This window comes from Hemiscyllium ocellatum, chromosome 6 (assembly GCF_020745735.1).
Source record: "Hemiscyllium ocellatum isolate sHemOce1 chromosome 6, sHemOce1.pat.X.cur, whole genome shotgun sequence".
Classification (NCBI taxonomy): Eukaryota; Metazoa; Chordata; class Chondrichthyes; order Orectolobiformes; family Hemiscylliidae; genus Hemiscyllium; species Hemiscyllium ocellatum.
Window position 1 is genome coordinate 122,522,404 of NC_083406.1, and position 126,673 is coordinate 122,649,076.

At 45.7% G+C, this 126,673-nt stretch overlaps 4 protein-coding genes and 1 pseudogene across 6 annotated transcripts; all 5 read right to left on the reverse strand.

Moving 5' to 3' along the window:
- Positions 1-485: 485 nt before the first annotated feature.
- Positions 486-35,609, reverse strand: folr (folate receptor). The gene is made up of 5 exons (XM_060826914.1): positions 35,583-35,609; positions 19,030-19,159; positions 16,454-16,642; positions 10,766-10,901; positions 486-2,864 (listed from the first exon to the last, which is right to left on the reverse strand). The coding sequence occupies exons 2-5, from the start codon at positions 19,153-19,155 to the stop codon at positions 2,572-2,574; spliced, it is 744 nt and encodes a 247-aa protein (XP_060682897.1). The 5' UTR covers positions 19,156-19,159; positions 35,583-35,609; the 3' UTR covers positions 486-2,571.
- On the reverse strand, positions 32,398-35,741 carry LOC132816977 (basic proline-rich protein-like; annotated as a pseudogene).
- Positions 35,742-49,394: 13,653 nt separating this feature from the next.
- Positions 49,395-58,831, reverse strand: anapc15 (anaphase promoting complex subunit 15). 3 transcript variants are annotated; one of them, XM_060826356.1, is made up of 5 exons: positions 58,724-58,831; positions 55,592-55,712; positions 54,515-54,574; positions 51,987-52,124; positions 49,395-50,343 (listed from the first exon to the last, which is right to left on the reverse strand). In XM_060826356.1, exons 2-5 carry the CDS (start codon positions 55,709-55,711, stop codon positions 50,296-50,298), a joined length of 366 nt encoding a protein of 121 aa, XP_060682339.1. In that variant the 5' UTR covers position 55,712; positions 58,724-58,831; the 3' UTR covers positions 49,395-50,295. The 3 variants fall into 3 exon arrangements, with proteins under 3 accessions (XP_060682339.1, XP_060682337.1, XP_060682338.1); XM_060826354.1 differs by having other exon boundaries at positions 51,987-52,127; positions 58,724-58,830; XM_060826355.1 differs by lacking the exon at positions 58,724-58,831 and adding an exon at positions 57,982-58,309 and having other exon boundaries at positions 51,987-52,127.
- A 4,951-nt stretch (positions 58,832-63,782) lies between these two features.
- On the reverse strand, positions 63,783-69,191 carry tomt (transmembrane O-methyltransferase). Its single transcript, XM_060826916.1, has 3 exons — positions 68,894-69,191; positions 64,952-65,148; positions 63,783-64,103 (listed from the first exon to the last, which is right to left on the reverse strand). The coding sequence occupies exons 1-3, from the start codon at positions 69,153-69,155 to the stop codon at positions 63,783-63,785; spliced, it is 780 nt and encodes a 259-aa protein (XP_060682899.1). The 5' UTR covers positions 69,156-69,191.
- Positions 69,192-89,357: 20,166 nt separating this feature from the next.
- LOC132816902 (secreted frizzled-related protein 2-like) lies at positions 89,358-93,981 on the reverse strand. Its single transcript, XM_060826917.1, has 3 exons — positions 93,597-93,981; positions 90,852-90,932; positions 89,358-89,779 (listed from the first exon to the last, which is right to left on the reverse strand). Exons 1-3 carry the CDS (start codon positions 93,955-93,957, stop codon positions 89,472-89,474), a joined length of 750 nt encoding a protein of 249 aa, XP_060682900.1. The 5' UTR covers positions 93,958-93,981; the 3' UTR covers positions 89,358-89,471.
- Positions 93,982-126,673: the final 32,692 nt, after the last annotated feature.

Below are 126,673 nucleotides of genomic sequence, written 5' to 3' on the forward strand. Positions count from 1 at the left end.
TCCCCAGTTATGGCATCTGACGCTGGAGTTTTGTGGGGTTCAAACCCACAGCCTTCAGACTGTCCACTCAGCCCAGGTTCAAACTTTGGAATCACAGTGGAGAAAACACAATATTTTCATCTTAAAGTTCTTTAATGCTACCACAGTCTGATCATACGTAAATTCTGATGCGGAGGTGCTGGAGTTGGACTGGGGTAGACAAAGTCAGAAGTCACGCGAGACCAGGTTTTAGTCCAAAAGGTTTATTTGAAATCACAAGCCTTTGGAGCGCAGCTCCTTCATCAGGTGAAGTGAAGTATATAAATAACTCACTGCGCAGATGCAGAGGGAAATTAACGATTGCAGTCTTTAATCAAATCATAGCTAAACTCATTAAAAAGCTGCAGACATTCAGCTAATAGCAAACACATTATAGAAAATCCCTGAATTTTAAACAAAATTTAGTATAGAAAATTAAGGGAAGCACTTGAATTACTAAATGGGGCAGTTATTACTCAAAGGATAAGGAATTACACTTAAAATTTATGTATTAAAAAGCCTGATAATTGGAAGATATCCATATTAAGTGCATCAGTTTATTGATGTGCATTTTTATAGTGCCTTTAACGTACTTAACCGTTTGTTGATACTCAACAGGAATATGAAACATTTGACCTCAACGCATTTCAGGAAATGTGAGGGCAAATGATTTGGCAAAGAGGCTGGCTTTACAGTGTGTCGTAAAGGAGATATGGTTAGGGGCTGAGTGGTTTAGGAAGGTCTCCTAGAACTTAGTGCAGCTGAAGACAGTCACTAATGGTGAACTGACCAAAATCAGGAATGTATAACAGGATAGAACCAGAGGAGTGCAGATAACTTGGACAATTGTAGAGCTGGAGGAGATTATAGATAAATGCATTTCTCTCCTATTTTATCAGTTTATGTGGACCACACAAAGCACTTTACATCGAATGAATCACTTTTTAAGAACAGTCACTACTACACTACACGAATACTTCAAACTCAAAGTACCAGCATTATTACTCATTCCTAACTACCCTCAAGGAAATCATGCTGAGTTGTATTCTTGGACTGCTGTAGTCCATGTGTTGTAGGCTTACCCACAATGCCCTGAGGGAATTCCAGGATTCTGACCAGGTGATACTGAAGGAATGGTGATATATTTCTAAGTCAGGATGGTGAGTGGCTTGGGGGGGAACTTGTATGTGATGGTGCTCCTATGTATCTGCTGCCCTTATGCTTCCAGATGGGTGTGGTCATGCATTTGGAAGGTGCTGCCTAAGGAGCTTTGGCGAGTTGTACAGTGGATCTTGTTGACAGTACAAATTGCTGTTCTTGGAATTGAAACAACTGACCTCCAACAAACAACTTCATTTGTGCCAAATGAGTCCAGCCATTGGCTCCCACCTTCCTCCATTTCTGCTCCCATGTCTGATGACCTTAATCACACTTATTGGAAAGCAGCTTAGGAGTCAAGGGCTGTCACTCTCACCTCACCTCGAATTCACTTCTTTTGTCTACGTTTGAACCAAGGCTGGTATGAGGGCAGGAGCTGAGTGAACCTGCCAGAACTTGAACTGGGCATCCCCGAGTACAGTAGTTTATTGCTGAGTAAATAATGTCTGATTGCACTGTTGATGACACATTCCCTCACTCTGTGAATGATTTATGAACATTTAACTGTTTATACATCAGAGTCTTTTTAAGGTCAGCACCAAGGCTCTAAATTTTCATCCCAACCATGAACAGAATGGAGGCTCAGCAATAGCCAGGAAACAACAGTATGTCTGTCATTCACACCAGGATGACATCTTTAGGGGTGAGATGTTAAACTGAGGACCCAAAGACTCTCAGGCCAATATTTATCCCTCAATTCACATCATAGGAATGAGATTATCTGGTCGCTGTCTCATTGCTGTTTGCAAGAGCTCTGTATAGCAGATGGTAATGTCACTAAACGAATAATCCCGAAGTCCAGGCTAGTGGTCTGGTTCAAATTTCACAATACCAAGAAATGGAATTTAACTAAAATTTAAGTGCTACTCACTGTGACCGAGAACTACCATCCAATTGTTAAGAATCTGCAGGAGCTTTGTGGGAGTATCCCTACCTTTGAGCCAGGGCCCCAGTCAGAAGTCCTGTTCCAGAGGTGTGTCATAACATCTCTGAACAGGATGATTGGAAAATGTCTGCAGGAACTTCATGTGTATAAATTGGCTTCCAGCTTTCCCTGTATTGCAACAGGGAACAACAGTTTACAAGCAATCCACTGGCTCTAAAGTGTTTTGGAATATCCTGAGGTTGCTATACAAAAGGTGCTATATAAATATGCTCTTTGCGTTTTTGCCACTTTCCCATAACAATGACAGTGATAACAAGTGCAACATCTCCTCTCCCCCGACAAATCTCACCCCCCCCCCCCGGACATAGCCAATGGATTGGCTCAGCAAGGAAAGCAAATGAATTTCTTTTTTAAAATCAAGATATGGCAGAGCCGGTGAATGCAGACGGGAAAATGCAAGAGATGTACTTCAACAGTCCACTCTCCTTTCTGCTTACAGCCAGGGAAAGCTAAGACAAGACGGAGAGCAGCAGAAGAGTCAGGAACAGTGGGACAGTCAGCTCAACAGACGAAGAGGATGCAATCAGACCCTTCTGAATGGCATAGTACCGTGCAACCTCCACATTTGGGTTCTGCCTGGAGCCAGAGATGTCGAACCACATAGCAATACACTTGCCACTCCCGCGATCATGTTCCGTGAATTCATATGAGTAACTCCACAGCTTCTCACAAAGGTCCCGAGGGGTTGGGAAAAATTCAATAAACTTCTTGCATGTGCTTCCTTCCGGGCACCGGTTTATCCCTAAAATAAGATTTGTCAAAAAAAAAATACAACACCTTACTGGAAATAAGTCTGAAGTGACACAGATCAAACACCTTTATTAACACCAAACAGAAAATAATGTGAGCACAGAATGCGAGCAGGCTTGACTGTGATAAGCTACAAGTACAATCTTGGGAATCTGATGCAAATGGGAACCCATAGAATCCCTACAGTCTGTCAACAGGCCCTTCGGCCCAACAAGTCCACACCGATCCTCTGAAGAATAACCCACGTACACCCATTCCCCTACCTTATATTTACCACTGACTATTGCACCTAATCTACACATCCCTGAACACTACGGGCAATTTAGCATGTCCAATTCACCCTAACCTGCACACCTTTGGACTTTGGGAAGAATCAGAAGCACCCGGAAGGAACTCACGCAGACACTGGAAGAATTTGCAAACTCCATACAGTCACCTGAGGGCGGGATCAAACCTGGCGCTGTGAGGCAGCAGTGTTAACTACTGAGCCACCATGCAGCCTAGAAATTCTGAAATGAAGAAAATCTGAAAAGGGATAGGCCATCAGGCCCTTCTGTCCTGCTCTGCCATTCAATATGATCATGGCTGATCATGTTTCCATTTTCTCCCCATTCTCTTTGATTCCTTTAACCAAAAGAACTATATTTATTGCATTTTTGACAACATTCTAGTTCAAACTTTGTGGCAGATAATTCCATTGGCATCCCCCACTCTGGATGAAAACATTTCTCCTCATCTCAGATGATCAATCTTAGATTCTTAGATTGTGACCCTGGTCCTGGATTCCCTAGTCATCTGGAAGCTTCCTGAGTTTTGTAGCAATCACCTCATTCTGCTAAACTCCAGCAAAAACAATCCAAACCAAACCAGTCCCTCTTCAATCCAGCCAAGCCAGGAAATGTCTGGTAAACATTTGTTGCACATCTTCAACAGCCAGAATATCCTTCCTTAGGTAAAGAGATCAAAACTGCACATAATAATCCAGGTACGATCTCACAAAGGCCCTGTATAATTGCAGCTAGACATCCCTGCTCCTACACTTGAATTCTCTACTAGGAAGGCCAACGTCCCAGTTATTTTCTTCACTGCCTGCTGCACCTGCAGTGTTACTGTCAACAATCGGTGTAGAAGAATTCCCAGGTCTCATTGCACCCCCCCCACCTTTCCTGATACATCAGTCAGATAATAATCAGCCTTCTTGATTTTGCTACCTCATATTTATCCACATTATACTGCAGCAAAAAAAATTTGCCCACTGATTCAGCATGTCCAAATCACATTGCAGCATCTCTGCATCCTCCTCACACTCACCCTCTCACCCAGATTTTGTCACTTGAAAACTTGGCGATATTACACTTAGACGTTCCCTCATCTAAATCACTAATACATTATGAATAGCAGATCCCAGCACTGAATCCTGCTGTAGCCCACTGGGCATTGGCGACTCCTTGATTCCTACTGTTTTCTAACTGCCAACCATGTTGTTGGAACTGCATCCATCCAGGCAAGCGGGGGGTATTCCATCACATTGTGCCTTGAGATGGTGGACAGGTTTTCAGGAGTCAAGTGGTGAGTTGCTTGCTGCAACATTCCTTCTTCTGATCCATTCTTGTAGTTACTATCTTTATGTGACGAGTCCGGTTAAGTTTGTGGTCAATGGTAACGTCAAGAATGTTGATAATAGGGGATTCAGTGATGGTAAGATCATTAAATGTCAAGAGACTGTGGTTAGATTGTGTCTTATTGGAGATGGTCATAGCATGGCATTGGTGAGACATGAATGTTACATGCCATTTGTTAGTCCTAGTCTGGATATTGTCCAGATTATGCAGCTTTTGAACATGGATTGCTGCAGTATCTGAGGAGTCACATTGTGCAATCATCAGCGAACATCCTCACTTCTGGTCTTATCATAGAACGAAGGTTATTGATGAAGCAGCTGAAGGTGGTTGGGCCTCAGACACTACTGAGGAACTCCTGCAGAGATTTTCTGGAACTGAGATGACTGATCTCCAATAACCACGACCATCTTCATGTGTGCCAGGTATGATTCCAACCACTGGATAGTTTTTCCCCTGGTGCTCACTGATTTCAGTTTGGCTAGAACTCCTTGATGCTACACTGTCCACCCTTTAATACAATCATGTCTGATCTCATCTTGGCATCAACTCCACCTTCCAACTCCCCACAATCCTTTAACCATAACTAATTAATAATCTCTCCCCTCTCTAAAATTACTTCATGTCTACTATACTCTTGGGAAGCGAATTCCACAGATGCACGGCCTTTTAAGAAATAATTCCTCCTCATCTGTTTTAAATCCGTTATCCCTCATTCTAACATTATGACCTCTTATTCTGGACTGCCCCGTAAGAGGAAAACATCATTTCGACATCTACTTTGTTAATTCCTTAAGTATCTTATATACCTCAATTGGATCTCCTCTCAATCTTCTTAACTCCAGCAAGCATAGCTCAAAAAATAAACCTTTCCTCTCTGTAAATTCATTTTAAGCTAGCAATCAGTTTCTAGTTCAGAGCTTTAAAATCATAAGATAGTTAAGGAACCTAGTCAACAGAAACTGCCTGGTAGTGATAGTTATATGTTAAATACCTGAAAGCATATTGGCATTAACAAGATAGCAAGTAGCTGACTTGGCAGTATCGACCAAGGTGTGAATCACCAGTTCCCTATAAAACTAGTCAGGTTCTACTATGATAGCACAATTTGCAATGAGGCTTCAACATTAGCTTGGGGGGAAATCACATGGCAGGAAGCAAATGTGATTTATCTTGGTACGGGCGACACAGTGGCTCAGTGGTTAGCACTGCTGTCTCACAGCACCAGTGTCTCAGGTTCAATTCCCGCCTCGGGTGACTGTCTGTGTGGAGTTTGCATATTCGCCCAGTGTCTGCGTGGGTTTCCTCCGGGTGCTCCGATTTCATCTCACAATCCAAAGATGTGCAGGTCAGGTGAATTGGCCATGCTAAATTGCCCATAGTGTTAGGTACATTAGTCAGAGGGAAATGGGTCTGGGCGGGTTACTCTTCGGAGGGTCGGTGTGGACTTGGTGGGCTGAAGGATCTGTTTCCACACTGTAGGGAATCTAATCTAGTCTAATCTATCCAGAAGCTGGTGAGTACTTTAAGGACTTGAATTAGGTAAGCAGGTTTGGAGAGACAGACAGTGGCCTAAAGCAGTACTGTGCAGCCCTAAGCAATTGCAATAATTGCATAACTTAGCAAAATTTCAATATAGATACAGGCAAATTAAACAATATTTATAAATGAGAGGGGAAAGATTTAAAAAGGGACCAAAGGGGCAACATTTTCACACAGAGGGCAGTGCATGCATGGAATGAGCTGCCAGAGGAAGTGGTGGAGGCTGGTACAATTGCAACATTTAAAAAGCATCCAGGTGGGTATATGAATAGGAAGGGTTTGGAGGGATATGGGTCAAATGCTGGCAAATAGGACTAAATCAATTTAGGATATCCGGTCAGCATGGATGAGTTGGAACAAAGGATTGGTTTCCGTACTTTATATCTCTGTGACCTGCTCAGACATTCTAACCCAGAGGTAAGAATTCTACCAGTGCACCACAAGAGCCCCAGCAGGAATATTTCAGTACTTATGACCTAAGAAGTTAAAGAAAACACAATGAAAACATCAAGGCAGCTGACGCATTTGAGAGCTATTGGACAGCCATGGCAATGACATCTCCATTAAATGTCTGTGGCTTACAAATTTCAACACAGTCAATGAGCTCCAGACACTGCAATGCAGTCAGTTCAGGAAATGGTCATCTATCAGTGGTGGTGTACTGATAATGTCACTGGACTAATATTCCAGATCCCCAGGCCAATGCTCCATGACAGGGACAGCACAGTGCCTCAGTGGTTAGCATTGTTGCCTCACAGCAATAGGGACCCAGGCTTGATGCCAGCCTCGGGCGATCATTTGTGTGGAGTTTGCACATTTTCCCAGTGTCTGTGCGGGTTTCCTCCGGGTGCTCTAGTTTCCTCCCACAGTCCAAAGATTTGCAGATTAGGTGAATTGGCCATGCTAAATTGCCCACAGAGTTCAGGGATGTGTAGTTTAGGTGCATTAGTCAGGGATAAATGTAGGGGAATGGGTCTGGGTGGATTATTTTTTGCAGAGTCTGTGGGGACTTGTTGGACCAAAGGGCCTGCTTCCACAATGTAGGGATTCTATGGACATAGGTTTGAATCGCATTTCAACGGTAAAATTTTAGTTCAGTACAACATCTGGAATATAAAAAAAAAACTGATCAAATGGTGACTGAGCAGCCACCATCGATTGTGGTGAAAGCCCAAATTGTTCACTAATCAGGGAGGGAAATCTGCTATCCTTACCCACCTGGTCAACATGTGATCCACACACACAGCAATATGGCTGACTCTAAACTGCAGTCTGAGTAATTCAGGAGGGGGGAATAAATGCTGAACCCAGTCATGGATACCCGCATCACATGGACTAATTTTTAAAAACTTCATCCATGTATAGAAGGATGAACCTGCGAGTAAGGCAGATGTGGAGATCGCCAAGTTAAAAACTGAATAGCCTCAATCTCGCACTACCTAACAGGCGAGGGGACCGTGTGGACCTGAGTGGGCCATGCAGCAGAGTGGATGAGCCAAGTGACCACTGTACCATGATGCAGGGAACCAGTCAAATGAGGAGAAAGATTGTAGTGTATTAGCCTGGAGACGGTGATGTAATGGTCAAGTCACTGTGCTAGCAATCCACCTGCCCTGGCTAATACTCTGTGGGCCCGGTCTGATCAACATCCATCTTCACATTTATGCCAACTAAATGCCAGGCAATGACCATCTACAAGACAGAACCTAACTATCGCTCCTTTGACATTAAGTGACAGTATCTTCACTGAATCTTCCATTTTGAGGATATCGATGATTACCTTGGTCAGAGATAGAATTAATTCACCATATAAACCCAACGACTGCAAGAACTGATCAGAGGCTCGGAATCCTGCAGCAAATAACTCACTTCCTGACTCTCCAAACCCCTGTCTACAATCTACAACGCAGAAGTCAGGAATGTGATAGAATACTGCCCACTAGCCTGGATGAGTGCGGTTCCAACACAAGAAACCTGACCCCACTCAGGACAAAGCAGCCCACTTGATTGGCACCACATCCACCACTAACTCAGTAACAGCAGTGTATACTCTCGATTAAAAATTCACCAAGGCTTCTGTTTTTTTTTAAAAAGAGGCCTGAACAGTCTCCATTCAACAGCACCCTCCTCTACCTTAGCTCATCCTCACTTTGAGCAACTTCTACTTTAACCCGTCTCATGTTGTCCAGGTCAGAGACCCAACCAGCCCAGCTAAGACTGTGGGTTTTGTGGGTTTTCCTTATTCACGCCCCAACCACAATTCTTATTCTTTGATATACTGATGATGTCATCAGTATTGCTTCCTGCTCTCACCCAGAATATATGAATAGAAAGCGTATTGATGGGTAAGGACCAAATGCTGGCAAATAGGAGATTAATTTACAATACTTGGTCAGCATGGATAAGTTAGATCAAAGGGTCTGTTTCCGTACCGTACATCTCTATGAATCTAGCTGGACATATATTGGTTTCACCAGTTATAAGACAGACCTTGAAGTATTTATGTATTGAAAAGCCACATCACCAATCTTCATTCAATCATCTTAGTATCCCATTTCATTAATTAATTGAGCCTAGCGTGTCTGCACTGGTTCTAATCTTTTGTGCCAATCTCCCCCCTTTCCCCCATATTCCCACACATCATTTCTATTTCTGCAGCCTGCTAAAATTTTCCAGCAATTTGCTTTTGTTACTGATTTCCAGCATCTGCAGTGCCCTAGTTATACTTTGTAATTTGAGTGTTACTTTGATGCATGAAATGGAGATGGAGCAGGAAATCGCTATCCCTTCTATTGACCTCATTAAAGAGAATCTAGTTTTAAATATCAGCATTGAGTTTTCTTAAGCTGCCAAGAGTCTGCGCTGGTCAAAAACAAGCAACTAACTATTCTAATTTCTGACCTACTTAAAGACATAATGCAAATTTAGGAGGTATGGTGGGTAAGTTTGTCAATGACACACATTGTTGTTGTGAACAGTGAAGAAGTTTATTTCAGAGTGCAATGGGACCATGAGCAGATGGGCCAATGGGTCAAGGTGTGGTAGATGGAATTTAATTGAGATAAAGATGAAGTGTCAAACTTTGAAAAGGCAAATCAGGGAAGGATGTGTACACTTAATATTAGGGCCCGGGGGTAAAGGTTCACAGTTCCTTGAAAGTAGAATTGCAGGTAGATAGGAGAGTGAAGAATGCATTTGGCACACTTGCCTCTTTTGATCAAAAGAATGAGTATAGAGTTGGGAAGTCATGTCATGGTTGTGCAGAACATTGGTGAGGCCATGTTTAGAATGCTGCATACAGTCTAGTTTCCCTGCTATGGGAGAATGCTGTTAAACCTGAAAGGGTACAGGAAAGATTTACAAAGATGTTGCCAAGGTTGGATAGTTTGAGCTATAGGGATAGGCTGAACAGGCTGTGGCCATTTTCTTTGAAGCATCAGAGGCTGAGGGGGTGACCATATCAAGATTTATAAATTCATGAGGGGCATGGATAGGGTAAACAGACAGTGTTTTCCCTGGGGTGGGAGAGTCAAAAACTACAGGGCATAGGCTTAAGGTGAGAAGCAGAAGATTTTAAAAAGGACCTAAGGGACAACTTTTTCAGGTAGCAGGTGGTACGTTTAAGGAACAAGCTGACAGAGGAAGTGATGGAGGCTGACACAATTACAACATTTAAAAGGCCTCTGGATGGAGTTTATAAATAGGAAGAGTTTAGAGGGATATGCGAAAAATGCTAACAAATGGAACTAGGTCAGATTGGGATACCTGGTCAGTACGGACGAATTGGACCGCAGGGTCTATTTTCACACTCTACGACTATGAACTTTTACACTCTTTTCGTCCAAATAACTACCTAATGTCCCTTTTGAAAGCCTCATTTGAATCTACCATCACATTTCCAGACAATGCATTCCCACACACCAACTACTCACTGAAGGAATTTTTTTTTCCTCACATCACCTTTGCTTCATTTATACATCACTTTAAATCTATGCCTCTCTTACTCTTTTCTCTCTTTTGAGCCGGAACAGCTTCTCATTATCTAGTCTATCCAGCCCATGCTGATTTTAAAAACCTCAATCAAATCTCTTTTCAGTCATCCTCTCTGCAAGGAGTAGAGTTCCAGCTGCTTCAAAGACTCCTCATTGGTTCCAGGAAAGACATTTCAACATTCTTGCAAACCACTTGTGTACGGTCTCCAATGCACCTTTCCGAAAATGTGGCACAACAATACACAATCCTCCAGCTGAGGTCTTGTACAGGCTCAGCATCACCTCCTTGCTCTTGTATTCTATGTCCCTATTAATGAAGCCCAGGCTCCTTTGTTAACCGTGATCCCAGTCCTGCCCCCTTAAACAACCTGCACATTTTTAGACCTGGGTGCCTCTGTCCTGCACCCCCTTTAGAATTATATTCCCTATTTTATATTGTCTTTCAACATTTTTCTCGAGTAAGGTCCAATGCTCACATTCCTTTATGGACCTTTTTCCTCTTTGCCACATGTATAAACTGGCACCAATCCTAATTGTTCAACACCTCCTAATGAGGACACCAGTTGTTCCAGTCCCGATGATTTGTCACAATCTTCTCGCATATTGGAACAGGTTGAAAGGGCCAAATGGTCTCTTCAAGCCCCAGCTCCTGACGTTATTTTGTCCCCCCAAGTGTTAAACACACAGCTGAGTGCACCTGGCACTTACTGCCTAGGAGGCAGAGAGCAAGAGACACTCACCTGTGCTCCAGTCCCATCCTTTGTGCCAGTTACTCTTGCACGTGTGATCATCCTGACAGTCTTTCCACCAGTCTTCACAGTCAGTCTTGCAGATTGGGACGTTCTTAATACGTTCTTTCCTCCAAGACTGATCAACCTGCAGAGACAAGCAGCCAAATGACAGTCATTTGATAAAAACAGTGTGCCACAAAGGATGGGGTAGGTGGCACCATCCTACAAAAGAAATCCATCAATGGGAAGAAATAGAATATCAGAGTTGGCCCCAGTTTCTGGATAATTCCTGGAATGGCGAGATAGATCTAAGAAGAATCAGTTAGGATTATATGCACTGGAGTTTGGAAGAATGAGGTGGGGGGGGTGGAAACTTATAGAGATGTGTAATTCTAACAGGACTAATCAGTGTAAATGCAGGAAGGGTGTTCCTGATGACTGTAGAGTACAAGACCAGGGGGACCATGGTATAAGGACAAGGGGTAGATCTTTTAGGACTGAGATGAGGAGAAATGTGTTCACCCAGAGTGGGGAACCTGTGGAATTTTCTGTACAGAAAACAACTCTGACCAGAACATTGAATATTTTCAAGGGGGAGTAAGACATAGCACTTGGAGCTAAAGGGATCAAAGCATATGGGGAGAAAGCAGGAAGAGGATAGCGAGTTGCATAATCAGCCATGATCATACTGAATGGTGGCGCAGACTTGAAGGGCTGAATGGTCTATCCCTGCTCCCATTTTCTATGTTTCCATTCTGCAGGAGTGCCAGAGTTAAAGAAGCTGCCTCAATTTACGAAGTGACAATAAACCTGAGAGCTCTGTTTTTGATAGGATTGCGACATTTCAAATTTTGTTCTGCTATGATATTATTAGGAAGAAGCTTTATGTTTACTGTTGGTAGAGGACTGTAGTTTTGAAGCACTGTGGAAGATGGAACTTATTTCAAATTTTGTAGTCATATCTGGAGTGGTGTCTTTAGGTTCACAAAGAACATTGGAGATTTACGTAAGGCGGCATCCTGGAAAGCACATAACTACTGATAGCTTGCTGTCAAGCCTGGAGGGGCTGTTAATTCAAAAGTGACTGACCTGGGGAGATTCTAATTTTATTAGAGGAGGAGAGCACTGATCACTTTTGTCCCATTGTTCTACAGACCCCACTACAAAACTAAAATACTTTACCAAGAATTCGCAAGGTCATCAGCTAAATTCTTCATTGATATCAGGTTTAAACAAAAGATCTCTCAGTCGGGTTTCTTATTAAGAAAAATCATTTATCAAAATTATTTAATAAAAATGCAATAATTGGTAAACATACACTGTCAGTATAGAGCTATAGGCTTACAGGAATATGGTGGGGGTAAAAGGTATTGTAGTGATTGATCAGCCACGATCGTATTGAATGGCATGGTAGGCTCAGCGGGATGATCTACTCCTGTTCATATTTTCAACAGGTTATTCTTGAAGGCAAAATGATTTATTGCTCTGGAGTCTCTTGCTGTGATTTTCTGGCACATACGGTCAATTCACTAATCACGCATGGCTGTTTTTGGAAGTCTTGGCAGATACAGTTAGCTCAGGAAATACAATCTTCAGATGCTCCTTCCAACATACTTTCAAATTAACAAATAGATGTCACCCTGAACTGATGGAGAGGTTTTTCTTTTCAGAAATAGCAGGGATCAGCTTGGCAGTTTCTGCAATGTAAGTCTTCCTTAACTCAGTTGGTGCTTAGACTTTTCTTTAACAGTGGTTCAGTTGAGGTGGAGAGGGTTCAGAAGAAATTTACCAGAATTTGTCAGGTAAGAAAGGTTTGAGTTATAAAGAAAGGCTGAGACTTTTCTCATTGGAGCGTAGGAGGTTGAGAGCTGACCTTATACAGGTTCATACAATCATGACATAGGGTTAATGGTAGGTGTCTTTTCTCTAGGATGGCGAATTTCAAGAAAAGGCAGCATACTTTTAAGGTGAGAGGAGAAAGATTTTTAAAAAAAGATACGAGGCACAAATATTTTTTGCACAGAGGGTGGTTCGCATGTGCAATGAACTTCCTGAGGGGAGTGGTGGAGGTGAGCACTTAGTGTTTAAACAACTTGTAGGTAAGTACATGAATAGGAAACGTTTGGAGGGATGTGGGCCAGATTAAGGCAGTTGGGACTAGTTTCATTTGGGATTATGTTTGGCACAGATTGACTGGACTGAAGGATCTATGTGATTCTCTGGACAGCCCCTTCATGCTTGACATCAAGCTATCAACAGTCATGTGCTTTTCAGGATGCATTCTTAGATAAATCCCCCATGTTCGTGGCAAACTTTTGACAACCTATTTTAAAGAAACCACTCAATCATAACTATATCCACCTAGTATGCCATAGATTGCAAAGATGGAAACCATTGAGTTTAAATTGCCCATGTTTCATAAGACCATAAGACATAGGAGTGGAAGGAAGGCCATTCGGCCCATCAAGTCCACTCCGCCATTCAATCATGGCCGATGGGCATTTCAACTCCACTTACCCGCATTCTCCCCGTAGCCCTTAATTCCTCAAGACATCAAGAATCTATCAATTTCTGCCTTGAAGACATTTAGCGTCCCGGCCTCCACTGCACTCTGCAGCAATGAATTCCACAGGCCCACCACTCTCTGGCTGAAGAAATGTCTCCACATTTCTGTTCTGAATTGACCCCCTCTACTTTTAAGGCTGTGTCCACGGGTCCCAAAGTGTTGAGAAAATAGACCTCACAGACCAACAGCTTGATGTTTGTGTTTCCTAAGTTCACCCTTGGTTGCAGCTGTTTTCCCGACATATGTATCAGATTCTGCACCAATGGACAAATTGACAGTCACTGTGAACCTGAGATAACACAGCTTGCTCATCACTCCAGTGGGATGTTACTCAATGTGATCAGGGGACATGACACCGCGTTCATTGGCTACAGTTTTCATGACTCACATCACAGGACAAGATACAAACAAAGTAAAGACAGTTTGTGTACTATAATCTTGCAAACATGTGTTAATGGCCACACAGTCCAAAGGACAATAGTTAAAAATCACATAACACCAGGTTATAGTTCAACAGGTTTAACTGGAAGCACACTAGCTTTCGGAGCGTCACTCCTTCATTAAGTGATAGTGGAGGGCTCAATCCTAACACAGAATTTATTAAGGATTTATTTAGGATTGAGCCCTCTACTATCACATGATGAAGGAACGACGCTTTGAAAGCTAGTGTGCTTCCAATTAAACCTGTTGGACTATAACCTGGTATTGTGTGTGTGATTTTTAACTTTGTACACCCAGTCCAACACCAGCATCTCCAAATCAAAGGACAATATGTTGTTATTCCAATAAACTGCCTTAGTCAACATTCTTAGATAACTTGCACATTCCTGAAATTTGCTCTTTGTAATCCAACCTTGACTGTGAGATGAAATCCTTTTATTTTGTACTGGCTAAAGCAGCAATTCTATTTTCGGAACAGAATTCCCAAGAGTTGTTTAAGTAGCAACATTCAATTCTATCCAACCAGAGGAGGGAGACTTATTAGGAGGGAGACTTATTAGGAGGGAGACTTATTAGGAGGGAGACTTATTAGGAGGGAGACTTATTAGGAGGGAGACTTATTAGGAGGGAGACTTATTAGGAGGGAGACTTATTAGGAGGGAGACTTATTAGGAGGGAGACTTATTAGGAGGGAGACTTATTAGGAGGGAGACTTATTAGGAGGGAGACTTATTAGGAGGGAGACTTATTAGGAGGGAGACTTATTAGGAGGGAGACTTATTAGGAGGGAGACTTATTAGGAGGGAGACTTATTAGGAGGGAGACTTATTAGGAGGGAGACTTATTAGGAGGGAGACTTATTAGGAGGGAGACTTATTAGGAGGGAGACTTATTAGGAGGGAGACTTATTAGGAGGGAGACTTCAGCGATTACTGAATAGAAACGCAAAAGTTACAAGTGGCGATTGGGACGAGGAAAAAAATAAGAGCTAGGGAGAGATATAGGTTCCATATTTTTGTTCTGTCCACTGCTGGGAAGGAACTAAATCAACACGTGTTGTGACTGTGATCTCCATGAGGAGTTGGATGACTGTTGTCAGAACTCAGGGACAGGCACTAGGAGTGAGTAGGCAGCTAAGTACTGAAGTGGGGGCGGGGAAGTTGGTCACCAAAATGGGAAGGTCACTGGTTTACACTGAGGAACTCAGAGGAAGTCTGTGAGCATTAACACTTAATTGCAGGTGAGACAGTGACTGTTCAATAGCTCACACCCATTATTTGCTTGATGCAACAGAGTCAGATTGATTGAAACTCTGAGCAAAGCCAGGGACAGACTGGTTAGGTGAGGTCAGCTTTCGGAGAACAGCTGGAGTCACACTTGCGAGTGAGCACTGCAGTGCGCTTTCAGAGATTTGGGGAGTGTAGATCCACACAAAGAGGGTGACTGACCAGAATTGAAGCAGCTAAAACATTAGAGAAGAAGCTTTAAGGCTAAAGCAGCAGACGAGAACAACTGGAATCCTTTATTGTGTTTAATGTGATTTGATAACCTGTGTTATTAATATTTGATAGTAACTAGTAACTACGGAGGAATCCATGCTGTTTGATGTTGCTATGGAGTGCTTGATCACAGTTGACTACCCATACCTACCACATCTACCCTGGGAAAAAGAAGTGAATAGTATATGTTGCAGATTGTATAATTGTTCCAAATCATGTAGTGAAATTTAGTGCTGCATCTTCAACAATCTCCCTAAGACCCTGGGACTCTTATTGTACCTACTTTAAAAGAAAGATCAGTGTCTAGCCAGATAGCTATATACATTTGTACACTCTGGTCAGGGTAGAATCATAGAATCCTTACGGTACAAAGACAGCAACCATTTGGCCCATCAAGTCTGTTCGGATTCTCCAAAGAGCATTCCACCATATGCCTGTAACCCTGCATTTATCAAGGCCAATCCACCTCGTCTGCACACCTTTGGACTAAGAGAGGAAACCGGAGCAGCCAGAGAAACCCCACGTAGACGCAGAGAATGTGCAAACTTCACGCAGTCACCTAAAAGTGGAATTGAATTCGGCTCCCTGACACCGTGAAGCTGCACTGCTAATCACTCAGCCACTGAACTACCCACTGCAATTGGATTGTAACTGCAACTTATAGCTAAATATCCAGGTGTTTTTTGGTGTACTGTCACACACCATTTTGTCCCTTTGAGTGTAGTGGGAAGTACTAAATGAAATGCCAGGCTGATTATCCAGGTCATGGACACAAGTTTCTTGGTCAAAAGGTCCTAGGTTGGGACTTCAATCCAGAGCTTCTGGCCCAGAGTTTGGGATGCTTCCCAGAGTCCCTGTATTGAATATCAGTAACAATAAGGTCAATAGGTAGAAGCCTCAAATCATCAATATCCATCTGGGAACAAATCAAAGCAGATAAGTTTCTAACACTGTTCAAATAATTACAGATCAACATAAAGCTAGACACAAGAGTAAAGCCTCCTCTACACAGTCCCAATCAAATATCCCCAGCAGAAGGAGAGCACAAGGTTAGATGCAGAGTAAAGCTCTCTCACTGTACCCATCAAACACTCACAGGACAACACAATTTGACAAAGCTATCTTCACAAAACCCATTTACTTGATTTCTGAACAAGTGTGAAGTGCATCTCAAAGGACAACGCTACTTACCGTCACAATCCAGGGACCCAGGTTCGGGGAGCATTCATATAAGCAGGTGTCCTGGATAAAGTGCCTCTTGCATTTTTCAGTCATCATGCCACAGTGATTCCAGTTGAAGTTGTAGAGATGGGACTGGTCATTGTGTGCCTCTAAGGTGGTGTTGGCTCTACAACAAGCATTATCCTTCCAAGGTTCACACTGCACATGTTGAAAAGAATCAAGCATTAGCAATAGGGGTATGCAAGGTACACGTCACAAATGTATAAGTGAACATGTAAAAGATCCCACAACCACTAATTTGAAGACCAGGACTTGTTTCTATTGCTCCTTAGAGACTTGGGTGTCACTGACAAGGCCATCCTTAATGACCCTTGAACTGGATGGTTTGCTGGGGCCATTTCAGGGGGTCATTAAGAGCCACCAACTTGTTTGGGTCTGGAGACACATGGAGGCCAGACCAGACCAGGCATGAACTACAGATTTCCTTCCCTAAAGCCATGTGTAACAGTCTTCAAAGGATTGTCAGGGCCAGTGCTGAGACACCAAATCACCCTGGCAGGAGGGCTTAGAATACAAGGACACAGTATCAGAGTAAAGGGTTCCCCTAACTGTATAGTGCTGAGGAGGAATTCTTTCCCTCAGAGAGTGAGGGAAATTCTCTAGCCCAGATGACTCAGACACTGAGTACATCAAAAGGCAATTAAAAGACAGGTCCAGGGTCATTATCACAACACCCATCTTTTATTAATTGTGGTATACCAGGAAAATGTGAGTAAACCAAATGAAACCTTGGCAATTTTATTTACCCAACAACCCCCACACCAGGTCAGCAGCTAGGAAACAGAGGGCCCACAATGTGCCAGAGAAATATCAGTTAAAACATGTTGCAAAAAAAAAGTTTTTTAAGTTACTTCCTGGATTATCCAAAGAGCTCATGAAAGTGGTACTTCTCTGTCTGGTGTATTATCAACCCGCTGTTCCCAGATACAAAGGATCAAGCAAATTCGAGGTCAGTCCAATCTGCACACAGAAGCTGGTCTTGATGCTTATTACCCACCAGTTTGCAAAAGCTAATGACAGTAAATCAGCTTCACTGCCCTATCAACTAAACATGCTGACATCAAGATCTCCCTTATCAGGTCGTTAAAGCATGTAAACAGAAAAACAAAGGGCCAAGTGCAGAATCAAAAGAGAGGAGAGATAGGGAAGAAGCTTTAGGAAAGATTAAAAAAAAGTTGAATAAACATGTTGCACCGATAATGGTGTGGGTGGTTGATGCATATGTAGTGGGCAGGGAGGGGGACATTCCTGGTGTGGGGAATGAGGAAAGGGAGGGGACTGGATTGGAGTGCGAAACTGACAGATGTATTCATTCCGTGTTCATATTCAGCCGGTGCTGGCCCAGGAACAGTGCCACTCCCTAAAGCTCAAATCCTCCAAACCTAGCAACATCCTTGTAAATCTTTTCTGAACCCTTTCACAACATCGTCCTGATAGGAAGGAGACCAGAACTGCACACAATATTCCAACAGTGGCCTAACCAATGTCCTGGACAGCTACAACACGACCTCCCAACTCCTGTACACAATACTCTGACCAATAAAGGAAAGCATACCAAACACCTTCTTCACTATCCTATCTACCTGTGACTCCACTTTCAAGGAGCTATGAACCTGCACTCCAAGATCTCCTCGTTCGACAACACTTCCGAGGATCTTACCATTAAGTGTATAAGTCCTGCTAAGATTTGCTTTCCCAAAATGCAGCACCTTGCATTTATCTAAATTAAACTCCATCTGCCACTTCTCAGCCCATTGTCCCATCTGGTCAAGATCCTGTTGTAATCTGAGGTAAGACTCTTCACTGTCCACTACATCTCTAATTTTGGTGTCATCTGCAAACTTACTAACTGTATCTTTTATGCTCGCATCCAAATCATTTATGTAAATGATGAAAAGTAGTGGACCAGCACTGATCCTTGTGGCACTCCACTGGTCACAGGCCTCCAGTCTGAAAAGCAACCCTCCACCACCACCCTGTGGCCTTTGAGCCAGTTCTGTATCCAAATGGCTAGTTCTCCCTGTATCCTAGATCTAACTGTGCTGTAAATTAACCCACAATCCTGTCGGGGAGGGAGTTCCAAGATTTTGATCTAGTGACACTGCAGGAACAGCAATATATTTCCAAGGCAGGATGGTGAGTGGCTTGGAGGAAAACTTGCAGGGGGCTGTGTTCCCACATATCTGCTGTCCTTGTCCTTCGAGACGGAAGTGGTCATGAGTTTGGAAGACGCTGTCAGGGGAACCTTGGTGAACCTCTGCAATGCATCTTGTAGATGGTAAACACTGTTGCTACTGAGCATTGGTGGAGGAAGGACTCTGTATAAGGACTGCCGTTTAAATACAAATTGCTGTTCAGGGAGAGGGAATTGAAGAACAGACAGCGAGACCTCACATGCCTATAATGTCACTCTTTGAAACCGGTGACTGTCTCCTATCAGCATCAATCTTGCCAGACCTCAGACATTTGGGGGCTGGGGAGGCCGTAAAAGCAGATACTAGCCAGTCCTCATGCCTTGCTGTTACCTGTTTGTAGAGACTTCCCTCAAATCCTGGCTTTTCCTTGTGGTGTTTTGCACTCATACAAATATTGAGAATGTCCTTGGCAGCTGTCACTGACAGAGTCAGTCCCAGAACAAACACAGCCAGCATCTTCCTGCAAAGATATGGAACGTAGGAGAAGCAAATGAAAAAGAACAAAGAACAACACAGGAACAGGCCCTTCTGCCCTCCAAGCCAGATGAATTAATGATAAATATTTTGGAAGCTGGAAATCTGAAAACCAGAAAACATGCCAGGGAAATCTCAGCTGGTCAGGCAGTAGTGCCAACTTGTATTTACACAGTACTTGTGACATAATGAGTGGAGGTAGTGGCATAGTGGTTGTCTCTAGACTATTCCTTTACAACTTTGTGTTCTCCCGACTTACCTCCCTACGTTTGTCATCAAGAATGGTGATTTTAAATAAGGACAATATTAGTACAAAAGTGAGAGAAGACCCAAGTGTTAAAGGTCAAGATGTACAACTGAGTCAATTAGAGAAAAGAGGAGGATTCTGGGTAAGCTGAAAATGTGTTGCTGGAAAAGCGCAGCAGGTCAGGCAGCATCCAAGGAGCAGGAGAATCGACGTTTTGGGCATGAGCCCTTCTTCAGGAATGAGGAAAGTCATTCCTGAAGAAGGGCTCATGCCTGAAACGTCGATTCTCCTGCCCCTTGGATGCTGCCTGACTTGCTGCGCTTTTCCAGCAACACATTTTCAGCTCTGATCTCCAGCATCTGCAGTCCTCACTTTCTTCTAAGATTCTGGGTAATCCAAGATAGAGGACGAGAAAAATTTCTGGCTGTAACAGCTGCTCCTTTTTTCAGGTATTTTAGATGGAGGGGATTTCCTTGAATTCCAGGAGCAGCAATGACTATTTTATATGGTGTTGCATTTTTTTTTCCCAAAGTTCCAAAACAGTCCAAACAACAGCAGTTGTAAATGGTGAGGTCATTGTGTGGAGAGCGTGAGAGCGAGAGCCTGCACAGTTACTACCTCTGCTATTTGAAGTAATGTATCGCTGCACATCAGAGTGCATCTGGGAAAATTAACAAACAGTCAAATTCACAACTGATCTTGGAGGAACTGTTGGGTGAAGTTCACAGCACAGAATCAGGTAAGTTAATCATTGTCTCAAGTATGGCCTACAGAGAATCTGCAGTCGTGAGTAGAATGGGTTCTTTCTTGATTATGTATTTTTGGAGATATGTCTCTTTATTAAATTTAAAATGTAAGCCATAACTAGAAATTTAACCTGGGGCAGTGTTTGTAGAGGAATAAGACGGTGTTATTTTCTGGGTCTGCAAACTGTGAAGGAGCAAATATGGTCTTTAGTAGAGTAATGTGTCCTAGAACATAGAAATGTACAGCACAGAACACGATGGCCCACGATGTTGTGCTGAGATTTAGATTAGATTAGATTACTTACAGTGTGGAAACAGGCCCTTCAGCCCAACAAGTCCACACCGACCCGCCAAAGTGCAATCCACCCATTCCCCTACATTTATCCCATTCACCTAACACTATGGGCAATTTAGCATGACCAATTCACCTGGCCTGCACATTTTTGGACTGAGAGGAAACTAGAGCACCCGGAGGAAACCCACGCAGACACAGGGAGAATGTGCAAACTCCACACAGACACCTGAGTCGGGAATTGAACCCAGGTCTCTGGCACTGTGAGGCAGCAGTGCTAACCACTGTGCCACCCCATTTAATCCTAATGTAAAATATAGTAACAACCTATGCACCCCTCAACTCACTGCTATCCATGTGCATGTCCAGCAGACACTTAAATGTCCCAAATGACTCTGCTTCCACCACCACCGCTGGTAACGCATTCCATGCATTCACAACTCTGTAAAAAACCTACCTCTGATGCCTCCTTTATACGTTCCTCCTAATATCTTCAAACTATGACTTCTTGTACCAGTCAATCCTGCCCTGGGGAAAAGTCTCTGGCTATTGATTCTATCTATTCCTCTAATTATTTTGTACACCTCAATCAGGTCACCTCTCTTCCTCCTTCTCTCCAGATAGAAAAATCCGAGCCTTTTCAACCTTTCTTCAAAAGACAATCCCTCCAGTCCAGGCAGCATCCTGGTAAACCTTCTTTGCCCCCTCTCCAAAGCCTCTGTATCTTTCCTATAGTAGGGCGACCAGAACTGGAACTGAAAATGTATTGCTGGAAAAGCGCAGATCAGGCAGCATCCAAAGAGCAGGAGAATCGACATTTCAGGCACAAGTCCTTCTTCACTTCTGACCAGAACTGGACACAATATTCCAAGTATGGCCTCACCAGGGACTTGGAGAGCTGCAGCAAAACCTCATGGCCCTTAAACTCTATTCCCCTGTTGATGAAAGCCAAAACACCATATGCTTTCTTAACAATCCCATCCACTTGGGTGGCAACTTAGGAATCTATCTTGCAGACCCAGATTCCTCTGTTCCTCCTCACTGCCAAGAATCCTGTCTTTAATCCTATATTCAGCATTTGAGTTCAATGTTCCAAAATGCATCACTTCGCATTTATCCAGGTTGAACTCCAGGGTGAACTTCTTGTCAGATGTGGGAGTTTAAGGATTACTGCGGATTATATCTGCCATAAATGCTGTTGGCTGCAAATCTTATCAAATTGAATGGATCAGTTGGAGAGACAGTTAGAAGCAATGAGGAATTTGCAACAGCAACAGTATGTGATGGATGGCAGTTATAGGAAGAGGGGAAAGTCTCAGATACAATCACATTGATGGGTTAACTCCAGGAAGGGTACGAGAGGTAGGCAGCTAGTGCAGGAGTCTTTTGTGGATATATCCATTTTAAACAGGTATGCTGTTTCGGAAAATGTAGGGGGTGATGGATTCTCAGGGGAATGTAGCACAAACAGCCAAGTGTCTGGTATTGAGACTGGCAATACCAGAGGGGTACGTCGGCTTCCAAGAGATCAATTGTGTGAGGGGATTCTCTAGTCCGAGGTACAGACAGATGTTTCTGTGGCCTGCAGAATGGTGTGTTGCTTCCTTGGTGCCAGGATCAAGGATGGCTCAGAGAGGGTGCAGAATGTTCTCACGGGGAGAGGGGTCAGCAAGAGGTCACTGTCCACATTGGAACCAATGACATTGGAAGGGAAAAGGTTGAGATTCTGAAGGGAGATTACAGAAAGTTAGGCAGAAATCTAAAAAGGGAGGTCTTCACGGGTAGTAATATCTGGATTACTCCCAGTGCAACGAGCTAGTGAGGTCAGGAATAGGAGGATAGAGCAGATGAATGCATGGCTGAGGAGCCTGTGCATGGGAGAAGGATTCACATTTTTGGATCACAGGAATCTCTTTTGGGGTAGAAGTGACCTCTACAAGGAGGACAGATTACACCCGAATTGGAAGGGGACTAATATACTGGCAGGGAAATTTGCTAGAGCTGCTCGGGAGGATTTAAACTAGTAAGGTGGGGGGGACCCATGGAGATAGTGAGGAAAGACATCAATCTGAGACTGGTACAGCTGAGAACAGAAGCGAGTCAAACAGTCAGGGCAGGCAGGGACAAGGTAGGACTAATAAATTATACTGCATTTATTTCAATGCAAAGGGTCTAACAGGGAAGGCAGATGAACTCAGGGCATGGTTAGGAACTTGGGACTGGGATATCATAGCAATTACAGAAACATGGGGCTCAGGAATGGCAGCTGAATGTTCCAGGATACAAATGCTACATGAAGGATAGAAAGGGAGGCAAGAGAGGAGTGGAGTGGCATTTTTTTTATAAGGGATAGCATTACAGTTGTGCTGAGGGAGGATATTCCCAGACATACATCCAGTGAAGTTATTTGGGTGGAACTGAGAAATAAGAAAGGGATGATTCACATCATTGGGATTGTATTTTTGACCTGAAAATGTTTTGCTGGAAAAGCGCAGCAGGTCAGGCAGCATCCAAGCAGCAGGAGATTCGACGTTTCGGGCATAAGCCCTTCTTCAGGCTTATGCCCGAAACGTCGAATCTCCTGCTCCTTGGATACTGCCTGACTTGCTGCGCTTTTCCAGCAACACATTTTCAGCTCTGATCTCCAGCATCTGCAGACCTCACTTTCTCCTCGAAGATTGTATTTTTGACCCCCTAATAGTCAGAGGGAAATTGAAAAACAAACTTGTAAGGAGATCTCAGCTATCTGTAAGAATAATAGAGTGGTTATGATAAGGGATTTTAACTTTCCAAACATAGACTGGGACTGCCATAGTGTTAAAGGTTTAGATGGAGAGGAATTTCTTAAGTGTGTACAAGACAATTTTCTGATTCAATATATGGATGTACCTAGAGAAGGTGCAAAACTTGACCTAGTCTTGGGAAATAAGGCAGGGCAGGTGACTGAGGTGTCAGTGGGGGAGCACTTTGGGGCCAGTGACCATAATTCTATTAGATTTAAAGTAGTGATGGAAAAGGAAAGACCAGATCTAAAAGTTGAAGTTCTAAATTGGAGAAAGGCCAATTTTGACAGTATTAGGCAAGAACTTTTGAAAGCTGATTGGGGGCAGATGTTCGCAGGTAAAGGGACGGCTGGAAAATGGGAAGCCTTCAGAAATGAGATAATGGGAATCCAGAGAAAGTATATTCCTGTCAGGGTGAAAGGGAAGGCTGGTAGGTATAGGGAATGCTGGATGACTAAAGATTTGAGGATTTGGTTAAGAAAAAGGAAGCATATGTCAGATATAGACAGGATAGATCGAGTGAATCCTTAGAAGAGTATAAAGGAAGTAAGAGTATACTTAAGAGGGAAATCAGGGGGTCTAAAAAAGGGGATATGAGATAGCTTTGGCAAATAGAATTAAGGAGAATCCAAAGACTTTTTACAAATACATTAAGGACAAAAGGGTAACTAGGGAGAGAATAGGGCCTCTCAAAGATCAGCAAGGCTGCCTTTGTGTGGAGCCGCAGAAAATGGGGGAGATACTAAACGAGTACTCTGCATCAGTATTTACTGTGGAAGAGGATATGAAAGATATAGACTGTAGGGAAATAGATGGTGACATCTTGCAAAATGTCCATATTACAGAGGAGAAAGTGCTGGATGTCTTGAAACGCAAAAAGGTGGATAAATCCCCAGGACCTGATCAGGTGTACCCGAGAACTCTGTGGGAAGCTAGAGAAGTGATTGCTGGGCCCCTTGCTGAGATATTTGTATCATCAATAGTCACAGGTGAGGTGCTGGAAGACAGGTGTTTGGCTAACATGGTGCCAAGGAAATAAATATATTTACAAAAAAAAAAGGGTGGTAAGGACAAGCCCGGAACTATAGACCAGTGAGCCTGGCAAGTTGTTGAAGGGAATCCTGAGGGACAGGATGTACATGTATTTGGAAGGACAAGGACTGATTCGGGTTAGTCAACATGGCTTTGTGCGTGGGAAATCATGTCTCACAAACTTGATTGAGTTTTTTGAAGAAGTAACCAAGAGGATTGATGAGGGCAGAGGGGTGGATGTGATCTATATGGACTTCAGTAAGGCGTTCGACAAGTTCCCCATGGGAGACTGATTAGCAAGGTTAGATCTCACAGAATATAGGGGGAACTAGCCATTTGGATACAGAACTGGCTCAAAGGTAGGAGACAGAGGGTGGTGGTGGAGGGCTGTTTTTCAGACTGGAGGCCTGTGACCAGTGGAGTGCCACAAGGATCAGTGCTGGGTCCTGTACTTTTTGTCATTTACATAAATGATTTGGATGCGAGCATAAAAGGTACAGTTAGTAAGTTTGCAGATGACACCAAAATTGGAGGTGTAGCGGACAGCAAAGAGGGTTACCTCAGATTACAACAGGATCTGGATCACATGGGCCAATGGGCTGAGAAGTGGCAGATGGAGTTTAATTCCGATAAATGTGAGGTGCTGCATTTTGGGAAAGCAAATCTTAGCGGGACTTATACACTTAATGATGAGGTCCTAGGGAGTGTTGCTGAACAAAGAGACCTTGGAGTGCAAGTTCATAGCTCCTTGAAAGTGGAGTCGCAGATAGATAGGATAGTGAAGGCAGCGTTTGATATGCTTTCCTTTATTGGTCAGAGTATTGAGTACAGGAGTTGGGTGGTCATGTTGCAGCTGTACAGGACATTGGTTAGGCCACGGTTGGAATATTGCATGCAATTCTGGTCGCCTTCCTATCAGAAAGATGTTGTGAAACTTGAAAGGGTTCATAAACGATTTACAAAGATGTTGCCAGGGTTGGAGGATTTGAGCTATAGGGAGAGGCCAAACAGGCTGGGGCTGTTTTCCCTGGAGCGTCAGAGGCTGAGGGGCGACTTTATAGAGGTTTACAAAATGATGAGGGGCATGGATAGGATAAATAGACAAAGTCTTTTCCCTGGGATGGGGGAGTCCAGAACTAGAGGGCATAGGTTTATAATGAGAGGGGAAAGATATAAAAGCGACCTAAGGGGCAACTTTTTCACACAGAGGGTGGTACGTGTATGGAATGAGCTGCCAGAGAAAGTGGTGGAGGCTGGTACAATTGCAACATTTAAGAGGCATTTGGATGGGTACATGAATAGGAAGGGTTTGGAGGGATATGGGCTGGGGGCTGGGAGGTGGGACTAGATTGGGTTGGGATATCTGGTCGGCAAGAATGGGTTGGACCGAAGGGTCTGTTTCCGTGCTGTACACCTCTATGACTATGACTAGCAAAGAAAAGTCAACTATGAGTAGTAGTAAGATCTAGCTTCATACACTTACCACACTCTAAAATTGAATCGACAGGAAGAAACATGTGAACTACAATTATCATGGTTTATTCTAATGTCCATATTGTCACAAAGCTGGTTTCTTTTCTTCTAAAAGCTGTTCCTTTTCTCAAGGATACTATGTCCTTGTTTTTTATCCAGAGGCGTCGCAAACCACTGCCAGTGCTAATTAAACTGGTTTGGTACAGAAATTAAAGGGTATTGAGGTGCTTTTTTCTTTTTATGTAAACAGATGAGACTTCAGGCCAAAGTGGTCATGTTTCAGAAGTGACGTGTACAATGAAAGGGCAGTAGCTAGCTCTCTAGTTGAGCAGTTCAGTTCAGTCCAGAATTAATTGAGAGTTCAATAGTAAGCTGGGTGGAAACTCACTCTCTGTCCTTCTAGTCTTCTAACTTCAACCTGTAAGCATGTGTTCCATTTTTTAAACTGTGTTTCTGGAGGGATTGCTTATTAGGTCTGTTGTGTATATTTGGAACAGCAAAATTAAGTCTAGTTTGGATAGATTGAGCTCTGTAGGAGTTCTTTATTCTGTTCTTTGTGTTTCATTGTGTAATCACGTGAATAAATTTTGTCTGTTTTCAAACTTGGTAGTCAACCTAGCTACCTCACTCCGGGCAATTTTCACTGTACACGTACCGAAACAAATTGCAAAGTTATGGTGTGGGCTGCCTGATATGTTCTGAGTGGCCTGGCTATGTCCATAACAATAAAGATTGGACCGAAGAGATAAGCAAAGATAGGTTGGAAAGAAAGATTCTAGGGGAAGGATGGCCACTGTGTGTCTAAGAAAGTTAATGATAATATCAACTTAAAGAAAATGTACACCACTTTGTAAAGATGAATAGATATTTTTGTGAAGACAGGTGGCAGGTTACAAGATTGGTTAGAATTTAAAAACAGCAAAGAATTCTGAAAGATTAATGAGGGAAAAATTAGATTGAGAAAAAGCTAGCTAAAAATATAAAAACAGACATAAAAGATTCTTCAGGCCAGAGTAAATGAGTCTTGGTTCTCAAAAGAATGTATCTGGGAAATTATTAATGAAAAATAAGGAGATGGCAGATTAATTTTTTTTCTTTCACCCATCCATTTTGGTTCACCCATCCTTAGGGTCTGATATGACGCACATGGACAGGACAATTCCTTTTGTGGAAGAGTCTAGAAATAGAAGTACAAAATTAAGATGCCCATGAGAAAAATATTCTCCTAATCTTTGTCTTAAACAGCAATCGAAATTATTTGTGTTCATGGGACATGGTATTGCTGGCTCGACCAATGTCTATCACCACCCGAAGATTCAACCACATTGCTGTGGGTCTGGAGTCGAATATCAGCAGGACAGGTAAAGACTTTCCCTAAAAGACATTCATGAACCAGATGGGTTTTTACAACAATTGACAGTGGTTGGATGGTCACTATAAGGATAGATTTTATATTTAAATTCCAGATTTTTATTGAATTCAAATTTCACCATCTGCTCTGATGGGATTTCAACCCATGTCCTGAGAACATTCATATCCCTTATGGTATTGGTCAGCAAACCTTCTCTGAACTGTAATGCATTTAGATTTCCTTAAATAGGTGATCAATACAGTACACATTATTCCAGATGTAGTCTCACCATTTTGTTAAATGTTTTGATAGAGGCAGAAAATGTGTATTCCAGTACTGATAACATCTTAAATATCAAAAACCAACCAATCTAAAAACTCAGCATTGAACAGTGGGATTACACCACACAGATATGATGGACTGAATGGCCTCAGGCCATATCATGAATATATACTGTAATCTATCTTGATACTACCAGATGCTGATAAATCATTCGTACAATTCTGCTGATTCATTGTTTGATTCACTCTTTTGTACATTATAATTTCACTGTTTTAGTTTGCTAAAGTTAATCATCTGATTGTTGCCTTTATGGTTTGTCTGCTCAGCAAATGACCTTGGGCAGAAGAAAGTCTGAGTTTCAGCCAACTCTACTTAAAGAAATATTGGAACAGAGTCAGAAGTCAACAAGGAACTCAGGGCTCGACGATTAAGAATTGAGGATTTTTGCTGTGAATCAAAGTGACATATTGTTAGAAGAAAGTTTTAACTTTAAGGAAACAGTATTATGCACAACATGGTGTTAGATAGGGAGCTCCATCCTCTCCGTCCCCATCTCCCTCTCCCAGCACAGGGATAGCATGGGGTTAGATCCAGAATAAAGCTTGCTCAACACTGTCCCCATCAAACACTCCCAGGGCAGTGACAGCATGGGGTTAGATACAGAGTAAAGATTCCTCTTCAAAACTTTTTGACATTTCATAGAACAAAGACAGGACAGTAGCTCTGTAGCAGAATAAAGTGAAGATTTGGTCAGAGACATGTATTTTGAGCAAAACTGAAAGACAAGTTGTCAGTGGTTTGACAAAAAATAAGCAAACAGGATTAAAAGTAGTACAGCTGAAAACATTCAAACAGACCTACCAATTCCTTCAATCCCTTCTAAGGTTTTGAATCAAGTTCCTGTCGCGAGCAGCCAGGAACAAGCGTTCTGTTGCTGAGCTCTACAACACTATGTCTCAGTTTGTTCTGATACTCTCCCTAGTATCAACATTTCTTGAAAGTTTATCTCAACCCAAGGTTTATTCCAATCAATCACAACTTTCATCCGAGTTACAAAGTACAAATGCCCAATGAACTTCCGTGTAATTAACATACAGATAAGTTCAAAATCTCAGCCTCCTCCAAAATCTGGAAAATACAGAGTACATTTACTGAGCACTGAAATTATTTTAAATCCATAACACACTCCCTCTTTAAAAAGTCATTTATAGAGGACCAATATTATAGTTGCTTCAAATATTATCAAACAAAAATGAACTCTAGAAAGACCAGTGAGTCAAGATGATCGCAGTATGTCAGAAAACAAACTGAATTGAAGGAAACTTTGAGTTACACTAGAGACATTAGGGTAGGTGACTGAAGGCTTAATCAAAACAGGAAGGTTAAAAGTCACTTAAAGGACAGAAGGATCTCAAAAGAGACTTCCCAAATTTAGGGCACCAGCCACCTAGGTGGCACAGTCAATTTGGGAGAATGAAATCGGGAAAGACAGGGTACTTGGTTTCTTGCACAGTTTTATTCACTTTGACAGGAAGAATTTAAAAAGGAGAGTATTATCACAAACAGAACTACAGAATTCCAATGTGCAGAGGGACCCTGGTGTTATAGCACCTAAGTTAATAAAGTTTAGTGCACAGCACAATTTCCATGATAGAAAGGCACAGACAGAAAAGCCCTCTAAGGTAATAACTGTCTTCCAATTCAGACTCATCTCATGCACCTTCAATTTCCATCACTTACCATGCACCCATACCTTCAACTGTTGAGTGTTTACAGCATGGGAGACAACCATTCTACCCTTTTCCTCATGCCAACTCATCTGCAAAGGTTATTTAGCTCACACTCATTTCTCCATCATCCTGAACATTGGATAGAACATAGAACATTACAGTACAGTACAGGCCCTTCGGCCCTCGACATTGCACCGACCTGTCATACCATCTGAAGCCCATCTAACCTACACTATTCCATGTACGTCCATATGCTTGCCCAATGACAACTTCAATGTACTTAAAGTTGGTGAATCTACTACTGTTGCAGGCAAAGCATTTCATACCCTTACTACTCTCTGAGTAAAGAAACTACCTCTGACATCTGTCCTATATCTATCACCCCTCAATTTAAACTATGACCCCCTTGTGGTTGCCGTCACCATACTTGGAAAAAGGCTCTCCCTGCCCACCCTATCTCACCCTCTGATTATCTTATGTTCTCTATTACGTCACCTCTCAACCTTCTTCTCTCTCACAAAAACAGCCTCAAGTCCCTCAGCCTCTCCTCATAAGACCTTCCGTCCATACCAGGCAACATCCCAGTAAATCTCCTCTGCACCCTTTCCAAAGCTTCCACATCCTTCTTACAGTGCAGTGACTAGAACTGTACACAATACTCCAAGTGTGGCCACACCAGAGTTTTGTACAGCTGTAGCATAACCTCCTGGTTCCGGAACTCGATCTCTTTATTAATAAAAGCTAAAACACCGTATGCCTTCTTAACAACCCTGTCAGTCTGGGTGGCAAGGATCAAGGATCTGTGTACGTGGACACCGAGATATCTCTGCTCATCTGCACTCCCAAGAACCTTACCATGAGCCCAGTACTTTGCATTCCGGTTACTTCGACCAAACTGAATCACCTCACACTTGTCTGCATTAAACTCCATTTGCCACCTCTCAGCCCAGCTCTGCAGCTTATCTATGTCTCTCTGTCACCTACAACATCCTTCGTCACTATCCACAACTCCACCGACCTTAGTGTCGTCTGCAAATTTACTACCCCATCCTTCTACACCCTCATGCAGGTCATTTATAAAAATGACGAACAGCAGTGGACCCAACACTGACCCTTGTGGTATACCACTATAACTGGATGTGGGATAGCCTTGGAGGAAGTAATGGTGGAGACCCACCCACACATGACCTTTAGCAGTGTGACCCCAGATTATGGACCCCTGTATTCCTTTCAAGGCTCCCCAATTCTTTTTTTATTCGTTCATGGGACATGGGTGTCACTGACCAGGTCAGCATTTTTTCTCTGGCTTTAACTGCCAAGACAGCAGTTAAGAATCAACCACATTGCCGTAGGTCTGGAGTCACATGTAGGGCAGACCAGGTCAAGGGGCTTGGAGAACAGCAGTAATGAGTTTGTGCTCCAGTTGCATTGGTGACAGCACACTTGATATATCATGCAGTTTCCTCCATATTGGTGTGGACGTACATTTTGGTCAGCATGGACCAGTTTGGGTCAAAGGGCCTGTCTCCATGCTGTAGAATTCTATGACTCTACTGAGGATGCTGAAGACCTGAAAGAAAAACCAAACGATGGAGAAACTCAATAGGTCTGGCAACATTTATGGAGAGACAAAGAGTTCATATTTTAAGTCAGAGTCCAAAATTTAAAAGATAAATACATTTGCGATGAGGTGATCTGATGAAGGCCTGCTGGTATTCTCTCTAAACTCTTAACCCCAATATCCAAGTAATGTTCTAGGGAGCCAGGTTGGAATTGTATTCAATTAAACAAATGTGGAATGGAAAGTCAAATGATGATCAGGAAACCATTGTCAATTGTCAGAAAAATCTGTCTGGCTCACTAATGTCCTTTAGCGAAGAAAACCTGCCACCTTTACCCTGTCTAATCTACATCTGACTCCAGGCCCACAGCAATGTGAATGAACTGCCGTCTTAGTGACCAATGAAGTTGTATGTAATTTATCCTCTTTTGGGTTTTGTTTATAATTGTCACCCAGCTAAAGCCCAGCAATTCAAATAGAGAATGAAAAACTCAAAAAGCAAGGTCAGCAGAACCCACTCATTCGAATAAGTCACATTCAAACAAAAATGTCAACAATACAAAAACCGCTCCAAACATATTTACAAGTTGCCTTCGGAATGGAATGGATTGGAGTGAGGTGGGCTACATGAGAAGGAAAGCAAGGGAGAGAAAGCAAGGAAGAACAATTAGATGAGAATGAAGTTAGCAAGGTTACATTGCCAATCTTTCTGCTGTTTATGAGCAAACAACAATGTATGCGATATTTGCTCTTTCATACACCCTTCCATTTGAAGTTCTGGTCGCCATAGGTGCAAATACAACAAACATTTTAAGAGTATGAATCCACCAATCTTTATTCATGTGGATTGCAAGACAATGTTAGTTAAAAATACAAATGTATTTCATGCACAAAGAAAATAAAGCTTCAAATTTAACTTTTTTGTTGTTATTCAGATATTTGTTTCTGCCATATGTACCAAACACACCTTATCTCCCCATCATGTGCAGATGGCACTCTGCCATCTCATACATAGCCTTGGTATCAGAAATTTACATGCATTTCTCTCACCACCCCACCAAGTATATGCAGTACCACACCCTAGGAGCGAGACATCCATTCTCCAGCATGTAGAGAATCCTAGCCTTCCTCTCCATTGTTACAACTAACTCATAAAATCAGCCAAAAAGTATTCCAAAATATCAAACTTCACTGTTAACAGGCTCCCTCAAAACATGTAAAAAAAATACAAACTACATGCCGTCTTCCAGAGAACGCTGCAAATCACTTTGGAAGTGCTTCTGGAGTCTCCTCGCTGGTTAGGAAACGCAACAGCCAATCTACACAAAGCAAGCCCCACAAACTAGTGTGGAAACAGTTGGATCATCTGTTTCCAATGATATTAACTAATTAATTGAGGGACAAGATTGGTTTACAGGATTTATTGGCCTTGATCTAGTGGGGAGTGGGGGGAGGGGAGAGTGGGGGGAGTGGGGGGAGGGGAGAGTGGGGGGAGGGGAGAGTGGGGGGAGGGGAGAGTGGGGGGAGGGGAGAGTGGGGGGAGTGGGGGGGAGGGGAGAGTGGGGAGAGTGGGGGGAGGGGAGAGTGGGGGGAGTGGGGGGAGGGGAGAGTGGGGGGAGTGGGGGGAGGGGAGGGGAGAGTGGGGGGAGTGGGGGGGGGGAGTGGGGGGGGAGAGTGGGGGGGGGAGGGGAGGGGGAGAGTGGGGGGAGGGGAGGGGAGAGTGGGGGGAGGGGAGGGGAGAGTGGGGGAGGGGAGGGGGAGAGAGTGGGGGGAGGGGAGGGGAGAGTGGGGGGAGGGGAGGGGAGAGTGGGGGGGAGGGAGGGGAGAGTGGGGGGAGGGGAGGGGAGAGTGGGGGGAGGGGGAGGGGAGAGTGGGGGGAGGGGAGGGAGGGGAGAGTGGGGAGTGGGGAGTGGGGGAGTGGGGAGTGGGGGGAGGGGAGTGGGGAGTGGGGGGTGGGGAGTGGGGGGAGGGGAGTGGGGAGTGGGGAGTGGGGGGGAGGGGAGTGGGGAGGGGGGGGAGGGGAGTGGGGAGTGGGGGAGGGGAGTGGGGGTGGGGGGAGGGAGTGGGGAGTGGGGGGAGGGGAGTGGGGAGTGGGGGGAGGGGAGTGGGGAGTGGGGGGAGGGGAGTGGGGAGTGGGGGGAGGGGAGTGGGGAGTGGGGAGTGGGGAGAGGGGGGAGGGGAGTGGGGGGAGGGGGGAGGGGGGGGGGGGAGGGGGAGGGGGAGGGGGGAGGGGGAGAGGGGGGGAGGGGAGAGGGGGGAGGGGGGTGGGGAGAGGGGGGAGGGGGGTGGGGAGAGGGGGGAGGGGGGTGGGGAGAGGGGGGAGGGGGGTGGGGAGAGGGGGGAGGGGGGTGGGGAGAGGGGGGAGGGGGAGAGGGGGGAGTGGGGGGGAGGGGGGTGGGGGAGTGGGGGGAGGGGGGGGGGGTGGGGGGGGGGGAGGGGGGGTGGGGGAGTGGGGAGTGGGGGGAGGGGGGTAGGGGAGTGGGGAGTGGGGGGGGGGGGGTGGGGGGGTGGGGGGGTGGGGGAGTGGGGGGAGGGGAGTGGGGGGAGGGGAGTGGGGGGAGGGGGGTGGGGGAGTGGGGAGTGGGGGTGAGGGGAGTGGGGGGTGAAGGGGGTGGGGGTGAAGGGGGTGGGGGTGAAGGGGGTGGGGGTGAAGGGGGGGGTGGGGGGGGTGGGGGTGAGGGGGGGTGGGGGGTGGGGGTGGGGGGTGGGGGGGGGGGTGGGGGGGTGGGGGTGGGGGGGGTGGGGGGTGGGGGGTGGGGGTGAAGGGGGGGGGGGGGGGGGGGGGGTGGGGGGGGGTGGGGGTGAAGGGGGGGTGGGGGGTGGGGGTGAAGGGGGGGTGGGGGGTGGGGGTGAAGGGGGGGTGGGGGAGTGGGGGGTGGGGGGAGGGGGGTGGGGGGAGGGGGGTGGGGGGGTGGGGGAGTGGGGGGAGGGGGGTGGGGGAGTGGGGGGAGGGGGGTGGGGGAGTGGGGAGTGAAGGGGGTGGGGGTGAAGGGGGTGGGGGTGAAGGGGGTGGGGGTGAAGGGGGGGTGGGGGTGAAGGGGGGGTGGGGGGGTGGGGGGGGGGGTGGGGGGGGTGGGGGGGGGTGAAGGGGGGGTGGGGGGTGGTGGGGGGTGGGGGTGAAGGGGGGGTGGGGGGTGGGGGTGAAGGGGGGGGTGGGGGGTGGGGGTGAAGGGGGGGGGGGGGTGGGGGTGAAGGGGGGGTGGGGGGGTGGGGGGTGAAGGGGGGGGTGGGGGGTGGGGGTGAAGGGGGGGTGGGGGGTGGGGGTGAAGGGGGGGTGGGGGGGTGGGGGGGGGGGGGGGGGGTGGGGGGGGGGGGTGAAGGGGGGGTGGGGGGGTGGGGTGGGGGGGGTGGGGGTGGGGGGGGTGGGGGGGTGGGGGGGGTGGGGGTGGGGGGGGTGGGGGTGGGGGGGGTGGGGGTGGGGGGGGTGGGGGTGGGGGGGGTGGGGGGGGGGGGGGTGGGGGGGTGGGGTGGGGGGGGTGGGGGTGGGGTGGGGGGGGGGGGGGGGTGGGGGGGGTGGGGGTGGGGGGGGTGGGGGGGGGGGGGGGGGGTGGGGGTGGTGGGGGTGGGGGGTGGGGGTGGTGGGGGGTGGGGGGGGGGGGGGTGGGGGTGGTGGGGGTGAAGGGGGTGGGGGTGAAGGGGGTGAAGGGAGTGGGGGTGAAGGGGGTGAAGGGAGTGGGGGTGAAGGGAGTGGGGGTGAAGGGAGTGGGGGTGAAGGGAGTGGGGAGTGGGGGTGAAGGGGGGTGGGGGGGTTGGGGTGGGGGTGTGGGGGGGGTGGGGGGGTTGGGGTGGGGGTGGGGGGGGTGGGGGGGTTGGGGGTGGGGGTGAAGGGGGGTGGGGGTGAAGGGGGGTGGGGGGGGTTGGGGTGGGGGTGAAGGGGGGGTGAAGGGGGGGTGGGGGGGTGAAGGGGGGGTGGGGGGGTTGGGGTGGGGGTGGGGGGTGTGGGGTGGGGGTGAAGGGGGTGTGGGGTGGGGGTGAGGGTGAAGGGGGGGTGGGGGTGAGGGTGAAGGGGGGGTGGGGGTGAGGGTGAGGGGGGGTGGGGGGGGGGTGAGGGTGAAGGGGGGGTGAGGGTGAAGGGGGGTGAGGGTGAAGGGGGTGGTGGTGAAGGGGGGTGAAGGGGGGGTGGTGGTGAAGGGGGGTGGGGGGTGAAGGGGGGTGAAGGGGGGGTGGGGGTGAAGGGGGGGTGGGGGTGAAGGGGGGTGGGGGTGAGGGTGAAGGGGGGGTGGGGTGGGGGTGAAGCGGGGGTGGGATGGGGGTGAAGTTACTAGACACTGCCTGGGGCTGAGACGGGGAGTGGGGTTACTAGACACTGCCCGGGGCTAGGGAATGGGGTTACTAGACACTGCCCGGGGCCGAGGGGGGGGGGGGGGAGGGAAGAGAGAATAGGGTTACTAGACACTGCCTGGGGCTGGGGGCTGGGGATGAGGGTGAGGGTGAGGTGGGGGAAATGGGGTTACTAGACACTGACCAGGGCTGGGGGGGGGGGCGGGTAAAATAGGGTTACTACACACTGCCCGGGGGATGGGGTGGGATGAATGGGGTTACTAGACACTGCCCGGGGCTGAGAGGGGGGGTGGGGTTACTAGACACTGCCCGGGGCTGAGGGGGGGGGGTTACTAGACACTGACCGGGGCTGAGGGGAGGGGGTGGGGTTACTAGACACTGCCCGGGGCTGAGGGGAGGGGGTGGGGTTACTAGACACTGCCCGGGGCTGAGGGGGGGGGGGTTACTAGACACTGACCGGGGCTGAGGGGAGGGGGTGGGGTTACTAGACACTGCCCGGGGCTGAGGGGGGGGGGGTTACTAGACACTGCCCGGGGCTGAGGGAGGGGGGGGGGGGGTTACTAGACACTGCCCGGGGCTGAAGGGTCAGACCTGTCACGCGCGCGCGCACTCCCCTCCATTTCCCGCTCACCTGTAACCGGTTGCACGCGGCGCACTCTCCAGCGGATTGCGCATGCGCCCTCCTTCCCTGTCCCCCTCGACCCACGTGGAGCCCCTGTCCGGCCCCTCCCCCTGTCCGCATGCGCGCGCTGTGTCTCGCGGCCAGTGCTCGGGCGCGTTTCGCCCCCATGTACCTTGGGCTGGTCTCGGGGTAAGGGCATTGATTGACTCTTTCTGTCACCGTTCTTTGCTTTCAGTTAGAATTTGTTTTAGCTTATTATTCCTGCAATCTACATCATTGGTATAAATTGAGAGAATATTGATGGGCAGCGGTGATCTCTTGTTGCACTGATTACATTTGGCCAACCTGAGAATGCCCCATAACCACCACCTCTGTGTTTCCTATTAGCCAGTCAATGTCAATACTCTACCCCCTACACCATGTGCTTTTACATTCCACAATAACGTATAATTTGTCACCTTATGCCTTATGCATATCCCAAGTAGAAGGCATCCACCAGTTCCCCATATTCCACATCATGTAAGATATTAGTAGCTCAAACAACCCAATAGATTGGTTAAACCTGGTTCCCCTTTCACAAAACCAGATTGACCCTGCCTGATTATCTTGAATTTTTCAAAACGCTGTTTTACATCAGCCCGAACCTTACTTTTTGGATATCCGAGTTGCATTATGTATCACGGAGGGCTTTTTGCCACAGGGTCTCGCGAGCTCTCTCACTGTATGTTAACAAACTTACTGCAACGAATACATATACCGGCCCATGGCATCTGATTCCAAATCCATCTTACCACATGCCATTCCCAGAATAATGTGCCACCCAGGAGACATCCACATTAATACCAATCCCTTGCAGCTGCACCATCTTAGAAAGGCTGCTGTGCATCTACATGGCCAATACACTCTCAGACAGATAACCCATTCTTTCACCCACATTGCAGTTTAAACACCACATCACTCAGTTTACCAGTCTGTAGCTACTTTCCCATCTGAACACTAAGTCAGCGCTACCCAGTTTAGGCCCACAGCTTGTTACCATCCAATCAGGGAACATCACAGGCAGACAAGCAATCAGACAAGTGCAAATATGAGCTTTTATTTACAGAAAGGAAAAAGAAAAACAAACAAAAATGGAGCTTCCATCTCTCGAACCTCCTCATTCGTAATCTGTCCTAGCTGTCACAATGGTTCCTGTTTGGTCACAGCCACTGGATTCTCCCCCTCCCACTACAAGTTCCTCTCCAGCCCTGAGCAGATGTTCCAAATTCCGGTACTGGGCAGCTGTGTGAACTCACACTCTTAGCTGTGTAGAATAATGTCAATCCTCCTCACTATATAGTCCCCTACACCCACAACATTCCTTGTTGCTCCCTCCACTTGAATAACCTCCTATACCACATGCCATGGTCATTTAGCATAACCACCCTGTTCCCGTCCAACAGAGCTGACAGAATTTCAAACCTATTGGACAATTGCAGAGGCAGACATGCCAAATCTCCTACACTCTGAGTCTCCCTACTTGCCTCATTCACAGTCACAACTTCCTTTCCCTCAACGCTGATCAAATCAGAAGATCCTATTTTAAAGGACACGATTGCCCCTATGTAAAGAATCCAGGTAACATTCCTCCTCTCTGAAGTATTGTAGTGACTATAATCAGCCTCTGAGCTTATAAACTTTTGAGCTGAATCTGCTCAAACGTCAAACCTAAAAATGTGTTTTCTTGCATCTAAGATCTCCTACATTCCACAATTGCACTGTACCATAAACATTTACATTCTGCAATATCAGCATCCAGCTTGCAGAGATTTTTCATTGCAAATAGTCAAATTAATTGAGTTTTTTGAAGAAGTCGCAAAGAGGATGGGTGAAGGCAGAGCAGTGAATGTTGTCTATATGGACTTCAGTAAAACATTCAACAAGGTCCCTCGTTATAGACTGGTTAACAAGATTGGAACACAGGGAGAACTAGTCATTTGGATAGAAAATTGGCTGCAAGCTCTGAGGCAGAGGATGGTAGTAGAGGGTTGCTTTTATGACTGGAGGACTGTGACCAGCAGTGCATTGCATGGCCTGATGCTGGGACCACTACTTTTTGTCATTTATATAAATGATTTAGGTGTAACTCTATGAGAGAATAGGGGGAAAATATGCTGGGGAGCAGGATGAGCTCATTTATTCTTGCAAAGAATCAGGACAAACCCAATAGGCTGAAGAGCCTCCTCCTGTGCTATATCTGTTCTTTGTTTCAACTATTCTAAAATTTATTTTAATCAGAGTGATAAACATTAACCACTTATTCAACAAGTACAGATCACTATCCTTTAGAGTGAATTGTTGTTGATTCCACAAGTAAGGATACTCAGAGGGAGCCGATGGTCTATTGGTATTATTGCTAGACTATTAACCAGAGACTCAGCTAATGTTCTCAGAATCCAGGTTTGAATCCTGAGAATTTGAATTCACTAAAAATCTGGAATTAAGAGTCTAATGACCATGAGACAATTGTTGGGGGAAGACCCATCTGGTTCATTAATGTCCTTTAGGGAAGGAAACTGCCATCCTTGCTTGGTCTGGCCTACATATATCTGCAGACCCACAACAATATGGTTGACTCTTATCTGCCCTCTGGGCAATTTGGGATGGACAGTAAATGTTAGCCTAGCCAGAGACATCCACATCCTCTGAAAGAATTAGGAAAATACTTGCCTGGAAACGGACTGTGTGCAAAACCCTTTTGAACTTTCCCAGTACAATCACCAGCATCAGAAAAAGAAACAAAATGCTCAGCAAATCTGACACTGTTTAAAACTCCAAATGTTAATCTTGGAACACTGAAATGGCAAGGCTGATGGGCCAGTGCAAGTTTTGCTGCTTTTTCCAGCTTCTCTGTTGCTGTTTCTACAGTTGTTTTGTCTTTTCTCTGTGAGGTTTGAAAAAGAGATTTCCTAACCTGTACGTTAATTTATCTCACTCTCATACAGTGTTGAGGCACTTTGGATTATGCAAATCCTGCGGGAGAACTGAAGTTCCTTTTGAGGATATTAAAACTTAAAATGGATAAACAAGATGTTTCCTTTTGGGAGAGAGTCAAGAACCTGGGAACATTGTTTACAACTTCAATTTAAGACAGAGATGAGGAGGCATGTTTTCTCTCAAAGGGTTGTGAGGCTTTGGAACTCTCTTCCCCCAAAAGGTGTTGGAAGCAGAGGCTGAGAGTATTTTTTAAGGCAGAGAACGAGAGTGATTCTTCAGAAGTAAGGGGATGCTGAAAAATTAGATTAGCTTTAGGTTTATTTAACATATTGTCACTTGTCTCCCGGCACAGTGGCTTACTCCTGTGGCTAAGGTATACATTTATACAGTATAATAGTTATCAGAATCTCACTGAGTCACCAGGTAATCTTTGGTGTTGTTGTTCGAGGGTGAATTTCTCTGCTCTTAAAATTGTAGAATAATTTCATACAGAAGGAAACCATTGAGCCTGTACTAGCTCTCTGAAGGAGCTTTCTAATTAGATCCTCTTCCCCCTTACCTCAATGTTTCTCCTTTGTCCTGTAGATTTTTCCCATGTAAAGTATTTATTCAGTTCCTGTCTGAGAACATTGTACCTTCTTCCACTGCTGTTTCAGGCAGCATGTTGCTACCTTAATATATACTCTCATCTTGTTCTCAGGTTGCAAACTGTATCCTTCTGGTGATTGACCCTCCCACTACTGGAAATAGTTTCCTCTCATTGACTCTACCGTAACCCTTCATGGTCGATCAACTCTCTCTTTTCTGCTCTAAAAACATAAGAACTAGCAGCAGGAGTAGGCCATTCAGCCCCTCAAGCCTGCTCCTCCATTTAATACAGTCGTGGCTGCTCTCATCTTGATCTCAACTCCACTTTCCTGCCCACTCTCCACCGCATATTAACCCATTGTTAATTAAAAACCTGTCTCTCCTGGCATCCACTGCACTCTGTGGGAGTGAATCCCACAGATTCACAACCCAATGACAGAAATAATTCCTCGTCATCTCTGTTTTAAATCTGCTGTCCCTTATCCTAAAATTATTACCTCTTGTTCTAGATTGCCCTACATGAGGAAATGTCCTGTCTTTGTCTCTTTTGCCAATCCCATTTGGCATCTTATCGATCTCAATTAGGTCTATTCTTGTTCTTCTAAACTTGTGCAAGTCTTGACCTGAACTGTTCAATGTCTCCACATAAGACAAGCCTTTCATCTCTGGAATTAATTGAGTGAACCTTCTCGGAACTGTGTCCAATGCAATTACACCCTTCTTCAGGTAAGAGGATCAAAACTGTGCATAGTACTCCAGATGTGGTCTCGCCAAAGCCTTTATGTTCGCAACAACACATCCCTACTTTTACTCTAAGGAGAAAAATCCAAGTTTATCCAATGTCTGCACATTAACTGGAGATTAATGTCCTGTGCAACCTCTCCAAGGCCTTGACGTCCTTCTGAAAATTCAGTGTCTAGAATTGGACTCAATACTTGATAACATTTTATTTCAAATAATGATTTTTTTATGTCAATCTGAGGCTGGCTTTGGTTTCATATCTCCCTTGAAAGACAACATCTTTAACAGCTTGACACTGGATCAGTGCTTCAGGCAAAAGCCTTTTCTTGCTCCTCAGATGCTGCCTGACTGGCTGTGCTTCTCCAGCACCACACTCTCAACCCTAATCTCCAACATCTGCAGTCCTCACTTTCGCCTGCTGAATCAGTGCTGCCCTGTCAACGTGGATTCTATGCTCAGATTTAGGGGAGGGGATGGCCTAGTGTTATTATCACTGGGCTGTTTTATCCAGGTAATGTCCTGGGACCCAGGTTTAAATCCCACTGTGGCAGATCATGAATTCAATAAAAATCTGGAACTATTCATCTAATGATGGCTGTGAATCCATTGCCGGTTGAAAACCCATCTGGTTCACTAATGTTCTTTTAGTGAAGGACACTATCATTCTTACCTGGTCTGACCTGCATGTGACCCCAGACCCACAGCAATGTGGTAGACTCTTAGTTGCCCTCTGGGATGGACAATAAATGTGGGCATAGCCAGCGACGCCTTCATCTCTCAAATGAATATTTTTAAAAATTAACTAAAGTGAACCCTCAACATTCTGACCCAGAGATATTGGTCACAGCTGACAATGGGAAATTATAGCTCTGAAATATCATTCTTATTTTTTTTTCTCTATTCATTCACAGGATGAGGGAGTCGCTGGCCAGGTCAGCATTTATTGCCCACCCCTCATTGCCTAGAGTATAGTTAACAGTCAACCTCATCACCATGGGTCTGGAATCACATGTAGGCCAGACCAGGTAAGGATGGCAGTTTCCTTCCCCTAAGCAACATTAGTAAACCAGATGAGTTTTTCCCAACAATTGACATTATTAGACACTTTATTCTGATTTTTATTGAATTCAAATTCCACCATTTGCAGTTGCAGGATTCAAACATTACCTGGGGTCTCAGGACTAACCGTACAATGATAATACCACTAGGCCATCACTTTCCCATCTTATCTTCTCTATGCATTGGGAATGGTCATGTAGTGGTTATGTTACGAGACTGGTAATAAAAGGGCCTGATTTTTGTGCATTCACAATGTACCCATAATGTTCGGATCAAAGTAGGCAGGGCACAATATTCTTCTTCCCACCTCATCAATTGATTTCAGACTATTTTCTGTCCCCACAGCACTGCTGTCTTCTTTTCAAATCTGCCCGTGAGTCTTGAGCTGTTCCCTCTTTCCTCAAGGTAAAAGCAATGACTGCAGATGCTGGAAACGACAGTCTAGCTTAGAGTGGTGCTGGAAAAGCACAGCAGTTCAGGCAGCATCTGATATTCTGAAAATCCATCTCTCTCCTAAAGGGAAACTGTACAAATCAAATATTGTTGCAATGGAAGGTTTTGCAACCCGAACTCCAGGGCAGAGAGAATGTTTGAGGCCAACGGATGGAAATGCTGGAGGAATTAGCTGAGAAATTGGACAGGGGGGAGAAATGCCATGGTTCCCTTGAAGACCTTCAAAGATTCAAGGACATCTTTAGCCTCTAGAAATCTATCAATAAGTCTTTCCTAAACATATTCAATAGCTTTGTCTCCATATGGAGTCATGCAGCACAGAAACAGACCCTTCAGTCCAACCAGTCCATGCTGAAGTGTTAGGTGAAGGGGTAAATGTAGGGGAAGGGTCTGGGTGGATTGCTCTTCGGGGGGTCAGTGTGGACTTGTTGGGCCGAAGGGCCTGTTTCCACACTGTAAGTAATCTAATCTTCCTCAGGAAGTTCATTCCACACACGAACCACCTTCTGTGTAAAAAGAAATTCCCCTCAGTCTTTTTAAATTTATCCTACAGCTTCACTACCCCCTGAGTGAACAAACTTCTCATCTCAGTCTGAAATGGTCTGCCCCATATCCTGAGATCATGACCCCTTCATCTGGAATCACTGGCCGGTGTAAGTGTCAGTCCTGCATCCAGTCTATCCAGCTCTAACAGAATTGTAAACATTTCAGTGAGATTCCCACTCATTTGTCTAATTCCCAGTAAATACAGGCTCAGTTGACCCAGTCTCTCTGCAAACAACAGATCTGTCAACACAAGAATCAATCTGGTGAACCTTCACTGCACTTCCTCAATGGAAGATGCATCCTTCCCTCGATAAAAAGACCTAACCTGCACACAATACAGTCATGGAATTTTTATAACCTTTAAAAAGACCCTTCAGCTCATTGTGTCCATGCTGGCCATCTAACCATCTATCCATTCTAATCTCATTTCCAGCACTTGACCCATAGGCTTGTGGTTGGGTGTGGTCTCACCAAGGCCAGTTCCACCAACACCACACAGCCCAGATGGCCTCCTTCTTCAAGGACCGCAGATTCCCCCCAAACGTGGTCAACGATGCCCTCCACCGCATCTCCTCCACTTCCCGCTCCTCCGCCCTTGAGCCCCGCCCCTCCAACCGCCACCAAGACAGAACCCCACTGGTTCTCACCTACCACCCCACCAACCTCCGTATACAGCGTATCATCCGCCGTCATTTCCGCCACCTCCAAACGGACCCCACCACCAGGGATATATTTCCCTCCCCTCCCCTATCAGCGTTCCGCAAAGACCACTCCCTTCGTGACTCCCTCGTCAGGTCCACACCCCCACCAACCCAACCTCCACTCCCGGCACCTTCCCCTGCAACCGCAGGAAATGTAAAACTTGCGCCCACACCTCCTCCCTCACATCCCTCCAAGGCCCCAAGGGATCCTTCCATATCCGCCACAAGTTCACCTGTACCTCCACACACATCATCTATTGCATCCGCTGCACCCGATGTAGCCTCCTCTACATTGGGGAGACGAGCCGCTTACTTGCGGAACGCTTCAGAGAACACCTCAGGGACGCCCGGACCAACCAACCCGACCACCCCGTGGCTCAACACTTTAACTCTCCCTCCCACTCCACCGAGGACATGCAGGTCCTTGGACTCCTCCACCGGCAAAACATAACAACACAACGGTTGGAGGAAGAACGCCTCATCTTCCGCCTGGGAACCCTCCAACCACAAGGGATGAACTCGGATTTCTCCAGTTTCCTCATTTCCCCTCCCCCCACCTTGTCTCAGTCGGTTCCCTCAACTCAGCACCGCCCTCCTAACCTGCAATCTTCTTCCTGACCTCTCCGCACCCACCCCACTCCGGCCTATCACCCTCACCTTGACCTCCTTCCACCTATCACATCTCCATTGCCCCTCCCCCAAGTCCCTCCTCCCTACCTTTTATCTTAACCTGCCTGCCACCCTCTCCTCATTCCTCATGAAGGGCTTATGCCCGAAACGTCGAATTTCCTATTCCTTGGATGCTGCCTGACCTGCTGTGCTTTAACCAGCAACGCATTTTCAATCATGTATAGCCACAACAAGATTTCCTTCTTCTGCAGTGAAGGCCAACAGAACATTTGCCTTCTGACATTTAACTATTAAACCTTCTTAAATTTTAAACCAAGCAGGTTGACTCGAATCAATCAAGACATTTCCTGAACCAAAAAATGGCCCACTTATTTTGTTGAATTGAAACAGGTGCAGTGTGTGTACAGTTGCTTTTTATCTGCAAAGAACAGCACTCTCTGAATTAATATGTGGAGATTTCTGTACAAGCTATATTTATGGAAGGGGAGGTCTACCACCTTTACCCAGTCTGGCCTTTAAGCCACTCTGTTGTGCCCAATGCCTTCTGAAAGACAATTAGTCGTCAGTGACAAATGTTGACACCTGTACGCTATGATTGAACCAAAAACAAAACAGTAGTGAGTAGTTTAATAATGCAGAGGTTGAGACTGGCTGGAAGGTTTTTATTTTATCGGAACTGTCTCAAGGTCTTTGTTGAACTCAATCCTTTGTGTTTTATCTAACTGTTTCTCTACTTCTCATCCTGTATCTTTTCAGCTGTGGCTGATTTGCTTACAAAACATGTTTTTCTCCTGCAATCCCAGACTGCAAAAAACCTCAGTTTTCATTTTCTGTCTGAGCTTTGGGCTAACTGTCCTAATAGCTCCTTGTGGCTCAGTGTTGGATTATGTTTGATAATCTCTCACGTAGGGTACCTTGAAATTTTTTAAACTGTTCCAGATGACATATAAATGCAAATTGTTGGCATTCATGGTATCTGTGTTAGCCTGACTGACATTGCTTGTTGTAGTTCACTTAAGGGATGTGTATGTCACTGGGTGGGCCAGCATTTATTGCCTTTCCCAAGATACCCTTGAGAAGGTGGTGGTGAGCTACTTTCTTGAACCGCTGCAGTCCTGTCCTACATCCATCATGCATCCATACATACATCCTACATACATCAATCTCTGCATCCTGTCAATTGTGGCAAGGGAGGTTCCCCCTCCTCCTGGTTAGAAGGATGTGGGTTGTTGGGAGAAGGTAGGAGAATGACACTAGTCCACACTTGGATGGCCTATGCAGCCACAATGGGTCGAATAGCCTCCTGCAGCATACCAGTTCTAGATTCTGAATGGTTTTGAGTCAATTCATTAGAAGAATGAGGAGGGATCTCCTAGAAATGTATAAAATTCTGACAGGACTAGATAGGGTAAATGCAAGAGTGATGATCCTGATGATTGGAGAGTTCAGAGCCAGGAGCACGGTTAGTAGGATTTGGGGTAGGCCATTTAGGACTGATGAGAGGAAATATTTCTTCAACCAGAGAGTGGGGAGTCTGTGGAATTCTTTGCCATAGAAGGCAGTCAATGCCAGAACTCTGAATGTTTTCAAAAAGGAGTTAGATATACTTCTTGGGGGCTAATGGGGAAGAAAGACTGAGTTGGATGATCAACCATGGTCATATTGAACGATGAAGCAGGCTCAAAAGGCCGAATGGCCCATTCCTATTTTCGATGAGTCCCATTGTGGTACTGAGGAAATTGTCACAAGTGCCTGTCTTTGTCTTTTGGGTGAGGACAATCAGTGATCCTGAAGTCACTATACCTGAATACTATCAGCAGATTCCCTGCTCGTTATCTCATTGCTGCTTGTGGGATCTTCCTGTGTTCAATTGACAATAATGTAGTCTATAGCTGTTCATAAAATAAGTCTCTATTGTCTGTGGCATGGCTAAAAAATGTCTGTCTGTGAGATGTTGATTAGGGATGTACTGAGCATGAGACAGGCTCTGGGGGAATGCAAGTTCTTTCTCTGTAGCGGTACAAAACATGGCTCAATGCTGCAGAAACAGGCAAAGAGATCTGGCCTGACAGATTGTGCAGCATTGAAAAGGCACTATTTGAACCTTGGCTGATGAAACTGGGGGACAATGTAAGAAGAGCCCCACGTGGAATTGGTATAAAACGAACAATAAATAAAGTGTGACTTTATGCAGGAGACCATTCTGTCCATTGTGCCTGAGCTGGCTCTTTGAAAGAACTATCCCAATGAGATCCAAACTCCAATGTTTTATCATAGCTCTGCAAATTTGTTCTGTTCAAGCAAATGTCCAATTTTGGGGATCCTGTGAAATCGGATTCCACTGCCCTTTCAGGCAGCTTATTCAAGATCTTAACAAGCCTCTCTCAGAAGAAATTTTCTGTCAAAACCATCTTATTCTTTTGCTGATTGTTTTAATTTTATCACCTTTAGCTACCAATGTCTGTGATGAGGGAAACCATTTTCCCTAGTCCGTCTATCAAAATCCAAATGGGCCTCCCATCAAATCTCTCCTTGACCTACAGTCTTCAAAAAAAAATTTGCCAGAACTAAATCCTCACATAGACAATGTTGGGGAAACTCAGTAGGTCTGGCAGCATCTCTGAAAAGTAAAACTGAGGTAACGTTTCAGGTTCATTGTGACTTTTCTTCAGAACTGGAAGTAAAATGGTGGGTCATACATTTTTGACAGAGGCAGAGAGGAGGAGCAGGGGGAACACCTGGTGTGGGAGTCCAGTACAGACAACAAAGAGATTATTAATTGTGATGAGTTTCTCCTGGTTGATCGGGAGTCCAAAACCTGGAGGCATAATTTAAAAATAAGGAGATGCCACTTAGATCGAGATAAGGAAGTTTTTTTTATTTGAAGGGTTATGAACCTTGAAAATTCTCTGCCACAGAGAGCTGTGAGAGCTTAGTCTTTGAAGATGTTTTTAAGGTAGCATTTGATAGTTTTATGATTGCCAGTGGCATATAGGATTATGGGGACAAAGAGAGTAAAAGACATTGAAATGTTTGATATACCACCATCATGCAGAATGACACAACAGGGTCGGTGGGCTGAATGGTCTACTCCTGTTCCTAAGGCAGCGCAACAACGTCTTTTCAAGGGTAATTAATCAATAGGTAAAGCTGGGCTTATCACCAACAATAAGAAGCAGTGAATTATTAAAAATAATTGACATACATCAGGTCAACAGTCACAGCCTCAACTCAATTCTCTCTCTCTCTCTCTACTAAAATAAAGGCATGAGATGAATCTGGGTGAAAGGTGAAACCAGTTCTAGGACTGCATCCAAGATGACAGTTATCTGGAACTAAACTGTTAATCTCACTGAAAAACAGAATACAACATAACAGAGCTAAGAAACAGTACAGGGAAAAACTGTATCTATCCCTGTGCTGTCCCTGTCCTGGGAGTGTTTGATGGAGACAGTGTAGAGGGAGCTTTACTCTGCATCTACCCCTGTATTGTGAGTGATTGATGTGGACAGTATAGAGGAAGGTTTACTCTGTATCTAATCCCATACTATCCTTGTTCTGGGAGTGTTTGATGGGACAGTGTAGAGAAGGCTTTACTCTGTATCTAACCCTGTACTGTGAATGTTTGATGGGGTCAATGTAGAGGGTGCTTTACTCTCTATCTAACCCTATGCTGTCCTGTGCTGGGAGTGTTTGATGGGAATTGTCTCAAGGGGACTTTACTTTCAGATTAAGAGTAGCACAGCGCGGAAACAGACCCTTCGGTCTAAATCGTCCATATCGACCAAGTCATCCAAACAAAACAAGCCACATTTGCTTGAATTGGCCAGTATCCCTCTAAGGAGAAAGTAAGAACTGCAGAAGCTAGAAAACAGAGTCAAAATGTATGGAGCTGGAAAAGCACAGCTGGTCAGGCAGCATCCAAGGAGCAGGAGGACGTTTCACCAACAATAGCATTTTATCAGGAAGCTGATGAAGACACCTGATCAGGACTCAGAGATTTATCCACCTTCATGCATTTTAAGACATTCAGCCACCTCCTCTTCTGTAATATGGATATTTTCGAGATATTGTTATTTATTTCCCCACGTTCTCTATCATCCATATCCTTCTCCACAGTAAACACTGATGTAAAATACTCACTTAATTTCTCTCCATCTCCTGTAGTCTCCATAGGCGGCCTTGCTGATCTTTAAGGATCTGTATTCGCTCCCTAGTTACTCTTTTGTCCTTAATGTATTGTTAGAATCCTTTTGATTCTTCTTAACCCTACTTGCCAAAGCCACCTCATGTCCCCTTTTTGCCCTCCTGATTTCCCTCTTAAGTATACTCCTCCTGCCTTTATGGATTCACTTGATCTCTGCTGTCTACACCTGACATATGCTTCCTTCTTTTTCTTGACAAAAACCTCAATTTCTCGTCATCTAGCATTTACACCTACCAGCATTTCCTTTCACCCTAACAGAAATATACTGTCTTTGGGCTCTTGTTATCTTAGTTTTGAAGGTTTCCCATTTTCCAGCCATCCCTGTACCTGCAAACTACCACCTCCATTCAACTTTTCAAAGTTCTTACCTAACACCATCAAAATTGGCCTTCCTTCAATTTAGTTCTTTAACTTTTGGATCCTTTCCATTATTATTTTAATACTAATAGAATTATGGTCACTCACCCCAATGTGCTCCCCCACCGCCACCTCAGTCACCTGGCCTGCCTTATTTCCCAAGTTGGGGCGGCACGGTGGCACAGTGGTTAGCGCTGCTGCCTCACAGCGCCAGGGACCTTGGTTCAATTCCTGCCTCAGGCGACTGACTGTGTGGAGTTTGCACATTCTCCCCGTGTCTGCGTGGGTTTCCTCCGGGTGCTCCGGTTTCCTCCCACAGTCCAAAGATGTGCGGGTCAGGTGAATTGGCCATGCTAAATTGCCCGTAGTGTTAGGTAAGGGGTATATGTAGGGATATCGGTGGGTTGCGCTTCGGCGGGTCGGTGTGGACTTGTTGGGCCGAAGGGCCTGTTTCCACACTGTAAGTAATCTAAAAAAAAGGTCAAGTTTTGCACCTTCTCTAGTAGGTACATCCACATACTGAATGAGAAAATTTTCTTGTACATACTGAACATATTCCTCTCCATCTGAGTCCTTAACACTATGTGTTAAATCTACGTTTGGAAAGTTAAAATCCTCTACCGTAACCACCCTATTATTCTTACAGATAGTAGAGATCTCTTTACAAATTTGTGTCTCAACTTCCTACTGACAACTGGGGGTCCAAGTTCAATCCTAACAAGGTATTCATCCCTTCTTTATTTCTCAGTTCCACCTAATATCTTCCCTGGATGTATTCCCAGGAATATCCTCCCTACCAGTCTTGTCCATCCCAGAGCATGGTGCTGCAAAAGCACAGGTCAGGCACCATACGAGGAGCAGGAGAATCGACCTTTCGGACATAAGCCCTCCTGATGAAGGGCTTATGCCCAAAACGTCAATTCTGCTGCTCCTGAGATGCTGCCTGACCTGCACCACACTCTCAACTCTGATCCCCAGCATTTGCAGTCCTCACTTTCTCTTTGTCCATCCCTGAGCTGTGTCTCTGTAATTGCTCTGATATCCCAGTCCCAAATTTGTAATCATGCCCGAAGTTTACCTACCTTCCCTGTTAGGCCTCTTGCATTGAAATAAATGCAGTTTAATTTATCAATCCTAACTCGTTCTCTGCTTTGTTCCTGCCTGCCCTGTTTGACTTGCTCCTTTTCATGAGAGCACCAGTCTCCGACTGATCTCTTTCTTCTCTCAGAATCTTGTCCTTTTCTCTTTCTATGTCATTAGTTCCAATGTGTAGAACGACCCTCTGCTGGTTCCTCTTCCTTTTGAGGATATTCTGCACTCTGTCAGGAATATCCTTGATTCTAGCACCAGGGAGGCAACCCACCATTCAGATTTCTCGCTATAAGCCGCAGAAACATCTGTCTATGCCTCTGACTAGAGAGTTCCCTATCACAGTCGATTGGTTGGAACCTGACATAGCCCTTGTTACATTAGAGCCTGTCTCAGTACCAGAACCTGTCCTGAGAGTGTTTCAAACTGAGGCTAAAGATAATTACAAAATAAACACACAGGGAGGACCATCAGTGAGATTTCAAAAGAAAACATTTTATTTTAAAAGTTCACCAGAAATATCCTCAAGGAATTGTTCAACAGAGGCAGTAAATAGAAAACTGCAATGAACAGAGCAAGGTTGCTTTCAGTCCTGTCTTTGGAGGAGAATCAGTTTCCTGGTGAGAATGTGGAACTTGCCACAGCAGGCAGTGGTTAAATGGTGAACAGCTGAGATGCATTGAAGAGAAATTAAAAGATCTGAAGGAGAAGTGGTGGGAGGGAAGGGTATGCTGAAAGTTGAAGTTCAAAAAGGTGTGATGAAGAGCAGCATGGAGCATTTGGGCTGAATGTATCACAAATTGTACCTGGTCTCACCTTAGCTCCTTGACCTTTGGGCTGAGGTTGGGATCTCAGAGAGACCCGCTCCAAAAACTCCTTTGATTCTACAAACCATAAGACAGGATGGCAACATCCCACAGGATAATTGATTCCACAAATTCCACAAACATCATTTCCCTGGCGTGGGAATAGGCTGTGTAAATCCAGAACTTTTTGTCTGAGGAAAGGAGGGAGATAGTCAACTGAAACCTCAAGATGGAAGTTGATTTCACCAGGGCAAAGAATCACATCTCCGAGGATTGTAGAACCTAAGCATGTGGAGGAGAGACAGAACAGCTATGACCAAACCCAAGAGGCTGAATGGCTTCCCATTTAGTCTGGAAGAGAGCGATCATTAGCCATTCAGAGAAGCCTAAGGGATTTGCGAGGAGTCAAGGTTAGGGCTGGGAGTGGGGAATGGAGGAGAAGGGTGCATGTATTTGTGACTGGACTGGTCTTTTTCCACTCGTGTCTCTTGGTCCCAGCGTCAAAGTTGGAAAATAAACTGAAGTCACTGCCTGGATTTGAAGAGCGCAGAGAGACAGTTGAAGGCCTTTTAGATCATCCACTGGTCCTGATCCTGCTCTGCACCTTCCATGTCGATCTGCAAGGAACAAGACTGATACACTTAAAGGTAAGGTCCTAGAGAGTGTTACTGAACAAAGAGACCATGTAGTGCAGGTTCATAGCTCCTTGAAAGTAGAGAAGCAGGTAGATAAGATAGTGAAGGTGGTGTTTGGTATGCTTTCCTTTAATGGTCAGAGCCTCAAGTGTAGGAGTTGTGAGGTCATGTTGCAGTTGTACAGGATGTTGGTTAGGCCACTTTTGGAATATTGCGTGCAATTCTGGTCTCCTTTATTGGAAAGATATTGTGAAACTTGAAAAAGTTCAGAAAAGATTTACAAGGATGTTGCCAGGGTTGGAAGATTTGAGCTATAGGGAGAGGCTGAACAGGCTGGGGCCTGTTTTCCCGAGAGCATTGGAGGCTGAGGGGTGACCGTACAAAGGTTTATAAAATCTTGAGGGGCATGGATAAAATAAATAGACAAAGTCTTTTCCCTGGGGTGGGGAAGTCCAGATCTAGAGAGCATTGGTTTAGGGTGAGTGGGGAAAAATATAAAAGGGACCTAAGGGCAACTTTTTCACACAGAGGGTGGTACGTGTATGAAATGAACTGCTAGAGGAAGTGGTGGAGGCTGATACAATTGCAACATTTAAAAGGCATCTGGATGGGTATATGAATAGGAAGGGTTTAAGAGGGATATGGGCCAAGCGCTGGCAAATGGGACTAGAATAGGTTGGGATATCTGGTCGGCATGGATGAGTTGGACTGAAGTGTCTGTTTCTGTGCTGTACATCTCTATGACTATGACAAAGAGGTTCAAGTGAGTTATTGCCAGATCTCAACATAACAATGAATAGAGATGCTCTGCCCTGCAGTAAACTCACCAAGTCTCCTTAGTTAACACCATCCACACTCACCACTATTTTCATCTAGAGGGACAAGAGCAGCAGATATATGGGAACACCACCCCCTCCAAGTTCCCTTCCAAGACACTCACCATCCTGACTTGGAAATATATACCCTGTTTTATTCAGTCAAAATCCTAGAACTCCCTCCTTAACAGCATTGAGAGTCTACCCCAACAACATACAGATTGCAGCAATCGAAGAAGGCAGCTCATCACTACCTTCTCAAGGGGCAACTAGGGATGGGCAAGAAATACTGGCTCAGCGAGTGATGCCCTCATTCCCTGAATAAAGAAAAACAAACCCATTGGAGTTGGGAGTGGGGCAGAAAGGTGTAGTTGAATGACTCGCAGAGCACTTACAGACTGTTGACAGTGGATGCGAGAAGTGGATGGATAGTGATGGTGAAAATTTGATAGACCATGAGAGCAGATCTCCTGACTGAAATAGCTAAGAACAAGAGCAGTCATTAACACAAGCAGAGAGCACCTTTTTACACTTTGGCTGGGAACTGGAGCCAGGGCTGAGTGTTGAGGTTATCTAGGCCTCACAAACAAAACGCAGTGTTCTGTTTCTTTAAGCTTGTGCAATTCTCATTACCACCCCCCCCTCCCCATTTCAACAGTTGACTCACTTGTGACAAACGTAACATAGTAGCCCTGTAAACATAGTAGCCCTATTTTCCCAACGGGGTACAAGTGATTCCATACTAGGAAAGATGGGGATCCCACCCTGCTGTGCTCCAGCACCCATTCCTCTGGCCGTTACCCCACTCACCTCATTTATCTCTCCATCATCTGGAGATTCGTTGTAATCATTCATCTCATCCATGTCCTGCATATCTTCATCTTCCTCAGAGTCCTCTTCACTGTCCTCGTCATCCTCATCATCCTCCTCTTCCTCATCATCATAGTTCTGCTGTGAGCAATCACAACATGGCATCAAACACAAAACAGACTGACGACACTTCCTCATTGCACACCACACATTTAAATATTTAATTGAAAAATCCCAGATATATATGGAAGATATTCTATATAGCTTAATTATATTTCACATTCGGCATGAATATTTAAATGAAGAAAAACTGCAAAAAGCTGGAACACTGAGGTATTTGGGACTCCTCCTCCATGAATCATGAAAAGCTAGCATCCAAGTACAGTGGGTAATAGGGAAGGCAAGTGGAATGTTGGCCTTTACTTCAAAGGGAATGGAAGATAAAAATACGGAGGTTTTGTACAAAGCACTAGTCAGACCACAGTTGGAATACTGTGAACAGTGTAAAGCCCCTTATCTCAGGAAAGATATGCTGCCATTGGAGGCAGTACAGAGAAGGTTCACTCAGTTGCTACTAGGTATAGAGGTTCAGTCTTATGAGGAGAGGTTGAGTAGGCTGGGTCTACTCATTGGAATATAGAAAAATGCGAGGCGGCCTTATTGAAACATCTTAGGTTTGACAGGATAGATTTGGAGAAGTTGCTTCCCCGTTGGGAAAGTCTAGCACCAGAAGGCATCATTCCAAACAAAGGAGCATATATTTAAGACGAGATGAGGAGGAATTTCTTCTCTCAGAAGGTGGTAAATCTATGGAATCCTTTATCGCAGAGGCTGGGTCATTAAGTATATTCAAGGCTGAAATAGAGAAATTGTTAACCAGGAAGCAAATCAAGGGCTATGGGGAAATGGAGTTGAGGATTATCAGATCAGTCATGAAAGAAGCAGACTCAAAAGGGCTGTATGGCCTACTTCTGTTCCTATGTTCTATGGTCTACAGGTCTTAGTAGAAGGCCATGCAAATCCTTGAACCTGTTTCACTTCACTCAAATCACAATTGATCTGTATTTTAACTCCTTCTCCCAGCTCGGTATTATAACTATCATGATCTTCATTCAAGAAACACCCAGCAATCTCAGTTTTGAAATCTTCAGTTCTATTTGTCAGAAGGATACTGGTTGCTCACCATCCTGACTTGCAAATATATTGCCATTTCTTCAGGATCTTAGAAACCATTCCACCAACTGCCCACCCTAACAGCGTTGTGGGTCTATCTACATCATGTGGACTGCAGCAGCTCAAGGCGGCAGCTCACCACCATCTTCTCAAAGGCAACTATGGATGGGCAATAAATGCTGACCCATCCAGTGATGTATAAATCACATGAGTGAATAATGAAAAAATTTCAATGCAGTCCTTTAAACATCTTAATTAGATTACCACTTAAACTTCAAATACAATTGTTTCCAAAAAAAACTTTGCAGTTTGCCAAACCTCTGTTGAACTCCCTCTCGTGGGATGAAGTCACCATCATCTTATCAGACCATATGGCTGCTCCCATTTTAGAGAGAAACAGCCGATGGCGTACAATCTGACAGTCATTATGCTTCAGGTGAAGGGAGAGTTTGACAAGGAGAATCCTTCATGGAACCTCAGCCAGTGCAGGAATTGAACCCACGCTGTTGGCATCACTCTGCATTGTAAGCCAGCTGTCCAACCAACTGAACTATCCAACGTCCTAAGAAACATAATGAATGTGAACAGGCATTGTTCCCTTGATTCCACAAACCTAGTCTGCCATTAAATACGATCCAGCCCAAGCTGTGACATCAACTCTGCTTTCCTGCCAAGTCTCTGTATCCCTTAATTTCTTTTTGAGATCAGAAATTTATTGATAGAAATAAAAAAAATGTACAGGAGTAGGCCATTCGGCCCTTCAAGACTATTTTACCATTCATTTTGATCATGGCTGATCATCCAATTCAATAACTTGTTCCTGCTTTTCTTCCATGTCCCTTGATCCCTTTCATCCCAAGTGCAATATCTAACTCCTTTAAAATCACACAATGTTTTGACCTTGACCACTTTCTGTGGCAGACAATTCCACAGACTACCCACTCTCTGGGTAGAGACATTTCTCCTCGTGTCAGTCCTAAACGGCCTACCCCTTAGACTGTGATCCCTGCTTCTGGACTCACTGGTCATCAGAAATATCTTCCTGCATTTACCCTGTCTAGTGCTGTTAGAATTTTATAGGTTTCTATGAGATTCCCCCTCGGTCTTCTAAACTCCAGTGAATACAATCCTAACTGATTTAGTTGAATATCACAGGTTTCTTGGGGTGGAGAACTCAGAAGAGTCACATACCTCCGTGCAATGTTTGTCAATTCATTCCAAAACAGCCAACGCCTTATGCTGAGTCTTTGCTCCATTCTTGACCAGCATTTCCCTAACCTCATAATGCAAAGAGATCTCAGCGAATCTAACAACAAGGTTTATTACAGAAAGCCAGGACCCAGTCAGACACTCACCTCAGAGGCAGGCTTTCCAATTGGGACCAAAGTATTGTTCTTCTCAGCAATACTCTGCAACTGTGTACAGGATGTGTGTGTGAGAGAGAGAAAGAGAGAGAGAATGAGAGAAATAAAATTTGGATCAGCATGCTACTGTAACCGCCACTCTAAAAATGCAGCTCACTCAGCCCCATTACTCACGACAACCTGAGTTTCCTCAACATCTGACCCTAATCCCTCACATTGTTAGGAACATATAGCACAACCAGAAATATTCTTCACTGTAATAGTTTTAACTTGTTACAACTTTAAACTTTAATTGTTTCCTCCTACTAACATCAATATGTGAAGAGTTGTTTAAAATCACAGAACTGTAATGTTGGAGGCGGCCTTTTGGCCCATTGTCCCTGTACTGGAAAGTGCGAGTGCTGTTTCAAACTGAGGGCATTCTCTGCTTCATTTTCATTCCCAGTGCTAGAAATTGCCATCTTCACATCTGGAATTATTCCCATTCTATTTAGGTCACATCACTTAACTGCACACACACAGCCTGGACAATACCCAGGCTTTATCTAATAAGTATTAAGTGCCAGACAATGACCATCTCCATCAAGGCAAAGTCTAACCATTGCCTCTTGGCATTAAATGGTGTTATGATCAAAGAATGTCTAACTATCAACATTCTAGACTAGCTATATAAATAGAGGGGAGGTAATGGCATGGTGGTATTATTGCAAGACTATTAATCCAGAGACCCAAATCATGTTCTGCGGATCCAGGTTCGAGTCCCACCATGGAAGAATTCAATAAAAATCTGGAATGATGACCATTAACCAGTGTCAACTATCAGGAAAACCCCAGCGGATTTACTAATGTCCTTCAGAGAAGGAAATCTGCTGTCCTTACCCAATCTAGCCTACATGGGATGCCAGACCCATAGAATGTAGTTGACTCTTAACTGCCCCCTGGACAATTGGAATAGGCAACAAATGCTGGTCTAACCAGCAATGCCCACATCCCATGAATCAAAAAAACTGTCAGAGACAGAAGTTGAAAAAAACATATGAATCCGCATATACAGACACAGACACTGACCCAAGCCTGATGTTGGTTCTCTTGTTGTTGGAGTTCATTTTCATCCACACATGGTCGATCAAGGTTAAACCACAAAGACTCTGTCACTCGGGGAAAGAGTGAGGGAAAAAGTGTTGACATCCTCAACAGACAGAAAATAAAAGGGCAGTTAGAAAGAGAGAAAGTGGAGGTGCCTCCTTTCCTTTGTGGATGTTTGTACACTTGGACAGGAAGTGGAAGTCTGTGACCTCTGCAGTTTCTCCTCCAAGAGTTCAAAAGCATTTTAGGTTTTCAATTAATTTGCTCCAAACCAGGCTTCATGCAGTCTCTTAGAATATCAGCATTCAAAGTGCTATAAGGGCAATGGGACCAGGTACAGTAGACAGAGAGAAATATTTTCCTCATTATTTAAGGAAGGTAGTGGTGGTGCACATGTAATGCCACTGACAAGTAAACATCAGAATCCCAGGCTAACGTTCTGGTGACATTGGTTTGAATCCCAATGTGCAGCAGGTCAGGCAGCATCCAAGAAACAGGAAATTCGATGTTTCGGGCACAAGCCCTTCATCAGGCTTGTGCCCGAAACGTCGAATTTCCTGTTCCTTGGATGCTGCCTGACCTGCTGCGCTTTAACCAGCAACACATTTTCACCTCTAATCTCCAGCATCTGCAGACCTCGCTTTTTACTTGAATCCCAATGTGACATGGATAAATTTGAATTTAGTTATAGAGTCATAGAGATGTACAGCATGGAAATAGACCCTTCAGTCTAACCTGTCCACGCTGACCAGATCTAGTCCTACCTGCCAGCACCTGGTCCATATCCCTCCAAACCCTTCCTATTCATATACCCATCCATTTGCCTTTAAAATGTTGCAATTGTGACAGTCTCCACCACTTCCTCTGGCAGCTCATTCCATACACATACCATCCTCTGCGTGAAAAAGTTGCCCCTTAGGTCTCTTTTATATCTTTCTCCTCTCACCCTAAACCTATGCCCTCTAGTTCTGGACTCCCCGACCCCAGGAAAAAGACTTAGTCTACTAAACCTATCCATGCCCCTCAATTTTGTAAACCTCTATAAGGTCACCCTTCAACTTCCGATGCTCCAGGGAAAACAGCCCCAGCCTGCTCAGCCTCTCCCGATAGCTCAAATCCTCCAACCCTGGCAACATCCTTGTCAATCTTTTCTGAACCCTTTCAAGTTTCACAACATCTTTCCAATAGGGAGACCAGAATCGCACGCAATATTCCAACAGTGGCCTAACCAATGTTCTGTACAGTGGCAACATGACCTCCCAACTCCTGTATTCAATACTCTGACCAATAAAGGAAAGCATACCAAACGCCTTCTTCACTATCCTATCTACCTGCGACTCCACTTTCAAGGAGTTATGAACCTGCACTCCAAGGACTCTGTTCAGCAACACTCCCCAGCACCTTACCATTAAATATGTAAGTCCTGCTAAGATTTGATTTCCCAAAATGCAGAACCTTTCATTTATCTGAATTAAACTCCATTTGACACTTCTCACCTCTTTGCCCCATCTGGTCAGGATCCTGTTGTAACCCTCTTCGCTATCCACTACACCTCCAATTTTGGTGTCATCAGCAAACTTACTAACTGTGCCTCTTATTCTTACATCCAAATCATTTGTATAAATGACAAAAAGTAGAGGACCCAGCATCGATCCTTGTGGCACTCCACTGGTCACGGACCTTCAGTCTGAAAAACAACCCTCCATCACCACCCTCTGTCTTCTACCTTTGAGCCAATTCTGTATCCAAATGGCTAGTTCTCCCCGTATTCTGAGATCTAACCTTGCTAATCAGTCTCCCATGGGGAACCTTGTCGAACACCTTATTGAAATCCATATAGATCACATCTACTGCTCTGCTATAGAGTCACAGAGATGTACAGCATGGAAACAGACCCTTTGGTCCAACCCATCCATGCCAACCAGATATCCCAACTCAATCTAGTCCCACCTCTTCAAAAATCTCAATCAAGTTTGTGAGACATGATTTCCCATGCACAAAGCCATGTTGACTATCCCTAATCAGTCGTTGCCTTTCCAAATACATGTACCTCCTGTCCCTCAGGATTCCCTCCAACAACTTGCCCACCACTGACATCAGGCTCACTAGTCTATAGTTGCCTGGCTAGTCCCTACAACCCCCTTCTTAAACAGTGGCACTACGTTAGCCAACCTCCAGTCCATGGCACCTCACCTGTGACTCTTGATAATACAAATATCTCAGCAAAAGGCCCAGCATTCACTTCTCTCGCTTCTCACAGAGTTCTAGGCTACACGTTAATGATTCTGGAATTTAAAAGTTTTTCAAATGATGACTAATGTTGTAAAAACTCGTCTAGTTCACTAATGTCCTATAGAATCTGCCATCTTTACCTGGTAGCCCAGACACGCAGCAATGTAGTTAACTCTTATTTTCCCTCTGAATTGGCTGAAACATTGACTTCTCTGCCTCCTGATGCTGCCTAGCTTACTGTGTTCTCCCAGAATCCTGCTCAGCTACCTCTGAATTGACGGAAGCAAGGTTCTCAGTTCAACACACACAGGGACAGCCAACAAATACATCTTGTCAGCAACAGATATGTTCCATGAATGAATGAATGAATAAACAAAAACAAAACGATAGGTGTTTAGCACTGGAGGATATGGTATAAAGTGGGATATTTTACGAGGGGAAGACTCCTTGCTCCAAGTAAGTGATTGAAGTGGAGTGTAAATCCATTCAACAAATCGAATTGTCATAGATCAAAATGTGGGACTGATGGATTTTAACTAAAACAAAAAAAAATCGAGGATAGGAGGCAAAGGGAGAGAGGAGGCCAGACACTGTGCTGTGGTCCTGAAGAATTCAGATGGGCTGAATGGCTTCTTTGAGATTCAACAGCAACAATGATGGTGAGGAACAGCAACCCTTCCTAAATCTCAGGCAGACACCGCACAGGAGGAGACCCTTCAGCCCATTTGGCTCGGGCTTGCAGGGAGAAGCTGCATCACGTGGGGCCGGCTTTGTGGGCGGAGCCTGACGCGGGCCGGTGGGGGGAGAGGAAGATGGGGGTGACCGATCACCTCCGCCCGGTCCCTGCTCATACCCCGACCCCGGCCCAGACCCACCGCCTACCTGAGCGGCCGCCGGAAGCGGTTCCGCCGCTGAATACCCGCACCCGGAGCGGGGACACCGCGAACCTGGATTGAGACCACTTCCGATTCCGGTGCCCGTGTGCAGCGCTTCCGGTGTCCGGGCGGGTTAAAACGGTATCCGGAACCAAGGGCTTGCAGCAGAGAAAACAAAATCCCCCACTCCCCTTCCCCAGCTCCGCCCCATCCCCTCCCTCTCCCCCTCCTCTCCTCCCCCCGTCCCCGTCTCTCCCCCCCTCTGTCTCCCCCCCATCCTGCCAGCTCCCCCACTCCTCCATCCCTCCCTCCCCCAATTTCTCTCTCCCAACCTCCACTTCTCTCTCCCTCCACTTCCCCCACCCTTCCTCCCTGCACATCTCCCTCCCTCATCCCTCCCTCTACTTCTCCCTCCATCCCACCGCCTCCCTCCACTTCCCCCTCCCTCCACTTCCCCCTCTCTCCCTCCCTCCACTTCCCCCTCTCTCCCTCCCTCCCTCCCCTTCCCCCTCCTTCCCTCCCTCCCTCCCTCCACTTCCCCCTCCCTCCCTCCCTCCCTCCCTCCCTCCACTTCCCCCTCCCTCCCTCCCTCCACTTCCCCCCTCCACTTCCCCCTCCCTCCCTCCCTCCACTTCCCCCCCTCCCTCCCTCCACTTCCCCCCCTCCCTCCCTCCACTTCCCCCCCCCTCCCTCCCTCCACTTCCCCCCCCTCCCTCCCTCCACTTCCCCCCCCCCCTCCCTCCCTCCACTTCCCCCTCCTCCCTCCCTCCACTTCCCCCTCCCTCCCTCCCTCCACTTCCCCCTCCCTCCCTCCCTCCACTTCCCCTCCACTCCCCCTCCACTTCCCCCTCCACTTCTCCCTCCCTCCACTTCCCCCTCCCTCCCTCCCTCCCTCCACTTCCCCCCTCCACTTCCCCCTCCCTCCCTCCCTCCACTTCCCCCCCTCCCTCCCTCCACTTCCCCCTCCCCCTCCCTCCACTTCCCCCTCCCCCTCCCTCCACTTCCCCCTCCTCCCTCCCTCCACTTCCCCCTCCTCCCTCCCTCCACTTCCCCCTCCCTCTCTCCCTCCACTTCCTTCCTCCACGTCTGCCCCCTCTCCCACCACTTCTCCCTCCCACCCTCCACTTCCTTCCTCCACGTCTCACCCCTCCCTCCATGTCTCCCCTCTCTCCCTCCACTTTTCCCTCCTCTCCCTCCACTTTTCCCTCCCACCCTTCACTTCCTCCCTCCACTTCCCCCTCCCTCCCTCCACTTCCCCCTCCCTCCCTCCACTTCCCCCTCCCTCCCTCCACTTCCCCCTCCCTCCCTCCACTTCCTCCTCCCTCCCTCCACTTCCTCCCTCCCTCCCTCCACTTCCTCCCTCCCTCCCTCCACTTCCTTCCTCCCTCCCTCCACTTCCTTCCTCCCTCCACTTCCCCTATCTCCACTTCCCCTATCTCCACTTCCCCTCCCTCCACTTCCCCTCCCTCCACTTCCCCTCCCTCCACTTCCCCCTCCCTCTTTCCCTCCACTTCCCCCTCCCTCCCTCCCTCCACTCCTCCCTCCCTCCACTCCTCCCTCCCTCCCTCCACTCCTCCCTCCCTCCACTCCTCCCTCCCTCCACTTCTCCCTCCCTCCACTTCTCCCTCTCTCCACTTCTCCTTCCCTCCCTCTTCTTCTCCCTCCCTCCCTCCTCTTCTCCCTCCACGTCTCCCCCTCCTCCCTCCTCTTCTCCCTCCATCCACTTCTCCCACCCACCTCCCTCCCTCCACTTCTCCCACCCACCTCCCTCCCTCCACTTCTACCACCCACCTCCCTCCCTCCACTTCTACCACCCTTCCTCACTCCCTCCCTCATTCCCTCAACTTCTCACTCCCTCTACTTCTCCATCACTCCCTCCCGCTATTCCTCACCCCCAACCACTCCCCATCTTACCCCGCTCTTCAATCACCCCTCATCCCTAACCCTTCCTCCTCTTGCCAACTCCCCATGTTCTGCTCTCACCACGAAACCAAGTTCATTAACCAATAAGCTGCTTACTCATGGAATTTAAAACAACAACACTTCATTTTATTTTATGATGTCCTTTACCTACTTCTTTTAGTCACCAGTGTGTTTAAAAACTTACATTAGAAACAAAAAAAGCCAAGACAAACAAACAACTGTATTACAAGTAACTCAGAAGCCACCAGCTTGCCAGAAATGTTCATGGCCTTAAAGAAACAACTTCTCATGTTTACTTTGAGTATTTTCATTTCCAATGCCAGTTTAGTTTTGTAAAGGAGCTGAATTAATTTTTTGTTTGCACTCAGTCTCACACTCCTCATGTACAGGCACACTATGCTGCGAGTGGGTTGGAGAGTGTAGATTGGAGGACCTCCTCATGGGCCCAGCCAGAAAGGAAATGGACAAGACCAGGCAGTAAGCACTTGACTGTCTGCCCCTCTTCCTGTAGTTACATCCATATTTCCTCCCAGTGCTCCAGTTTCCTCCCACAGTCCAAAAATGTGCAGAATTGGCCATGCTAAATTGCCCGTAGTGTTAGGTGAAGGGGTAAATGTAGGGGAATGGGTCTGGGTGGGTTGCTCTTTGGAGGGCCGGTGTGGACTTGTTGGGCCGAAGGGCCTGTTTCCAAAATAATCTAATACAATCTAATCACATTGCAGTGTCCCAAGTGATGGAGAATGTACGGAGTCCATTGACACAATAAAGGTCTTTACAGACTCCTGGGCACTGCAGGGGTTGGGATACATCATCTTTAGTATTGCAAAGTTCTGTTAACCTTTTGATTTTTTATCCTAGGTGCCTCACAGGGACTGTCTGGACCATGAATGCTTCTTGATTAAGCAGAAATCAGCAGCTAGTCCCTCAAGTCCTGTCCACTCTCCATCCAGGCTGACAATCCCAAAGTAATACTGAGGGAGTGCTGCACTGTCAGAGGGTCAGTACTGAGGGAGTGCTGTACTGTAGGAGGGTCAGTACTAAGGGAGTGCAGCACTGTTGGAGGGTCAGTGCTGAGGTAGTGCAGCACTGTTGGAGGGTCAGTGCTGATGGAGTGCTGTACTGTAGGAGGGTCAGTGCTGAGGGAGTGCTGCACTGTCGAAGGGTCAGTGCTGAGGGAGTGCTGCACTGTCGAAGGGTCAGTGCTGAGGGAGTGCTGCACTGTCGAAGGGTCAGTGTTGAGGGAGTGCAGCACTGTTGGAGAGTCACTACTGATGGAGTACCACACAGTAGGAGGGTCAGTACTGAGGGAGGGCTGCATTGTCGAAGGGTCAGTGCTGAGGGAGCGCCGCACTGTCGAAGGGTCAGTACTGATGGAGTGCTGCACTGTCAGAAGGTCAGTACTGAGGGAGTGCTGCACTGTCAGAGAATTGAGAGTCGAGAGTGCCACACTATCAGAATGTCAGTGCTGAGTGAGTGCTACACTATTGGACAGTCAGTACTGAGGGAGAGCTGTATTGTCAGGAGTTTGACCCAGTGTCACTGGAGGAATGGCAAGTCAGGACAATGAGTGGCCTTCAGGGGAACCAATTCACTCACACTCAGTTTGGGATCCCACACTGCCACTGAGCCTGCTTCAGTATGACACCCTACCAGGCCTGTGTTCTGCCATTGGGACAAGATGCTGGTGATGCTGTCTGGATATGGTGTGTGGGGTATGACTCCATGAATCTAACTGTGTAGCCTGTTCTTGACTCATCTATGAGACAGGTCTCACAACTTAATCACTAGTCCCTAGTTGTTGGCGCGGGGACCTCTGCAGGGTCGACACAGCTGAATTTCTGGTGTGTAGGCCAATGCCAGGTGGTCTGTCTGGTTTCAGTCATTTCTTGAGACTTTTTAGCAGTTAATGTAACCAAGGGATACTGGGCCATTTCAGGGGACAGTAAAGAGCCACTCACATCACAATGGATCTGAAGTCATGTGTTGACCAACCCAGATAAAGACGGCAGATTTCCTTCCCTAAAGAACATTTTACTTTGGAATGAATTTTTATGACAATTTACGGTTATCATTCGACTTTTGAATCCAGATTTTTAAAAAATTCTAATTCTACCATGTGCAGCTGTGGGAATTGAGCTCAGGTCCCCAGAACCTTCCTTGGGTTAGAAACCCAACAGTAATACTGTGACATCATTGCCCATCATTCACTTTCCCGGGGAGGGTTTGATGGGTCGGGGCAAAAACCACGAGCTGAGGTTTTTAATCAATGAGTGGCTTCTTCATCCACTTCAGAGGGCTGGTCAGAATCAACAGTGTGCAGTGGGACTGGATTGCCTCATGAGGGCAATTGAGGGACACGGGGAGAGGGAGGGGATTGAGGGACATGGTGGGAGGGTGGGGATTGAGGCACATGGGGAGGGTGGAGATTGAGGGACACGGGGAGAGAGTGGGAGTGGGATTGAGGGACACGGAGAGAGGGAGGGATTGAAGGACATGGTGGGAGGGTGGGGATTGAGGCACATGGGGAGGGTGGGGATTGAGGGACATGGTGGGAGGGTGGGGATTGAGGCACATGGGGAGGGTGGGGATTGAGGCACATGGGGAGGGTGGGGATTGAGGGACATGGTGGGAGGATGGGGATTGAGGGACACAGAGAGAGGGAGGGATTGAGGGACACGGGGAGAGGGTGGGATTGAGGGACACGGGGAGAGAGTGGGATTGAGGGACACGGGGAGAGGGTGGGATTGAGGGACACGGAGAGAGGGAGGGATTGAGGGACACGGGGAGAGGGTGGGATTGAGGGACACGGGGAGAGGGTGGGATTGAGGGACACGGGGAGAGGGAGGGATTGAGGGACACGGGGAGAGAGGGATTGAAGGAGAGGGGGTGAGGATCAAGGGATATGGGGAGAGGGTGAGGATTCAGGAAGACGGGGAGAGGGTGGGAATTGAGTTATACAGGGGGAGAGGGTGTCAAGTGAGGGACTTTGACTCTGACTTGGGGATAAAGGAGATTTGAAGAGAGATGGTTGGAGGTTAGGATTGAATCTACAAACACTTTCTACAATCTACAATCTCAAACATGCTGCGTTTCCTGCACAGGAGCTCATCTTTCTATTCCTGAAGCACTTTGTGCTGTGACCTTCACTTGAGCCCAGTATAGGTTAGCTCTGCCATTCCGTCTCTGATGTGTCGGAAGTACTCGAGGTGTGTACGGTGGATTTTCCAGCTGTATTTGCCACAGCTCTTGGCGTACTGCATGAAGTGGGGAGCTCCGGTGAAGATCACATTGTCTGCCACGACAATACTTCCCTCCTGCAGCAGGCCGTAGTCTTCCAGTAATTGCAGGTCTCGGAGGTAGCAGCGTTTCCAATGGTTCATGAAAACAAAGTCAAACTTGTCCACTCCAAACCTTTCTCTGAACTGAGGGATTACTTCCTCAGTTGGCCCAATAATCTGTTCCACCTATTGAAAAAAGAATCATTGTGAACTATTTCACACCAAAGCTTTAGTTGAGCATATTGAAATTTGTGTTTATCAGGTGAATGACTTCAGTATGGGACATTGTCCAACTTGTGATCGTGTCAGCTTCCTGCCTGCTGTAGACTGATCTCCATCGACATGTCTTCCTTAAACACTCCCAGGACTGGGACAGCACACGGTCAGATAAAGAGTAAAGCTTCCTCTACACTGTCTCCCATCAAACACTCCCGGGACAGGGAGAGCAAGGGGTTAGATACAGAGTAAAGCATCCTCTACACTGTCCCCATCAAACACTCCCAGGACAGAGATAGTCTGGTGTTATTTACAGAGTAAAACATCCTCTACACTGTTCCCTATCAAATACTCCCAGGACAGGGATAGTACGGGGTTATTTACAGAGTAAAGCTCTCTCTACACTGTTCCCCATCAAATACTCCCAGGACAAGAACAGCATGGGATTAAATACAGAGTGAAGCTGACTAGATTGACCCCATCAAACGTGCACTTTGTCTCCACCTACCCCCATGTTGGAATCATGAATTAGTCTCATCATTAACAAACACACAGATATGAATTTTATGAACTGGTGAACTGAAATAGAGATGAAAAAATGTAGAAAGCAAAAATAATGAAATAAATGTGAGTTTTGACTGGGTGAGTAATGTCTCTCTTGCTTTCTCTCTCTCTCTGTTTCTTCTCTCTCCATGTTTCTCTCTCTGTTTCTTTCTTTGTCTCTGTGTTTCTCTCTCTCCGTGTCTCTCTCTCTCTGTGTTTCTCTCTCTTTCTCTTGCTGTCCTTGCAGTTGGCAATGAATCAGCAGCTATACTCACCGCATCTTCGTCGAATCCTGCCAAACGGATTATCTTCTCAGCCACTGCTGCATTCCCCTTGTCCATCTCCACGGTGTAGAGCCTGGCACTGAGGGACAGGTTCCTGGCCATGCGGACAGCTGAGTAACCACAGTAAGTCCCCAGTTCCAGCAGAGTGAGGGGAACATTCTCAGAGATCAAGCGTTCCAGGATCTTCCCTCCAATTGGGTCGTGGTTGGGATTGGGATGCGTAAAGAGAAGGAAAGGAGAAGGCAGTTTGTGGGAACTTGCTGTTTACTGTGCTGCGCTATTGTTACATAATATTCTGAAATGTACTTCATTGTTTGTGAACTACTGTGAGCTCAAACCCTTCAGCAAGAAGCTGATGAGACTGAGGGATATGAGTATGTATTTCCTTGATCAGCGCAGTAAGGGTCATGGTCTTTGCCTTCTCCACCTCCATCCCCCTCAGGAACGTTCACCAGCTCTCATACCCTCCACCTTTTCATCCTGAGATCACATAAACTCTAGGCATTATATAGGAGTCACATTGGGTCAAGGGTTGGGGAATACTGCCTAATGGAGCCAAAGCAAACTGCTATGATACAGATCATCGAGGAGATGATAAAATATCAGAATAGGTTTGAAGGGCTGAATGGCCTCTTCTTGGATTGATATGATAATACATTGCAAGAGGAAACTTTTTAAAAAGAATATTTTGTTCATTCCTGGGATGTGGGCATCACTGGCTGGGCCAGCATGCATTCATTGCCTATCTCTGGTTTCCTCTGAGAAGGTGGTGATTTGATTTGATTTATTATTGCCACATGCACTGAGATATAATGAAACATATTGTTTTGCGTTCTAACCAGACAAATCATACTTTGCATCAAGGTAATAGAACAGAATATTTATTCATTTATAAATAGAAAGTGGATCACTAACACCATTGCTTCACTGGAGGCTCACTAATGACATTACCTAGTCAAAACATCTGAAAACAAACCTTCTAGCTCAGTAAGCAGACTTACATCCAGCACTGAATCTCAAAATAAACAGACCATCTTTGTTCCCTCTTAGTCTCATAAACAATATCTCTGATGCTAACATAAGATCATAAGACATAGAAGCAAAAATTAGGCCATTCATCCCATCAAATCTACTCCACCATTTGGTCATGGCTGATAAGTTTCTCAACCCCATTTTCCTGTTTTCTCCCCATATCCCTTGATCACCTTGACACTCAAGAGCCTATCTATCTCAGTCTTAAATGTATTCAATGACCTGGCCTCCACAGCCTTCTGTGGCAGTGAATTCCATAGATCCATCACTCTCTGGCTAAAGAAGTTTCTCCTTATCTCCTTTCTAAAAGGTCTTCCCTTTACTCTAATGCTGTGCCCCTCGGGTCCTAATCTCTCCTATCAAGGAAAACATCTTCCCAACATCCACTCTGTCCAGGCCGCTCAGTATTCTGAATATGACTTGTGCCAATTTGCTATCATGAAATAAACTGTACCATATTTAAGACAAAAGTCTCTTCTTCTCAGACTACCTTGTGATTTTTCTCTGCAACACCAGAAGGTCCCAAACTAGAGGGAGGATGATGGCAGCAAATGCCCTTTACAGTGACCAGGAGTCCAGCAAGCTCATGTTGCATTAGGCCGGCAGTAGTCATCTGAAGATTAATGTAATGTTCCAAAGATGATTTGTATTTAATATTTCTTGAAGGATTTCAGTTTTGAAGGATTAGGAGATTCATCTCAAGTTTTGAAAAGAGGTCTTCAGAAGATCACAATACAGATTGGAAATTCTCTTAGCAAAGCTTCGAAGGAATCACATTACTGCAGTACCTGTTATTGTCCCTTGCTGATGTAATTTGAGCAGTGCCGGGATGGAGGGAGCTTTGGGATCTGGAATTATTTGGGAATCAAGAAGCCTGTAAGGAAGGACTATCAGGCTGATCCCTTCTATTTCAGGTCTTAATCACATGTCAGAATGGCAAACTTCAAAACACTTCACGCTTAATCGTTTTCACCTTCAAGAATAACTCTAATGGCTAGGGTGGGAGTTTCACTTTAGTTTATAAGTGATGATCTGCAGAGAAAAATTGATTTCAGAAAGGCCACGAGCAGTATTTGCTTTCTGCAACTGAGCAGGATTAGAACTCTAGAAACGATCCAGAGGCAGCTCTAGCTTGGCAAAGTTAGCTGTCTGAAAAGTGAGAGTTGTGACTATGGGTAAGTGCTGTTTCCAGAATCCCCAGACTATAGTGTTACAGCTACAGAGACGATGCAGAGAAAGATCAGCTCTAATATATGAGAGGTCCATAAACTCAGGGAAGGAAAACCACCAGAATATGAGCATCCACTGCAGGAGTCCATGACAGAGTGGCTCAAGAGAATTTCATGGCCAACTTGTATGAAGTGAGTTTTTGGAATCCCTTGAGAAGTTTTAATGAGATTTGGCACCATGCAGTATCACTAATGTCTGCAGATTGATGGGAAATCTCTGGGATTAGCCTCAATCACATTTGCTGTTTAACGTGTTCTGTGGAGTGTTCAATCATCATTTGTCAGTTACCCATATTTGCCTTGTGTTATGTTTAGGATGTTAGAATATAAATTGTATCTATCTTTGCATAGTCAAAAACTTTATTTTCAATAATTTCTGCATATTTGCTTGATTGTGTTTTATGCATAATTAACTAGCTCCTCCATGTTGACTAAGTTAACAATTATACAACACCAGGTTATGGTTCAGCAAGTTTATTCAGAAGCACTAACTTTTAGAACACTGCTAGTGCTTCCGTATAAACCTGTTGGATTATAACCTGGTGTTGTGTGATTTTTTAACTTTGTCACCCCAATTCAACTCCAGCACCTCAAAATCATGTTGACTAAAGTAACCTGGTTGACTAGTTTCTATGACAAAACAAGTTACAGTCATATCATCGTTTGGTTAATTTGAAGTTTGTTAGGACCAGTGAAGGAGTGGGATGAGTAAGGAATCAGTACATCCTCCACCTCAGTTATTCCAGTGCTGAAGGTAATATTTAGCTCCACCCAGTCTATGATGTCAAATGCACTTGGATGTGAGAACAACTCTAGACTTCAAAGAGGAAAGGCCTACCAGGGAGATTTTCTCACTGTCTCAGAAGCATTTTCCAACACACCAATCTACTTGCCTGGATGGATGCAACTCCAACTCAAGAATCTTGACTTCATCCAGGACAAAGCAGCTTCCATTTGATTGACATCGCATCCACACCAATGCTCAGTAGCAGCAGTATGTACTATCTACAAGATGCGCTGCAGAAATTCACCAAAGGTCCTCAGACAGCACCTTCCAAACCTATTACCACTTCCATCTAGAAGGACAAGCGCAGCAGATATGTTGGAACACCATCCCCTGCAAGTTCCCCTCCAAGCCACTTACCATCCTGACTTGGAAATATGTCATTGTTCATTCCCTGTATTTGGGTCAAAGTTCTGGAATTGCCTCCCTAAAGGCACTGGGGACATTGCAGCACATGGACTGCAGCAGTTCAAGAAGGCAGCTCAACCCCAACTTCTCTAGGGACAACTAGGGACGGGCAATAAATGCTGACCCAGCCAGTGACATCCTTGTTCCACAAGAGAATAAACAAATTTGTAGCACATTGCTATCAGGAAATAAAGTATATCTGGTTTGAGACATGGTTGCCTTGTGGTTTTCCTCTACAGCTCTAGACCAAGCAGCTCCTATCGCTCCCAACCTCAAAGGAAGATGGTGGCAGATATGCACCTCAAGGTGACCATGTATCCAGTGAGCTCCCTCGACATGGTGCCAGCAATGAGTGTCTGAAGGTAAATTTCACTGCCCTTGCTGGCTCTTTAATGGAGTGATGCCCCACTGCTGTGGAGAGTAGGGCAATGTGCCATTGGTCCCACACCCCTGCTGGTCCTACAACCAAATTCCATTTACCTTTCTCTGGCCCAACATTGCTCAGGTATTCTGAATGATAGCACCATGTATCGAAGGTGTTAAGGATGTTCTCTGGATCTCCAGGAATGCTGTGCGTCATCACATACTGGAAGGCCCTCTCTTCCCTGGACAGGCCAGTTGTGTAGTCCTGAATCTTCCGGAGAATTACTGCCCGCCAGAACAACAGGAAGTAGTAGCGGTATCGAATGATGAGAGTCATCAGAAAGGGGATGAAGGCCAGGGCGATAGCAGGAGAGACCATCTGGAAGGAGAGAGGGGGTAGGGGTGTCAGTTGAGTATCTGTGTGTTAAAGCTCCAGAGTCAAACTTCAGAATCATCGTTCCTTTGCTCTCTGACATGTGGCAACGCCATCACTTCCAACTGTGACTCTGTCCAGTCCCAGTTCAAGGGACACGTTGGTGCACTGAAAATCTAATTTGGCTCATAACCCAGGCCAATGCTCAAGGAATCCAGGCTCAAGTCCATCACAAACTGCTGGAATTTAAATCCATTCCATCAAACCTGGAATATCTAATCTTAGTGTTTAGGAGCATGAAGCAACCATAAAAGCAAAAACTTAAAACTGCAATGCTGAAAATTTGAAACAAAACCAGAAATTCTTGGAAAAACTTAGCAGGTCCAGTAATAAATGTGGAGAGAAAGCAGGGTCAGTACTGATGGAGTGTTGCACTGTCAGAGGGTCAGTTTTGATGGAATGCCACACTGTTGGAGAGTCAGCACTTGAGGGTGTGCTGCACTGTCGGAGAGTCAGTGCTGAGGGAGCACTGTGCTGTAGGAGGGTCAGTGCTGAGGGAGTGCAGCACTGTCAAAGGCTCAGCGCTGAGGGATTGTTGCATTGTCGGAGAGTCAGTGCTGAGGGAGAGTGGCATTGTCACAGGGTCAGTGCTAAGGGCGCGCCACACTGTTGGAGGGTCAGCACTGAGGGAGTGTTGCACTGTCATAGGGTCAGTGCTGAGGGAGCACCGCACTGTCGGAGGGTCAGTGCTGAGGGAGTGCCGCACTGTCGGAGGGTCAGTGCTGATGGAGTGCGGCACTGTCACAGGGTCAGTGCTGAGGGAGCACCGCACTGTTAGAGAGTCAGTGCTGAGGGAGTGCTGCAATGTAGGAGGGTCAATGCTGAGGTAGTGCTGCACTGTCGGAGGGTCAGTGCTGAGGTAGTGCTGCACTGTAGGAGGGTCAGTGCTGAGGGAGTACAGCACTGTCAGAGGGTCAGTGCTGAGGGATTGTCACATTGTCAGAGGGTCATTGCTGATGGAGTGCGGCACTGTCACAGGGTCAGTGCTGAGGGAGTGCCGCACTGTCGGAGGGTCAGTGCTGATGGAGTGCGGCACTGTCAGAGGGTCAGTGCTGATGGAGTGCGGCACTGTCACAGGGTCAGTGCTGAGGGAGCACCGCACTGTTAGAGAGTCAGCGCTGAGGGAGTGCTGCAATGTAGGAGGGTCAATGCTGCGGTAGTGCTGCACTGTAGGAGGGTCAATGCTGAGGTAGTACTGCACTGTAGGAGGGTCAGTGCTGAGGGAGTACAGCACTGTCAGAGGGTCAGTGCTGAGGGATTGTCGCATTGTCAGAGGGTCATTGCTGATGGAGTGTTGCACTGTCACATGGTCAGTGTTGAGGGAGCACTACACTGTTGGTGGGTCAGTGCTATGGGAGTGCCACAGTGTCAGAGGGTCAGTGCTGAGGGATTGCCATACAGTTGGAGGGTCAGTGCTGAGGGAGTGTCGCACTGTTGACGGTCAGTGCTGAGGGAGTGTGGCATTTTTGGAGGGTAAGTACTGAGGGAGCGCCGCTCTGTTGGCGAGTCAGGATTGAGGGAGTGCTGCACAGTAGGAGGGTCAGTGCTGACGGAGTGTCGCACTGTCAGAGGATCAGTGCTAAGGCAATGTCACATTGTCGGGGGGTCAGTACTGAGGGACTGCTGACTGTCGGGGAGTCAGTGCTGAGGGAGTGGGCACTGTCGGAGGGTCAGTGCTGAGGGAGTGGGCACTGTCGGAGGATCAGTGCTGACGGAGTGGGCACTGTCGGAGGGTCAGTGCTGACGGAGTGGGCACTGTCAAGGTGATGTCTTTCAATTGAGATGTCAATGCACCTGGTTGCTAGTGAATGCGCTTGATGAATGAAGGTCAGGTTCCTGTGCCTACTTTGTCCTTCTACCAGCTTCACTGAAGTAACACCAACTTTGGGAGCTTGCTGTTTACAGAGCTGATTGCGACGTTTCCCATTCTTTGACAGAGGTCAGACTTCTGAAGTTGTGTTGAACCCTGTGTGAATGAGTGTGTTGATTTCTATTCTTACCTTTGTGACAGAATCTCACAGCCGCTGTGCTCTCTGGTGCTGCTGTGGTAGTTTACACACGGGCTGCTGAACACTCTTTGTAACCAATTCTTACTGAACACCTTTGTAGAAGGCCTTGAAGAAGTTTCTAGAAATCCTCTGGGATCAGGTTTTGTGAACCAGATGTTTGGGTGTCTAATTTCTCAGGTACAGCTGGCCTCCAATAGGATCCGGTCTTTAGTCAAAACAACAAGGTTCATTAAAATCTAATTGAGCTCAGTATGTGCCTTAATAGCAGGCAATCCATGTGGAATTTAATCCTCAGATACTGCAACATAATAGTCTCACTTCTTTTCTCTCTCTAACTCTGTGTCTCTCGTTCTGTCAGTTTAATTTTTCCTCTTTCTCTCACTCTTTCTGCTTCACTCTGTAATTTCCCCCATTACTATCTTTACCATCTCGCATTGTGACTCCTGATTTCTCCAGGCCTGTCCAGGTTTTACACAGAGTGACCCAATGCCCTGACAATTATCAGGAAAATGCTCAGGGGTCAGGGTTTTCACCTCTGCTCACGCTGTTCCGTCAGCACTGACCCTCCAACAGTGCGGCACTCCCTCAACACTGATCCTCCAATAGTGCAGCACTCCCTCAGTACTGGCCCTCCAACAGTGCGGCACTCCCACGGCACTAATCCTCTGACAGTGCGGTACTCCCTCAGTACTGATCCTCTGACAGTGCAGCACTCCATCAGCACTGGCCCTCCAACAATGTGCCGCTGACTCAGCACTGGTCCTCCAACAATGCGGAACTCCCTCAGCATCGACCATCCAACCATGCAGCACTCCCTCAGCACTGACCCTCCAACAGAGTGGCACTGCCTCAGCACTAACCCTGTGACAGGGTGGCACTCCCTGATTACGTACAAATTAGGAGCTGAAGTAGGCCACTTGGCCCCTCAAGCCTGTTTCACTGTGAATTATGATCATGATTGGTTTTTTTGTTCTATTTTCTACGCTCAACAAACTTTCATCACTTTTCTTGTGAAGAATCTCTAATGTAATGTCGGGTAGTTTAATAACCTTTCCGGATCTTGTGGTGCTATAACCTTCCAGAGAGCTGGAGATCACACTTGAATGTTCTTGACCCCTGCTGGTGTGTTGCCTCTTGCATGCTGTTAATGCATGGACTGCTGTCAGGATGGTCTTGTATACCTTCATTCTCCAAGAGTATCTTTGCGTGTGTGCATGTGTATGTGTGTGCATGTGTGTTCGATGAATAATAGAAGGACTGTACCGTTCCCTGAGTTGGCCTGTGTTTCTTCTCATTGTTTGCTCCATTCAAAGTTGTGACTTTGTGGGATCTGTGTTTCCTGTGCTAATTGGATATCTACGCATGTTTCATGTTCCCAGTGCAGAATGTATGATTCAGACCCTCAGTCCTCTACACAGATTAATCAGTTATAGAGTCAGAGTCATACAGCATGGAAACAGACTTTTAGGTCCAACCAGTTCATGCTGACCACGTTCCCAAACTAAACAAGTCCCCTCTGCCTGCGCTTGGCCCATGTCCCTTCAAACATTTCTTATTCATGAATGTATCCAATGTCTTTTAAACATTATAGCTGTACCTGAATTCCTCTGGCAGCTCATTCTACCCATTCTGTGTAAAAAAAGTCACCCCTCAGGTCTTTTTAAAATCTTTCTCTCACCTTAACAACATGCTCCCAGTCTTGAAATCCCCTACTCTTGAAAGACAATTACCATTCACCTTATCTATGCCCCTTATGAATTTGTAAACCTCTATAAGATCAGCTGTCAACCTTCTACGCTCCAGCGAAAAATTCCAAACAAATCCAATCTATTTTTATAACTCAAACCCTCCATTCCCAGCAACATCCTGGTAAATCTTTTCTGAAACTTCTCCAGTTTAATAATATCCTTCCTAGAGCAGGGTGACCAGAATACGTCATTATGGACCATTCTCCATTATTTTTCTGAAAGTGTATCTCTGAGAATATGAATGGGCGATGGTTTCTGGTGAGGTAGTCTTAACGTACTTCCAAATGGTGACAAGAAGCTCAGATTCAGAGGTGTCACTCTTACTTGTAGAATAGCAATGGAAAGGTTCGGATTTGCTGCTTTGCACTTCATGAAAAGTGCTTTGAAGATTTGAACATGCCCCTAGTGAGAATGGAGATGGGAAGGCAGATGAACTCAGGGCATGGATAGGAGCATGGGAATGGGATATCATTGCAATTACAGAAACATGGCTCAGGGATGGGCAGGACTGGCAGCTTAATGTTCCAGGATACAAATGCTACAGGAAGGATAGAAAGGGAGGCAAGAGAGGAGGGGGAGTGGCATTTTTGATAAGGGATAGCATGACAGCTGTGCTGAGGGAGGATATTCCCGGAAATACATTCAGGGAAGTTATTTGGGTGGAACTGAGAAATAGGAAAGGGATGATCACATTATTGGGATTGTATTATGGACCCCCCAATAGTCAGAGGTAAATTGAGAAACAAACTTGTAAGGAGATCTCAGCTATCTGTAAGGATAATAGAGTGGTTACGGTAGGGGATTTTAACTTTCCAAATATTGACTGGGACTGCCATAGTGTTAAAGGTTTAGATGGAGAGGAATTTGTTAAGTGTGTACAAGACAATTTTCTGATTCAGTATGTGGATGTACCTACTAAAGAAGTGCAAAACTTGACTTACTTTTGGGAAATAAGGCAGGGCAGGTGACTGAGGTGTCAGTGGGGAAGCACTTTGGGGCCAGCGACCATAATTCTATTCGTTTTAAAGTAGTGATGGAAAAGGATAGACCAGATCTAAAAGTTGAAGTCTTAAATTGGAGAAAGGCCAATTTTGATGGTATTAGGCAAGAACTTTTGAAAGCTGATTGGAGGCAGATGTTCGCAGGTAAAGGGACGGCTGGAAAATGGGAAGCCTTCAGAAATGAGATAACAAGAATCCAGAGGAAGTATATTCCTGTCAGGGTGAAAGGAAAGGCTGGTAGGTATAGGGAATGCTGGATGACGAAAGAAATTGAGGGTTTGGTTAAGAAAAAGAAGGAAGCATATGTCAGGTACAGACAGGATAGATCGAGTGAATCCTTAGAAGAGGTATAAAGAAAGTAGGAGTATACTTAAGAGGGAAATCAGGAGGGCAAAACGGGGACATGAGATAGCTTTGGCAAATAGAATTAAGGAGAATCCAAAGGGCTTTTACAAATATATTAAGGACAACAGGGTAACTAGGGAGAGAATAGGGTCCCTCAAAGATCAGCAAGGCGGCCTTTGTGTGGAGCCGCAGAAAATGGGGGAGATACTAAATGAATATTTTGCATCAGTATTTACTGTGGAAAAGGATATGGAAGATATAGACCATAGGGAAATAGATGGTGACATCTTGCAAAATGTCCAGATTACAGAGGAGGAAGTGCTGGATGTCTTGAAACGGTTAAATGTGGATAAATCCCAAGGACCTGATCAGGTGTACCCGAGAACTCTGTGGGAAGCTGGAGAAGTGATTGCTGGGCCTCTTGCTGAGATATTTGTATCATCGATAGTCACAGGTGAGGTGCCGGAAGACTGGAGGTTGGCAAACGTGGTGCCACTGTTTAAGAAGGGTGGTAAAGGGAACAATAGACCGGTGAGCCTGACCTCGGTGGTGGGCAAGTTGTTGGAGGGAATCCTGAGGGACAGAATGTACATGTATTTGGAAAGGCAAGGACTGATTTGGGTTAGTCAACATGGGAAATCATGTCTTACAAACTTGATTGGGTTTTTTGAAGAAGTAACAAAGAAGATTGATGAGGGCTGAGCAGTAGATGTGATCTATATGGACTTCAGTGAGGTGTTTGACAAGGTTCCCCATGGGAGACTGATTAGCAAGGTTAGATCTCATGGAATACAGGGAGAACTAGCCATTTGGATACAGAACTGGCTCAAAGGTAGAAGATAGAGGGTGTGGTGGAGGGTTGTTTTTCAGACTGGAGGCCTGTGACCAGTGGAGTGCCACAAGGATCGGTGTTGGGCCCTCTACTTTTTGTCAATTACATAAATGATTTGGATGGGAGCATAAGAGGTACCATTAGTAAGTTTGCAGCTGACACCAAAATTGGAGGTGTAGTGGACATCGAAGACGTTTCCCTCTGATTACAACAGGATCTTGACCAGATGGGCCAATGGGCTGAGAAGTGGCAGATGGAGTTTAATTCAGATAAATGTGAGGTGCTGCATTTTGGGAAAGCAAATCTTAGCAGGACTTATACACTTAATGGTAAGGTCCAAGGGAGTGTTGCTGAACAAAAAGACCTTAGAGTGCAGGTTCATAGCTCCTTGAAAGTGGAGTCACAGGTAGATAGGATAGTGAAGAAGGCGTTTGGTATGCTTTCCTTTATTGGTCAGCGTATTGAGTACAGGAGTTGGGAGGTCATGTTACAGCTGTACAGGACACTGGTTAGGCCATTGTTGGAATATTGCATGCAATTCTGGTCTCCTTCCTGTCGGAAAGATGTTGTGAAACTTGAAAGGATTTACAAGGAAAGATTTACAAGGATGTTGCCAGGGTTGGAGGTTGAGCTATAGGGAGAGGCTGAACAGGCTGGGGCTATTTTCCCTGGAGTGTCGGAGGCTGAGGGGTGACCTTATAGAGGTTTACAAAATTATGAGGGGCATGGATAGGATGAATAGACAAAGTATTTTCTCTGGGGTCGGGGAGTCCAGAACTAGAGGGCATAGGTTTACAGTGAGAGGGGCAACGTTTTCACACAGAGGGTGGTATGTGTATGGAATGAGCTGCCAGAGGAAGTGGTGGAGGTTGGTACAATTGCAACATTTAAGAGGCATCTGGATGGGTATATGAATAGGAAGGGTTTGGAGGGATATGGGCCGGGTGCTAGCAGGTGGGACTAGATTGGGTTGGGATATCTGGTCGGCATGGACGGGTTGGACCGAAGGGTCTGTTTCCATGCTGTACATCTCTATGACTGCTGATGCTAGAAGCCAGAGTCAGTAGATGTGAAGCTGGAAAAGCACAGCAGGTTAGATAGATCCTCAGATGCTGTCTGACCTGCTGTGCTTTTCCAGGTTCACATCTATTGACTCTCGATAAGAATGCTAACTTTGTGGTCAGACTGTCACAATGTGTTCTGCATGGAATGGTGGTATTGCTGGCTTATTGTCTATCCCCTGATTTGCTCCTAAGTTGTGTTACTTTCTTGGCCATTTCTGGGTGCAGTTAAGAGTGAGCCATATTGTTGTTGATCTGGAGTCATATCCAGGCCAGATTGGGTAAGGACAGAACAAACAAAATATGAACAGGGGGTAGGCCATCAGCCATTGTTGATTGGGATAGAAATCCATTTCAAGTCATACAGCCATACAGGACAGAAACAAACCCTTCGGTCCAACTTGTCTATGTCAACCAGATATCCTAACTTAATCTAGTCCCATTTACCAGCATTTGGCCCATTTCCCTCTAACCCTTATTATTTATGTACCCATTCAGATGCCTCTTCAATGTTGTAATTGTATCAGCCTCCACCACTTCCTCTCGTTCCATGCAGGAACCACCCTCTGTGTGAAAATGTTGCCCCATTGCTCCTTTTTAAATCTTTCACTCTCACCTTCAACCAATGCCATCTAGTTTTGGACTCCCCAACTCTGGTAAAACCTTAGCTATTCACCCTATCCATGCGCCTCATGATTTTATCAATCTCCGATGCTCCAGAGAAAATAGCCTATTTAGCCTCTCCCTGTAGCTCCAATCCTGCAACCCCAGCAACATTTTTTCAAATCTTTTCTGCACTCTTTCAAGTTTAAAAACATCTTTCCAATAGCAGAGAGACCAAAATTTAATGCAGTATTCCAAAAGTGGCCTAACCAATGTTTTGTCCAGCTGCAACATGACCTCCCAACTCTTATACTCAATGCACTGATCAATGGTCCACTGGTCAATGGATATTTTTCAAGCTGGGGAAATGTTTGTAGTGGAGTTCCCCAGGGGATAGTCTTGGGACCTTTGCTTTTCCTGATAGAGGTTAATGATCTTGCTGTGCAGGGGCATGTTTCCAAATTGGCAGATGACAAAATCTTTGTGAAGTTGCCAGCATGCAACCTCACGTTGGTGAAATGGACAGACACCTAGCAGATGAGCTCACACATTTGGGAAAAAGGAACAAGTGTAGGCCACTCAGCCCTTTGAGCCTGCTTCCCCATTCAATAAGATCATGGCTGATTGGATTTTAACCTCAATTCTCCTGTATATCCCCGAAACATCTGAACTATCTCCTCCCACCTTAAAAATATTTTAAAGGTTGTACATCTACTGCCTTTTGAGGAAGGGAATTCCAAAGTTCCAAAAGTTCCATGCAGAGAATTGGGAGGAAACACACTGTGGGACAAGGGCATGGAATCAGAGAATCTTTACAGTGTGGAAACAGGCCCATCGGCTCAACAAGTCCACACCGACCTGCCAAAGAGTAAATCACCTAGATCCATTCTCCTACCCTATTACTCTACACTTACCCTGACTATAGAATCATAGAATCAATGGAGAGACAGTTTAAATGGATGGTAGTGTTCTAATGGAGGGTATAGGAGCAGGTGAACTATTTGTCACTAAAGTGAGACAGAACTGTACAATAAAGCATTCAGTATTCCTACCATCATTAATAGTGGAATACAGAACAAGTGCAGCGAGGTTATGTTATAAATCGGAGTTTGACCCCCCCCCCCCCAAGAACTAAAACCGAAACACCCAAAGAGGAGCACCTCACCCCACAGGAGTGTGAAACGTGGTGTAACTTGCTTTTCAGCAACTTCTAGTGGTTAAATAAAATAAATCCCTGACACTCACTTTCAAGTCAACAAGTAACAATTTATTTATCTAACACTAACAGTGAACAAATTACTAAATGATTAACAAACCGAATAAATCCCTTTACACTACTAACTATTTCCGAATAAAGTAAGATTCTAATGCTATGCTGTTTCAATAGATACAAGTACCACTCATATGTAAAAGAAGTAGAATTTACAGCCAGCTTATGTGTCTTCCGGAATGTTCTGTGCGTTCTCCGTTAATTCTTCTGTCAGGGATATTCACAAGTGCAGTCGGTACCATTATTATTTAGATGGTGCTTTCTCTAAGACATAGAGAAGGCTATGAGAGCCAGTGAATCTCGAGAGCTGAGGGCTGTTCGCTCTGGCGGATGGCAGCTTGCTCTGGGGTCTTTGTCCAAATGCCCCCTTCTTTTTAATCCCTTGATGAATATCGATATTTCTTACAATAGTATCGGTCCTATGTTGTTAAAACTATCAGACTTAAATTTAATGGATTTTTGGTATCTAAGTACCTGGTTCAAATTGATTGGCTCAATTTAAATGCCTGTTGTCTTAGTAAAAACAAGATGCTGCTTGGTCTGTTAACTGTAGACTTTCAATATAAATTTTTCAGTTCAGGTTCTCTGTGTACTGGCAAATTCAAGTTGCTGCTCACAGACATACATTTTAAAAAAACACGTGCTCTTTCAAAGGGACCATGCAATGCTTTCCCCCCAGCACTTTACAAACACCAAATTGTAACTTCCTACCTCCCATTCTACAAGTACACTACCCAGACTTCATAACAGTATAGACCTCAGCTGAAGTCTTGTGTACAATTCTTTCAGAAAAGATGCAAATGGATTGGAGAGAAGTGCAGCAGAGGTTTCTGGGAATGGTTCCAGAAATGAGATACTTCAGTGATAGGGAAAGATTGGAGAAACTGGAATTGTTTTCCTTGTAGAGGAAAAGGCAAGCAGGATATTTTGTACAAGCTTTCAAAATTATGTTGGACTTGGTCAGAATATGTGGGGAGAAACCATTATTACTTGTAAAGAGATCATGAGACAGAAAAGAGTTTTGAAGTATTTTTCAAAAGAAGCAATCCAAAATGAGAAAAAAAAGTCCAGTTCACAGTGAGGGTTAGGGTCTGGAACATACAGCCTGGTAGTGTGGTGGAGGTAGGTTCAACTGAGGCATTCAAGAGGAATAATTATTTCAATAGTAACAATTTGCAGAATTCTGGGGGAGAAGCAGGAGACTGACAAAGTTAAAATGCTCAGAGAGCATTGAGACATGATGGGTTGAATGGACTTCTTCTGCACCATAACAATTCTGTAGTTCTGTCCTTACAAGTGTCCTTACAGTTGCATTTTTCCAAATATATGCCATCTACAGGATGAATGTCAGTAACTCACCAGGTTTCCCCAGACTGCTCCCTGCAAACCTACAACCACTTGCATTAGATTAGATTAGATTACTTACAGTGTGGAAACAGGCCCTTCGGCCCAACAAGTCCACACCGACCCGCCGAAGCGCAACCCACCCATACCCCTACATATACCCCTTACCTAACACTACGGGCAATTTAGCATGGCCAATTCACCTGACCCGCACATCTTTGGACTGTGGGAGGAAACCGGAGCACCCGGAGGAAACCCACGCAGACACGGGGAGAACGTGCAAACTCCACACAGTCAGTCGCCTGAGGCAGGAATTGAACCCAGGTCCCTGGCGCTGTGAGGCAAAAGTGCTAGCCACCGTGCCACCATCTAGAAGGACAAGGGAGCAGACACATGGGAACCCTGCAAGTTTCCCTCCAAGCCAGTCACCATCCTGATTGGGAAGTATATTGCCATTCCTTCAGTGTCACTGGGTCAAAATCATGGAATTCCCTCCTTTAGGGCATTGTGGGTCTGCATACAGCACGTGCTCTGCAGTGGTTCAAGAAGGCAGCTCACCTCCACCTCTTGTTGGGATCACTGTTGTTTGTGATATACATAAATGATCTGGAGGAAGGTATAGGTGGTCTGATTAGCAAGTTTGCAGATGACACTAAGATTGGTGGAGTAGCAGATAGTGAAGGGAACTGTCAGAGGATGCAGCAGAATTTAGATACGTTGGAGAGTTGGGCAGAGAAATGGCAGATGCATTCAATCTGAGCAAATGCGAGGTGATGCATTTTGGAAGATCCAATTCAAGAGTGAACTATAGGGTAACTGAAAAAGCCGAAACGTCGAATCTCCTGTTCCTTGGATGCTGCCTGACCTGCTGCACTTTCCCAGCAACACATTTTCAGCTCAGGTAAATGGAGAAGCCCTGGGGAAAATTGATGTACAGAGAGATCTGGGTGTTCAGGTCCATGTACCCTGAGGGTGGTAATGCCGGTCAGTAGAGTGTTCAAGAAGGCATACGGCATGCTTTCCTTCGTGGACGGGGTATTGAGTACAAGAGTTGACAGGTCATGTCACAGTTCTATAGGACTTTGGTTCGGCTACATTTGGAATTCTGCATACACTTCTGGTTGCCACATTACCAAAAGGATGTGGATGCTTTGGAGAGGGTGCAGAGGAGGTTCACCCGGGTGTTGCCTGGTATGGAGGGTGCTAGCTATGAGGAGAGGTTGAGTAGATTAGGATTATTTTCAGTGGAAAGATGGAGGTTGAAGGGGGACCTGTCCACAAAATCATGAGAGGTAGAGACAGGGTGGATAGCAAGAAGCTTTTTCCCCAGAGTGGGGACTCACTTACTAAGGGTCACAAGTTGAAAGTGAGAGGGGAAAAGTTGAAGAGAGATATGCATGGGAAGTTCTTTATGCAATGGGTACCTGGTACACGTTTCCAGTGGGAGTGGCAGAGGTGGGCTTAATAGAGTAATTCAAGATGTATCTAAACAGATACATGATTGGGCAGGGAGCAGAGAGATACAAATCTTTAGAAAATAGGCAACAGGTTTAGATCGAGGATCTGGATTGGTGTAGACTTGGAGAGTGGAAGGGCCTGTTCCTGTGCTGTAATGTTCCTCTCAAGGGGCAACTAGGGATGAGCAATAAATGTTGGCCCAGTCAGTGACACCCACATCCTGTGAAAGAATTAACAATGTGTTCCAATGAAGATGTTCCAATGAAAAAAATGGCCTCCTTCTTCAGGAGATTCCCCCCAGACGTGATCGACGATGCCCTCCACCGCATCTCCTCCACTTCCTGCTCCTCCGCCCTTGAGCCCCGCTCCTCCAACAGCCACCAAGACAGAACCCCACTGGTTCTCACCTACCACCCCACCAACCTCCGCATACAGTGTATCATCCGCCGTCATTTCCGACACCTCCAAACGGACCCCACCACCAGGGATATATTTCCCTCCCTTCCCCTATCAGCGTTCCGCAAAGACCACTCCCTTCGTGACTCCCTCGTCAGGGACCCCCCACCAACCCAACCTCCACTCCCGGCACCTTCCCCTGCAACCGCAGGAAATGTAAAACTTGCGCCCACACCTCCTCCCTCACTTCCCTCCAAGGCCCCAAGGGATCCTTCCATATCCGCCACAAGTTCACCTGCACCTCCACACACATCATCTATCGCATCCGCTGCACCCGATGTGGCCTCCTCTACATTGGAGAGACGGGCTGCCTACTTGCGGAACGCTTCAGAGAACACCTCTGGGACGCCCGGACCAACCAACCCAACCACCCCGTGGCTCAACACTTTAACTCTCCCTCCCACTCCACCAAGGACATGGAGGTCCTTGGACTCCTCCATCGGCAGAACATAACAACACGACGGCTAGAGGAGGAGCACCTCGTCTTCTGCCTGGGAACCCTCCAACCACAAGGAATGAACTCAGATTTCTCCAGTTTCCTCATCCCCCCCCCCCCCACCTTGTCTCAGTCGGTTCCCTCAACTCAGCACCGCCCTCCTAACCTGCAATCTTCTTCCTGACCTCTCCGCCCCCACCCCACTCCAACCTATCACCCTCACCTTGACCTCCTTCCACCTATCACATCTCCATCGCCCCTCCCCCAAGTCCCTCCTCCCTACCTTTTATCTTAGCCTGCCTGGCACATTCTCCTCATTCCTGATGAAGGGCTCTGGCCCGAAACGTCGAATTTCCTGTTCCTTGGATGCTACCTAACCTGCTGTGCTTTAACCAGCAACACATTTTCAGCTCTGATCTCCAGCATCTGCAGACCTCACTTTTTATTCCAATGAAGATAGCAAATTTCATCCCAAATGGATGTGAATGAACCGGGTGAGGGTTTAGGACAATTTATAATATTTTCATGGTTGCCTTTACTCAGTTTAATTTTCCTTTCTAGACGTTTTAGTAACAAATTACATTTAAATTCAACTGGTTGACAGACGTCTTGTTTCCTAACCCTGTAACAGTGTGCTGCCAATTTGATCAGACTGGGACTCAAAGTCGACACAGCCTGTCTGTGTCTCTCAGCTCTACATGTACCATTACACCATCTGGGATTTTAAACTATGCTTATATAGGTGCATTATCTTAAATTAGGAATTGGATGTGCTCCAGTCAAAGTATTTTGAAGTAATAAAAGCAAGAGTCTAAAATCCCTAAGGTACTGCTGGTTATTTAATAAAAGCTGTAGAGGCTGGGGAACAGAATGTTCAACGATAATTAACTCCAGAATTAATGTTAACCTGATTAAATTTAACAACTCAGTTTCTCACTCAGTGCTGAAGACTGGTTCCAGCTTGCCCCAAGGCCTTGTTCAAGCTGCTGAAACCACAAGGGAGTTGCACACACTAGCCGTTTGTTTAGAAGGTTCTTTTGGACCGGATGCCTGGAGAAAATTGGAGAGACAATTTCTGAGGCTACTGACCCTGAAATGTCTGAATTTGGTTTCGCTAATTGGGTCTCTGGAACTGGAGGGTGAGTATTTTGTTATTGTTTTATATTACAGCTCAGCCAAATTTAAGTACATTGGCTAAAGAACTAGAGAGAGAGAGATGAGGGATTTTTCTTAAACAGGGCGATGCTGTGATCTGGAGAGCAGTGCCCAGAAGGTAAGTGAAAGCACATTCACTCATAACTTTCAAAAGTGAGTTGGATCTTTCGAGTAAATTTGCAGGCAAGACAGCAGAGGGAAGGGACTTATAAAATCATACTTTCAGAGAACCAACAGCAGCGCAGCAGTCTCCAGATCTGAGCTGACTAGTGGCAAATAGAAGGTTAAGTAATTGGGCAGAAAGTTAGTAAATGAATATAATGTGGGAAAATGTGAAGTTTTTCATTTTGGAAGGGACACCCAAAGACCAAAGTATTATTTAAATGGAGAAAAGCTGCAGAAAGCTGCAACACAAAAGGACTTGTACATTCACAGGATGATGGGGTCACTGGCTAGACCAGCATTTATTGCCTATTCCTAATTGCCCAGAGGACTGTTAAGAGTCAACCACATTGCTGTGAGTCTGAAGTCACTTGTAGAATATCCTTATTTCATTGTAATTCCCCTTATTTAAGTTAAATAGTGTTGTTTCCGACCCAAGCTTCTCACTCTCAGACTGAATATTATTCTATCATGTTATGATCACTATTTCCTCAGGAATCTTTTGCTGTGAGGTAATTTATTAAACCTGCCTAATAACCAGTTATCAGACAGTTGACTCCATGACATTTTGCTCTCAGAAACTCAATGCAATCAATGAATTTGTTGTCATAGTTACCCTTTCCAATTTGATTAACTCAATAACATCAATTAAAATCACCCATATTTATTGCTCTATTCCTTTTACTTCCTCCCATTTTTATTTGATTTTTGCCTTTTCTTACCGTGTAGCTACTGTTTGGGTGTCTGTACATCACCCCAACTAGTGCCTCGCTGTTATTTACCTCCACCCGAATGGACTGTACATCATCTGGACTGAGATCATCTCACATAACTGTCCTCATTTCATCTCTTAATAAAGTGCTACCCCATTATCTTTTTCTTTCTTCCAATTTTTTTAGGAAAACACACTAGGCTTGTTTGGCATAACATCCACTCCCTCCACCACCGACGCTCAGTAGTAGTAGTGCATGCCATCTACAAGATACACTGCAGAAATTCATAAAAGATCCTCAGACAGCACCTTCCAAATCCACAATCATTTCCATCTAGAAGGACAAGGGCAACAGATACATGGGAACACTATGCCCTGCAAGTTCCCTCCAAGCCATTCCCCATCATGACTTGAAAATATATCGACAACGTTTCTTCAGTGTCGCTGGGTCAAAATCCTGGAATTCCCTCCCTAAGGGCATTGTGGGTTAACCTACAGCGCATGGACTGCAGCGGTTCAGGAAAGCAGCTCACCCCCACCTTCTCCAGGGGCAACTAGGGATGGGACAATAAATGATGGGCCCAACCAGCGATGCCCACATCCTGTGAGTGAATAAATAAAGTGTGTCAAGTGGTCTCCTATGATTCATGTTACTGAGAGATGTATAATACTTCATGCGTAATTTCATGACTGTTGCAAGCAACAAGCAGCATTAGCCGCTGCTTCAAGAAAGTTTATTTTAAATATGAATTAAGTAATCATTTAGTCATTAAAATGACAATTTTTGCTGAGGAACGTCTGGCTATTACAACAGGAAATATGAAGCGGTCTTTATTTCTCAGTCTGACAGTTGATCTTAGCTGAAAGCCAAGCTGTTGTGTGGAAATCCCTGAAACCCCCCGGGTCTCACTTTACAGCATCAAACACTCCATCAATCAGAATCCAAAACAAACTGCTCACTCTCAGAACAGGTCCAATCTGCTCCTTTAACCCTTGCCAGCTCAGACATGAGGCAAAAAAAATCAGGCTCTCACACCCTAGGGATATATATACATATAATGTGTGTGTGTGTGTGTGTGTGTGTGTTCACATTGGTGAGTGATTCTCAGTGCCTGCTGTTGTGCAAGTATCTGTGTTATTTATATAGGTATGTGTGGTATCTCTAAGTGTAAGAGTTTGTGTGTCGTGTATGACTGACAATGTATTTGTGTGAGCGTCCAAGTCTGTCTGAGAGTTCATGTTCCTGTGTCTGTATTAGTTTATATATGGGTGTATGTTAGCGTGTGTTAGCTTCTGTACATGGGAGGGTGTGTATTAGCATGCTCCTGTATCATTGTGTGTGTATGTTAGTGTGAATAGAGTGTGTGCATCTGTGAGTGTCCATGTGACTTTGTGTAACTGTGTGTATAAGTGTAAACTTTGATTATTTTCATGATTCTATGTGAGTGTAATGGTGTGAGTGAACATGTAGTCATGTATGTTATTGCTTGTAAGAATGATGTGTGTATGCATGCACAATGCACATGAGTGTATGTGGTGAATGTGTGCACATGCATTTGTAAGTGTGTGTTTAATCGAAGGTTGAAATGTGTGTAAGTGTGCAAGTGTGTGAGTGAGTGTTGTGTGTCTGTAAGCATGCAAAGGTATATATATGCACCATGCACATTTATGTGAGTGCATGTTTGGTATGTACGTGTACACAAGCATGTGTGTGCATGTTTACACAAATGTACATTGGTTATATGTATGCAAGTGTGTGTACATGGTGCAAACTCAGCAGGTCTTGCAGTATCTGTGGAGAGAAAGCAGAGTTAACATTTCGGGTTCAGTGACCCTTCTTCACTCACCTGGTTTAAACTGCCAGATGAGACCATGGCTGATCAGCCAGGGGTGGCATTAGGTGGGTCTGCACTAGTATACAATGTGATGAAGATTAATGGGAAGCCTTGAAAAATCAGCGGAGGTTAACTAAAAAAATCACCTGGACTAGATGGACTATATCCCAGAGTTCTGAAGAAGAGAGCTGAGGAGATTGTAAAACATTTGTTGATGACCTTTCATGAATCACTGGAGTCAGGGAGAGTCCCAATGGACTGTAAAATGGCCAATGTAACATCCCTGTTTAAGAATGGATGGCGGAGGACAGGAACTCTAGGTGAGCCAGTCTGACCTCAGTCATTGGGAAGGTTTTAGCATCCATTATTACGTATGAGATTGCAGAGTACGTGGAAATGCAGGGTAACATAGGGCTGAGTCAGCACAGCTTCATCAAGGAGAGGGTCATGCCTGACAGATCTGTTTGAATTCTTTGAGGAGGCAATGAGCAAATTAGACAAAGGAGAGCCAGTGGATGTGATCTATTTGGATTTCCAGAAGGCCTTTGACAAGGTGCCACACAGGAGGCTGCAAAATAAGGAAGAGCCCAATGTGTTAGGGGTAAGGTACTGGCATGTATACAGGATTGGCCGACTGGCAGAAGGCAGACAGTGAGGATAAAGGGGTCTGTTTCAGAATGGCAGCCAGTGACTGGTGGAGTTCTGCAGGGGTCTGTGTTGGGACCATAGCTATTCACATTATACAGTAACAGTCTGGACGGAGGAACTGAGGGCACTGCTGCTCAGTTTACAGATGACACAAAGATAGGTGGAGGGACGGATAGTGGGGAGGAAGTGGGGAGGCTGCAGAAGGGCTTGGACAGGCCGGGAGAGTGGGAAAGGAAGTGGCAGATGGAATACAATGTGGGAAAGGGAGGGGTTACGCCGTTTGGTAGGAAGAATAGAGGCACAGACTATTTTCTAAACACTGAAAGGCTTCAGAAATCAGAAGCACAAAGGGACTTGGGAGTCCCAGTTCCGGATTCTCTGAAGGTGAACATGCAGGTTTAGGTGGCAGCTCGGAGGGCAGATGCAATGTAAGCATTCATTTCAAGAGGGATGGAATACAAGAGCAGAGCTGTACTGCTGAGGCTGGATAAGGCTCTGGTCAGACCACATTCAGAATCTTGTGAACAGTTTTGGGCCCCGTATCTAAGGAAGGATGGGCTGGTCTTGGAGGGGGTCCACAGGAGGTTTACAAGAATGATCGCAGGGATGAAGGGATTGTCATATGAGGAATGGGTGAGGACCCTGTACATTTTCATGATTGCCCCTCAATGGAGTTTAGAAGGATGAGGGGGGGAATCTGATTGAAACTTCCAGAATACTGAGAGGCCTGGATAGAGTGGATGTGGAGAAGATGTTTCCATTATTCAGAGAGACTAAGACCCGAGGGCACAGCCTCAGAATGAAGGAATGACCCTTTAGAACTGAGATGAGGAGAGGTTTCTTCAGCCAGAGGGTGGGGAATCTGTGGCACTCATTGCTGCAGAGGCTGGGAAGGCAAACTCATCGAATGTATTTAAGACAGAGACAGGTGCTTGGTTAGTAAATGGGATCAAATGTTACAGGGAAAAGGCAGGAGAATGGGGTTGAGAAAAATGATTGAATGGTGGAGCAGATGGGCCAAATGGTCTAATTCTACTCTGAAACCTGATGGTTTTGCCGGGGACATGGGGATGTGAGCTGAAATGGGTGAAGTTGCTATTATGTGATGTAATGGGTTAAAGAATGCACAATGGTGGGGACAAAGACCAGTACAAAGCATTGCAATAAAACGAGAGGTAGATAAGCAGGTAAAGGTGGGACATCCCTTGGTGTGCAGCACACTTCTGTGCTTTGAACAAATGTTCTATATTTAATATTTGACCATAAACAAGCCTGTGGTGATGGAAAACTGCATTGAGTGTGTGCTGAAAGGCTCACAAACTGTCCAGTTCCATCTCAAACTTGGTGAGATTCACATGGTGAAGAAAGACACTCTGATTTGCAGAATGTGTCTCTCATACATCACCTTCTCTTTCAATCACTTTGTGACTCCCCTTTCTTTATTGTCTATTCCCTATCCCTCTGAGATAAACAAGGGATCCCCAACCCAAGGCAGCTGTGTGAACACACAGAAAAGTATCCAGGCATGTGCTGGATAATGTTTATTCATTCGGGAGATATGGGCGTCGCTAGCTAGTCCAGCATGTCTTGCCCATCACGAGTTACTGTTTGGTAAAGAGACATTGAGGGCTCAGATGAGGGGAATTCACTGATTTCTTCCCAATTCCCACATGGCGATAATAGTCAAGGGAGATGGCTTTCACATCGGAGGGTCAAAGCTGTGGGTTCAAGTCCCAGTTGAGAGAGAGAGGAGCACATATAACATCCCAGTTCAGTACCGAGAGAGTGCTGCATTGCAGGCGGGGTCAGTGCTGAGTGAGCGCCGCACTGTCAGAGGGTCAACTCTGAGGGAGTACCCCAATGTCGGAGGGTCAGGACTAAGGAAGCACTGCACTGTCAGAGGGTCAGTGCTGAGAGAGTGCCGCACTGTCGGAGGGTCAGTGCTGAGGGAGTGTCACACTATCAGAGGGTCAGTGCTGAGGGAGTGCTGCACTGTCGGAGGGTCAGTGCTGAAGGAGTGCTGCACTGTCAAAGGGTCAGTGATGAGGGAGTGCCGCACTGTCGGAGGGTCAGTGCTGAAGGAGTGCTGCACTGTCAAAGGGTCAGTGATGAGGGAGTGCCGCACTGTCGGAGGGTCAGTGATGAGGGAGTGCCGCACTGTCGGAGGGTTGGTGATAAGGGAATGCCACACTGTCAGAGGGTCAGTGATGAGGGTGTGCCACACTGTCGGAAGGTCAGTGATAAGGGAATGCCACACTGTCGGAGGGTCGGTGATAAGGGAATGTCACACTGTCGGAGGGTCAGTGATGAGGGGGTGCCACACTGTCGGAGGGTCAGTGATGAGGGAGTGCCACACTGTCAGAGGGTCAGTGCTGAGGAAGTACTGCACTGTCAAATGGTCAGTACTGAAGGAGTGCTGCACTGTCAAAGGGTCAGTGCTGAGGGAGTGCTGCACTGTCGGAGGGTCAGTGATAAGGGAATGCCACACTGTCAGAGAGTCAGTGATGATGGAGTGCCGCACTGTCGGAGGGTCAGTCTTTCAGATGAGACATTACGCTGGCCGCACTTTCCCTCTCAGGTTGCTGTAAAACTCCTAAGGTGCTGTTTTGATCTCCTGGGGTCTCTGGGCATGGATTGTACCTTTGATCATCCTCAGAAATACAGACAACCTGCTTTACATGTGATCTCTCGCCCTGAACTGTCTCACAACTGACACGTGGAACACCCTCTTCAAGAAAATCTTGTATTTATATTGGGGGTCTCGCAAAGTGTGAAGAACAGGTGACAGCTAATTTGCTCACAGCAAGATCCCACAGGACAGGAAATTGCGGGTGAACACTTGACAGTGTTTTGATATGAAGATTGCAGGGACAGTGATGACAGTAAGAGTCATGAGTATGTACCACACCATGGAGATGTCAGACAGTGGATAGACTGGCACACTGGAAGGGGGTGGTGGGGGCATTGTACACGGTGGTGGGGCTGTTGGGGGTGGGGTTTGTACTCTTGGCGGCAGTTGGGTGGAAGTTTAGGTGGGGGTGGGGGTGGGGTTTATACTTGCAGCAGCGGTGGGGGTGAGATTTGTACTTTGAGTGGCAGTCAGGCTGGGGTTTGTATTCTGAACAGCTGGGGATTGGCGGGGGATGGGTGGATATTATTTATTGAGCTGCCCTGTAATGTCCGACGATTAGCAGCGAGCTTTCTTGAAGCTCCTGGTCATTTTCCGGAGCTCCCTCTTTCCTCCTCTCCAGTGTCTGATCGAGGTGACGAGCAGCCGCCCCTCAGCCTGTTTTCTCCCTGTCAGCAGATAGGAGGCGCTCAGGTCCCTCAGCTCATCACAGGTACATTCAGAGCCTCCGGGCAGCCACAGCTCCAACCTCTCATCCCCGCTGTCAGTCCATCCCTCTGGCCCGTACAGCAGCCTGCTCCGGCCTTCCGGAATAATCGTGGCATCTCTGTCCAGATACGAGATCTCCTTCACTTTGATTTTCAGCACTGCAACAGTCCCGGATGGTACCCCAGGGGAGAGAAGGACGGAGAGGGTTAGAAAGACAGCACTTTCCTTTAACTGAGAATTTTTACCAACTCAGGATTTACCAAATCTTTACAGCCAATGAGGCCCCTTTGAAAAGGTCATCACTGTTCAGATGTAGATAAACTGACAACCAATTTATTCACAGCAAGTTCCCAATGTGATTCCAAAGCAATGGAATGTTCTTCCAGTAATGTTGGTTAACTTTATTAAATATCGGCCAATACAGGTGGGAGAAACTTCTACCCCTACCCTTTTCTTCAAAATGTCAAGAGACCATTTATAACTGAGAGGGATTACAGGGCCGTAGTTTAATATCTCATGCCGGTAACACAGTATCACTGACAGTGCGGCACTCCCTCAGCACTGACTCTCTGACAGTGCGGCGCTCCCTCAGCACTGACTCTCTGACAGTGCGGCGCTCCCTCAGTACTGACTCTCCGACAGTGCGGCACTCCCTCAGCACTGACCCTCCGACAGTGCGGCGCTCCCTCAGCACTGACCCTCCGACAGTGCAGCGCTCCCTTAGCACTGACCCTCCGACAGAGCGGCACTCCCTCAGCACTGACTCTCTGACAGTGCGGCGCTCCCTCAGCACTGACCCTCAGCACTGACTGTCTGACAGTGCGGCACTCCCTCAGAATCAACCTCTGACAGTGCGGCACTCCCTCAGAATCAACCCTCTGACAGTGCAGTGTTCCCTCAGCATTGGAGGAGGGTCACACCAGACTCAAAATATTAACTCTGTTTCTCTCTCCGCAGATGTTACCTGATGTGCTAAGTTTTCCCAGCATTCTCTGCATTTGTTTGTCTCTGTCTCTGTTCCTTTTTGACAATTAATAAAACTCTCTCTTTGTAAAAGTTTTTAGTTATCTGTTCTAAGATCTCCAGCCATTGCTCAGATCCATAATCTGGTTCAGTTTGCTGCTGTGAACTGCCCTAGTATCTACATTAATGCTGCTAGTTAAATGCAGTCAGAAATGGTTTAATCTCTGTTGCTGAGTGGAAGGGTTACTGTGTTCCCCAAAATCTTACCAAAATCATTGTTGCACAATTGTGTGAGAATGCTCCTCTCAGCTCCTCCCTCAGCTTTGCACGCCTCACAGATTTGGGGTTCTGAAAAACAAAAGCATGTTAGATGAATGCAGTTTCCATATTGCCTCACACTCACCCTCCTTTGAAGGGTCACTCCAAGACCTCACAGTCCAGTGTCTGCAAACACAAAGTCCAGCAACCCTCATAAACATAGTACAGCTCAGAGACACGCCCATCGGCCCACAATGCTGTGCAAACATGACCCCAAATTAAAGTAATCCCTTCTGCCTGCCCTGGGTCCATATTCCTCCATTCCTTGCCATGATGTGAAGGTGCCGGTGTTGGTCTGGGATGGACACATTTAAAAATCTCTCAACACCAGATTATAGTCCAGCAGGTTTATTTGGAAGCACTGGCTTTCGGAACACTCCAAATACTAGTGCTTCCAAATAAACCTGTTGGACTATAACCTGGTGTGGTGTGATTTTTAAAATTTGTCCATTCCTTGCATATTCATGATCTTATCTAAAAGTCCCTTAAACGCCCTTAACCTTTCATGCCTCTAACATCACCCCTGGCAGCACGTTCCAGTTGTCTACCACTCTCTGTGTATTGAACTTTCTCCTCTCACCTGAAATGCATCCCCCTAGTTTTAGACATTTCAACTCTGGGAAAATTATTCTGACTGTCAATCCTATCTACTATCACCTGATGAATGAGCGTCGCTCCGAAAGCTAGTGTGCTTCCAATTAAACCTGTTGGACTATAACCTGGTGTTGTGTGCTTTTTAACTTTGTACACCCCAGTCCAACACCGGTATCTTCAAATTATGTATCTCATAATTGTATTGACTTCTATCAAGTCTCCCCTCAGCGTCAGCTGCTCCAGAGAAAACAAACTGAGTTTTTCTATCCTCTCCTAATAGCTCATACCCTCTAATCCAGGCATCATCCTGGTAAACCTCTTCTGCGCCCTCTTCAAAGCCTCCACATCCTTCCTGTAATGTGGTGACCAGAACTGAATGCTGTTCCAGTATTGGGCGGATCACTGACTGCTGTTGAGAGCAAGTTGGTTCCTGACTAGACCACATCACAGGGCAGTTAAGTGTCAACAACATCAGCACAAAACTGAAAACCAACTGGAATCCCTTACACCTGGGGATGTTAGTTTTGTTAATTTCTTTTCTGCATATACTCTAAAGTCTCCACATTGTTCAGCAAGTGTGGGGGGTGCCCAGGAACAGACACAATATTCAGGGGAAACAGTGACAAGGTTATCATTTCACTGAGCTCATAATGTTGAGACCCAGGTTAATGTTCAAAGGAGGAGGCTTCCAATCCTATCACAGCATAGAATAGAATCATTACAATGCGGAAGCAGGCCATTTGAGTCCACACCGATCCTCCAAACAGCATCCCAGCCAGACCCCGTAACCCTGTATTTCCCATGGCCAATCACCTAACCAGCACATCCCTGGACACTATAGGACAATCTAGCATGTCCAATCCCCTTAACTTGCTCATCTTTGGACTGTGGGAGGAAACGGGAGCACCCAGAGTAAGCCCACACAGACACAGGGAGAATGTGCAAATTGAAATCAGGTCCCTGGCGTGGTGAGGCAGCAGTGCTAACCACTAAACCACCATGTCACCCCCAGGTCTTCGAAGGGTCAGTGTGGATTCGATGGGCTGAATAGCCTGCTTCCACATTGTAGGGATTCTATGATTCTAATAGCATCTGGTGAAATTTAAATTCATTGAATAAAATATGGAATTGAAAGCTAGTCTTAGATTAGACTTACAGTGTGGAAACAGGCCCTTCGGCCCAACAAGTCCACACCGACCCGCCGAAGCGCAACCCACCCATACCCCTACATATACCCCTTACCTAACACTACGGGCAATTTAGCACGACCAATTCACCTGACCCGCACATCTTTGGACTGTGGGAGGAAACCGGAGCACCCGGAGGAAACCCACGCAGACACGGGGAGAATGTGCAAACTCCACACAGTCAGTCGCCTGAGGCGGGAATTGAACCCAGGTCCCTGGCGCTGTGAGGCAGCAGTGCTAACCACTGTGCCACCGTGCCGTGCTGATAGTGACCATGAAATGATTATTGATTGTTGTAAAAATCCATCTGGTTCACTATTGTCCTTCAGGGAAGGGACTCCAGACCCATTGCAATGGGTATGTATTTGAAAATGATGAATTTAGAGGACTACAGAGACAGGGCTGGACAATGGCTCAAGCTGGGTAGCTGTTTTGGGTGGCCTGTTTCTGTGGTGTAAAATTCTATCGTTCTATCACTGCTAACTGCCCTCTGAAACGGCCGGGCAAGCCATTCAGTTCAAGGACAAATAGGATGGCAATAAATGCTGGCTTTGCCAGCAATGTTACAAAAGAGTGAACAAATACCATAATTTTCACAAAACATCACCGGACCCGAAACATTAACTTTGATTACTCTGCACAGATGCTGCCAGACCTGCTGAGCTTTTCCAGCAACTTCTGTTTTTTTTCCTGATTTACAGCTTCCACAGTTCTTTCCGATCCCATAATTTTCCTTTTTTGTAATGTCCATTATGCCCCATTTATAAAACCCAGAATCACTTTTGTCAACTATTTTCAAGAGAAAATTGTTGGAAATTTGGGGTCAGCAGCATCTGTGGAGAGAGAAACAGAGTGAACATCTTATGTCAATGGTCCTGACAGAGTGAATAAAGAAATAAAGAGGGCCACTCACCTTCCTGCAGGAGTCCGTCCTCCTCTGAGGTGGCAGAAGGGATACAAAGGTCATTGTCAACTGGGAAACGGTTACAATCCAACATGTCTGGCCAAGGGAAGCCGAAAGCAGACATCACCGGAGTGCAGCTATCCCTGACTGCCTGGCAAAGGGATTGGCAAGGCTGGATGGATTCATGCAGCTCATTGAGGCAGACAGGAGCAAAGAGGGAGCAGAGGAACCTCCTGGTGTCAGAGTGGCATTGCTTGTTGAGCAGAGGAACCCAGGAGCCAGCCTGCTGCAAGACCTCCCTCATGGTCCCATGACCAAGGAGGTTGGGCAGCCTCATCTCGCTGTAGCCCACCCCATGGCACAGCGCCATGCTGCGGGGAATGGGCTTACAGTTGGTTCGCCCGGGCCCTGGGAATCCCAAGCCAAAGATGGACTCTTCGGCCTCATCGGGATGGTGGGTCCGAACTGAACAAATGAAGAGGAGGAACATGAAGTTCTGCAGTGCGGGCAGCGATGGCCCCTTCTCCAACCAATAGGCAACCAGTGTGAGCATAGTTTAACCTCCTCCTTGACCAATCAAATTAGCTGGATGGCCTGCAAAGACTGAATGACACGTTTTGTTGGTCGACAAAGTCCTCTTCAGCTTGAAGGTCAGATCAAAGAGATCGAGTCAAGGTGTTCCACTTTGGAAGATTCACCAGCTGAGAGATGAAAGGAAATGTGATTTTTTTTTGGAAGGGATCAAGGAAAGACTCGGACAACCCCGACTCTTTCACTTCAGAATCCTGGAGCTGGTTCTCCCACAGTTGTGTGCCAGGTTTTGGATGGTCGTTCTCTCTCCTCAGTAAACCCTGCAAATCAAAACAAATTCTTTCACTGAGCAACCTTAGCTTTCCTACAAACCCTTCAGTCAGCAAATCCCACATTCCAGCCTCATTCTGCCAGTAAGACTGAGAATCCTAACATCAGAGGAAAAAAAACTTTCTCTGAGCTTAGGGAATAGTTAAGCTCCCTGTACACTGTCCTCCATCACACTGTCCCAGGACAGGGACAGCACAGGGTTAGATACAGAGTAAAGATCCCTCTACACTGTCTCCCCCTGCCTCCCATTATCAAACACTCCTAGGACAGGGACAGCACAGGGTGAGATACAGTGTAAAGCTCCCTTTACACTGTCCCTTTGAAACACTCGCAGGATAGGGACAGGCTGGAGTTAGATACAGAGTAAAGTTCTATGCAAATGATTGGAGTTATTATTCCCACTGTTGAATTTTTGCTAATACCCTGCATCTATCAATAAGTTTGAGTTTCACTCTTGTCTATTTAAGGTAAGACCACTGAGAAGTGAGCCAGAGAGGGCAATGCAGAGAGAAAGAGAGCGTGACTGAGAGAGAAGAGACAAAGAAAGGGGAGAGAGACAAAGAGGTAAAAAGTGAGAGAGAAACATGGCAGAAGGAGGGAGAGGTGACTTGGTCGAGAGAGGAAGAGACACAGAGAATGTGGGTGAGGGGGGTTTGATTGAAAGAACAAAACACAATCGAGGCAGAGAGTGAATAGAGAAAGTGTAAAGTTGAGTCATTAGAGTGTGGGACGGAAAGAGAACATGGGAGATGGAGAGAGGAGGATCAAGCACAAAGAGAGAGACAGAGAGTGAGAGTAAAACTCATTGGAGAAACGTTGACAGACAAATGGAAATGGGGAGAGAGAGAGAAAGAGAAAGGAAAAGACTGAGAGCAAGAGACAGCTCCAATCACCCACGGTGCAGGTTCTGATCTTGTACCTGTCTAAATCTTCAGTGTCCTGTTGACCATCGGAGACGGTCCTGTTCCCCTTTCAGCTTCCCTACGGTTTTCCAGCTCTGTACTGGGAGCTGCTGCCAACTCAGGCTTTGCAGCTTTTGGCAGCTGCTGCCTCTCTCAACACTTTGTTGGAGCCTAGAGGTTTTGTAAAAGAGGGAGTTGCTTAGTGTGGAAGTGAAAATTACCAGGTAATAAATCTCCTCTCAGCTCTGCACTATCTGCCAGACACCCATTGTCTTGCTTTGCTTGAGCTGGTTTAATAGTTTGTGCTATTGCCAGGGCTGGAAGCAGGAGGGGGGAGGTGGGAGACTTGTAACTCAGTAAAGGTGATGTTTGAGAAATCAAGGAAAGCCTGTGGAGGAGAGGACAGGGCTCCCAGTGAACTCTGAGAAAAGCAGACATTCTGGTTCTGTGCTGGGAATTAACAGGGACACCGATCACTCTGTAACTTACTGCCAAGTCTGATAGTGCTGTGTTCGACCTGCACTCTGCCCTGTGCAGAAAATAGCCTCATTGTCAGAGCAAGCAGCCTGTGTTAAATTACAGGGAATTACTGATGACTTAGGCTCTGGATCCACACTGTGCTCAAAGGTTTATTACGAAACTTTTGCTGGCTACTAACCAAGTTAGTTAGGAAAACAAATGTTTTTAGTTTTTCGCACTGAGGGAAATATATTACAGGAAAATGCTGGCATCTATTATAAAAGATTTAAAGCAGAGCCCCTAGAAAACAGTGGCGGGATCAGACGGAGTCAGCATGGTTTTATCAAAGGGAAATCATGCTCAACAAATCACCTGGAATATTTGAGAATGTAATGAGTAAACTTGATGAAGGGGAGACAGTAGATGTGGTTTACTTCGATTTGCAGAAGACTTTTTGACACATTCCCACGTGAGAGCTGAGTGTGTCACCTTTATAGGTGAACGTTTCCTTTAACCCCTCCTTCTACAATAGGCATGTGCCTGTCGCTCAACATGTAATCCTGCAACCTAAGTTCATAACCCAGAGAATTTGAGTTCAAATCCTATGAGGCTAGATTGTAAGTTTTAATTCAGCTGAGGAACATTAGGAAATCGAGAGTATGAAGTGATGTAGAGGCAATGGCCTCGTGGTATACTTGCTGGACTGTTAGTCCAGAGACCCAGGTAATGTTCTGGGGACCTGGGTTTGAATCCTGGCACAGGTGGAATTTGAATTCAATAAGTATCTGGAATTTAAGAATCTAACGATGACCAGTTGTCGGAAAAGTCCATCTGATTCATTAATGTCTTTTAGGGAAGGAAACTGCCATCCTTACCTGGTCCGGCTACATGTGACTCCAGACCCACAGCAATGTGGGTGACTCCTTACTACCCTCTGGGCAGTTAGGGATGGGCAGTAAATGCTGCCTTAGCCAGGCATGCCCTCATCCTGTGAAGTTGTACATAAAAAAATAAAATTGTCATTCACTGCCTTCTCCTTGAGGGAGACTTACCGTCCTCACGCAGTCAAGTCTCGTCAATATGTGACAATCACAGTCCCACATCAACAGGACTGACTCTGAACAGTAAACCATCAAGTGCGTTAAATTGTCACCAAGTCAAACATCTCCACCTCATGCAGGGTAACTGAGGACAAGACAATGGAACATAAAAAGATATAGCACAGAAGAAAGCCATGGAGCCTTGCTGTCCCTTTTGAAGTTCTTCCCTTGTTGTTATTTCCATGTTAAATAAAGGGAATAGGGATTATCTTGGGAATTACAGACCAGTCAGTTTTATGTCAGTGGTGGGCAAATTATTGGAGAGGATTCTGAGAGACAGGATTTATGATGACTTGGAAGACCATAGTTTGATTAGATACAGTCAGCATGGCTTTGAAAGAAGCAGGTCATGCCTCACAAACCTAATTGAATTCTTTGAGGATGTGACAAAACACATTGATGAAGGTAGAGCAGTGGAAATTATGTATATGGATTTTAGCAAGGTGTTTGATAAGGGTCCCCACAGTAGGCTCAGTCAGAAAGTAAGGAGGCATGGAATGCAGGGAAATTTGGCTGTCTGGATACAGAACTGGTTAGACCATAGACAACAGAGGAAGGTAGTAGTATTTAGCCTGGAGCTTGGTGACCAGTGCTGTTCCAAAAGGATGTGTTCTGGGATCTCTGCTCTTTGTGATTTTTAAAAATGACTTCGATGAGGAAGTGGAGGGGTGGGTTAGTAACTTTGTCAATGACAGGAAGGTTGATGGAGTTGTGGATATTGTGGAGGGCTATTGTAGGTTGCAACAAGACATTGACAGGATGCAGAACTGGGCTGATAAGTGGCAGATGGAGTTCAATCTGGAAAAGTGTGAAGCGATTCATTTTGGAAGATCGAATGTGAGTGCAGAATACAGGGTTGACGACAGGATTCTTGGCAGTGTTGTGGAACAGAGGGACCTTGGAGTCCATGTCAATAGATCTCACAAAGTTGCCACCCAAGTTGATAGGGTTATTAAGAAGGCGTATGGTGTCTTGGCTTTCATTAGCAGGGGAACTGAGTTTAAGAGCTACAAGGTTATGTTGCCCTGTTAGACTACATTTGGAATATTGTGTTCCGTTCTGGTCACCTCATTATAGGAAGGATGTGGAAGCTTTAGAGAGGGTGCAGAGGAGATTCTGGATGCTGCCTGGACTGGAGGGCACGCCTTATGAAGAAAGGTTGAGGGAGCTAAGGCTTTTCTGTTTTGTGCGAAGAAGGGTGAGAGGCGACTTGGTAGGGGTGTACAAGATGTTGAGAGGCATAGATAGAGTGAATAGCAAGAGACTTTTTTCCCAGGGCAGAAATTGCTATCACATGGGGACATAATTTTAAGGTGATTGGAGGCAGGCTTAGGGGAGGTGTTAGAGGTAGGTTCTTTACACAGAGAGTGGTGGGTGTGTGGAATGCACTACCAGCAGCGGTAGTAAAGCCAGATACATTAGGGACATTTAATTTAGATAGGCACATGGATAGTAAAATGAAGGGTGTGTAGGTTAGTTTGACCTTAGAGTGGGATAAAAGGTTGGCACAACATCAAGGGCTGAAGGTTCTGTATTGTGCTGTACTGTTCTATGTTCTGCATTATATCTAATTAATCCCATACCATATCCTCTGTTCCCTGTACCCCTGCAATGCCAACTCGTTACCCCTTTTTAAAGTTCCTCCTGAATCTGTTTCCACTCCCTAACATATTCCAGACCACAGCAATCAACGTGTGAATAAAGACTGATTCTACACCTCCCCCCAGAGTCTTTCACAAATTACTTCCAATCTTGGCCTCTCTGGTTACCCACCTTCCTGCCACTAACAGATTCTCCTTATTAACTCGATCAAATTCATTTCTAATTTAGAGTCATAGAGTCAAAGAGACTTACAGCGCAGAAACAGACCCTTTGGTCCAACTTGTCCATGCCGACCAGATATTCTAATTTAGGGGTGGCACGGTGGCACAGTGGTTAGCACTGCTGCCTCACAGCACCAGGAACCCAGGTTCAATTCCCGCTTGGGCAACTGTCTGTGTGGAGTTTGCACATTCTCCCCTTTTCTATATGGGTTTCCTCCGGATACTCCGGCTTCCTCCCACGTTCCAAAGATGTGCAGGTTAGGTGAATTGACCATGCTAAATTGTTCATAGTACGAGGTGCATCAGTCAGGGGTAAATGTAGGGGAATGGGACTGGGTGGGTTGTTCTTCAGAGGGTCGATGTGGACTTGTTGGGCTGACGGGCCTGTTTCCACACTGTAGGGAATCTAATCTAATCTTAATCTGGTCCTATTTGCCAGCACTTGGCCCATATCCCTCTCAGTCGAGGGTGTGGTACTAGAAAAGCACAGCAGGTCAGGCAGCATCCGAGGAGCAGGAGAATTGACATTTCAGGCAAGAGCCCTTCATCAGGAATGAAGCTCATAATGAAGGGCTTTTGCCCAAAATGTCGATTCTCCTGCTCCTTGGATGCTGTCTGACCTGCTGTGCTTTTCCAGCACCATACACTCGACTCTGATCGCCAGCATCTGCAGTCCTCACTTTCTCTAAATCCCTCCGAACCCTTCCTATTCATGTACTCATCCAGATGCCTCTTAAATGTTGCAATTGTACCAGCCTCCACCATTTCCTCTGACAGCTCATTCCATACATGTACCACCCTCTGTATGAAAAAATTGTCCTGTAGATCCCTTTTATATCTTTCCCATCTCACTCTAAACCTCTCCCCTCTAGTTCTGGACTTCCCCACCCCAGAGAAATGATCTTGCCTATTTACCCTATCCATGCCCCTCGTGATTTTATAAACTCTATAACGTCATCCCTCAGCCTCCGACGCTCCAGGGAAAACAGCCTCAGCCTATTTAGCCTCTCCCTATAGCTTCTGACACAACTGTTCGAAGGACATCATGACCTCTCCATCAAATAAATCTCCCAAGCAGGAGATCCTGAAGAAGGGCTTATACCCGAAACGTCGAATTTCCTGTTCCTTGGATGCTGCCTGACCTGCTGTGCTATTCCAGCAACACATTTTCAGCTCTGATCTCCAGCATCTGCAGACCTCACTTTCTCCTCCAAGCAGGAGATTCCCCTGGACTCCCAAAGTTTAAAACCAGCGTCAATCAAGCCTAGCTGAAATTCCAACATTCCCACTATAGTAGTGAAGGGGGAGTTTCTTTGTAGATTACCCTCACCCCATTGGATCATCCTCCAAGCTTTGACTGTGTTTAGGACAATCGGGCTTTTACAATGATCCGTGGCAGTCCATATAAGCTGGTTGATGAGGGGGCATTTTGCCTGGGAAGCCTCAATATCCAAATAAATTGATCGTGGGTCACTAGAGGCCCAATCAGCCACATACGATAGCAAGGAACTCAGTTGGTACTTCCTAAAGTCTGGGAAACGTAGACCCTCCTTTTTTGTGAAAGCTGCAGTTTATCTAATTTGATAAGGGGCTGTCTGTGATGCCAAATAAAGGATCCAAACCAACCATAAAGCCTACGCAGTACGTGCCTCGGCAATATCAAAGGGAGCATTCTCATGGGGTATAGGTGAGGGAGAACACTCATCTTGACCAGAGCTATTCCTCCCAACCAGGATATCGGAAGACCTTCCCAGCACCGAACGTCCTGCCTTATTTTCTCTAACAACTGCACATAGTTAGCTTTATATAACTGATCGAAAGCCAGGGTAAAAAAGATACCTAAATACAGGAAACCCCCCTGTGACCACCGAAAGGGGAAGCGGGTTCCGTCCCCAAAATTAGATATGTTGGTAAGACCTCCCACCAACATGGCTTCTGATTTCATGAAATTAATTTTGTACCCTGAAAACACATCAAATAAATTAACCACTTGCATTACGCAGGGCACAGATGTCAATGTATCAGTTAAGAAAAGAAGAATGTCATCTGCCTAAAGAGTAATTTTATGCTTGCCTGATCCCACCTCCGGGGCTGTTATGCTAAGGTCCGTCCGAATGGCTTCCGCCAACAGTTCGATCACTAGTGTAAATAATATTAGCGAAAGAGGGCATCCTTGATGGCAACCTCTGCCAACACTAAAACTACCTGATCTCATACCATTAGTAAGTACCACTGCTTTCGGGTCATTATGGAGCACTGCGACCCATTTGGTAAAAACCTCTCCAAGGCCAAACCGTTCCATGATATAAAAAAGGAATGGCCATTCCACCCAATCGGATGCTTTCTCTGCGTCTAGGGAAATGACCAAGCCCGGTATCGCTCTTTGCTGGCATACTTGCACTATATTCACTACTCTTCTGATATTATTAGTAGACCTGCGACCCTTAATAAACACCGTCTGGTCCTCTTTCTTGATAAACGACAATACCCTCTCCAGTCTTAATGCATTTTTGACAGGGTTTTAAAGTCCATATTCAATAAGGATATAGGCCTGTATGAAGTACACTCTTCTGGGGTTTTCCCTTTCTTGAGAATGAGACAGATATTTGATTCTCTCAAAGAGGGTGGGAGACTACCCTGACTGATTTTTCGCTGCTAGCTACAGAAACATCTGTGCCTCTGACTAGAGAGTCCCCTATCACAATTGATCACTTGGAACCCGATGTACCCCTAATATATTAGAGCCAGTCTCCATGCCTGAAACTTGGCTGTTCATGCTACATTCCCCTGAGAGTCCATCACCCCCTACATTTTCCAAAACAGCATACCTGTTTAAAATGGGGATAGCCACAGGAGACTCCTGCACTACCTGCCTCCTCTCCTATCTTTCCTGGAGTTAACCCATCTATCTGATTGTAACTGTGCTTTTCTCCCATCTTATAACTGTCACCCATTACACCCCGAGCTCTTGTAAATTACTGATTGCCTCCAACTGCTGCTCCAACTGATCCATGTGATCTAATAGGATTTGCGATCAAAGACACTTCCTGCACACATAATCATCAGTAACATGGAAACTCTCCCTAAACTCCCACATCCAATAGGAAAACCATATCACTCTACTAAAGACCATCATTGCTCCTTCACAATCTACTGACTCAGAAAGTAGCACCGTCTTGTTGTTCTATAAAACACTGCTCCAGGCTAATTTAGTACTTTTGGTTTATATTTTTAAGATTTAATCAAGACACAGATCTCAATAATACATATCATCAAGAAAGAACCCACTCTACTCACTATTGTAGACTCATAGCAAGGTTACATGTTAAAAATTATGCACTTCTCTGTTCCTGTGCTGAGAGCTCTCCCACACAGGTTCCTCCAAGGTTAGCTGGGACTTTCACTGTTTGTCATTTTTTTCCTCAATGCACTCCGATGTCCAGAGATACATGAACTCAAACAGCAAAGGCAGTAACTACGCAGATTCACTGCTGTGTCAGACAACAGCGTAGGTTTCTTTCTCTCTCTCCTTCACTGACCATGTGGTTGCTGCCTTTTGTCTGTTTTCCTCCTTTTAAAAGTACCATTATTTTGATCTTTTGTCCCCAAAGTTCTAAATCAATACTTCAGCCTATAAACCAGGAATTGCTGCTCCTGGAATTCAAGGAAGTCACCTCCAACACCTAAAATACCTCAAAAAAGGAGCAGCCCTTATAGCCACAATTTTTCCCTGTCCTTCATCTTGGATTCCCAGAATCCTCTTCTTCCTTAACCTTTTTCCCTTTCCTTCGTATTTGACATTTCCACCTGATATCTATCCTGTCCATTTTATAAACTTCTATCAGGTCGCCCCTGGGATGCTGACAGTAGATTAAATTTATCACAGAGAAGTGATATATTTTAGGGGAAGGAACAAAGATAGGCCAATATAAAATTAAAGATTTAATTTTAAAGATAACAGTGAAGCATCAGATTTATGTTGCATGCCAAGTTGAACAATATGTCTGTTAAAGTGAACTGAAGGCTTTATTAATAGAGGCAAAAATGTACAAAATCAAGAGAATTTTGTTAAACTTGTCTAGTTTAAAGCACTAGTTAGACCTCCACAAGAAAATTGAGACCAGTTTGGACAAGGCATAAAGATGTCAAGGCAGAGGAGGTTTACCAGAAAGGTCATTCCTGCTAATTTTATAATGTAACTCCTTTTAGTTTTTGACTGTGGACTAACAAAGGAAGATACTGCTTTAAACCAAGGAGACTGTGCGAAGAGATGGCTGCAGTTTTAAGAGTCAAATTTACTGAATTGCTTTGTGAGTTGTGCTGAATGTTGCACAGGCTGGGCAGTGAGAATACAAAGCAGATCTCACAGACCCCATGAGTTATGAACAAAGGAAAAACTGCTTGACAAGAATGATCTGATTGACTCCTGACCATGTGCAGCAGATAACCATCCACTCTGCAAGAGAAAACATCAAAAACAGCCTTTCTGTATCTCTCTCTCCTGTGTGGAGGTACTGGAAAATTTCTAGTAACAAACAACTTACTTTGTCTGGAAATTCTTGTTGAAGGAGGAATAAAATATTTTTTAAAGACAATGAAAGGATGAATTCTCAACTAGTGAATGAAAGAGAGAACTGGTATGTTATGGACCAAACCAGACCCCCTCAAAAAATTTTAAGCCTCGATCCTAACTTCTTGCTATTTTAAAGGCAGATGTGAAGTGGGTGTTACAGGTGTGATGCAGCTGGTCAAACCACTCAGCTTTAAGCAAAACAGAATTTATTTGAACACTACAGTTGAAACACGAACAAAGGAAAGCAGAATTTAGAATCACAACTATTTGAAAACCCAACCAACTCAATATAGCAACTTAGCTAAGGAGCTGTTCCAGTCCCTGCGATATCCCATAAACACATCCTTGGCAAAAGGTAAATTCAAACACAGGTTCTTATAGGCAAGAATGATTTCAGGGAGAAAGTCAGTCAGGAATCATCTGCTGACACGTGGAACCTTTCTCTGGACTGCAGTAGCTTCTCACTGTTAGAACTAAAATAAACTAGAAAAAGCCTGAACTGGAAGAACTGGCCACTCCCTGCCATTGTTAATGTAGACATTTCCAGACATTTCAGCATCTCTGCCTTTACAAGCTCTCTTGAAAAAGAAACCAAGGACAAAATAATGTTGTTAAAGTGACAGCATTGTCGCAGGTGTGCAAGCAATCTTGTCCCAACTACAAAGTACTTAATAGGAATTGAAAGGAGGGGAATGAAAATAATTAATCAAATCCCGTGGTATAGACTGGTCCCATTGGTGTTTTCATGATATTTTATTTTCTCTTCTCACCTTTAATATTAATATTTATATTTCTGTCTTTTGTGAAGTATGTAAATTAAGGGAGAGTTTAAGCTGTGTATAGGTATAAGTTAGCAATTCATAGGAACAGCAGTAGGCCATTCTGCCCTTAAGCCTGTTCCATCATTCAATGGGAACATGCCTGATCTGCGGCCTAACTCCATATACCTGCCTTTGGCCAGTATCCCTTAGTATATTTTCTTAATAAAACTTATCTACCTCAGATTTTAAGTTCACAATGGATCCAGTATCCACTGCCATTTGTGGAAGAGAGTTCCAAATCTCTCCCCCACTTTGTGTGACAAAGTGCTTCCGTTCATCTCTCCTGAACAGTCTGGCCCTAATTCTCACAATATGCCCCTAGTTCTAGACTCTCCAACCAGTGAAATAGTTTATTTTTATCTACTCAGTCTTTTCCTGCTTATAACTTGAAGATTTTGATCAGATCACCCCTTAACCTTCTAAATTCTAGAGTAAGCAGGCCTAACTTATACAATCTCCCCTCATACTATAACCCTTGATGTCCAGGTGTCATTCTTGTAAACCTACACTGTTCTTCCTTCAAGACTAATCTATCCTTCCCAAGATGTGAATCCCAGGTCTGCTCATAGTACTCCAAGTGATGTCCAACCAGGGATTTGTATAACTGCAGCATAATGTTTGCACCCCCATACTCCAGTCCTCTAAATATAAAGGCCAGTATTCCATTAGCCTTCAGCATTCCATTGGTTTTCTCTGTTCATCTTTCCTAATTGCTATTGGTTAAAGATAATTTGGGTGGAATCATAGGGCACTGAGTGATGTTGGCTATGGTGAGATTAGTGGCAGAATCATGTCAGTAATCCAGCAAAGTCCCTCTCCATGCCCTTACACTAACCTTTAACTCATTAGACAAGAGTGACTTGCCAATTAGGGGAATTGTGGCTTATTCAAGCCTTATTAATGGCCCAACTCTCCTCATTAATATTCATCTCCAAAACTTACCAAACACACAAAACAAGCTGGAAGTCAACTATTACCATCCTGGAGGTTACTTTCATCAGAAATTGAACTGGACTCACCATGTAACCACAGTGGCTACAAGAGCAAATCCGAGGCTAGGAATCCTGCAGTGAGGAACTCACCTTCTGACTCCCCAAAGCCTGTTCCACCATCTGCAAGGCACAAGTCGGGAGGGTGATGAAATACTCCCCACTTGCCCCTGGATTGGTGCAGCTCCACAAGCACTAAAAAAGCTTGACATCATTCAGGACAAAACAGCCACATGATTGGCACCACATCCACAAACATTCACTCCCTCCACCACTGACGCTTAGGAGCAGCAGTGTGTACCCATCTACAAGAAGCACAGCAGAAATTCTTGAGACAGTACCTCCCAAACCACATGCACTTCCATCTTGACGGACGGGAGCAGTGGATGCATGGGAAAAAGTTCACCTCTAAGCCACTCACCATCCTGATTTGGAAATATATCGCTGTTACTTCAGCATCGCTGGGTCAAATGCCAGAATTCCCTCCCTAAGGGCATTGTGAGTCTACCCTGCTGCACATGGACTGCAGTGGTTCATGAGGCAGCTCACCCCCACCTTCTCAAAGGCACCTAGGCATGGGCAATAAATGCTGGCTGAAAATGTGGTGCTGGAAAAGTGCAGCAGGTCAGGCAGCATCCAAGGAGCAGGAGAATCGACATTTCGGGCATGAGCCCTTCTTCAGGAAGGCTCATTCCTGAGGAAGGGCTTATGCCCGAAACATCGATTCTCCTGTTCCTTGGATGCTGCCTGACCTGCTGCACTTTTCCAGCAACACATTTTCAGCTCTGATCTCCAGCATTTGCAGTCCTCACTTTCTCCTCCAATAAATGCTGGCCCAGGGTAATGGAGAGCTCTGTCTTCAATTTCTCCAAAACTTGAAAACAACTTTCAGAATTCCCATTGAAATTCACTTCCTTGGTCTCCATCTGAAATTTCAGATTCACTTTGTAGATTCACCTTCAAATATACCTTCTTTGCTTAAAACAAATTCCTGACTGTGAATGACATAAAGAGATCCCACAATTTCTCATGTACCTGAGTTTTGCTATGAGTTGGTCTTTTACGTTCAATGCTGGTTCACCTATAACTTCATTGAAGATGGCAGTAGTTTAAACTTGTTAAGCCATTTATGGTGATCTGATAACACTGAGATACTGGCCTTGGTATCAAGTTTAAACATAATGTTATGGACCAGACCAAACCCCCTCAAAATATATTAAGAAGATAGCCTAGACTCTAACTTTTTCTCATTTTTACCAGCATGTGTCAAGCATTCTGGATTTAATTCGATTGGTCAAACTACCGGGCTTGAAGCAATACACACTTTATTCTTACACTGTAGTTAAAATGCAACAAAAGGAAGAATTGAAATAACTCTACTGGAAAATTTAACAGATGAATAGATTAACCCTACTAAACAACAACTGTTCCAATACAGTAACATCCCATAAATGCACCCTTGACAAAGGCAAATTCGGTAAAATGGACTGTCTCATGTGCAATTCTTGCAGCAGAGATAACCTCAGCTTTTGGCACTAACAGTGAGAGGAATAAGAGCTTCCATATCCAGCTTTAAGACCCAAAAACTGGTGAAAGCTAAAGCTAAAACTCCTGGTTCAACCCCACCCCTTCAGGCTGCTTCTATTGTTCCAACATTTTAAAAAAAACACAAGGCTTCACAAGCTGTTTATTTACTTGGAACAGATTATTTTCCCCTCTGTCTTAAGCTCTCTTCATTAAAAAGGACAAAATATCCCTCTTAAAGCTTCATCAGACCACTTCCTTCTGGTTTGACATGCCAGCGTTGATTTTCAGATTTGTTGATTGCTCAGGAAAAAAATGTCTTTCTTCCTCTGCTGTTGTGCCTCTTTTACCACCTCTTGAGGCTGTGGGGTTTTAAAGACCACCAACTCCCCTCACCACCACTCCCCCCCCCCCCCCCCCCCCCTCTCTTTTACTGTGATTTGCTTTTGGAAGGAGAAAGTGAGGACTGCAAATGCTGGAGATCAGAGTCGAAAACCGTGGTCCTGGAAAAGCACAGCAGGTCAGGCAGCATCCAGGGAACAGGAGAGTCAATATTTCGGGAATAAGACCTTCATCAGGAAAACAGAGATGGAGCCTCTCTGACAGAGGCTTTAGGAATCCAAGTTTTTTTCCTAAAATGATCCAGCCAGTTGTGGCACTGTGTTCCCCCTGCTCGACAACCTTCCGAGTGTGTGTGTATATGTGTGTGTATGTCTGTGTCTGTGTCTGTGTGTGAGTGAGTGTGTCTGTGTGTGTGTGTGTGTCTGTGAGTGAGTGTGTCTGTGTGTGTCTGCGTGAGTGAGTGTGTCTGTGTCTGTGTGTGAGCAAGTGTGTCTGTGTGTGTGAGTGAGTGTGTCTGTGTCTGTGTGTGAGAGTGAGTGTGTCTGTGTGTGTCTGTCTGTGTGTTTGTGTCTGTGTATGTGTGTCTGTCAGTGTGTGTGAGTGAGTGTGTCCGTGTCTGTCTGTCTGTCTGTGTGTGAGTGAGTATGTCTGTGTGTGTCTCTGTGTGTGTGTGTGTGTGTCTGTGTCTGTCTGTCTGTGTGTGTGTGTGTGTCTGTCTATCTGTGTCTCTGTGTGTATGAGTGTGTCTGTCTGTCTGTGTGTGTGTGTGAGTGAGTGTGTGTGTGTCTGTCTGTGTGTCTGTGTGTGAGTGTGTCTGTGTCTGTCTGTCTGTCTGTGTATGTGAGTGAGTGTGTCTGTGTCTGTCTGTCTGTGTGTGTATGAGTGAGTGTGTGTGTGTGTCTGTCTATGTGTGTATGAGTGTGTGTGTGTGTGTGTGTGTGTGTATGTGCCCGTGCGCGCATGCGGCTGGTCCCTCCACATCTTGGACGTTTCAGAACAGGAGCACTTTTCCCCATCTCAGCAGGCTGCACGTTCCGTGAGCTTTTCTCTCTCCTTGCGGACTGGGAATAGAATCGATCTGTCTGTTTTATTTGACAGATATAAAATTTTCCATTCGAGAGAAGACCATGTGTCTGCCGAAGTGATCATTATGTGACCTGCCCTGCCTTTTCTCCTCTTGTGAAAAGTCTGACCAGGCTTTACTTGAGGCTCGAGCAGAGATCCCATTGTAAATGAATTCCACCTTCAGTGACTCGCAGTTCTTTGACAGAGGCCATTCAGCCCATGAAGTCTGTGAACAGCAGCCCACCCAGACTCCATCCCTATAACCCTACATTTCCCATGGCCAATCCACCTGACCTGCACCTCTTTGGACTGTAGGAGGAAACCGGAGCACCCTTACCCAGACACGGAGAGAATGTGCAAACTCCACAGTCGCCTGAGGCTGGTCTCAAACTCGAGTCCCTGGTGCTGTGAGGCAGCAGTGCTAATCACTGAGCCACAATGCCTTCCCAGCTGGTTAAGATTGTTGAAACAAATGCAATGTTTGCTTTTGGCCCCTGCTCTCTACGAGTAAACTTTGCGTGCTGTGTTGTTAAATTCTTGCACACTCTGGAATCTGCATTGAATGCCCAACAAACCTCTTTGTACAATACCACAATTTCATCAGCGTCCTCTCTGGTGAAGGATCCACCCCACGCACACACATTGCATACAATAATCTACTGGTCTGATCCTTTCGGCCCTTTTTTATGTTGTCCCATGTTTTTATTCTATGCCTTGCAATTCATCTCATTCCAATATCTCTTGGGTAGCTCTTGATTGCTCTGAAGAGGGAATCATCTCCCCGGCTTAGGGGCTGCTCCTCCTTCTGTGACCCACCCTCATACCCATGAAAACAGTTTCTCCTTATTTACTCCTTTATAATTCTTAACACCTTTAAATCTTCACCTAACTGTCTCCAAGGAGTGCCGTCCCAGCACCTCCAGTGTGTTCCAAGTGGCTGCTGACCCCAGTTCCATTCTAGTAAGTCTCGTTTGTGAGAGGAAGATTCAAAGTTACAGGAAAGTAAATATTTAAGCAGTTCTCATGACTGTCTCAAATCGTTATAATAAATCAAAGAACTGCGAACGTTCTGCAACGAGCAAAAACAGAAATAGCTGGAGGAACTCAGCAGGTCTGGCCACATCTGCAGAGACAGAAATGGAGTGAACACAAACAATCTGAAATATTCATCCTTTTGTTGTTTCTTGGTGTTGGTTTAATGTTATGGCCACAAGGTGGCGGTGACACTCCATGAAATGCCACAGTGGCACCGGTGTTACACAGAAGGTGCTGTCTGCGAACCACTTGAACTGAAGGAGGCTGATGGAGGGGTGGTCAGATTTGGGACAGTGATCCACGCTGGGCTAAAACTCTGAATGTTCACAATTCACCATCAAACAGCCACCTCAGTACACATCTGTGGACCTTAGCATTGTCAGTTTTGTAATTTCACCTGAGTATCAGAATGTTATGTATTTCAATCCAACTCCAGAGGTTTAGCAAGGGACTGCCCAGTATGGTCCTGAGGGAGTGCGTTCACATCAGAGCTGACAAAAGACCGAGTTCCTATTGGCCCCTCAGATTTGGCACAATGAACTAAATTGAATTAAATTGAATTTATTGTCATGTGTACCAAGGCACAGTGAAAAGCTTTGTCTTGCGAGCATTACAGACAGATCACAGAGTTAAGTAGCGTAGATAAGTAAATAATAGGTAAACAGCAGAAAAAACAAAAACACAGGTAGAGGCGAATGTTAAGAGTTTGTGAGTCCATTCAGCATTCTAACAACAGTACTGTAGAAACTGTTTTGAAACCGGCTGGTGTGTGTGTGTGTGTGTGTGTGTGTGTGTGTGTGTGTGTGTGTGTGCGCGCTCAGGTTTCTGTACCTTCTCCCCGATGGTAGAGGTTGTAGAAAAACATTGCCAGGGTGGGATGGATCTTTGAGAATGCTGGCGGCCTTTCCTTGACAGCGGGCCTGGGAGATGGATTCTATAGATGGGAGGTTGGCCTGTGTGATTGTCTGGGCTGAGTTCCCCACTCTCTGTAACTGTCTCCGATCCTGAATGGTACAGTTGCCATACCAGGTAGTGATACATCCAGACAGACTGCTCTCGATGGCACACCTATAAAAGTTGGCACGGGCATTCGCTGCCACGCCAAATTTCCTCAGCTGCCTGAGGAAGAAGAGTTTTTTTTAGATTAGATTCCCTACAGTGCAGAAACAGGTGGTTCGGCCCAAAAAGTCCACACCGACCCTCCAAAGAGTAACCCACCCAGACCCATTCCTCTACTAACGCACCTAACATTACAGGCAATTTTAGTGTGGCCAATTCACCTGACCTGCATATCTTTGGACAGTGGGAGCAAACCCACACAGACACGGGGAGAATGTGTAAACTCCAGATAGACAGTCGCCCGAGGCTGGAATCGAACCCGGGTCCTGGTGCTGCGAGGCAGCAGCAGTGCTAACCAATGAGCCACTGTGCTGCCACAATGTTGGGCTTTTGTAACCAGTGCATCCACATGAAGAATCAAAGAAAGCTTGTTGTGGATGACCACTCCCAGGAGCTTGAAACTCTCCACTCATTCCACCTCTGTGCTGTTAATGCAGAGGGGGGGTTTGAGTAATATCCCGCCGAAAGTCAATAATGAGTTCCTTGGTTTTGCCAGCAATGAAAGCTAGGTTGTTCTCAGTGCACCATTTTTCTAGGTCTTCCACCTCCTGTCTGTAGTCTGTTTCATCACCATCTGAGATTCGACAGACTATGGTGGGGTCAGCGGCAAACTTGTAAATGGCATTAGTCTGGTATTTGGTGACGTGGTCATGGTACACAGTGAGTACAGTAGGGGGCTGAGTACGCACCCCTGGGGCACTCCAGTGTTGAATGTTAGTGAGAATGAAATATTGTCCCCAGTCTTCACTGATTGTCACCTGTGGGTCAGGAAACTGAGGATCCAGTTGCAGAGAGTGGGGCTTAATCAGAGATCACTAACTTTAGTAATCAGTCTCGAGGGAATAATGGTGTTGAGGCTGGACTGCAGTCAATGAGTAGGATTCTAACGTAGCTGTTCTTGGTGTCAAGATGTTCTAGGGAGGAGTGAAGGGCAAGTGATATGGCACCTGAAGTGGATCTGTTGGTCCAATAGGCAAATTGGAGTGGGTCAAGAGTAGTGGGGAGGCTGGAGTTGACCAATGCCATCACCAACCTTTCAAAGCACTTCATGACACCGAAGTTAGGCCCACTGGGCGGTAGTCATTGAGACATGCTGCATGAGTCTTCTTAGGCACAGGGATGGTGCTGGCCCTCTAGACACAGGCAGAGACAGTGGCCTGCTGCAGGGAGAGGTTGAAGATGTCCAAGAAGACCTCTGCCAGTTGATCAGCACATGCTCTGAGTGCACGGCCTGGTACTCCGTCTAGTCCCATCACTTTCCTTGGATTCACATGAAGGAAAACTGATCTGATCTGTGTTGCAGTGACTATTGGGATAGGTTCATTCAGACTTGTCAGAATAGGTGTTATCTCTCTGCTGAAATTCTGCTCAAAGTGATCATAGAAGGCGTTGAGATGATCTGGGAGGAATGTGTCATCGTCTGCTATCTTGCACCATCCTTTTTCTAAACCTGTGATGTCATTCAGTCCTTCCATAGTCGCTGGGTGTCTGTCTGGGTCTCTAGTTTGGATCGGTATGGTCCTTGGCTGTCTTAAAGGCTCTGCGAAGGTCAGACTTGGATTCCTTATATTTAAGTGGGTCTCCTGATCTGCAGGCCTCGCGCCTGGTTTTTAGCAGGTTCTATATGTCTTAACTCATCCAGGGTTTCCTGTTGGGGAACACCTGGATTGACTCCCTTGGTATACAGTCCTCCACACACTTGCTGATAAAGTCTGTGACGGTGGTGGCGTACTCTTCCAAGGTACCTGCGGCCTGTTTGAACACGACCCAATCAGCCGATTCCAGGCAGCCCCGGAGTTGATCCTCTGCTTCCTCCGACCAGCCCTGGCCCTGTATCCCCGAGGGGGGGGGTGCCTCCTGCTTGAGCTTTTGCCCGTTAGCTGGGAGAAGAAACACAGCACTGTGGTCGGAGTTCCCGAAATGAGGGGGATGGAGCGGTAGGCATCCTTCCCAGTGGTGTAGCAGTGGTCTAAAATGTTGGGGCCCCTGGTGGGTCAGGTAATGTTCTGGTGGTACTTGGGCAACACCTTCCTCAGATTGAAATCACCAGTCACAATAAACAGGGCCTCAGGGTGTTCTGTCTCCAGGGTGTTAGTGGTAGAGTACAGCACATGCTGAAAATGTGTTGCTGGTTAAAGCACAGCAGGTTAGGCAGCATCCAAGCATCACCTGATGAAGGGCTCTGGCCCGAAACGTCGAATTTCCTGTTCCTTGGATGCTGCCTGACTTGCTGTGCTTTAACCAGCAACACATTTTCAGCTCTGATCTCCAGCATCTGCAGACCTCACTTTTTACTTGAAGATTACAGCACATCCAGAGCTACCTCAACCTTTGCTTGTGGTGGTATGTACACATGCTTCTGTATTAGAACAAGACAGCATGGATTAATTAACTAATGTGATATTGATGATAAATCCTTTCACACAGCAAGTGCTTTCTTTATCCACTCATGGGTCTTGGGTGTCATTGTCTGGACCTAGCATCTATCACCCATCCCTAGTTGTCTCTTGAGAAGGTGGGGAGAAAGTGAAGTCTGCAGATGCTGGAGATCAGAGCTGAAAATGTGTTGCTGGAAAAGCGCATCAGGTCAGGCAGCATCCAAGGAACAGGAAATTCAGGAAGAAGAAGGGCTTATGCCCGAAATGTCTATTCTCCTGTTCCTTGGATGCTGCCTGACCGGCTGCGCTTTTCCAGCAACACATTTTCAGCTCTTGAGAAGGTGGGGATGAGCTGCCTTCTCGAACTGCTGCAGTCCACGTGCTGTGGGTTGACCACACTGCCATTAGGGAGGGAATTCCGGGAGTTTGACCCAGCGACAGTGACATCTTTCCAAGTCAGTCAGGATGAAGTCAGAAGTCTCGGAAAGCTTGTGATTTCAAATAAACCTGTTGGACTATAATCTGGTGTCATGTGACTTCTGGCTTTGTCCACCCCAGTGCAGCACTGGCACCTCCACATGAAGTCAGGATGGTGAGGGCTTTGGAGGGGAACTTAGAACATAGGACATAGAACATTACAGTGCAGTAAAGGCCCTTCGGCCTTCGACATTGCACAGACCTGTCATATCAATCTGAAGCCCATCTAACCTACACTATTCCATGTACGTCCATTTGCTTGTCCAATGACAACTTAAATGTACTTAAAGTTAGTGAATCTACTACCGTTGCAGGCAAAGCATTCCATACCCTTACTACTCTCTGAGTAAAGAAATTATCTCTGACATCTGTCCTTTATCTATCACCCCTCAATTTAAAGCTATGTCCCCTCATGTTCGCCATCACCATACTTGGAAAAAGGCTCTCCCTGTCCACCCTATCTCACCCTCTGATTACCTTATACTTCTCCATTAAGTTACCCCTCAACCTTCTTCTCTCCAACAAAAACAGCCTCAAGTCCCTCAGCCTTTCCTCGTAAGACCTTCCCTCCATACCAGGCAATATCCCAGTAAATCTCCTCTGCACCCTTTCCAAAGCTTCCACATCCTTCTTATAATGCGGTGACCAGAACTGTACACAATACTCCAAGTGCGGCCGCACCAGAGTTTTGTACAGCTGTATCATAACCTCATGGTTCCGGAACACGATCCCTCTATTAATAAAAGCTAAAACACTGTATGCCTTCTTAACAACCCTGTCAATCTGGGTGGCAGCTTTCAAGGATCTGTGTATCTGGACACCGAGATCTCTCTGCTCATCTACACTACCAAGAACCTTACCATTAGCTCAGTACTTTGCATTCCGGTTACTCCGACCAAAGTGAATCACCTCACACTTGTCTGCATTAAACTCCATTTGCCACCTCTCAGCCCAGCTCTGCAGCTTATCGATGCAGAGGGTTGTGTTCCCATGTATCTGCTGTCCTTATCCTTGAGATGGAAGTGGTCGTGGGTTTGGAAGGTTCTGTCTGAAGAACTTTGGTGAATTTCTGCAGTGCATTTTGTAGATAGTACACACTGCTGCTACTGAGAGTCAGTGGGGGAGAGAGTGGGTGTTGAAGGGGTTGGATTGTCCTGGCCCTCACGCAGCTAACATGAGATCCCTCGATAAATGCGATGGGAATGAAAGCTAATCTGGTCAGGGCTGTTTCTGGGGGTTTGTGAGTCAGATTCACTTCTGGAAGACTCTTGGGCTCATTAACTGGAAGGATAAGCTTGGACATCAGGAAGTGACTGAAAACAGCAGAGACTCTTGGGAACTGTAGGCCGTGGGCGATGATGGGGCAAGTATCCACAATTGGCTTCATTGTCCTTTTGTGCGCTTGGCCAGAGTTTGTACTGATCTCAGGTTCCGAATGTTTAATCTAACCGCCAGCTTAGAATGCTCCACCATTCACTCAGATCGTCTCTGACCTTGTGTCTCTGCACCGTTTCACTGCAGTAGCCTCCTAGCTTTTCCTCATTCACTCAAAGGATGTGGACGTCACTTGCTGGGCCTAGCATTTATTACTGGAGCCTAAATTCCCCTTGAGAAGATCAGGGCTCAGAGGGAAACGTGCAGGGGGTGGTGTTCCCATGTATCTGCTGCCCTTGTCCTTCTAGATGGAAGTGGCCGTGGATTTGGAAGTGCTGTCTAAAGACATCTTCTGAAGTCTTTCTTATCTAGAAATCTATTGATCTTTGTCTAGAACACACTCAAAGACTGAGCTTGAACATACTCAAAGACTTGGGTAGAGACCTTTCAACGATTCACCAACCTCTGAAAGAAGAAATTCCTCTTTATCTTAGTCCTCACCGGCTCCATTCCTGCACTGGCTGAGGTTATCAGGAAGGCCCCTCCTTTCCAACCTCTCCCCTCATCTGAGGCACTGTGACCCTCAGGTTAAACCATCACCAGTCCTCTCTCTCTGGTGAGAGTGCAGCTCTATGGTTCAGTGAGGCTATGGTGACTTTACCTCGGTCTATTGCAGCGTTGAACACTGGTGTCTTCGGCTGCTGGAAACTGCTGGCCAATCAGGTTCTGGGTCCTAAAGTCCATCTGTTGGAAAACTCCTCTTAGCCCCATGGACACTTTGGCCAATTACTGCATCTTTCTGCCACTCTGTCACTACTTCAAGGGAAGTGGGGGGAGTGTGAGCTCTCTGTCTCACTCTGTCACTCCCTGTGACTTGCTCTGTTTGTCTGCTTCAATCTCTTTATGCTTCTTCAGAACATAAAGAATAGGAGTAGGCCATTGGGCCCCTCACATCTGTCCTACCATTCAACAAGATCATGGCTGATCTGACCCAGACCTCAGATCCTAGTTCCTCATAGCCCTCAACTCTCTGATCGCTCAAGGCTCCATCTCACTCCCTCTTTAAATACTTTCAGTGATCCAGACTCCACAACACTCTGGGATAGAGAGGTACAGACATTCACCAGTCTCTGGGAGATATGAGAACACCAGAAATTGAAGCAAGAATAGGTCATTCAGCTTTCATGCCTCTCTCTTTCTCTCTCTCTCTCTCTCTCTCTCCCTCTCTCTATCTGCATTGTTCCTGGCTATCTCTCCCTCTCTTGCACTCCTTTCTGTCTTTCTCTCTCCATCTGTCTTATCTGAAAATATGTCACTGCTTTGTTCTGAGACTTTGTATTCTCTCCTTTTGCCTGAATCTCTGCCTGAGCATGTGTGTGTGTGTGTGTGTGTGTGTGTGCGTGCCTGCCTGCTGGATTTGTGAATTCCTCTCTGTATCTCTCTCTCTCTTTCTCTCTCTCTCTCTGTATCTCTCTCTGTCTCTCTCTGTATCTCTCTCTCTCTCTGTCTCATTCTTTGTGTCTCTGTTTGTCTGATTCTCTCTTTTTCTCTCTCTCTCACTCGCTCTGTGTGTGTGTCTCTCTCTCTCTGTATTTCTCTCTCTCCATGTCTCTCTGTCAATGTGTCTCTGTTCTCTGTCTCTCTCTCTCTCTGTCTGTCTGTCTCTCTGTCTCTTTCTCTCTCTGAATCTCTTAATGTCTCGTCTCCAGCTCTCCCTCTCTTTTTGTCTGTGTATGTGTGTCTCTCTCTCTTTCTTTCTCTCTCTCTGTGTCTGTCTCTCTCTCTCTCTCTCTCTGTATGTCTCATCTCCAACTCTCTCTCTCTGTGTCTCTGTGTCTCTCTGTTTCTGTTTCTCTCTGTTCTCTGTGTGTGTGCCTCTCTATCTCTCTCTGTCTCTCTCTCTCTGTATGTCACATTTCCAGCTCTCTCACTCTCTCTCTGTATCTCTGTGTTTGTGTGTGTGTCTTTCTCTCTCCCTGTAAGTCTCATTTCCAGCTGTCTCTCCCCCTCTCTATCTGTCTGTGTGTGTGCCTCTCTCTCTGTCTTTCTCTCTGTGTCTCTGTCTCTGTGTCTGTGTGTGTCTGTCTCTCTCTCTCTGTCTCTTAGCCTTGTGTCTCTGTGCTCTGTCTGTCTGTGTGTGTGTCTCTCTCTCTCTCTCTGTCTCTCTGTCTCTTAGTCTTGTGTCTCTGTCTCTCTCTCTGTCTCTGTATGTCTCGTCTCCAGCTCTCTCTCTTTCTTTCTCTGTCTCTGTCTATCTCTCTGTCTCTGTCTGTCTGTCTCTTTTTCTGTCTCTGTCTCTCTCTCTCTGTGTTTCTCTCTCTCTATGTCTCTCTCTCTCTCTGTCTCTCCAGGTCTCTCTGTCTCTGTCTTTCTCTCTCACTCTCTCTCTCTCCCTCAATGTCTGTCTGTCTTTCTCTCTCTATGCCTCATCTCCAATTCTTTCTCTCTGTGTCTTTCTCTCTGTGTCTCTCCGTCTCTCTCTCTTTCTTTCTGTATGTCTCGTCTTCAGCTCTCGCTCTTTGTCTCTGTGTCTCTCTCTCTGTCTTTCTGTCTTTGTGTCTCTCTGTCTCTGTGTCTTTGTTCTCTGTCACTCTCTGTTTCTCTCTTTCTCTCTGTTTGTCTCGTCTCCAGCTCTCTCTTTCTCTGTCTCTCTCTCTCTCTCTGTCTCTCTCTCTGTGTCTCTGTCTCTCTCTCTCTCTGTGTCTCTGTCTCTCTCTCTCTCTCTGTCTCTCCCTGTCTCTCTCTGTCTCTCTCTCTCTGTAGTAGTCATGATTTGGAGATGCCGGTGTTGGACTGGGGTGTACAAAGTTAAAAATCACACAACACCAACTTATAGTCCAACAGGTTTAATTGGAAGCACACTAGCTTTCAAAGCGACACTCCTTCATCAGGTGATAGTGGAGGGCTCAATTGTAAAACAGAATTTATAGCAAAAGTTTATATATTGAATAAAACCTGGATTGTTTGTTAAGTCTCTCATCTTTTAGAATGACCAGGTTGGTTTCAGTTCTTTCATATGTAAGTAAGTCCCAAATCTTTTTTTAAAAGTTACATTCTCAAGTGAAATTTAACAATAGGTGCCATGTTGTCTCAGATAATGCATTGAAGGTGTGAGGTGCCCTGTGTAAGGTTGTCTGTGCCCCAATGTTCAGACTGATTCTAATCTTACATGGATTTGCAGGATCTTACATGGATTCATGCAGTTTTTGAGCAAAATAACATATAATTCTGCAAGTACAAATTTCGCCCCACAAGTGTGTGTGTGTGTGTGTGTGTGTGTGTGTGTGTTGTGGGTGTGGGAGGTATGAGTGTCTCTGAGAGAGTGTATATGTATATGTGTGTGAATGAGAGGGTAATGGGGTATAAGTCTTTGAGAGGATGCGTGTGAGTGTGCGAGTGTATACATGAGTGTATGAGAGAGAGCTTGTAAATGAGAGAGGGTCTGCGCGAGTGTATGGGTCTGTAGGAGTTGTGTGTGTGTAGTGCTGTGGGGTCACCTATAGTGTGACATGAACTCAACGTCTCATTGAGGCCATCCCTGCGAGTACCGAACTTGGCTATCAGCCTCTGCTCGGCCACTTTGCGTTGTTGCCTGTCACCAAAGTCCACCTTGGAGGACAGTCACGCGAAGGTCTGAGGCCAAATGTCCCGGACCGCTGAAGTGCTCCCTGACTGGGAGGAAGCATTCTAGACTGTTGATGTGTGCAGTGTCCAATCATCAGATATCACTGATTGGCTGGGATTTATTGCCTGTACCTAGTTGCCCCTTGAAAAGGTAGGGGTGAGCTGCCTTCCTAAATCACTGCAGTCTATGTGCTGTGGGTTGACCCACAATGCTGTGAGGGAGGGAATTCCAGGATTTTGACACAGTGACACTGAAGGAACGTCGATATACTTCCAAATCAGGATGGGGAGTGGCTTGGAGGGGAACTTGCAGGGGGTGATGTTCCCATGTATTTGCTGCCCCTGTCCTTCTCGATGGAAGTGGACATTTGTTTGGAGGATACTGTCTGAGGATCTTTAGTGAATTTCTGCAGTGCATCTTGTAGATAGTACAAAGTTAAAAATCACACAACACCAGGTTATAGTACGACAGGTTTAATTGGAAGCACATGTGCTTTTGGAGAGCCACTCCTCCATCGGGTGATTGTCACCTGATGAAGAAGCAGTGCTCTGAAAGCTAGTGTGCTTCCAATTAAACCTGTTGGACTATAACCTGGTGCTGTGTGATTTTTAATTTTGTACACCCCAGTCCAACACCGGCACCTCCAAATCATGTAGACAGTACACACTGCTGCTACTGAGCGTTGGTGATGGAGGGAGTGGATGCTTGCAGATGGAGTGCCTGTCAAATGGGCTGCTTTGTCCTGGATGGTGTCAAGCATTTTGAGTGTTGTTGGAGGTGCAACCATCCAGATAACTGAGCAGGGTTCTGACTTGTGTCATGTAGATGATGGATAATCAGGAAGTGATTCACTTGCTGCTGTGTTCCTCACGTTTGACCTGCTCTCGTAGCTGCTGTGTTTATATTGTAATCATTGGAACGTGGTCAGCCAGGTGGACCTGACAGAACATGAGTTCCCTGATTGGGGCTATTAACTGGGCCCAATCAGGGAGCCCTGGCTGACTGATAGAAACAAAAGGGTCAGACAGCTGTTCACTCTCAGAGCTGGCTCTGAGGGACCTAGATCAGTGTCAAGAACTCTCTGTGTATAAATAAAGGGTGGCTTTGTGATGGGAGTCTCACTGGAGTCACTTTAGTGGCGATGAGAGAAAAGCACAATCCTGAAGAAATTCACTAATAAGAGTCGGCTTTGAGTTGGGGTAACAATTTCTGGCATTGGGAAGCCTAACTCATTCGATTCTGCTGTTGAACACTAGATCCAGAATGTGGAAAGAATTTTTTTTACCCTAGGCAAATGACATTGGGGCAGATGGAAAGCAACAAGTTGGAAGGTGTGAGCTATAATGGAGGGTTGAATAGGCTGGGGCTGTTTTCCCTGGAACATCAGAGGCTGAGGGGTATGGATAGGGTAAATAGGCAAGGTCGTTCCCTGGGGAAAGACATAAAAGGGACCTAATGGGCAACGTTTTCATGCAGAGGGTGGTGTGTGTATGGAATGAGCTGCCAGAGGAAGTGGTGGAGGCTGGTACAATGACAACATTTAAAAGGCATCTGGATGGGTTTACGAATAGGAAGGGTTTAGAGGGATATGGGCCAAGGGCTGGCAAATGGGATTAGATTAGGTTAAGATATCTGGTCAGCATGTACGAGTTGGACCAATGAGTCTGTTTCCTTGCTGTACATCTCTGTGACTCTCTGACTCTAAGTAATTCTCCTGACAACTTGTGGATGTGCAACCTTTTTGGTTATTAGGAACCTTGCTTTCCCAGAGGCACCAGATACTAAAACCTTTCGAGAATTGACAGATTTAGGTAAGGAATAATATGACCTCAAGTCTCCTCTAATTCTGATAGGCTATTGGATTTATTTGGCAATTTGGGAACCAGGGTAATCCATACTGGGATTTTGATGAGTTTAAGACGACTAACAGAGGCATGTGACTTTGGTTTAACCCTTGATGAGACCTCAGCCAAAAGACTGTTGGTATGTGGGATTAATGATGTGGCCTTGCAAAAATACCTACCAGCTGAAACCCAACTGGAGTTCAAACAGGCACGACACCTGGCTTTATCATTGGAAAATGCAGCAAGTTGAGTTTATGAGTTGCAGGATATTCTGAAAGGAATGGACACACTTGCCAGTCCAAATGAGTTTAGGGAACACCACTTAAGCAAAGACAATTGCATAGCCTCACAGAGGGCATATCCTGAACAAAGGGATTCCAGGTCAGCCCCCAGTAAAACCCCAAAGCCAAGCCTCGGCCAAACAGTTAATTCTTTTCTTTGGGCTTCAGGCTGGCAAGCCATTGTAATTGCTGCCGGTCAGTGGACAGAAGACAGTGAAAGAGTCCCACTAGACCTAAACTGAGGAAGAGAATTCGAAGGCTGGTATCCAAGAGAGTGCACACCCTGGAAAGTCCACCACCAGCTGGTTTTATTTATTTTTTTCTTTTTTTACAAGCAGTGCCCTTCACATCAAAGGGCAATGCTGTGTGCCCACACCTGGTTATTTTTTTTTCTGATCTCCATTTATTTTCTTTCTTTTTTTTATTTCCCCCCACACTACCGCCTAACTGCGGTAGTGCTTATTTTTTTCCCCCGCACCCATAGTGTGTGTGTGCAGGTGACCAGCTGGTTTGAAACAGTTAATTTGATTAGCAACTTCCAAATCAGAACCAATCAAAATAAACGATTGGTTAAATGGTGACCGGGTTCGAATAGAGGTCAAAGCTGGCGGTGCTGTATCAGTGATTGCAGAACCAGTCTTTAACAAAATTTGCTCTGGACTCCAACTATTAAGCTTGCATAAGACCTCAGCCAGGCTGAGAACCTACACTGGGGAATCTTTACAGATATAAACAGGAGTGTCAGTGGTTTTATTCACTGAGGGCTGGCTCTGAGGGAGCTTGATCAGTGTCAAGGACTCTCCACGTGTAACTAAAGGGTGACTTGAGGGCAGGATACCGGCCTCTGTGGAATTATTTCATCTATGATTAGTCCACTTGAGTTTCTGGTCAGTGGTTACCCCAGGGGGTTCAGTGATGATAATGTCATTAGTTAAAAATCACACAACACCAGGTTTAATTGGAAGCACTAGCTTTCGGAGCACTGATCCTTCATCAGGTGGTGATGAAGAAGCGTCACTCTGAAAGCTAGTGCTTCCAAATAAACCTGTCGGGCTATAACCTGGTGTTGTGTGATTTTTAACTTTGTACACCCCAGTCCAACACTGGCATCTCCAGATACTGCCATGGATGGTCAATAGGCAGTGATTAGATTCTCACCCTCACCTTGACCTCCTTCCACCTATCCCACCTCCATCGCCCCTCCCCCTAGTCCCTCCTCCCTACCCTTTATCTTAGCCTGCTTGGCTCTCTCTCTCTTATTCCTGTTGAAGGGCTTATGCTCGAAACGTCGAATTCTCTATTCCTGAGATGCTGCCTGGCCTGCTATGCTTTGACCAGCAACACATTTGCAGCAGTGATTAGATTCTGTCTTCTTGGAGTTAGTTATTTTTGATATTTGTGTAGTTGAATGTTACCTGTTAGAGTATACGATACACGGCCTGGCGGAGTCGATGCTTTCAATGGGGAATCAGGCTCTTAGCTGCAAATACAGAATGTCTCAGTTACTGGGAGTAAGTGGGAGACTGGCATTGAATGAGATGCCAACTCAGTGAGCCAGTGTGGACATGTTGGGCATAATGGCCATTGTCTGCAAGGGTTTTGATGGGATATATGTTGAGAAAATCAGAGGAATCTTACTTTTTTGGCCAAGTGTCAGTTTCTTTACATTTCACAGAGGGTTACTCTCCATGAGGCTGAGCGAGGTCTATCACTGTATCTTCTCAAACCTGCCTCATTAACTACCTACCCTCACCTTTATACTGTCCAATTCTAGCCCGTTTATACCACACTCCACTCCTGGAACAAGTCACCACCACAGCTGGAATATCCTGGGATTCACCAGCATTCCATCTTTAAAATCCAAATGTCAGTCTGGAGCTAGCCTGCACGGTCCCTGATATTTTTCCGGGATGTGACGACAGTGGAAGTCCTTATCCTATTTTATGTTCCCGCTGGGCAGGGTGTTACTAATGTGGGCTGACCTCTTCCCTCAGAACCAGTAGTGGAGGCCAGACCATGCCCAGACCATGGTGTGAGGTGGATATCCGGCTCAGTGCAGCCTCAGTGTCTGGATGAATGCCCAGCCCAGCACGGTTTCAAATTTAATGTTGACCTTGCTCTTTGTGCACCCCCTCTGCAACTGTAATACTGTTCTGTATTCCTCGCTCTGTTCTATTAGCCTCTGCATTTCGTGCAGTATGATCTGCCTGCACTGCACACAAAACAAAACTTTCCACTGTACCTCGGTACATGTGACCATCAAATCAAATCTTTATCAGGATAAGGTGCTCAACCTTCTTTCTGATAGCTCACAATGTCACAACACATTGGAGTAGCACACAGGAACTCAAACCCTGTTATCCACAGAGCCATCGCAAAAGATTTTTAAAAGTATGCAAATTTCCCAATTTGCTTTATTTTCAGACCCACATTGTCAGAAGGCACAGAGCAGGTTTCTGCACTTAACTAGAATCACTATTTATTCTGAGTAATTAGACTCCTGCTAGGTTAAACTGTCAACACATAACTCAACAAATTAAAACTTTACTACTTTTATAAACTCCCCCGGAACATGCAACACGCAGGAAGAAAAATAAAATGAGTTTTAGAGATGGAGGGAAGGATTGGGAAGGCAGCTCAGTGATTCCTGTTTGTTATTTGGTACGCTTGCCTTTATTGGTCAGTGCATCGAGTATAGGAATTGGGAGGTCATGTTGTGACTATACAGGACATTGGTTAGGCCACTTTTGGAATATAGCGTGCAATTCTGGTCTCCCTGCTATCAGATGGACATTGTGAAACTTGAAAGGATTCAGAATAGAGTTGCAAGGATGTTGCCAGGGTTGGAGAGTTCGAAGAGATTTAGCCTCTATAGGGAGAAGCTGAATCGGCTGGGGCTGTTTTCCCTGGAGTGTCAGAGACTGAGGGGTGACCTTATAGAGGTTTATAAAATCATGAGGGGCATGGATATGGTGAATAGACAAGGTCTTTTCCCCAAAGGTAGGGGAGTTCAAAACTAGAGGGGATAGATTTAATGTGAGAGGGGAAAGATATAAAAGGGACCCAAGGGGCAACTTTTTCACGCAAGGGGTGGTGTGTGTATGGAATACGCTGCCAAAGGAAGTGGTGGAGGCTGGTACAATTACAACATTTAAAAGACACCTGGATGGGTATAAGAATTACACGACACCAGGTTATAGTCCAACAGGTTTATTTGGAAGCACTAGCTTTCAGAGCACTGCTTCTTCATCAGGTAGCTAGTGGGGCAGGATCATAGGACACAGAATTTATAACAAAAGATCAAACTGTCATACAACTGATGCGATGTATTGAAGAAACCGAGATTGCTGTTAAACCTTTAATCTTTTAGAATGGGTTGTGGGTTTCGATTCATTAATATGTAAGTCCCAGAACTTCTTTCAAGTCAAATTCCTGAGATAACTTATGGTATGAAAAGAAAGTGACATCTCAGCTCAGACAATGCATTAAAGGTGTGAGATTAGAGTCTGCATGTATTCCAACCTTGACTCAGACTGGTTCTGTTTCCAAAGTAGAAATTTATAAGATGTTATTTGGACTGAATGTCTACAGATCATATGCTTTTTGAACAAAATAGAATGTATCTGCAAATACAAATTTGCAAATGCAAATTCACCCCATAGACTTATATGTGTGGGTGGGAAAGAGGGAGTGTGTTTGTGTGCCTGTGTGTGTGTGTGAGAATGTATAGTAGTGTAGTGGGCTCACACAAGATCCAAGGCCAAATGTTCTTGACCACTGAAGTGTCACACTACAGGTGACCCGACTACAGAACAACCTCGATTATCCAAACGAGACGGGTGGGGAGTGTTTTGTTCAGAAAACTGATTGTTTGGATAACTGATCTGATCGTAAACAAAGGAAGCCATACTGAACATATAGTTACATAAAAAAGCATGTTTACAGAGTTTTAATTTCATTCAGTTGATAAAGTGTGTATAAACACTGGATATTGCTTAAAAATTCGTGATATTTTACAAATAAAATCACTTTTTGGCTCGAGTTTTACTGAAGTCTGTGAAATATTTTGCTGACATTTTCCTTGGTTTTATCCTGGTCCTCAACAGCAGCTTTCAGTTCGGTGTCGTCCCACCATCCAGATGTCCAAGTGTTGTCCCTCCCTCCTCAGCGACTGTCAAGCCCTTAGAAAGAGGCGCAAATTACAGAGGGAACACAAGAGAGAGGGAAGACTTGTTCGCTGACTTCAGTTTCTGTCCTCTCATCAATTTTTTTTTAGTGGGGTAATGTTTTCCTCATGTTTCTTCCCATCAAATGCTCCTCCTGTTTATTTTTACGTGTGCTAACTCACTACAATTCGCGTTCCCCCATCAAAAAAAAAGTTACATTAAATTTTCTTGTCAGCTGAAAGATATTGAACTACGTTTTGTTTGGAAAAAATGTTGTGATGGGATAATGGGAGGAAAAAGCAACAGAAATGAAAAGTGCGAGCGTATTTTTTTTGAGTTAACTCTCCAGAGAATGAGCTGAGGAAAAAAATTGTTGGGTTGGAAAACAAAGCGAGTCAATGTTGAGAGGGAATCTTTTGTTAGAGTGCACAGCTCGGACTTGCCCATATATTGTTGTTGTGTGTTCACAGTCAGAAGCCTTTGTCCTTAGGGAGAATAAGTATCGGAGAGCCTTTTTATGAAGAGTGTAAGACTTAACTCCAACATCACGTCTCGAGTACATATTTGAAGTTGATTATTTAGTAAAACATACTTTCATCTGATTAGATTAGATTCCCCACAGTGTGGAAACAGGCCCTTCAGCCCAACAAGTCCACACCGACCCTCTGAAGAGAAACCTACCCAGACCCATTTCCTTCTGACTAAAGCACCTAACACTATGGGCAATTAAGAATGGCCAATTCATCTGACCTGCACATCCTTGGACTGTGGGAGGAAACTAGAGTACCTGGAGGAAACCCACACAGACATGGGGAGAATGTGCAATCTATGTTCCTTTCAAATTTACAGAATGATGCATTAAATGGATGAGGAATAGAATTTTCCTACTTCAATTGAAATGCATGTACAGGGACCTTGAGACGTTGTCCGGAAAATCCGAAATTCAGATAATTGATGTTTTGATAAGCAAAGTTGTTCTGTACACTATACAGACATATACACACACACGCGCTCTTAAACATGATCACACTCACTACACTCATGCAGTCCCTCTCTAATACACATGCTCTCTTTCCCAGAAACACACACACACACCCACCCCACACTCACACTCATGCGCACACTCTCTCATTGGCATATACTCCGTCACACTCGTGCACAATCTCACACTCCCTCCCTCCCACGCGCACACATTCTCCCACACTCTCTCTCCCTCACATGCACACACACACATATATATAAGTCAATGGGATGAATTTGCATTTGCAGATTTGTATTCACAGATTCATTCTATTTTGTTCAAGTAGCACATTGAGGTTTTAATTAAGCAAAGAGGGAAGCATATGTTAGATATTGACATCAGAGATTGAGTGAATCCTTAGAAGAGTATAAAAGCAGTAGAAGTATACTTAAGAGGAAAATTAGGAGGGCAAAAAGGGGATATGAGATGGCTTTGGCAAATAGGGTTAAGGACAATACAAAGGGTTTTTACAAATACATTAAGGACAAAAGGGTAACTAGGGAGAGAATAGGGTCCTTTAAAGATCAGCAAGGCAGCCTAGGTGTGGAACCACAGGAAATGGGTGAGATATTTTTATTAAATGATATTTTCCATCAGTGTTTACTGTGGAGAAGGGCATGGAAGATATATAGAATGTGGGGAAATAGATGGTGACATCTTGAAAAGTGTCCATATTTCAGAGGTGCTGGTGCTGGATGTCTTAAAACACATAAAAGTGGATAAATCCCAAGGACCTGATCAGGTGTACCCTAAAATTCTGTGGGAAGCTAGGGAGATGATTGCTGGGCCCCTTGCTAAGATACTTGGATCATCAATAGTCACAGGTGTGGTGCTGGAAGACTACAGGTAGGCCAACATGGTGCCACTGTTTAAGCAAGGTGGTAAGGAAAAGCCAGGGTACTATAGACCGATGAACCTGATATCGATGGTGGGGCAGGTTGTTGGAAGGGATCCTGAGGGGCAGGATTTACATGTATTTGGAAAGGCAAGGACTGATTAGGGATAGTCAGCATGGCTTTGTGTGTGGCAAATCATGTCTCACTGACTTGATTGAGTTTTTTACAGAAGTAACGAAGAGGATTGATGAGGGCAGAGTGGCGGACGTGATCTATATGGACTTCAGTAAGGCATTTGACAAGTTTCCTCATGGCAGACTGAGTAACAAGGTTAAATCTCATGGACTAGAACCTATTGGGTTCCAAACTGGCTTGAAGGTAGAAGACAGAGGGTGGTGGTGAAGGGTTGCCTTTCAGACAGGAGGCCTGTGACCAGTGGTGTGCCACAAGGATCTGTGCTGGTCCACTGCT

What these genes read in the sequence shown, in the direction of transcription:
- tomt (XM_060826916.1), bottom strand. Translation starts at nt 69,155, where the DNA reads ATGGTCTCTCCTGCTATCGCCCTGGCCTTCATCCCCTTTCTGATGACT. An exon ending in CAATGTTGGGCCAGAGAAAG is followed by an intron (nt 65,149 to 68,893) that starts GTAAATGGAATT and finishes ACCCAATTGGAG; the next exon opens with GGAAGATCCTGGAACGCTTG. An exon ending in CAGGATTCGACGAAGATGCG is followed by an intron (nt 64,104 to 64,951) that starts GTGAGTATAGCT and finishes TTTTTTCAATAG; the next exon opens with GTGGAACAGATTATTGGGCC.
- anapc15 (XM_060826354.1), bottom strand. Translation starts at nt 55,711, where the DNA reads ATGTCAACACTTTTTCCCTCACTCTTTCCCCGAGTGACAGAGTCTTTG. An exon ending in AGAACCAACATCAGGCTTGG is followed by an intron (nt 54,575 to 55,591) that starts GTCAGTGTCTGT and finishes TCCTGTACACAG; the next exon opens with TTGCAGAGTATTGCTGAGAA. An exon ending in ATGATGGAGAGATAAATGAG is followed by an intron (nt 50,344 to 51,986) that starts GTGAGTGGGGTA and finishes TGTTCCTTGCAG; the next exon opens with ATCGACATGGAAGGTGCAGA.
- LOC132816902 (XM_060826917.1), bottom strand. Translation starts at nt 93,957, where the DNA reads ATGGCGCTGTGCCATGGGGTGGGCTACAGCGAGATGAGGCTGCCCAAC. An exon ending in GGACGGACTCCTGCAGGAAG is followed by an intron (nt 90,933 to 93,596) that starts GTGAGTGGCCCT and finishes TTTGTTTTTCAG; the next exon opens with AACCCCAAATCTGTGAGGCG. An exon ending in ATTGTGCAACAATGATTTTG is followed by an intron (nt 89,780 to 90,851) that starts GTAAGATTTTGG and finishes GGACTGTTGCAG; the next exon opens with TGCTGAAAATCAAAGTGAAG.
- folr (XM_060826914.1), bottom strand. Translation starts at nt 19,155, where the DNA reads ATGCTGGCTGTGTTTGTTCTGGGACTGACTCTGTCAGTGACAGCTGCC. An exon ending in AGGGAAGTCTCTACAAACAG is followed by an intron (nt 16,643 to 19,029) that starts GTAACAGCAAGG and finishes CAACATGTGCAG; the next exon opens with TGTGAACCTTGGAAGGATAA. An exon ending in TGGGTCCCTGGATTGTGACG is followed by an intron (nt 10,902 to 16,453) that starts GTAAGTAGCGTT and finishes TTGTCTCTGCAG; the next exon opens with GTTGATCAGTCTTGGAGGAA.